Source organism: Panthera leo, chromosome E1 (assembly GCF_018350215.1).
Source record: "Panthera leo isolate Ple1 chromosome E1, P.leo_Ple1_pat1.1, whole genome shotgun sequence".
In the NCBI taxonomy this organism is placed as follows: domain Eukaryota; kingdom Metazoa; phylum Chordata; class Mammalia; order Carnivora; family Felidae; genus Panthera; species Panthera leo.
The window spans coordinates 31,545,499-31,689,677 of NC_056692.1; the positions used below are offsets into that span (position 1 = coordinate 31,545,499).

General features: G+C 37.0%; 1 non-coding gene across 1 annotated transcript; it reads right to left on the minus strand.

Moving 5' to 3' along the window:
• Positions 1–119,337: 119,337 nt before the first annotated feature.
• Positions 119,338–119,443, minus strand: LOC122207415. Its single transcript, XR_006196837.1, has one exon. It is a non-coding gene; the product is annotated as a U6 spliceosomal RNA (small nuclear RNA).
• Positions 119,444–144,179: the final 24,736 nt, after the last annotated feature.

The following is a 144,179-nucleotide window of genomic DNA, read 5'->3' on the forward strand; positions in this document are numbered from 1 at the left end:
CTTTTTAGAAATTGTAATTACCCACTGTCTTAAAGACTTGGTCACAGGAATGAGTGAATTTACACAGGGCACATGTGGAACTAGGCAGTACCAACATTGTCTGTAGCAGAAGTTGTGGTGCTCTGCTGGGGCCCTACCAGTGTGGACCATTTCAGCCTACACTGATCCAACCTCCAGATGCCAGTACCTGCATGTCATCTCCTCAGGGCTTTCTCTAGCCACCAGGTTCTGCTTTATCATTAGGCCAGTGTGAAATGGAATTAATGTCCTTTGGGAGAATTTGTTAGCCAATGACTGGCAGGAGTTGGTACATAAACATACTCCAGTTTCCTCATGCCCTTGGGTGGCAGAACACTGGTTACTGGTTATCACTTGGTTGGGGGTGCATATTTCACACCAGATCCCAGAATTCACTGTCTATATTAGGCTCCAGTTACCCATAGTGAGGAATTACTTCAAAAAAGCATCATTCTTTATTGCCTACCCCTATCCTTTTTTTTTTCTCTTTCTACTCTGCCAGTGTTTCCTGAGATAATCTTCCAAATAAACTATTTTCATACTCAAAAACTTCTATCAGGGTCTGCCTTTGGGAGAAATCCAAACAAATTAACTTAGTCTACCATTTTGTGGAGCATCAGGATTCTGCACACTTCTTGAGGAAAACACTGTGTGTTAGATTCAGTTCTGTCTCTTCTCATTTGAGGGGATTTGGCTCCTCAACCATTATATTTTGTCTCTTCAACTCAGTGAGCTTGCCAAAATGTTCAGTTTTCTGCCAATACTCACCCTCTCTTTCTCCAATTCTTTGCTTCCTCCTTCCCATCCACATCAACAAATGGCTCCAGTAGAAAAACAGCTGCCAAAATTTTTCTCTGCAATTCCCTCGTTTCTGAAATCTTGTCTTCTCTTATCCTGGCAACATCAGCAACTCCCCAGTGCCTTTATACAGATGTTGATGGTTTATCTGGATACATCTATTCATTCTTAATTGGAGCATTGTTCTGTCACCTGTTATTTCATCATAGCTGGAAGGCTATTCATCAAATAATTACATTTTTAAGTCCCAGAAATTCTACTTGGTTCTTTTTCAAATCTGCTTGGTAACCATTTGTAATTTGCTGTTTTCTGCAGCTTTTCACACTTGGTTCTAATTTGCTTTGAACATATTAAACAAGGCTACTTAGTAGTCTTTATCTGTGAATTCTAGCATCTAAATTCTTAGTGTACATGTTTCAGGATTTTTAATTCTGATTCTTAAATTTTAATCTTAATTTTAAATCTTATTCTTTTAATTCTGATTCTTAAAATTCTGATTTTTAATTCTGATATTATTTCCTTGTCTGCTCAGTGATTGTTTTTTAATCTGAATGACTCATTTTCCTTGGAAAATGAATCTGTTTACCTGAGAATTTTTTGAAATCTCAGTTTAAAGTACATTCTTCCAGAAAGGGTTTGCTTTTATATTAGCTAAGTGCTTGGAACATTACCAGTGTAGATAGCTCTTTGCCACGTATATGGTTTGAAGTGTTTTGGATCACATGAGTAAAGTGCATGTGCCTGGAAATCTCCATGGGTGCTGACTTGTGAATACAGATTTCCCAAGGATAATGCCCTCTGGTAGGCACTGAGGCATTTTCTCTGGTTTCACACAGACAATAACCCTTGGGAATGTCATTTTTATAGAGGAAGACTCTCCTTTTAGACTTGAGCTTTGCCTTCTGCTGTCTGCCCCCTATTAACCTTGAAAGTTATGATCATGTTCCTCAGATTTTCACAAATGTCTTTAGGGTAAGAGTGGCTCTCTTTTATGGGCTCTCTGAGTTTTTACTGTGTTATATATTTTGGTGTGATAAATTACTTATTTATTATTAGTTCCTATATACTTTTAAGAATATTTTAAAAAATGGAATTTATTCAGCTTTTGGATTTTTTTTCAGGAAGTTAAAATCAAATATCTAACCAGCCCTAATACCCTAATACACATAAAAATAAACATTTTCAAAGAGCTTTTTGAAATGTATGGCATAACCTCCATTTTATGAACCCCAATAAAAAGAAAAAAATAAAACTTAGGTTAATGATTATAACATTTTAACATCTCATTATAACATTTACTACATTATCTAAACCCACCTAGCTTGTTATCAATTCTGTGGCCCTACTCATGTTTCTCAATGTTTTTTTTTATTGCAACACATTCTAATAAGATAAGAGAATTAGGACACTGTTATTTTAAATCAGGTACTATTCACCTAAATTGACATGGGGTTCAAGTCTTGATCCACCTAGCCTGGAAGAATACCACCAAGTGTTTTGAACACATACTTCTTCCTTGAAATGAAGAGAAAATTATTTTGCAGAACTTTTCTAAAGAATAAATGGGAAAACTTACTAATTTACCAATATTTATTAGGTAGTGACAATATGGAAAGCCGTGTGATGATTAATTTAACAAAAACATTGGCTTTTCTTAGATCTTAAGCCTGCCAGCTTTCAGACAGGGCCTATACCATTGGCTCTCCTGGTCCTCGGGCCTTCAGACTCAGACTGGACTTCAGCTTGCCAACTCATTCTGCAAATCTTGGGACTTAAGCATCTCCAAAATCTCATGAGCCAGTTCCTTACAATAAGTCTCGGTCTATAGAATATGCATCCTTTTGATTCTGTTTCTTTGGAGAACTTTTCACTAATACAGGCCCTAAGCTAAACACCAGGGTATGTGGATACATATGACACAGTGCCTGCCATGGGGTAACTTATCATTTAATGGGTTTATGAGAGTGTGTTTTTCATAACTATTAGTTTTCTTTTCTTTTAGGTATGTGAATTAAATGTGGGTATGGAGGACCATGAAAATACTAAAAAATACAGGAAGAATTAATATTGTTCCTCTTACCAGATATACAGTATTTGTCTTTAAATACCTAAATATTATACATAGAGAAAATGAAGGATGATCATCAAAGAATTGTAAAAGAATGTTGCTTCACAGGCCAAATACCAGTGGACTGACAACAATTAAATGGAAAGACATTCAGTTTGATACAAAATATTGCTCTACTACAGGAAGTGAGAAAGGGAAATCACAGTTTCTTAAATGTAGCAGTAACAACAAAATACTCTACCCCTGAACTCCATACACTAGAATGTTTCAAAAACAAATCTCTGTCCCTGAATTCTATTAATCTGAATAATAGGGATCATTAGAAAAGGACATCTAAGGAGATCGAGGATCCTAAATATCCTGAACTGCAATGTTTTTATTTTTAATTTTTTTAAATATTTATTTTTGAGAGAGTGAGAGCACGTGCAAGCAGGGGAGGGGCAAAAAGAGAATGGGAACAAAGGATCCAAAGCAGGCTCTGTGCTGACAGCAGACCGCCCAATGCGGAGCTTGAATTCATGAACCCCGAGATCATGACCTAAGCCAGAATCGGACACTTAACCAACAGAGCCACCCAGGTCCCCCCTGAACTGCAGTTTTGATAGGAAGTGAAAGGGGTTTACTCCCCAGACCCGCTTGTGAGCATCCCTAAAACCTACTATAGAAACAGAGTACTTTCTGTTATTAATCTTCATACATTTTATCTGCGTTTTCCTACTGGATGGTCTTGGCTTTGTGTCTTCTGTCTTATTTGTCCTGATGAGACATTATTTTAAGGATGTTTTCCTCTCTTCTATAAAAACAATTAGGAAAATATTATTTCTAAATAGTAACAAATACCAACTTTGTGTTGCATTCAATCCACCATTTACTAGCATCTCCCAGCTGACTTCCTATGCAATGAAAAGAAAGCAAATGCCATAGTAAAGAGAAACAGCTGTTTCTTATGAGTCTTATAAATCCCTCCTTGTGAATAAAATGTAATCATCCCCTTTATTTCCAAAGGTAGGGGAGTCAGCTCCAAATAATGACAGTCAGAAACAAAGGTGACTAACAATCTCCTTCAAACAATGGGGATGTATGTATGACCCACAGTTCCCCATTTCTCAATGTAAAGAAAGTTGGTTATAATAACAATCATCATCTTTCAAGTGAGGATCTCAGATTTTGAAAAGTTCTTCCTTAGGATGTCAGCACTAAAGAATAGGTTCAAATTGTCCAGCTATTTGCAGTTGATATTGCAAGAAACTTTGAACGATAGGGAAATCAGTTCGTGTCAAAGCAACTTAGGCCATTAGTGAGTACCATTTTCTCCATCTGTCAAACAAATAGCACCGAACATCTTTTGAACAGCTGTTCAAATTAGCATAAGCTCACAGGCCTGGGGCCTAAATATATAATTTGGCTGACCCTAATAGTAATTGTGCCTTCCCAAGTGAGTGTACATGAAAATACATTTTGTCACTGCTTCTGGCCTTCTTTTGAACACTTATGTCATTTTTCTACTTTTGCAACTTTTGATGGTATTCTTCTATTTATGCATTTTCTTTTTAATTTATTACCAGCTTTCACTTAGACCCTAAATGCATTTTTGCAACCCTTACTCATCATGGCTTAGGCTAAACCATGTATAAGACTTTTCTTTCTTCTTTTTTCTTTTTTCTTTTTTTAATTCATTTTCCTATAATAGAGATAAACTCAAGTTGCCTGAAGCAAAAGTTGGCATATTGGCTTTTTGGGCATGTTTAGTCAAGGTACACATTCTGTGTTTTCAATTTTTATACAAAAAAACCAAAGGAGAGCCATCTGAAGAGCAAAAACAAAAACAAAAACAAAAACAAAACCTTCCGCATCAGGCTATCATTGACCATCTCCTGTCAGGCCTCACTCTAGCTTTGGGGTGAGGACTGCTGTCGCTCGCTCACTCGCTCGCTCTCTGTGGGTGGGGACAACATAAGAAGACCCTGAATCTGAAAAGATAACAGACTGAGAGTGAAAACTGAAGGTGAGGCAAGGTGGGGAGAGAAGAAACGGGGAAGAAATCTAAGAGATCCTGAAGATGCAAAGCTTTTATATTTTCCATTAACAAATCAATCAAATTTACAACTCTAGATCCTTGAGAAAGGTCTTATGTGCTCCAGTATTTACAGTGAAGTTGGAAATATACAGTGTTTGGGTTCCAGACACAAGGAAGAATTATTTACAAATTAAGGTAATTTATGTTGAATATCTTTAGTAATTACTGTGTTATGATTGCTAAATAAATCAATATATTTGTATTCGGAATAAGAACATTTAAGCAAAATAGATCAATATATTTATGCTAGTTGTAGGGAATTTTTGTTGAAAGTATAATCTTTAAATGGATATACTGATGCCTTCCAAATTGATCTCTAGCATAGACCTTTACTTTCTTAAAGAAAAATTGCACTAGATAGAGTTAAACAAGCAGGGAAGACTTTATTCAAGACCGTTGCTGTAAGCCATCTGTGTTTGCTAATTTACGCTTGTCAAATTTAGGCTCCTACCCTCCCACAGACTGGGAAGTGGGGTGACTATCTTGCTTGGTGATTACATTTCAAAAGGATAGTGCCCAGGTCATGGGTTGTAAATGTTGCAAGAGCAGAGAAGATTTACATCTCAAAGGGGCAGAGAAAGAATTTACAATTGCAGGTTTTCTAAAGTAAATGCTCTAAGAAAAGGGAGTCTCAGGAAGAGATCTGTCTAAAGTTTAGTCAAGCTAAGGGGAATGTTAAGACCATGTTGGCTACCCTGGAACTATAATTGCTACTCAGCATTACCACTGGATGTCTAACTGGCACCTAAAACATGTCCAAACTGATATCCACATCTTCTTCCACAAAACCATTTTTCTCATAGACTCCCAGCCTCAGTTATGATAAATCAGTAAAATCTTAGAGTCATCCTAATCTCTTCTTAAAAAGCTTCCAGAATCCAACAGTTTCTCACCATCTTTAATGCAATGCATATTGATTAAAATAGGTCAAGTGGCCTCCCTGCTTCTGATTTTGTCCCCTGTCCCTTTCATTTAAAAGCCAATGGGATTCTTTGAGAGCATTAGCCTGTTTATGTTACTCCTTGCTCAAAACCTTCCAATGGCTTCTATCTCATTCTGTGTATAATCCAAAATCCTCAGAGTGACTTCCAGTGCCCTACTTATCTCTCCCCATGTTCTCTCTCTGAACTTTTTTCCTATAAGCTCTCTTCCCTCACTCTGCCCTACTTCAGCCACACTACTGCCCCCCTTGCTGTTCCAGAAGTACACTAGGACATAGTCACTTGCTAGTCTCTCTGACTAGAATACTTTCCCAGGATATCCTGATGGTTTTCTTCCTCTCCAACTTTAGGTCTCTATTCAGATGTGACTTTCTCAGTGAAAGTTTCCATACCACAGTATCTAAAGTGTGATTCTCTCACACTCCCTATCCTCTTCCCTCCCTTATTTTTCTCCCTAGCATCAGTTGCCATCTAGATTACTGTATGTTATATTTGTCCTGTTTATTGTGTCTCCCTCATCTAGACCTTTTATACCCTGTTGACTACTGTATTCCCATTGCCTAATATAATGCCTGACATAGTTAGATGCTCTGTAAATATTTATTGAATATTGAATGAATTACTGTCTCTAACACGCACACACACACACAAATAGAAAATTCAGAACATTTGCACCCCCTTCTAACTTCTTCCATGTGTCCCTTCCCAATAGAGTCTAGGTTACGTTCTACCAATAAGATGCATTCAAGCAAAATTTGGGAGCAAAAGAGAAGCTATTATCTTCTCCCAGCTATACTGGACCAACAGGTAGGGACAGAGCAGATGTGAGGGTATGCCCCTTTCTAAGCATTGTCCTGTTACTCATCTGTTTTAGAATCTAGTTAGTAGCCTCTTTACCTCTTGAAAGACTGTGGCTGTTTTTCTGACTTGTAATGCTTTAACTCTTTCAGTGGTTTGATTAAGTCCCAATCCCCTTTATTAAATCCCTTCCTGTCCATTTTTGCTTACCAGGTCAAACTCTGAATAATACTCCAAACTTACAGTGTGAGTATATCAACATGTACATATACATCAAAAAATGCACAATTTCAAAAAATCTTCAGCTACAATCATGACTCTTTCCCCTGGTCTGGTCTTTTGCTTCTGGTCTTTTGTTCTATCATCAAATTGCCCACCAGAAAGACTGCACCAATTCTGTTAGAATCAACAGTTTAAGGCAAATGCTTAAAATTTTACTAAGTTGGGTCTTCTCATTCTTTTTATCTTTATTGATTTGATAAATCAAAATGGTATATATATGTTTTAAATCTTGTCATTTAGTTTATGGTGCATTTTTATTCAGGATGTATATATTTTGGGTTTCTTTTGTGCTTTTGCCCTTAGAAAGGTATTTCCCCTCCATTTTTATATAGTTTTTTTTCTATATTTTCTTCTATCATTTTCTTTCTTATTTCAAATACCACTGATACTTTTCTCTAAATATATGAATATTTTTATTCTACTTCCAATTTTTCAGTTTAAGTGCACTGAACTGAGTATATATAGTCTGTTGCTAATTCCAGTCTGTTTTAGCTACTCCATCATAGTTTATATTCATATCTGAAGATACAGGATCTCCTTGATGATTTTTCTTTTTTCAAACTTTTCTGCAATGCTTGCTATTATACACGGATGTGAGGACCTTTATTTGAACTGTTTAAACTTTTCTTTCAAATATGGATTAGAGCTGCGGTATTGGTAAGTACATTTGGGAAGACTACAGATAATAAAATCAAGTCTTCTCAATATTGCTTTTATTCATTTTTTCTTCATTTAATTAATGTTTATGTTATGTTTTTGAAGAACCACATTTTGGTTTTACTGACTTTTTTTTCTCTTTTTTAAAATTATTCATTCCTACATTCAAATTTTGTTATCGTTTTGTTTTTAAGTAGGCTCTACGCCTAATGTGAGGCTCGAACTCAACCCTGAGATCAAGAGCTGCATGCTGTACTGACTGAGCCAGCTACATGCCCCATCATTATCTTTTCTAGTTTCTATTGTTGGATATATGTCTAAATCTATAAATATATTTTTATTACTAAAAGCATGTAACATTATGAATTATTTGGAACTAGGTTTGGATCATCCCTTGCAATGTGACAGTGATCAGTTTCTGTTTTTAATTACAGTGTGATCAATTGATACTTCCTATAAAATCTCTACACCACAGGGTGTCTAGATATTTTCTTTGTGGCCTAGTGTCTGGTCACCTGTTATTACTGCATAGGTTTCCATTTTCAGGCACTTGTGTTTTAACTTTGTTTATAGCTTGTTTCATCATAGAAAAGAAAGGTTTACTCTTTTTTTAGTTAAATCTGTCTATTCTTGCTTCTGGTTTTATGTCTTTGTTAGTGGGTTTAATTCAGTTGTGGGGTTAATTCAAACCCCACAAAAATATATAATCATGCTTAACTTCTACCAAACGGGACTATTTATATTTTCTCAAACTGAGACTATGTATTTACATCACCAGATTTCTCCTACTCTTTTATTCACTCAGGTAATGGATTCACTCTCACCTTCATCTGTATAAATGCTTAAAATGCTTAAAGTGCTTAAAAAACCAGCTGAATCCTTAGGATCCATTTCAAAGCTTATCTCCTCTATAAAAATATCCTGTTTTGCTTCCATTGTGCAATCAGAGGCACATCTCCCTTTTCTGATTCCCACTGTACATTATTTGTACCTTTCCTGTGACATCTCATATTCTGCCTTGAATTAAGATTAATTCAGTGTTTGGCTTTCCCTTACCTTGGATGTATCTTGCCTTGAATATAAGAACTGCTTTTTTTTCATGCTTCTTTTCCCTGATACAAAATCTGGCACCTAGTAGCCTCTCAGTTAATACTTACTGTTCTTGAGTTGTTTTAGTGTGGGAGAGAGACGTTCTCCAATTTAAAACCAAAGCACTTGGTTCTGTTTGTTGAGAGTTGCTTGGGAAGAAATGATGGTTACTCTGCTACTCTCAAGTATCTATCCTGACTAATCCAGTGTAAGATGAACTGTGGAGACCCAAGCATGCTCAGAAATGCTTGTCAGACTTTTAACTTCATACTTCAGAATATAGGGTTATTACCATTGTTCCTGTTTCATGTTACTGGGCTTGATGAGTAGATTTCTCAGTTTCAGTTTCCAAGACATCTGAAAAAAACATATTGTTTATCTATAAAATACCACTAGAGAACTGGCTCTTTCATATCAGGTTGACCTAAAACACACTTCCTTTATCCACAGGCCCTCTGTTTGCTTTAGCAGTTTATCTGTAGAAGATAATCCCTAGGCTTGATTTTCAAAATGTCCCCACGGAAGTTCTCTGATAGATTCTCTTTTTAAAACTGTGTGAGCCTTCTTTCAGTTGAGCCTCCGACTTAGGTTCAGGTCATGATCTCACAGTTCATGAGTTCGAGCCCTGCATCAGGCTCTGTGCTGACAACTCAGAGCCTGGAGCCTGCTTCAGATTCAGATTTCATGTCTCCCTCTCTCTCTGCCCCTCCCCCACTCTCTCTCTCTCAAAATAAATAAATAAACATTCAACAACAAAACAAAACAAAACCTGAGCCTTCTCCAGCTATGATCTTTCAGGTGAGACCAGCCTCTTCTCCAAACTTTGATTTCTTTTTGACCTTTAATGATCGTTTTGAATGAAGTTCTTTTGTGAACATCATTTTAAAAAATTTTTTAATGTTTATTTAATTTTTTTGAGAGAGAACACACGCGCGCCTGCGCAGGTGGGGGAGGTGCAGAGAGAGGGAGACACAGAATCCGAAGCAGGCTTCAGACTCTGAGCTGTCAGCACAGAGCCCAACACAGGGCTTGAACCATGGACCGCTAGATCATGACCTGAGCCAAAATTGGACACTTAACCTACTGAGCCACCCAGGCCCCCCAATTGAACATCTTTAATGAAAGAGCTGTCTTTTGTGTGACCTCTTTGAGGATTTATTTCATCATTCACAAGTGGAAAAAGGACTTTTCTATAAAAATGTTAGAGAATACCTGCGTCAGTCTGCCTATTCTCCCATTCATACACTATGCACACTTTCTGTGAAGGTTCCTATTTTCCACTTTACATGTTGGGCCTTTCTAATAAGGTACTGATCTTGACTGGCAACGGATAATGACTCCTATTTGATGTCATTGTCATGGATTTCAGCCCAGTTATTAGCTCTGTATGCCCTGGGTGGATGAAGAACACTCCTCAGTCCCATAGCCATTGCCAAAAAGCAGGAGGATCTGTAGAGCTAGAACTGCATGGCTGATTTTTCAATTGCATTAGTTTTTCTTGCTTTAAATCAGCTTCAGGACTACAATGATGTCTTACTGAAATATATCATATCTTAAGTGTGTATTAGTATGCTAGGGCTGCTTTAACAAAACTCCATAGATTGGGTGGTTTAAACAACAAAATTTTTTTCTCATAGTTCTGGGGGGTCTAGACATCTGAGATCAAGGTGTGATCAGGTTTGGTTTTTGCAGAGGCCTCTTTCTGTGGCTTGCAGATTGCTGTCTTTCACTGAGTCCCCACATGGCCTTTTCTCTGTGTGCGTGCATCTCTGCTGTCTCTGTCACATCAATTGTATTGGATTAGGGCCCACCCATATGACCCCATTTAACCTTAATTATCCCAAATACAGCAAAGGCTTTATTTCCAAATACAGTCACATTCCATAGTCCTAGGAGTTAAGCCATGAGCACTGAATTTTGGGGAACACAATTCAGTCTATAACCACCAAGAATACTGGAAATACCATAATGCTCTACTTAAAGGAGACAGTATGTCTCAAGTGTTCAGTATGATTCTCAGCACAAAATTAAGACTTAGAGTCATTGGTGATGGTGAGAATTACTTTTACTGCTGATACGGCAGTGATTACTATTATTATTAATTATTACTAGTATTTAGTTAAGCAAGGACATACACACCTTACCTTCAATCTAAGGTAAAAAGTCCTCTTACAACCATGACATTGTTAACCTCTAAGCAGTGGCTCTCTTATTTCAGATGCTATTTAATATGACAAAATCCAAGCCAATTGGAAGAATTTGGACAGAATAAAAGAGACAGTTTAATAAGCTAGGAATAGTAGAGGTTTTGGAATCAGACAACCTGTATTCAAACTCCAACTCTACAAAGTATTGGCTGAGTCACTTGAGGCAAGCCTGTTAATTTCCCTGCCTCTCATTTTATACATCTAAAAAACAAAGCAACTTATATTTCTATTCCAAAGATCAAGCAAAGAGGGACAGAATATGCCACCCCAGAATATGCCACTTTGGCATATTGATTATTTTGCATTGAGAAATAGCCCATGCAAGGATACTCTGATCTTTATTTGTATCCCTGATAGCAGGAAATAAATGTCCCATATATGAAGGTCCTCCTTATACCAGGAGGTTGGAAGGCATCCTTAACACCAGAGATGGGCAATTCAAGGCTGAGAAGGCTGTATAAACAAACGTAGTTACTACTTCAGTAATTTACTACCCCAAGCCCAAACTCTTTGTCTTGTCAATTCTTTACATATTTATTATTATTTTTTTTTTTGTCTAAAAGGTATAAAAGCTATCTGCTTTGGTCACTTCTTTGAGCCTCATCTCTTTGGGGATCCCCTGCATAGAAATTAAATTTGTTTTTCTCCTGATAATACTGTCTTACGTCAGTTTAATTATTAGACCAGCCAAAAAACCTAGAAGGGAAGAAGGGAAAGTTTTCCTTCTCTGCAGTCTGGCACCCACAATGGGGCTCTGCACATTGCTTTTTCTGGGGCTGCTGCAGCTAAGAGATCCCGGGACCTCTGACAAGAGTTGGCACTAGGTAAGAATTCTTACCACGTCAGCTTCTGCATCTCTGCCTATGGGTCTGCTGGAAGGGAGAGTGGTGAGAGTCCTCTTTCCTTTTGTAAATTTAGATTAGCAGGAGAAAATATTTGTGTGAACTAGTTCCTTGGGTATAGCAACTCTGGTAAAGATTTGTTATGAGTACTCTTGTTTTCTATTGATCCCTTTCCTCCCAGAGAGGGTCATTGTTTGTCTTTGTGTCTTCCATTTGTGCCATTTGTCATAAGGAGGAAAAGCAGATGGTAAAACACAGGCATAGGTTCTTCTATAAGTCTGTTGTCTGATCTGGCCTCACAGACTGGTGAGTTCATGATTCTCATCAGACCAGAGTGTGTTTAGACAAACTTGGCTTTGGGTCCCCTATTTAAAAACTGGGTGACTCTTTCCTTTCAACTTGTTCCATGTCCTTAGAGCCTGGCTTTGTGACCAGTGAGAATGCGGTCTCTGATGTCTGCCAGCCGGAAGATGTACATAACAGTGGGCATTTCGTAGTCAGAATAGACTGGGTTCTGAGATATGAAGTCACAGTATCATTCTCTTTGTTCAACCTTGACAGCTCCAGGAGAATTTGTTATAAGGGGTCTTGGTCCATAACGGTCCTTTGTTGTCTCCACCTTCGTTGTCTTGCTGGTACTGGAAAAGTCCCATTCCAGTAATGCCTGCTCAGTGTCCCAGATAAGCAAGTCTGTGACTGGAGGCATGTCACCTTCTCATGGGAGACCAGAGACAACATTTACACTGCACCATTCTTGCTGCCTGTGACGACAAAGATCTTTACTTTCTTAGGCTAATTCTGGGAGTAAACTTTCTGGATCTTGGGAGGGCTTCATCTTTTGTATGTTCCTTTGCCATACCTCTTTGCCATAGTTAAGTTGTAAAAAGGTTTTGGTTTGAGTCACTGCTGAGATTAATATAAGATCCTACTCATCAACAGACAAATATTGGATTATTTGAAAGAAAATTTTTTTAGAGAATACTCATCTTAAGGAATTGTCTTAGGGCACCTGGGTGGTTCAGTAGGTTAAGCGTCTGACTGTTTTGGCTCAGGTCATGATCTCATAGTTTGTGGGTTTGAGCCCATCATCAGGCTCCATGTTGACATTGTAGAGCCTGTTTGGGATTCTCAGTCTCCCTCTCTCTCTGTTCTTCCCCTGCTCGCTCTCTTTCTCTCTTTCCAAATAAATAAATAAACATTTAAAAAAAACCTGTCTTATTGATACCTATGGAAAGACAATTCTTTAAGATGAGTTTTGTCTAAAAAAATTGAAAGACCAAATTGAAAAGAGGACAGAAAGGATATAATGGCTAGCCTTAAGGACTCCTTTAACAAGACAGAAGAACCAAATTAGACATAGAACAAAAACGAAAGTCCACATCTAACGTAGCTTCTCCTTCTTAAAATCCAGCTTCATCTCCTCACCAAATTCCTTTAGCTCCCAAACTCTTCCACCTTTTTCAGAAACTCCCTTAAATAACCTGCTGTCTTTTTAACTTCCCTTTCCCTACAAGATTTACAGAGAGCACTACAGCCTCATCTGTAGGCATAGGGTATACAGGTTACTCATGTACCTGCTGGAAGCCAAGAAGTGAAGTTAGCAGACACACCACAGATGGACAGTAAGTCTCACTTTGATGTTCCTAACAACTCCTCCTGCTTTCCAGAACTCTGTAATCAGGCTTTGCCAGCTCCAGGCCTTCCTAGGCAATGTCCTTGGTAGATGTATCCTCGACCCCCCACTGCAAAGAATTCATGCCGCCGGAAAGCAAGAAATTTTTAAAATTATAAAGCCCTTTACTTCTACTTTCAGGAGATCCTACCAAATTCAGACAAGAATTAAAAATGTTAGTGGCCGTTCATAACCCCCTTTCCTATACACAGAGGACACAAATGACCAGAATTTCTCTCAGGCCCTCCTATAAATAATTTGGGATATGGATCAGCTGAAGGCCAGCGTTCAGGGGTTGATAGAAGCAATACTAGAGACTTTCCCTCTAAAGTACATTGGTTGAATCGTGCACTAAGGTTGTGCATCTAAGGTTGAATTGTGCATTAAGAAAGGAGAGCATCCTAAGTCCTTTTTAAAGTGCTTTATACAGATTTTACAAAGGCATACTGAACTAAAGCCTGAAGCTCCAGAACATAGAAATCTTCAAATTTCCCCCTTAGTCGGATTTTTTTTTCCCTGATAGAAAAAAGAAAAATTCAAAATAGTATGGGTGGGTGAGCCAGTCAACCTCTAAGCATTATAATGAAAGCTGCTAACCAGTCTTTTTTTTTTTTTAATTTTTTTTTTCAACGTTTTTTATTTATTTTTGGGACAGAGAGAGACAGAGCATGAACGGGGGAGGGGCAGAGAGAGAGGGAAACACAGAATCGGAAACAGGCTCCAGGCTCCGAGCCATCAGCCCAGAGCCTGACGCGGGGCTCGAACTCACGGACCGCGAGATCGTGACCTGGCTGAAGTCGGACGCTTAACCGACTGCGCCACCCAGGCGCCCCTGCTAACCAGTCTTTTAATGAGCACTTAGCAGAAAAAAAGTCAAAATCAACAATTCTTGATTCCCAGCTTGAATCTTTGGAGAAACAAAAGCACGACTCTGAGAACAACACAAAGTCTGCCAGACCCTTTACTATTTGCCTCCAGACATTTACCGATGTTGTTAAAATCAGGACATTGGAGGTACAGTTGTCTTGCCCTTAAGAAAAAGAAACATTTAAATGGTAATTACCCTAGACTTTTGATAACAGAAAAATATACCCCAAAACTTTAAGGAAGAAACTTGCGGCTTCCTCTGTTTCTTGAAGATGCAAATCCTGTCTTGTCTTTGAAATGTAAAGAATCCAAGATGTAACTAAAACTCTGCCCACACTTGCCTGAGACTGAAAGAAGAAAAAGGGGGGTGGGGGGTGGGGAGAGGCTTTTTAAAATACAAGCTGCTATGAAGTCTTCCTTGCCCAAATCTAGGCCTTCCTTACTGAAGGGGAGCAGTAGATGCCTCCCCAAGAATAAGCCACTTTGGCATATTGATTATTTTGAATTAAAGTTACCTGAGAAACAACCAGTGCCAGAAGGACACTCTGATCCTCCTTTGTCTCCCTCAAAGCAAGAAATCTATCTCCCGTGTGTGAAGGTATTCTCCCTATCCCAGGAGGTTGGAAGGCATCCTTAACACCAGCGTGATCAATAGGGAATTCAAGGCTGAGAAGGCTTGTTACTTCCTCACTAACTTACTACCCAAAGCCCAAACTTTGTCTTGTCAATTCTTCCCAGTTATTGTTTCTTTGCCTAAAAGGCTGCCTACTTTGGTCACTTCTTTGAGCCTTGTATTTCAGGGACTCCCAAATGTACAAAATCAAATTTGTTTTTCTCCTTTTAATCTATCTTACATCAGGGCGCCTGGGTGGCTCAGTTGGTTAAGCGTTGGACTTTGGCTCAGGTCGTGATCTCACAGTCTGTGAGTTCAAGCCCCATGTCAGGTTCTGTGCTGACAGCTCTGAGACTGGAGCCTGCTTTGGATTCTGTGTCTCCCTCTCTGCCTCTCTCTCTTTCTCAAAAATAAAATAAAAACATTAAAAAATTTTTAATCTATTTTATGTCAATTTATTAGACCAGCTGAAGAACCTAGAAGGAAAGATGAGAAGTTTTCTTTCCCTACAGAAAAGAGATAACATATTTGGAAATCTGGAAAGGCAATGGGACATGTTTTGATGCGTTTATCCCATGACTGTTTTGTTTGTTTTTGTTTTTTTTTTGAGAAGGGTAAAGAAGTTGTGTGCTTTAAGTTTTTTTTTTTAATAAGTCCTAAATAAAAGGCAATATTTTTAAGTGAAAAAAAAAAAAACCTGTAGGGGAGAGTGTATTTTATTACTTATCATGGCAGCCTTTGGTTTCTTGGAGACATAGTTATTTTTTCTTAAGCAATTCATGCACACAGTACAAAAGAATATACAGTGAATGGAAAGAAAAGCCTTTCTCTCATTTCTTTCTTGGTTTCCTCAATTCCAATTTGGAAACAACTCCTGCTATGAGATTTTCATGTTTTGTTCTCTTTATTACAGAAACCATATACATCCTCCCTCTTCACACACACAGAATTAAAAAAAAAAAAGGAGGGGATCCTGCTATATAATTGACATACAACATTGCTTAAGTTTCAGTATACAATGTAATGATTTCTTAAAGGTATATCTTGTGAAATGTGCAGCACAATAAGGTTAGTTAACATATCCTTCACCTCACATAATTACCATTTTGTTATTGTTACGTGAGAACTTTTTTTTTTTTTTTTTTGAGACAAAGACAGAGCACAAGCAGGGCGGGGGGAGGGCAGAGAGAGAAGGAAATACAGAATCCAAAGCAGGCTCCAAGCTCTGAACTGTCAGCACAGAGCCCGATGCAGGGCTCGAACTCTCAGACCTCAAGAGCTGAAGTCAGATGCTTAACCAGGCACCCTATGGTAAGAACATTTAAAATCTACTCTCATAGCAACTTTCAAGGATACAATACAGTACTGTTAACTATAGTCTCCATGCTGCATATGAGATCCCCAGAACTTGTTCCTCTTAAAACTGAAAGTTTGTACCCTTCGACCCATGTCTCCTCCTTTCCCCCACTCACTAGCTATTGGGAACCACACTCTACTCCCTGCTTCTGCATTTAAGTGAGATCACACAGTATTTGTCTATCTCTGCCTTATTCCACTTAGCATAATGCCCTCAAGGTCCATCTATATTGTTACAAAGGCAGGGTTTTGTTTGTTTTCTGTGGCTGAATACTCTATTGTTTATGTATACCACATTTTCTTTACCCATTATGCACTGACACATAGTTTGTTTCTATGTCTTGGCTGTTGTAAATAATGCTGCAATGAATATGGGGGTGCAGATATGTCTTGGAGATAGCAATTTCATTTCCTGTGGATATATACTCAGAAGTGGGATTGATGGATCATATGGTAGTTGATTTTTAATTTTTTGAGGAACCTTCATTCTGCAGGCAAGAAAAACAATCAACAAAATGAAAAGACAGCCTATGGAATGGAGGAAATATTTGTAAACATATATTTGATAATGGGTTGATATCCCAATGTATACACAACTCATACACCTCAGTAGCAAACAGAAAATATCAAATTTGATTTAAAAAATGGACAAATTACCTGAATAGACATTTTCCCAAAGAAAACATACAAATGGCCAGCAAGTACATGTAAAGATGCTCAACCTCAGTAGTCAGGAAAATGCAAATCAAAACCACAAAGAAATATTACTGTACCCGTTAGAATGGCTCTTACCAAAAACAAGAGATAATGTGGAGAAAAGGGAACCCTTGAGCACTGCTGGTGGGAATGTAAAGTGGTACAGCCACTGTGGAAAACAGTATGGAGGAGATTCTACCTTGATCTTTTCATTTCACGTTTGTCTCTCGGGAACCGTACCAAATGCTGTCTGTTGTCCTCATCACAGAGGACTTGAGGCCCCACAACTACATTCCACATGTTCCCTTCCCAGCTGGTTCCTAGTTACAGTCTTCTAAGAGGAGGAAGGAGATGAGGCTGGAGAAAGAGGGAAGGAATCTTTCTTCGTGATTCTGATCATGGCAATGGTAGTGGCAGTGGCAGACTGCAGCCAGTAGCTGTAGGTGTCCACAGGCTCAAGAAATATTGGTGATTCCAAAGTGGCAGTGGGGTGGGAATGGCAGTAGTTCCAGCAGCCTCTGTAACACTCTTTCTAGTGAGGTTGGTAGCAGCTACTTCTACTCAGCTATACTCAAAGCACTTTCAGCCAAACAGTGCCGAGTAAAGATCATGGGCTCCTGCCCAGAGGTAGGAGCAGACTTCTGTCATTGGGCAACACTCCCTTGTTCCTTGTTACTCCAGTCCATCTAACACCTAGCAGCTCACATATATTTGGGAATCACCTTCTTCCTTCTGCCCCCTTCAACCCTGTCCAGATCTTCTGATTTAACTATGTCGAGAGGTTTATGTTTTCCTGATTATACACAGAATAAAACAGCATTTGCTTCATATTTATATCTATCTGTATTTCTATCTGTTATTTTTAATGGTTATGTGGTATTCCATTGTATGGATATACTGTAATTTATAATTAACCCTTAACAATACACATCTAGGCTATTTGTAGTACCATGCTATTATAGACTTTGCTTATCCATGTCAGATGTTTCTGCAGGATAAATTCCTAGAAGAGTAATTGCTTTATCAAAGGCTTTGTGAATTTTAAATATGGATACATATTGCCAAATTACTCTCTGAAGAGAGTCTACTAACTTATATTCCCCCAAATAATGAAAGAGAATGAATGCTCACAGCCTGGCCAACAAAATGTCTTTTCAAAATTTTTACTTTTGACAACTTAATACATTCAAATGATATTGTATTAATAATTAAATATGTTTCTTTAGTAAATTTGAACATCTTTTTAAATGTCTAAAAGCCATGTTTACTTCCTTTTCTGTATACTACCTATGTATAACTTCTTAATTTATCATCTTTGATTTATAATATTTCTTTATGATCTGAGGATGCTGGTTCTTTGTCATACATATTGCATAACTTCTCCCAGTATGCCATTTTCTTTGAATTTCTATTTTTGCAGAATTTTTTAGTATTTATGTAGTCAATCTTTTCTTTACCTAATGAATATTGTAATTTATGATTCTGGGTTTTGTGTTTCCTATAGAAAGGCCTTCTTCTGAACTCTGAGATTCTAAAATACATTTCTGTGGCTTCATTAATGTTTTTATGATGTAATTTTTTATATATTCAAACCTATGGCCAATCTGGGATATTTGATTTTAGGGAAAGAAGTATTGGTCTGGCATTTTTTCCCCCCAAATGGTTAGCAACCTGTTCTAGTATAATTTATTGAGTAATTGATAGTATATTTACTAACCTGAAATTCTACCTTCATCATATGCTACATTTGAGTCATTGTCTGTACATGTGCCAGTACCAAGCTACTTACACTATTATTTATACAATATTTTAACATTGGATTATTCAGTTTATACTAAAGTTTAAAAATTTTCTTTCATTCTTGAATATTTGTTTTTCCATATAAAAGTTGGAATTATTTTGACTTTTAAAAACCTGTCTTTCTAAAAATTGATATGGCCTTCAATTTGTAATTAGTTTGGGGAAAATGGAACAACCTTCTATATATTTCTTTAAAAAAATTTTTTTTTAATGTTTTTATTTATTTTTGAGACAGAGACAGAGCGTGAGCAGGGGAGGGGCAGAGAGAGAGTGGGAGACACAGAATCCAAAGCAGGCTCCAGGCTCTGAGCTGTCAGCACAGAGCCCGACATGGGGCTCAAACTCACGGACTGTGAGATGATGACCTGAACTGAAGTCAGGCGCTTAACTGACTGAGCCACTCAGGTGCCCCTATATATTTCAAAATAGCAGATGATTTCTGATCACAAGGTCACTGGTTATTTCTGCATAATGAAGCTGTTATTGGCAAATCATATGTAGTAAATTGAGTACTCAGCTGGCACTGGTCTCAACATTTTTTTTTTTTAGATTTTTAAAAAATGTTTACTTATTTTTGAGAGAGAAAGATAGCGTGTTAGCAGGGAAGGGGCAGAGAGAGAGGGAGACACAGAACTTGCAGCAGGCTCTAGTCTCTGCACTGTCAGCACAGAGCCAATCATGGGGCTTGAACCCAAGAACCGTGAGATCATGACCTGAGCCAAAGTCGGATGCTTAACCAACTGAGTCACCCAGGCTCCCCTGGTCAGACATTTTACAGATATTGGTTCAACATTTTACAAACATTGTCTAATGCATTTCTCACAGCAACCACATTTCGTATCACTTTTACTTTTACAGATGAAGAGCCAGAAACTTGTAGTTTTAGTCTCCCTTCGGGGATACCATACCTAGAAAGCGACATAATGGCAGTATGATTGTTTAATTTTATGTGTCAACATAACATACCAAAAAAACATACCAGACTGGGCTGACTGCCCATATGTCTGGTAAAACACTATTTCTGGAGTGTGTCTTTGAGGGTGTTTCAGGAAGAGATTAGTATTTGAATCAACAGACGTAGTAAATAAGATCACCCTCACTAATGGCAGTGGGCATCATCCATCCAATCTGTTAAGAGTCTGAATAGGTAGAGGGAGGGTAAATTTGCTCTTTGCTTGAGCTGGGACATCCATCTTCTCCTGCCCTCAGACGTTAGAGTTCTTGCTTTAGACTTGGACTGTGGCTTACACCATTGGCTCCCCTGGTTCTCAGGCCTTAGGGTTCGGACTAGAACCACACTACTGGCTTCTTGGGTTTCCAGTTTACAGACTGCAGACTGGGAACTTCTCGGCCTCCATAATTGTGTGAGTCAGTCCCTAATAATGAATTGCTTTCTGTGTATCTCTCTATATCCTATTGGTTCTGCTTCTCTGGAGAACCCTAATATGAGCAGCTTTATCCTGGACCATAACTCTAACCATTATTCAGTGCTAAAGTATTGTAGATGGACAGCTGAATCCCCATTTTATTAAAAATAGAAAAGAATACAATTATGAAGAAGTTGGAAATGCCACCTTGGCTCTTTATAGACATCTTAATAGGAAGCAAGAGAGTTTTCACTTGTGTGGTATGTGTATGGGCCTTTTTGCTTGAAAGGAAAATGTGTTAATCATAAGGAAGGTAACATGGGAGAGTGAAGCAAACTCCATAAATGCTTGGGGCTGGGAGGGATTATAGAGGTCACCAAATTCTTTTTTTTTTTTCTATTTTTTTTTTAATATTTATTTATATTTCAGAGAGAGAGAGAGAGAGAGAGAGAGCGAGCGCACAAGCAGGGGAGGGGGCAGAGAGAGAGAGAGGGAGACATAGAATCCAAAACAGGCCCGAGGCTCTGAGCTGTCAGCACAGAGCCCAATGAGGTGCTCGAACTCAGGATCTGTGAGATCTGACCTGAGCTTAAGTTGGATGCTTAACCAGCTGAGCCACCCACGCACCCCAAGGTCATCAAATTCTGTCTTGTTTTATTGATGGAAGCAATAAACCCAAGAGAAAGGAAGAGAAATGTCCAAGGTCACATAGTGAATCTGTGGCAGAACTGAGTCTAACGTTCATTTCCTGTCACTCAATTTACTGCTCTTTCTGTAGAGTCACACTGCCTCTCTCTAGTATTCATTATGGCAAGCGTATTTCTGCTGGGAGAATGGGCTTTATTTGTATACTGAGTTTGTGGTCCTTGACTTGGTACACTTTGAGGTTCCACTGTTTTACATTTTATTGCCTTTCCTATAAGTAAGAGGGAAGGGTTGATGACCTTGAGGTGTTTGGTAGCATGGATTCACTTCTGCATGAAAGCCATCTGATGCTGGCTCCAAGGGACAGGGAAACAGGGCCACTAGGAAGTATCTTAAAACAAAGGTTGATCATGCCTTGCATGAATTGCTATATTCATAAGCTTAGGGATGGAAGTCTGAATATACAGGAGGTCATCATTTCTAGGTAGCTAGGACTTAATAATGGGGCTCTTGGGGTGCCTGGGTGGCTCAGTCGGTTAAGTGTCAAACTCTTGATCTCAGCTCAGGTCTTGATCTCAGGGTTGTGAGTTCAAGCCCCAAGTTGGGCTCCACACTGGGCGTGGAGCCTACTTAAAAAATAAAAATTAAAATAAATAATGGACTCTTGATTCAAATAAGGAATTAGAAAGAAAAGTAGCAGGGTCTCAGAAGCTTTATGACATTTTAAATTTGACTTGAGCCCACATCCAGTGTTTTGTTTTGTTTTTTTAATAGCAATCTCTGGGCTCCTTGTTAAAATATAGAGAGCCTGTTAAATATATTTTTGCTTGGGTATTACTGTGAAGGTTCTTTCTGATGTTCCTATATACTTACTATCCAGAGTTATAGACGCTGTGAATATTTCATAAGATAGCCACAGATATTAATAGCATTTGGGATGCTTACATAATATGACATTTTAGCAAAAAGTGTTTTCTGTGTGGCACTATTGTTTGCAGATTTTCTTAGCTTTTATATTTATGGAAAACAGAAGAAAATGAATGGCATGCAATAGAAATTATCTTACCTGGGAAGTCCTGAGACTTCTGTACTTATTTTCCTTTCCTCTTAAGCAGAAGCCTTTGAAGTACAAAAGGCCAGGGAATCTAAGGCACAAAGGAATGACGTCAGTAACTCAGGATAGATAATGTCCTGCTAGAACCAACCAACAGCTCCTGATGCTTACCTAAATTGGTAAACACTAAATGGAAATTTCCGAAACTTTCATGGTCATCACAATTGCCTGGGACTTGTTTAAATGCTGATTATAAGGTTCCTTCTCAAGAGAGCCTGAGTAGCATTCCTTGGATTGAGCTCAGAAATCTGCATTTTAAATAGCTGCTTAAGGTGACTCTGATATTGGTGGTCCAAATCACACAGTGGAGTGTCTGTCTCTATTTCTCTTCAGCAAGACATTCCATAGTGTCACAAGTCACAGAACCTCAAAAGTAGAAGGTACTTTATGGATCATCTCACTAGGCCTAACTATCAACTCTTGTTAAGATCTGTCCAGAATATGCTCATTGGAAACTGCTTTCTTTTGCAAAGTCCCCATTCATACTGAATCAAAATCTTTGTCCCCATGGCTTCTACTCATTGTCCTTCTACTTTCAAGACTGTGTGTAAAAAGTTCAGTTCCTGTTTGATATATTAAAAGATCACCTTCCAGATCCCTTTGATGCTCTTATTCCCTGTGCAAAACATTCCTATTTGTAAAGCATTCAGTTTGTACCATGATATCAAATTTCAAGACATGAAAAATAGGTGAGCAGGCATTTCCTCTGGCTACTCTAGGCCTGTATCTCCATTTGGGATATAAGGTAGTTTCTTGGTAGTTTTTGTTTGTTTGTTTGTTTGTTTTGTTTTGTTTTTTACATGGACTATATTTAATTGCTGTGTCCCTACTAGTTGAATTACCCTTTAACCACCTTAGAGCCTTTCCTGCAGTTCAAGTGGGCACTGCAGTTATGAGATCCATTTTGCCAACTTCCACTTCACCCATTTTCTTACTCCTGATCTATTGCCATATGCCATATGTGTTTGGTGCTATTGAGGTGGTGTCAGTTGCAGTGATAGGACAACTAGGGTGTCTTCCTCCCTCATTCTCCTGTGGAATGGCCTTTTTAACTGCTTCCCTTCCATTTCTTATAAGTTAGAGGGAGTAGTAGCAAGGATATGGAGCACCTTCATTTGCATTATTTCTTCTAAGAACTGCTTCTTTCACTGGCCTTTATTCCAAGGAACCAGCTCCCCCAGCTTTTGGAAAAGTCAGGTTTGAGTTTTTATGAGATTCTTTCTAAAAGGAGTGGAACATGATAAGCAGGGCCAGAGGAATTGACAAAATACATATGGAGGAGATAAGATGGGAGGACATTTCAGATAAAGCATATAACAAGAGAAAAATCTTGAGGCCAGCCTGTGTAAATGTATGATGGGAGGTATATGCATATGTGTCTGTAGTAAGGGAGGGTCATAACGCAAGGATCTCAACTTAGAGTACCAAGTTCACATTAAGGAACTACAGAAGGTAAAAAGCATGCATAGTGGAGAGGGGCAACTGTTCTCAAATGTCTGGCAAAAATGATTAGACTTTATGCTGATGTTTCATGTAACATGCTGAGAATGAGTTCATCGCATAACTGCCAACACATTAGGAAAATAATCCAACTAGAATTTGATCTGGTATAATTCATTTGTTTAGCCTGGTATCATTGTCTGTCAAATGAAAGTTAGGGGTCAGCTTCTTTAATAAAGTTCCATGGCAGAACATTGGCAAGAGCACAGATACGACTAGTTTCCACCTGAGTTAGAACATTGTGTTGGAAAATAGGCACAGGGAAAAATAGGGTCTGAGACACTAACATTTATATTAGAGCCAAAAATGAAAGTATTACAAAAATTGTGGTATGGCCAACAATTATGGTGAAACTAAACTCAGATTAGGTATCTGTTACTTAGTCTTTACTGAAAGCATAAGTTGCCGTGACTTGCATATAAGTAAGTATGCACATAAAACACCTATTAATATATGTGTGTATTGCTTTAAATAGATTTTCTTGCATACAGTAGTAGTAGATTTTTATAGATTGTTGAAATATTTAAATAATATCTAAAGCAATAAGGAAACTTTAATGATATTCTGTGAGCCAGCAAGATTAGAGGTACAAGTAAAAAAAAAAAAAAAAAAGAAGAAAAGAAAGAAAAGAAAAAGCTATCAGAAACTGCATTAATTCAATTAGTTTCCAGATCAAGAGAAAGGATAGTGAATTATGTAGTCTTATCACACACATTGTATTGTATTAAGTTCTAATCACAACCTTTTTTAAGGATAGATGAGCATGAGTTCATAAGTAATAGAGTTATAATGTGTTAAGAAAGGTCTGAAAATAACTTCATATACAGGATATTTAGTCCAAGAAGTTTTAGATAGAAATGATAACTATTTCTAAATATTTAAATAACTATAACACAAAAGGGAGACTTCATTTTCATATTTTTTTAGAGCTAGACTTAAGACTAATTAGTGACAGAAATTGAAGAATATATAAAGAAATGGAAAAACATTCCATGTTCATGGGTTGGAAGAATAAATATTGTCAAAATGTCAATACTACCCAAAGCTATCTACACATTCAATGCAATCCCAATCAAAATTGCACCAGCATTCTTCTCAAAACTAGAACAAGCAATCCTAAAATTCATATGGAACCACAAAAGGCCCCGAATAGCCAAAGTAATTTTGAAGAAGACCAAAGCAGGAGGCATCACAATCCCAGATTTTAGCCTCTACTACAAAGCTGTAATCATCAAGACGGCATGGTATTGGCACAAAAACAGACACATAGACCAATGGAATAGAATAGAAACCCCAGAACTAGACCCACAAAAGTATGGCAAACTAATCTTTGACAAAGCAAGAAAGAATATCCAATGGAAAAAAAACAGTCTCTTTAACAAATGGTGCTGGGAGAACTGGACAGCAACATGCAGAAGGTTGAAACTAGACCACTTTCTCACACCATTCACAAAAATAAACTCAAAATGGATAAAGGACCTGAATGTGAAACAGGAAACCATCAAAACCTTAGAGGAGAAAGCAGGAAAAGACCTCTCTGACCTCAGCCGCAGCAATTTCTTACTTCACACATCCCCAAAGGCAAGGGAACTAAAAGCAAAAATGAACTATTGGGACCTCATGAAGATAAAAAGCTTCTGCACAACAAAGGAAACAATCAACAAAACTAAAAGGCAACCAACAGAATGGGAAAAGATATTAGCAAATGACATATCGGACAAAGGGCTAGTATCCAAAATCTATAAAGAGCTCACCAAACTCCACACCCGCAAAACAAATAACCCAGTGAAGAAATGGGCAGAAAACATGAATAGACACTTCTCTAAGGAAGACATCCAGATGGCCAACAGGCACATGAAAAGATGCTCAACGTCACTCATCAGCAGGGAAATACAAATCAAAACCACACTCAGATATCACCTCACGCCAGTCAGAGTGGCCAAAATGAACAAATCAGGAGACTATAGATGCTGGAGAGGATGTGGAGAAATGGGAATCCTCTTGCACTGTTGGTGGGAATGCAAACTGGTGCAGCCACTCTGGAAAACAGTGTGGAGGTTCCTCAGAAAATTAAAAATAGACCTACCCTATGACCCAGCAGTAGCACTGCTAGGAATTTACCCAAGGGATACAGGAGTGCTGATGCATAGGGGCACTTGTACCCCAGTGTTTATAGCAGCATTCTCAACAATAGCCAAATTATGGAAAGAGCCTAAATGTCCATCAACTGATTAATGGATAAAGAAATTGTGGTTATATACACAGTGGAGTACTACGTGGCAATGAGAAAGAATGAAATATGGCTCTTTGTAGCAATGTGGATGGAACTGAAGAGTGCTATGCTAAGTGAAATAAGCCATACAGAGAAAGACAGATACCATATGTTTTTACTCTGTTGTGGATCCTGAGAAACTTAACAGAAACCCATGGGGGAGGGAAAGGAAAAAAAAAAAAAAAAAGAGGTTAGAGTGGGAGAGAGCCAAAGCATAAGAGACTCTTAAAAACTGAGAACAGGGGCGCCTGGGTGGCTCAGTTGGTTGAGCGTCCGACTTCAGCTCAGGTCAAGATCTTGCGGTCCGTGATTTCGAGCCCCGTGTCAGGCTCTGGGCTGACAGCCCAGAACCTGGAGCCTGCTTCCGATTCTGTGTCTCCCTCTCTCTCTGCCCCTCCCCCGTTCATGCTCTGTCTCTCTCTGTCTCAAAAATAAATAAATGTTAAAAAAAAAAAAAAATTAAAAAAAAAAAAACACCTGAGAACAGGGGCGCCTGGGTGGCTCAGTCAGTTAAGCGTCCAACTTCGGCTCAGGTTATGATCTCATGGTTGGTGAGTTCCAGCCCTGTGTCAGGCTCTGTGCTGACAGCTTAGAGCCTGGAGCCTGCTTTGGATACTGTGTCTCCCTCTCTCTCTGCCCCTCCCCTGCTCATGTTCTGTCTCTCTCTGTCTCTCAAAAAGAAATAAATGTTAAAAAAAAAAAAAAACCAGAACAAACTGAGGGTTGATGGGGGGTGAGAGGGAAAGGAGGGTGGGTGATGAGTATTGAAGAGGGCCTCTTTTGGGATGAGCACTGGGTGTTGTATGGAAACCAATTTGACAATAAATTTCATATATTGAAAAAAGACTAGTGACAGTTATAGGAAGGGAGTGTTTAGCTTAATATAGAAAGAATTCTCTAAAATCAAAGGTTTCTAACAGTAGAGCAATATAAAAATGATGGCTTGATGATTATATGACTATGATATTACAGAAAGGATTCCTATGCAAAATTTGATGGGAGATAGAATTAGAAACTTTTTTGTACTTTTCTATTATATATTGTTATTATTCTAGAATAGCAGCTTGAGTCCTTTAATAAAAAGATAAATTTTGTGGTAGCAAAGTGTGTAAAATGTATTTTCATTTTTTTACCCTTAAAGTTGTATGTAAATATGATATATACTTGTTCTTATTTGTGACACATATTTGTAGATATGTATATTTCTAAAATATGGTAATCAAATATTAATAGAGTTCAGTACCTGAACAATGTTATTACAAAAACAATATATTATATCGCAAGATTACATGTAACCAGGTGGTGTTTGTCTACTTATTTGTATGATTCAAAACCTATGCCTTTTCTGAGATCCAAACAAACAAAACCTCCAAAAGTTGAAGATTTAGAAAAAAAAAACCTCCATTCTTGAGAAGTACAGTAGATATTTTAGTATAATTAATCACAGGAGTTCAAGATAATTCTGGTTGGCTGAGCAAGAACCTGATAAAATCTCTCCCCCCCCCCACATCACTTTTTCCCCATATCTGTTCATATCAGTTAATAACATGCAGACTTTGGGGCTGTGGGAAGATACAGGAGAATAGCATGATGTCTGTCTTCCAACCAGCTGCCTGCACTGTATTTAAAGCAGGAGAAAGGTTAAGTATGTGGACTCTGAAACTAGGCCTGACTCAAAATTTTACTGTTGTTTCTTCAAAGTTAAGTAAACTTGAGCACGTAATTCCAATTTAATGTCTGTGTTCCTATTTATAAAATTAAGAAAAAATCTATCTCATAGTGCTCTTCTGACAGTAACAATTACAGTAACAGCTAATATTTATTGAGTGATCACTATGTCCCTGGAACAATTCTAAGTGCATTGAGTATATCAACTCATTTAATCCCCCTAATATGCTATAAAGTTAGTTGATCCCCCACCCCACCCCACCCTTTTTCCAGAGAAGAAACTGAAGCACAAAGAGATTCAGAAACTTACTCAAGGGAGTAGTATTAACTCAAGCAGTCTGGCTTCAGAGATCAAGTTCTGAAGTATTATTCTCTAGCTATATCAAGTCAGTCCTAGCACACAGTAAATAATTTAATAAACTATATCACTATTATTACTTATTTTAGTGAATACTTGTGTTTTACCTTAGTTCAGACACTGAACTCTATTAATACTTGGTTACCATATTTTAGAAATAAAGATGAGACCTGGGCAAAGAGATAATGTTGGAAAGTGGCAAAACAGATTGAACGATATCCCAAGACTCTAGACACAAACAGAGCCCTTTAGATTCCAGGTAAGAAGCTAGAAAAGGCTGCTTCTCACTCTGTTCGGAACTTGTTTAGGGCCAACATGGCAGGCAGTAGCAATGGCAAGGCTTCATAACTTTGCCGTCCGTGAACATACACAGTGGGGATTAGGGTGGAAATTGCATGGCAAAGGTGGCCGACACAGTAGTTTGTATACATGCTTAAGCACTATTTTTAGGACGTCTTAAAATAGCCAAAAGATATATTGTGGTGAATCAATTGTCATCATATACACCTGGGGCATCTCAAGCTACTACCGTAATTTGATCATTAAAAATAAATGGGGGTTCTACTTTTAATGATAACTCAGAAAGATCCTGTCACCTGAGGATGATTGTCCCTCAGATAACAAATAGGAAATCTGGAATATATTTATATATATGTATGTGTATATACATATTTAATATATACTTACATAGTATTTTACAGTAAAACCTGATATTTTAACATTTATAATGTTAAACATTTTAAATGTTAACATTTTTATATATTACATAGTGTGTGTGTGTGTGTGTGTGTGTGTGTTTTCCCCCCACTTGATTTTTCAGCCTGAGAAGGGCCCCAATCTCCACATGTGGGATAGTAAAACTTTGAAAAGAAATTCTATTACTTTGGCTTGAAGAAACATCAGGCAGAGATGAGGGTAACCACAGTTGTAGGAAAACAGGGTGGGGATCCTGGGGAGACAGCTGTAGAGGGAAAGTCCAATAAGTAGTGTATGAAGTCTTTCCAAATATCTAGGTGACCCTTAAACCACACCTGTGTGTGCTAGACTTCACATAGCACAACAAAGCTAGAAAGAAAGAAATCAGATCAGCACGACTGCCCTAGAGACAAAGCATGCAGTTTGAATTTAACCAAAGCAATCTGCTAAAACAAGCAAATCAACACTGCATGCGGCTGTGTAAGAGAATCAAGAGTCTCCACGATGTTAAACCCATATGTCTAGGATACGATCCAAAATTATTTAACAGAAGAAGAAACAGGAAGGTGTAAATCATCCATTTGGGAGAAAGGGCCAATAAGAAAAAAAGCTGCTCCTGAAATGATGTAGATGTTGAAATTAACAGATAAAAAAATTTTAAAGCAATTGACATAATTATGCTCCATGATATAAAGGAAACGTGCTTGCAAGAAATGAAAAAAAAAGAATAGAACATTTCAGTTGAGAACCAGAAGTAGGAGATACAATTTCAAGTGTGAAAAACTCATGGGATGGGCTTAATAGTAAAATATAGATATAAAGAAAATGTTCAGTAAATTTGATAATAGAATAGGAAAGGATATTCAATTTGGAGATGGACAGGAAAAAGAATTGAGAAACAAAGAGATTTAAAGACATAAAATTTGCTTTGCCATATGTGAAATTTGATTTCAAGTAGGAAGATAGAAAAATATAGGGCAGAAAAATACATAAAAGCATAACGTCCACCTAATTCCCAGATTCAACAAAGACAAATTTATAGATTCAAGATGCTAAAAGACTCCAAACAGGATAAATATAAACAAAACTGGTATATTATAATCAAGCTTCTGAAAACCAAAGACAACATCTTTAAGGCAGCCAGGAAAAAAAAATGATACATTATATACAGAGGAACAAAATATTATGAACAAAGACTGCATGCTGTATGATTTTACATGTGAAATTGAAGAAGAAATAAAACTAGTCTATAGTGACAGGAAGCAGATTTGTGGTTGCCTGGGACTGAGGGTGGGGATGACCTCAAAGCGACATGAACCTTTTTGAGGGGTTGGGAATATTTTATACCTTAATTGTACTAGTGTTTGGGGGATTGCGTCTATTTATCAACATTTATTAAATATGTACACTAAGAAGGGGTGCATTTTATTTTCTGTGTTGTAGGTCAATAAACTCGATTTAAATAAATGAAAGCAGTGTTTGGAAAATATTCTCCTAAATGTAGCTGCGTATCAGTGATCCTAATGATCTCAACCTATGCTATTGCCTTCTCAGGGGGAGTTTAAGATAGAAGAAGAAAATATACCTTAGCCAATATAGATTTAGAAAATAATTAAGTCAGTATGTGCATGAAAACATTTTCAGAGGTGCCAGGTTAGCAGAGCAGCAAATTTTCTGATTGGGTTTCTATCGGCTTGTTCAGATATTTAGAATTTTTTTTTTCTCTTCAGTGATCCAAATTTGTTCATTATTTTGTATCAAGTGAAACTTCTTGAAATCATGCACTATTGCCTAATAAGTCTTTTTCAAACCTAATCCTATGCCAGAATCCTACAAAAAATATGAGATTCTGAGCTTTCTTGTGCCAGAATGCCCAGAATAATATTTGTAGTTTTTCAGTATCTTACAAAATTATTATTTTAGGAACTACAAACACTTTGAATTCGATGTCATTTTAATTGCTCCATTCATATGAAATGTGGCAGGGTAGGATCTATATGGTAGTTTATCTGCTCACTGTATCTTTATATTCTCTATGTTTGAATTAGGATATATTAGGATTTTTCAGGACTGCTCATTTCATTGAATTGTAACAAGTCACGTAATGTCTTTCTATAAAACATTTTCTTATTTTGTGCAAATAGCAAAATCTCAGTTGTGGGAAAAACAAATCACAATTATTAGGAATTATGTAAAATGTACACTGTACAGAAATACTTAATGTATGCAGGCCAAAAAAAAGAAAAAGAAAAAAAAGCCATATAGTATGTAGATGCTATGGTAAGAGAGCATCTCTGATCTCAGACGGAGGCTGGTTTTATAAAGAAAATAAAGAGATAGCATAGTGCCAAATAGGGCTTGATAAATGCCACAGAGATGGTTCTTCATCACTCAAAACACTTCTCAGTGCTTACATAGATGTCTGAGCACATAATATGGTACCAGTGACTAGGACTTGGATTTTTAAATATAGTCATCCCCCCTTCTTACAGGTATTGTCAACCCCGTTATCTCTTAACACTTCATTTGTCATGGTGCCGTTTTGTCTAAAATATATACAAAAGAAGGAAAAAGAAAACACCAGACATTTTTCCCATTAAAGGTTCGAGTAAAGGAAAGAGGAGTGCTTTGAATGAGTAATTATTTAACATGGACATGATCTGGTTCAAATTAGCAACTCACCTAGAAACGCTTTATGGCTATTGCTGCTGTTTGTTTAAGTTTCATTGAGCCAGCTTTTATAAATTATCCCTTAATATGGTCTGGACAGTTTGGTTTGGGGAGAATGCTCACTTTCCCCAAGGAGCTAATGAAAATTCAGTGTTTGCCTATTCCCTGTACCTCATTGCAAAAATCAATGTCTGAAATACAATAGCTGCATAGTGATGATATGTAGTTGTGTTGCCTTCACAGAGGTGAAAATTATAGCTCAAAAGGCAATCTTTCCTTCTTTCCTCAGAAAACTTCAGATTCACGCATCTGCTGCCTTCTTGACCCTGAGCTTTGTATCTTCTTGCCAGACAAGAATGTTTTCTCCTTCTTTTGTGGGTAGTGTTGACTCTTCCTGGAAGCTTGGCCCAGGGGGTAGCTGCTTACTGCACACCTGTAGCTAGATTTGAAATCTCCACAGTATCCCTGACCAAAGAATGATGCAAATTGAAAATTACAGAGTAGCTTTCTGACTTTTTAGCAGTTAATTTTGTTTGCTAGTATGAAGACACAACAGCAGCCTGTTCACTAAGTCAACAAACCAAGGAAGGTGTTTCCTTTATTGCAGTTTGTGGAATGAGGATATTTGCTAAGGAAGAATGGGAAATGGGATTGGGGGAAAGAGGATAGGATTCGGGCCCCTTTAATTCCTTTAAAACAGGAGTTTTAAAAGGAGGTCCAGGTAGGTTTGTTGAGGACCTGAGATCAAAGATGAGGTTTCAGGGATGTTTAACGTGTGCAGGGTTATGAACTTAATGTGAATTTCAGAAGGCATGGATTTCATTGAATGTCAAAGGGATGCCACCTCAACGCATATGGTTACAGTCTGATATTGTTTAAGAGATAGCAGTAACTGTGATCTTCAGCAATCCACTTACTTGAGATGCTGTCTTAACAAACACACAAAAGGAATAATAGAAATACCTCACATAATTCTGAAAAAATGCTTGTAATGCATGTGGTCACCACTGATATCAGTTATTAGTATTTGATTTGTCTAAGGATAATCCTAAGGGCAACTAATAATAACTAACCTGGAGAAGGGAAGATTAGAACAGAACCTGTTATCTATCTTCCATATATTCTACGAACTATATGAATGAACAATGACTAAGAGGGGGACATTGAACTAAAGAAAATTATATCGAGATGGCTCCATAAAGAACATCCCAGTGTGCCAGTACTAAAGATGGGATAGCCTGCTTCTGTTAAAAATGTGTTTTCTGTGCCTGGAGGAGCAAAACAATTGCTGACTAACTCAGAAAGGTTGAGAATGTTACCCAAGTCTGTGTAGTTAATAAAGCCAGAGTTGGGATTAAAACTTTAATCTGAAAGCCCTTGCTACCCTTGCTAAATTTATGAGCGATAGTGATTCTCTTCGGGCTCATTTCCCATCTCTGTTGTAGAGGCATATGTTTGCCTATAGGTGGCACTGTTGAACAGTTTGTTAAATGACTTAATTGCTAAGTTAAATAAATATGTATATTCACTCATTAAATTTGTCTTAGATTTTAAAAACCCCAACTGTAATTTATTTGAACCTGTTCTGGATAATGCATAACATTCCTTAAAGGTAAGCACCAAAATTTGTTCTAATTCCTGTCATGGCTGCTGCTTGCTTGGCTGGTTCAGCCCCCATGCTTGAAACAAACAAGTGACCCACTGCCAATGCCCTCATTTAAGCAGTGAAGAAACACTGCAGATTCTCCTTGATGAAGGACGCTGTTCCTTCATCACATTCTTCTCTTTCTCCCTGTGGTGTTTGAGAACAGATAGCAGAATATCTAATCAGCTGTTGCTTTGACCAAATTGCCCTTAGGTCCTGGTCCCTTGTTTATCAGCCAGCTGAATAAGAGGTTTTGTTGTCATGCAGAGGTGGGTGGATTGTTTTCTTCTCTTTCTCAAGAAATCTTTTGCATTTGGAATGCTAAGCAATTATAGCATCTAATTCTAATGTATGTAACAAACCTCCTGTTTCACCTCAGCAAAGGCTCATTATGTCTTGTAAGTGTGCTACATGTTGAATTTGCACCTTCGGTAATTAGTACAGCTACTATGCCAGCCCTCCTTCCCGCCTTTGCCAACATTTTCAGTGTTAGCAAACAAGCATCAATCACGAACCTGATGAGCAAAATTGAGGCCTCTCTGTGCAACTCAATGCACAGACTGGACTGAAATCCCAGGTTTCAAGAGCTCATCTCTGCCAACATTGCAACAATATGTAACAAAAGTAACAATAACCAATTTAGTAATTTATGGTTTTTATTATTCATTATGTGCCAGGTACCATGCTGCTACGTGTGTTAAATGGATTATTTCATATAATCCTAATAAGAAACCTAAGAGATAGTTGTCATGTTTGCCTGCTTTATAAATAAAAAATTGAGGCACAGAGAAGATAAATAGCATGCCCAAGGCCATAGAGCTATAAAGCGTTGGAACCAGAATGAGATGACAAGCAACATCTGCCCGTTCCACATGGGAAAGTTAATTCTAACCCTTTGGAAGAACTCGGATTCTCTGACCCAGGTCTGGTCAGGTCACCTTGGAATCTGTTGTTAGTTGCTCAGAAAAGGTGTGTGGAGATTCCATTTATTAGATAAGCCTAAACAAGATGGAACACTGGTATTGGAAGGCAAGAAGGCATGGAACATGTCCCAGAGGCTCAGAGAGATTCTGAAAGGGGTTCAGATAAATAAGAAAGCATATAGGAGAGTTAGACTTTTTTTTTTAAACAGCTGATGGTCATTTGAATTGATTTGTCTGCTGGGATGAATTCTTCTGGCATGCAGGTGTTATTGTTGCTACTGTTGTCAGGGCGTGAAGTTGGGGAGAGTAGAATTTAAGAAGACTAAGTGAGTGTTTACTAGTCAGCGTCAACTAAGCTTTGCCACTGACTGAATCTGCAGCTCCACTTTTGGTGATTGGGTTTCTTTTTATTCTTGGGACCAAGTGCCGCTGATGTCCTACTTGTAGCCACAAAGTGCTGGTTTTGTCCTTGTGAATCAAATGTACTATCTTAAACCATGACCTTTTTACTGGTTGTTGGAAAAAGAATAGTGTTTAGAAACATTTTGCCAAGGCTAATTTTATTAAATTTGAAAGATGGACCTTCATTTTGAGATCATGTTCTTTTTGGTTTCTCTGATGCTAAATTCTGACTTTCCTACCCATCCACTTGCTGAATGTGACAAGTTTTTAGATTCCCGATAGGCATGTTCCACATGCTTTTTAAATTAATAGTTTTTCTTCTTACTGAAGTACTTTAATGCCAATGACAGCTCTAGTCACTGCTATTTTCCAAGCAGTTGTTAAAATAGGCTGCTAAATCCTAGGATCTAGTAAGACAATATTTATAGCACTTAAAATTCTATAGTTAGACCATCAGGATAAAAAATTGTGACCTTAAACATATTAGCTCTGGAAACTTAAGCAATGTACTTAACTTCTCTAAACCTCAACTTTAACATCTGTCAAATGGGAATGGCAGTATAGGTCCTCATGAGGATTAAATCATATTATCCATAATTAATTTAACACAACACAGCATCATAATAAGTACTCTTAACTGAAAGCACTGATATTAAGATGAGTCACGCTGAATTCCTTGGGCCCAAAGGAGTTAAAAGTTTTCATGCATATTTAAAAATCAGTATGCTATCTGTTCATACAGAAACAAAATTGTTCTTGAATTCAGCTTATTAAATAAGGACCTCTGTGACAATACAGAATGCAAAATTATCGGCACATTCTGGAATTCATACTCTATGTTGTGGTACTTCCTAATTTAAAAACAAAACACTTAGACAAAAACTTGTTCACTACATTAATAATTTTTAAAAATCATTTAACGAAGTTGAACAAGTTTCTTTGTTGGAACTGCTCATGTCTCTAAAATGCAAATGTGCATTGGGAATACCCAAGAGGAGGGGGGTTTGCATATGCAACAGCGTACATGTGTTTTTGACCAGATTCTGGGGTTTTCGAAGTAGCCATGGAAGCCAATTTGGAAGTGCAGCTTGATTCCAATTAAGTTTTAGTTGGCATGTCCATTTCCAGATCTGGCCCCACTTGGCCTGGGCTAATCTTATAGACTTAAATCTTTTGTCCTGAGTTATTAACCAAAACATGAATATGTTAGACTACATTAAGATCTCAGTATTATTTAATTCAATTCAGAAACTCATGTTGGAAAGGATAATTATTTGATACTTTATGGGCCAGTATATAATAGTATGGGCTAGTGAATGCACCTGGGTGCTGATAGTACTTAAAATAGTCCAGGAGCCACCCTTACTTGGAAGGGATAGTGCTAGAGCATAGACCATCAGAGCTGAAGGGTATCATTCCCTGTCCTCTTTCTTCCTTTAAATACAATTTTACATAAAGCATCCATCTGCCATCCAGTTGCCTTGTTCATCTCCAAAACCAATTCAACCCAGAAAGTTAGGCAGTGCTATCTCTAGATAGCTTGTCTTCCTGGTTGGCCTCTGCCTACCTAGGTATGTTGGGAAGCTGGACTTCCACTGCTCCAGGAGCAGTTCTATCCTTCCTGCGCTCAACTTTATCACTTGGGTGGTGCTTTCCTGCTTTGCTCTCTGTGCCAGGGATCCAGGGTTAGACAATAACAACGGTAACACAAATATTTCAGAGACCTCAAACTGAGAATCTGTTATTAGCCAAAACATATGAAAAGCTGCCTACTATCACTAATCAGAGAAATGAAAATCAAAACAGTAATTTAGCAAAATGTAAAAAGATTGCTTCTATCTAGTGCTGATCAGTTTGTGGTGAAAACAAACATCCTTATATATTGCTGATAGGATATTGTTGCAAAAGTGATCTAAAGTGTGTTGTGGTTTTTTTTTAATTTTTTTTTTTTTAACTTTTACTTTATTTTTGAGACAGAGAGAGACAGCATGAACGGGGGAGGGCCAGAGAGACAGGGAGACACAGAATCTGAAACAGGCTCCAGGCTCTGAGTGGTCAGCACAGAGCCTGACACGGGGCTTGAACTCATGGACCGCGAGATCATGACCTGAGCCAAAGTTGGACGCTTAACTGATTGAGCCACCCAGGCACCCCTAAAGTGTGTTGTTTTATGTGTATTTCTCTTGACCAGTGATTCAAGAAGCCTTAGTACATAAGAGCATTTGTATTAGAATATTTTTGGCAGTATTCTTTGTATTTGTTGTCTTCCCTGCCTGGAAAGTCTTGCCAGAGATAGATGCACATCTCACTCACTCACTGCAGTTCTTGGGTTACACACATTTCCCTGACCTCTTATGAAAAACAGTAAGCCTCTCCCATTCACCTTTTCTCTAGAGTCCCCTGTTTTTGTTCTCCACACTTACTACCCTGTGACATGTTATTATCTCAGTTCTTTACTTGCATTTATTGTCGGTCTCCCCATTAGAATGCACATTCCATGAAACCAAGATTTTGTTTTGTTCACCTGAGTGTCTAAAGCAAATGTGTGTAGACAGTTATAATAAATATATGATGAATGAATGCATTTATAAGTTTAAAGGAATGAGTTATATCAATATGTACTAACCCAGAGGGAAGAATAGGTTATACTGTTGAAAGAAAGCAAGTTTTGTAGAAAAGTGTATGAGATGACCCAATTTTTATAAAAACATGAAATATATATATTTATGTATAAATATGTATATGTGTATATGTCCTATCCATAGATAGAATCTGTGTTTCTTCTATCTATCTGTACTAATTTCTATCTGTGGTTAATAATCACAGAACAAGGTATAGAGGTTATATGCTATATTGCAAATTAATATAGGTTGCTTTGGGGTTATTGGAGTTAGACTGGAGGGGTAAGGAAGAGATTGTTAATTTTTTTGCACCTTCATGTTGTTGTCTTATGACAACAAGCATTGTATTACTTCTCTAACAAAAACCAAAAAAGAATACCCAATAAAATAAATGTAATCATATGCATATAAAATGACTGGGCAATTTCTTTAAATGTAACACAGCAAATTATATTATTGTATTCTTGCACAGTTGGGCTTCTCTGCATCTTCACCATGCCAACGTCTGCAGGCTTATAGCAGATAGGTAATTAGCTTCATGGTGGTTTACCAGAGTCTCAGGTTTACATGAAACATGTAATTGTTTGTTAAGGCTTAGCCAAGAGGACTCCTCTACCTTGAGCCTTCACTCTTAATTGTCTGAGACTTTGAGAAGTCTGACAGTGGTTACCTATTAGAATTTTTGCACTTCTTATAAACAGTGATGTACCTAAAGCAAGACAGGGATAGTGGTCAGCCTGGAGTGCAGGTGTCAAGGGGATACATTCTAGACAATTAAAAATCAATAATAAACTTCACTAAGAGTCCACCTGCTTTTTATTATCACCATGTGCCTGCAATTCTAAATAATGTGTGTGGTTAAAATTCCCTTCCAAAAAATGGCCTAATTTCTAAATGATTGTTGAGGTTATTGATGAGCCAGAATGGACTGTACCAGCCTTGGTATGCCACTACTCAGATATATCTGATTTTAATAATGGAAGGTAATATCTTAGTTTTATTAAGCACCTATGATAGTAAATGCAATGCTAGGAATAGAAATAGAAAGTTGAATAAGACGTTGCTCCCATACTCAAGTAGCTCTTAGTGTAGAGAGGAAGCAGACACAGATGCAACTGGAGAAAATATGGGGCATGTAATTTAATGAAGAAATCTCTCAAGTGCTTGGAGGATACAAAAGAGGAAGTGATTAGTTCTGCCTGGGGAGTTCATTCAATACTTTTTCATAAATGTTTACTGAGTGAGTTGTTCATACTGGACCAGGCACAGTGAACGAGACATCAGAGCTTATTTTCAGGTAGGACGGTGCAGGTTACAACATGAGTAAACTGAGTAAGTTCAAGCAGAGGATAGTGCTTGAGGATGCTGTAATCAGAGAGGGCCCAAGAAAGGTGTAATCAGAGATAGCCTCCTAAGCCGGTTGAGGCTAAATGATGACATGGAGAGAGCAATACAAAATCAGGAAGACTGGGTACTCTAGAATCCAGAGTTGGCACGGGCCAGACCACGTAGAACAGAGGCTTGCAAACCTGGCTGTACTGAGAATCGCCAGGCCAGTGGCACATCCTACATTATTGGTCTTGGCATGGGGCCCAGGCGGGGCTATCTTGCAAAAGCTCTACAAGAGATTCTCATATGCAGCTGGGACTGAGATGCTGCAGAGTGCAATGGGAGAAGTCTGATGAAGGCCACAGGAGGGTTTTTTTTTGTTTTTTTTTTTTTCAACGTTTATTTATTTATTTTTGGGACAGAGAGAGACAGAGCATGAACGGGGGAGGGACAGAGAGAGAGGGAGACACAGAATCGGAAACAGGCTCCAGGCTCTGAGCCATCAGCCCAGAGCCTGACGCGGGGCTCGAACTCACAGACCGCGAGATCGTGACCTGGCTGAAGTCGGACGCTTAACCGACTGCGCCACCCAGGTGCCCCGCCACAGGAGGGTTTTAAGAAGAGGGATTGGCATGGCCTAATTTACATTTAAAAAGTATTATTGCTCCGTGCAGAAGTGATCACACAGAGGGCAAGTGTTAAAGCAGGGGAAAAAATTAGAAGGCTCTTGCCATCATCCACTGGGGGAGGTGCCTACAGCTTGGACCAGGTGGAGGCATTGGAGAGAAATGAAATCAGAAACAGCTTTATGGCATTCTGCTGGCCTTGAAGAAAAAATTAATATTTTTACTTTAGATGGAAGAATGGGAATAAGACCAGGAAAAGGAATGAGAAGTGACGAGGGTTGGTATGGGAAGGTGATGGAATTTTGGGTGACACAGGTGTGGACAGATCCAAGGCATAGCATCATCTGAACTGCTAAGCAGTTCTCTTAAGACTGAGAAGTTAAGGCTTTGCCTTAACACTGTTAAGCAGCAGTGGTAATCTTTGGTTCCTCCTTTGGGTGATCTCTGTTTTCTTTCAGAGTTTCTCTCTCTCCATGTTAGAAGGTTTCCTATCCTGGGGTGCTATTATCTTGGCTAGGTTTGAGATTTGCTGAGATTTTTTTTCCTGTCACTGTTGTATCATTTTAACAATTGCTTCTGTTTTCTGCCTAATGTATCCACTGCTGCAGAATAGCAGTCGTTAAACACAAAATGAGTCACAGAGACTTCCAAGTGGGCTTGCACCCAAGCTTCATTATGTTCATGCACCATAGAAGCAATTTTCTGTATGAGACTCCCTGAGTAGCACCTGACACTGAGGTTCTCAATTCCCAGGTCAAGAGCCTCATTAAATGTTTTTCTTGGGTTCTCCTGTGCTGGGACTTTATGTCATAGACACTGTGCTGTGTTGGCATCAAATGGTGATGCCATGTGTTAAGTAATCTTTTATTGTCTTTCATCAATGGGGCAATGGTGGGACTTCATGCATGAAGCCATGAAAACAACTAGTGTTCTGTAAGGCTGAAACTATCTAATGTTAAAGTTTCTAAACTTAAAATACATACTTCCCAAGATGAGTGACAACTGACATGTCTTTTTTCCCCCCCTGGCTTAGCAACACATTGTCCTCATGCTATGTTATCATCTTTCTTCTCAGAGAATGATCAGTCTATCTGCACCTATCTGTATGGGGGATTAAATTATTGACCAAGAACACAGGCTATAGAGTCAGACTTGTCTTCCATTCAGGGTTTTACCACTAACTAAGTATGGTTCTGTGCAAGTTTAGTTACCTACTTAACCAGTCTGGGATTTTGTCCTCATCTGAACCTTGCTACTTAATAAGTTAACCTTAACCAAGAGCGAGCATCAGCATCACCTGGGAGACTGTTAGAAATGTGGAATCTCAAGCCCTATCCCACACTTACAGAATCAGAATCTACATTTTAACAAGATCTCCCAGTGATCATATAAATATTAAGGTTTAACAAACAATAATCTAGAAAAATTTGTGCTGTGTTCAACTTACCCATGGGTAAAAATGTCTATTCCTGAAGAATGCCAGCAGAGGAAAATTCCTTGTTAGTTGCAATTTTCATTGTAGAATGAATTTTTAAGAAGCTTATTTGTAAAAGAAATAATGGAGAGAAAAGGACAAACCATTTTATATTTGAGAAGGCAGACAGGACTTTAGTTACCCCCTCAAATTACAAAAACTGAGTGGCCACTCAATCTGTCTATACCCTGAGTTAGCATTGGAAAACATGCTGAAGACAAAATTCCATCATGAAGCCTCAAATCACGTTTTTTTTTTTTTTTTAAGTCTTCTTACTTTACTTAGAATTGCCACTACCCACTTTGTCTTGGAAAACTCACTATTCTTGAAAGAACTCATAGGAAAAACAGTTTATAATCAGCACAGAATCTGTACGCAAATAGAACAAGCTTAGACAGTTCACAAACTGCCAATTTTTATTGGCTTCATAGCTGTCTCTATTTTTACCTAGTTAGGAGAAGAGATAAGAAGGAAAGAATACTGAAGTTTCTAGAGTCCTCCTGAGTCATATCCTACATTTGTCTCATCATCATCCGTTTTCTTCTTATAGGTGTCCTATTTATCTCTCAACTGTCGCTGTTTCATTCTTAGCTTGGACCACTAGAGAAAATGCCTTTCTGTTTCTTCAACCACTGTGTCCAGAAGGAGGAAAGCCAGAAATACCTGGTCATGAGCATTAATAATGACTATTGGAGACTGTCACACCAATAGCATCTGCGACTTTACCACACACTAGTTTTTTAACCTCAGTAAAACTTTCTCAGCAGTAAAATAGATAGAAAGCACCTGGCCCATACCTCAAGGCTTACTTTGAGGACCAAATTCCCTAATGTTTATAAAAGCACTCTGAATGTGTGAAGGATTCTTATCAGCAAAGTCTTTAGTTCTTGATACATGACCTTATTCCCATCTGCGTTCTATTGCGTTGGCTAGGCAATGGATAATTTGTTATTATTAAATCTGAATTCTCTTATATAAAAGCCTAGTATGAGTTAATTAAAATATCAAGAAGATTGTTTATATAGTATCAAAAGGCAGTTCTAAAATCTGAAAATGCAATTAGTTTTGCCCTCTATATCAATGTGAGAATGTGGAACATTATTCTGTTTCTTAGAAAGCCACCTCCACTGCTGCTGACATCCCTGTGACTCTACATACTCTGATAGATTCGTTCTATAAATCAGTATTTTGGAGGGAAGCTTCCAGGAGCACAAAGTCCCCAGGATCATGACTGTTGCTGTCTAAGAAGTTTCTGGGCAGTAGAAGGCATTTGAAAAGATGTAGGGAAAAGCGAAAAAGAGAAAGAAGAGGGATTGAATACATGACTGGCCACCAGTGAGGAACTTTGTGGAAGGAATAAGTATATTTACTCGGACATTTTGTATCCTCCTTCCCTCCCTTGCTTCCTTTCTTCTCTTTCTTTCCTTTTCACTTATTTGAATCTTCCATTTCTCTCCATACATTTTATAGAATACCTATAACACTAAAGTTTCATAAAGTGAAGCTTTTGTTGACTTTTTAAAAAAATTTTAGATAATTTGTTTGGTTTACAAAGTGCTGAGTATGTTTTTTTTTTAAGTTTATTTATTTTGAGAGAGAGAGAGAAAAAAAACATGTGTGAGCAGGGGACGGGCAGAGAGAGAGAGAGAGAGGGAGAGAATCCCAAGCAGACTCTGTGCTGTCAGTGCAGAGCCTGATGCAGGGCTCAATTTCAGGAACTGTGAGATCATAACCTGAGCCAAAACCAAGAGTACGAAGCTTACTGACTGAGCCACCCAGGCGCTCCTATTTTTGAGGTGGATACAGGATGAGAACTCAGGCTGATTTGTGAGAAATCCACTAAAATGGGTGACACCAAGAATGATAAAAATGAGAGGAGTAGTCTTTTGAGCAAGACTTAAAACCAACTAGCAAACAGGTATTTGTGTTTCCCAAAAGAGAGTTCAGTGTGTTATGCCTGTGTAGGTCCCTCTACTTATTTTTTATTATATAAGTAACATCTTTGATGACTCAGTCCTAACAGGAAGCAAACTAAACCATTTAGCTTCCTAGAGTCATTGTGCAAAAGGCCAGAGAGCCAATACATACCGAAATGTAAGAAAGAACATCAAGTTCAAGACGGAAAGTGAGCATACAAAAGTTCTTCTAAATCAGAGGTATTGGAGAAGAGAACAAGGAATAAACACAGACAAGGAGTGGCCAAATCACCAAGCACACCAGAACAGATGAAATGGAAGCTGATCTAAGTTTATTCTGGAAACGGGATTCCATGCATCTGCATTGGCCAGCCCAGTCTTCCTAAAGTTGCTGGAACAGAACATACACTAGATATATATTGGTCTTTTGGATTTCACTCATCATTAACTTTTCAACAGGTTTTTAATTCACAAAGCATCTGGGTTTGTGTAATTGCTTACCTAATAGTGCCCATTACATGGTTGGATGGTAACCAGGACAGAGATAAACTAGGGAAACAGAATGCTCTTCAAACCAACTCAAGTACTGAAGTGGAAAACTATGGTTTACTAAAAATGTTCACTAAAATAGTAATCTCATCATTTCAGGTTCCACTCCTGTTACTTCTTCGGTATGTGAGCCAAGTTAAGTCACTTAACTTCTCTGCATAGTAATTTCTCCATATGTAAAAGGATAGTAACAGACTTACTACCTACATCACACGGTTGTTGGATGATATACCAATTAATCATTTAAGTTATTTTTAAAATGCATAAACTGTTATGTAAATGGCATGCTCTCCTACATCCATATCTTTGCATGGGTGTTTCCTTTGCACAGACTTCACCCCAATACTGCTACATGTGCTAACTCCTAATGGCTTTTCATGCCTAAACTCCAGTGATCTTCTCTGGCCATTGCCTTCCTTTTCGATTAGGTAACATGCCCTTCCTCTATCCAGACTAGCACAAATCATACCATATCATTGTTTGCTGATATCCTTTTTATGATGGCAAATTAGTCTCAATGTATTAAATAACTAGTCGTAGTCTCTAAAAATGTCTTTCAGTTAAGAATTACTTTTGCAAAGAATACTTGATGACTATTACTGCTTAAAAAATCAACATGAGGACAAACATGGATGCAGGCTGACAAATGCTATTTTAACACCAGTTTATGTCTTCTTAATATCAACCAAATGTTTACTAACACAGTTGAGGCCAAGCTAGAACCTGCTCCTTTAGGCCAGTCATAAATGTAAAGGGAAATATGGACACCTAAATTGTGGATCTGTACTTGTTTATAAATTTGTCATCTAGACAATCTAGACTCTACTTTTATATAATATTTTAAAACGTATTCATCAAAGTGAATACACAGGTCTTGTAGAGATTTTCCTAAATCATAGAATATGTCTTTGGATACCTAAAGGGTCTAAAGACCTCAGTTTCAGGGAAAAAAAATTATCCTGAAGATTGGGTGGGACAGAGAATACAAGTGATGAGAACAGAGACCTAAATAACTCACTTACAGCATCATATTTTCACAGAATTCTAAACTAACACTATGAAGAGATAATGGTTGGCAGATAATTTGCAGAAAAAACTCAAAATACACTGGACATAAAGTGATTTATTCTGGAACGTAAGTAGATGCCAACCAGACAATCAAGATAGATGTAATTAACACAAACTGAAGAAGACAAAGAGAAAGAGAAGTAATTTTTTTTGGCAAAGGATTATTGCTTGAAATTTCTTTACTGCTAGGCAACATTGGACACTGATTTGATTTTTATTGCAATGCAGTGATAACAAAGTCACATATCATTAAGCTTCCACAGAGGACATTGAAAGGAAAACTTTCTCTTTTAGATGCTGTTATTTAAACATTTAGCCTGGGTCAAGAGATTCCTTAGCCTGGTGACTGGCTTTCTTAAAGAATCCAGGGTGGTCTCTCCAGGAAGTACTCCTGGAGGAGGGTAAGAGGCATGTGGCTTCCCTAACAGTAGAACACTTTTAGTTTCAAGAAATTCACAGAACTGTATCCTGAGGGGACAGTGATTATCCCTGAGAGGGATATGTGCAGTGTACCCAAGCATGGGCATGTTTGGTGAATCCCTCTCCTCCTTGTCTTTTTTATGCTTCTGTTTGTTTAATTATTTTTTAATACAGCACGCATGCAGCAAAAACATAAAAGATCACCAAAGCAGTTCTAAAATCCCTTAATATCTTTCTTCTGTTTTCTTCTGGAATGGTTTGGGTCATTACAATGAAAGAAATGACCTTGTTTAATACCTTGTTGAGCAAGAAGACACCTTTCCTGTAAAGGACTGTATTTCCATAACTTCGAAATCAGCTACTGCTTGACCATTGAGGCAGATTACTTTGAATACTTTTCCCAAGAGGACTTCTTATTAAAATGACTTTGTGTCAAGAGCTAACGTAGAAACTCATTTCATTCCTTAATTACTTCATGGGTAGAAATTGCTTCGTAAGCTTTACTTGGAACCGATTTTTTTTCTCCTTAACTTAATTTCCTTTCATTCACTAGGTTCAATTGCCTGTGATAAATACAAAGAAGAAAAACAGTCAGTCATACACAGTCCTCTAGCAACAAAAACTGTATTTCTCAATTAGATCTGTTATTAACTACCTTTCCACTCATTGTAAAGATATGCAACCCATCTTGAAACTGCAGACCTTTTATTTTCTGGATCCTGAACCTTGTTGCACCCATTTTAATACAAGGGCTGTTAGTGTCTCAGGTTTCAGTAATGCGGTGAACAAAATAATCTATGAGAGGTGAAATAGAAATGTATTTAGGCTGACCTAAACCCATCAAATCTGATCATCATAAATAGCTTGAGACTGTAGCTTGTCTTTTCCAGTTCTTATCCCAGAGAAATTTACGTTGAATTGGAAGCTCAATTTTGCTACCTACCATTAAGAAAAGTTAGATGGAGCTTGGATAAAGTAACGTAACTTGGCAGATTTTCACACCTGCCACTTGCTTCCCTCTTTGAGAGGGAATAGTTACTACCTTTCAGAATAGCCTTGCATGTGGATTCTTGATTCAAGCATATCTCCACAGTTCTTCTTGACTTTTATTTATTTATTTTTAAATAATTTTTTAAGTGTTTATTTTTTAAATAGAGACCAACTGCAAGCGGGGGAAGGGCAGAGAGAGAGGAAGACACAGAATCCAAAGCAGGCTCCAGGCTCTGAGCTGTCAGCACAGAGCCTGACACGGGGCTTGAACTCACGAACCACAAGATTATGACCTGAGCCAAAATCGGACGCTGAACCAAGTGAACCACCCAGGTGCTCCTTCTTGACATTTACTTTTGACATAGCTCCATCAAAATGAAAGAAGTGTTGATTTCAACAATTGATCCTTAGAGAAAAAGGAAAGAATAACTTATTTAGATAGAGGGAAAGAGGCAAGCAACTAAAGAGCTGGGGATTTCTTGAAGAAACTTTCCTGTTGATGAGTAGTGTTCTTTTCTTCATCAAATGCCTAATGTATATTAATGTTAACTGACATGAATAAAAGCTTATTTACATAATATCCAAAATTTATATGCAAGTCAGGACATCCACCACATAATAATACTCAATCTGAGTATATATTTAGGTACAAAACATTATCCTTTGTAACTAGTATGTTGATAATTGAATTATGAGTATTACTTTCTAATACATTTCTTGCCTTTGAAGCTCATTAAATTCATTCCCTTAGCCTGATATGTAATATTGCTATGAATTGCTTAATTATAAAAAGTATGATTTCATATTTACAAGTAAGAGAACAAATTCCTTGGGAAAATATATGTGGCTAATACATATTTGAAAAAAATATTTGACTCAGACATGAAAATTAAATCAACAGTAGATGTTCTCCACTGAATTGGCTTACCTGATTAACCTCCTCTATTTCTATTGTAAAACATAACAATTAATTAATGGGAAGGACATGGGGCGCCTGGGTGGCTCAGTCGGTTAAGCGTCCAACATCGGCTCAGGTCATGATCTCGCGGTCCATGAGTTCGAGCTCCGCATCAGGCTCTGTGCTGACCGCTCAGAGCCTGGAGCCTGTTTCAGATTCTGTGTCTCCCTCTCTCTCTGACCCTCCCCTGCTTGCACATGCATGCTCGCTCTCTCTCTCTCTCTCGCTCTCTCTCTCTCTCTCTCAAAAATAAATAAACATTAAAAACTTAAAAAAATAGTCTCACTAAAAATGAGTTAGGAGAAAAAAATGGTATTGATATAGGTGAGATAACTGTAAGAGAAAAGGAAGTAGTAAGAATCTGGAAGACTGCATTCCATGTCCTTTAGATTTTCTCTGCACTTAATGGAGTAGAAAAATGGTTTATAGGAGTGGTTTCTGCAAGAAAATCCAATCACATACCTGAAAAAGGAAAAAAAAAAAGCTTCCAATCTTGATAGAAGTCAAAATTACGACATCTAGCATTCTTCATAACACACTTCAGCAATTTATGTTTAGCCTGTTTGAAGCAGCACTTTGTTGTTAGAGGTCTGTACTAATTTGTCTGATTAATTAGTCCATCTTTGATGTCAGTTTTTAATTTGCACAGTTGATAATGAGGGTGACTGATTGTGTTGTGTTCAGTGACTACTCACCACACCTCTTCCCTTTTCTAGAAAAGTGTATCTCTCCTCCCCACTGACACTGGACTTGCCCATGTGACTTACCTTACCCATTAGAAAGTTGTTAGAAGTGACACTGTGTCCATTCTTAGCTAAGCCTTTATGAGTCATGGCTAATTTCTGGGAGCCCTCCTGGGCCTCTGACATCTACTACAAGAAGATCACATTCCAGGATGAAGCTATTCCTTCAGCCTGAATCTTAAAATGAGAGACGCATGGAGGAAACCTGAGTCTGACCAGAAGCCTGGAGTCAGGTGGTGTGTCTGGCTAAGCTGGGCCCAGTTGAAGCTGAGTTGCAGCTAACCCACGGAGCTGTAATGAGGGGGAGTTAACGATGTGTTGTTCAAGCCACTGAATTTGTGTTCAACAACAAACTTTGTGTTGTTTCACATTATGATTGAAGCAAAAGCAGACTCATCCAGCTTTCAACCGATTTTATGACTAACCTTACAGTTTTACCTAGACGTTACCTTTTTATACTTTGTCTAGAGTGTGTTTCTAGTTTCCTCTTTCCCCACTGAAGATGACCCTTATGCCTAAGTAAATATTTGAGCTTGTATTATTTGGGACTACTTATTCTGCAGCAAGTCCAGGGGAGTGCTCTGAAGTGTGTTTGTGATTCACTTGAAAAGTGTGCTTTGAGAGACATATGCCTCAAATAGAGAAGGCTTTGACCATACATCAAAATATTGGGAATCAATACACCTTAATCTATTTTAAATAAATGTAAGGGTTTAAGAGACTCCTGAATTATGTTTAGGATTCCTTGTTTTGTATTAACATTTTAAGTTAACCTACAACTACTTGTCACTATAGCATTTTATAAGGATGTTATTGTGCTAAAATGGCACAGAATGTATACTTGGCATTAGAGAGTGAGGAAATAGGCAGTCCTCATCTACTCTAATGGTTGAAGTATGCACTTTTTGGAAGTGGTAAACAAAGTACCTCTGGTCACACCATAGGATATTTGGAAGGAGCCATCCTGTCCTCATTGTATGCTATACCCAGAATGTGGCTTGGCACATAGTTGGCATTCAGCAAATATTTAATGGATGAAACAATGTATATGCCTAAGTGCTGGTGTGAATAACCCTATGAGACTGTTTTTTTGAGTTTTTCTGCCTCCCTCTTGGTTGCTTTCTCATGGGAGTGTAATTATGCCTATACTATACCAAAGGCAGGAAAAGGTGTCAGGAATATTGAAGAGGAGAAAGCTGAATGTCTCACCGATTGACTAGTCTTTTTATGGAGTATCGATCCTATATCTAAGGATATGCATAACTTTGGAAATGTGCATGCAGTTTGCCCCAGTACCATCAGAATATTTCCAAAGATTTCTCTTCTCTAGTGTGTCTGGACACTTTTGCTTCCTTCAGTTGAATTGTAGGCTTATAAGGATATTTGTTGTAGGCTTGATTATAGTAGTGAATAAATTATAAACAACATAAAATGCCTGACTATAGGAATTGGTTAAATCTATCATGGGGTATATGTGCAATGAAGTACAGTATGTCTTGAATTTAGTAGGAACTCAATAAATATTGTTGGCTTACTGACTGTCACCATTAAGACAAGGGCGTAAATGTGTGCTTATTGACAATTAAATAAGTCCACAATATATTAAGTAAGACTAACAGGTTACCAAGCAGCATTTATAATATTGTTCTATTTCTGAGAGGGGAAAAACACCATATCTATCTATCTATCTATCTATCTATCTATCTATCTATCTATATCTTTATCTGTATACATAGAAAAGTTAAAGAATTCTTACCCAAATTCTAAGCTATTATGTCTGGGGGTAGGAATTTGTGTTACTTTCAATTTTTAACTTAATGTTTTACTGTCTTCAGATTTATTTTATAATGATCCTATTTTATCTTTTTAAAAACAAGGACAATATAATTTTGAGAAAAAATAGTTATGTAAAGTATTTGGGGATGGGCCACATGTAAAGCTAAATCAGCTCTTAGTAGCTAAAGGATACTCACTATTTCAGCCCCCAGGGTGCCTTGTTGTCATGGTGTTTATGGGCGAACTCACAAATGTCATAAATGGATGAAAACTTAGGTTTTTCTATCAGATCCACATTCTGTGTTAAATTCTGCCTTCACACATAGTAACAGTAGATCACTTGTTCTATAGAACATGGCAGAGAAGGTACTTTTGAACTTTATTCCTTAGACCTCTAACCAGAAAATAAATACCAGAAACAGAGAGGTGAAGTTCTATTTAAAACTAAATGAATGGGGCGCCTGGGTGGCTCAGTTGGTTAAGGGTCCTACTCTCGATTTTGGCTCAGGTCATGATCTCACGATTAGTGGGACTGAGCCCAACATAGGGCTGTACACTGACAGCATGAAGCCTGTTTGGAATTGGGTCTCTCTGCCCCATTCTCCCTCTCTCCCTCTCTTTCCCTCTGTCTCAAATAAACTTAAAAAAAAATCAAAAAACAAAAAACAACTAAATGGAAAAACAAAAAATAAAACCCCCAAAAATAAATGAGTTCTCCATTTTTCAGATCTTTTCCCTGGAAATCTCGATGCCTGGAGAATACACAACATGTCTAATATATGGTACATACTTATAATAGATTGTTATTTGTTTATCTGAAATTCAAATTTCACTGGGCACCCTGTGTTTTTATTTGTCAAATCTGGCAGCCCTATTGACAAGCCATATTTTTGGTCTAACTTACTCATTTAACAGAAAAATAACCAGATCTGCCTACAGGGTTGTTATGTCACGGGTAGTGTATCTCTCTTACTTTTCTTCTCAACTCTTGGCCTTTACCTCAGCCCTGACTCTGCCTCAGCTCATCCAGTCTTAGCACTTACAATTTGTAGTTACTATGTTTTTCTGTATTACAGAGATAAGACAATGGAGCTGTTCTTATTCTATACCCAATAAATGAGAATAAATACTAGTATTTTTGCTGTGTAGAACAAATAAATTTCCCTATTTTTTCCTTCTTTCTATTCCTCCCCCACCAGCCAAGAAGGCACTAACATTAACTAATAATCTCCATTATTATATCCTAGTATGAAATAGTACTTATTATAGCATGTAAGTTACCTACCGCCCCAGTGATACTGCATAACCAAGCATTCCAAAATGTAATGGCTTAAGACAATAAGATTTATTTAGTTCACAGGTTTGCAGGCCAGTGATTAAGGCTGAAATTGCCTGGGTGATTCTTATGGTCTCAGCTGGGATCAGGCACACGTCTGGCATTCATTGACTATTGGTTGGGACACTAGGAGTCACTGGGCCATGCATTTTTCATGTTCCAGCAGGCATCCTGGGCATGTTCTCATGACAGTGATAAAGGTGTAATAGCACAAGTGGAAATACGTGAGCACTTTTTAAAAATCTCAGTTTATATATCATCTGTTAGCATCTCTTTTCAATGCTAGCTGCATAGCCAACTAAAATCAAGGGACAGGGAGAAAGTGCAAAATCACATGACAAAGGGCATGGGGGCAGGACAGGCTGAAGGCATCACTGATGCAATCAATATACCACACGTAATTCATGTGATAATTAATACTGATGACTAGCCTTCACTAGGTATTTGAACCCATGTCTCTGTGGCACAAATATTAAATCAATGAGACCTCTTTACTAATGCTGAAAGAACCAGCTGGCTCTACATGAGATTTTAGAACTGTTCATATTCTAGGAACAATGTCTTTTTTTAGGCAGCCTGGAGACACCTGTGAAAAGGGTAGGCCAGCGCCTCCCTAAGGAAGGCCTAGCAATAGTTCTGCTTGAAAATGAATGCAGTTTGCATTTTAATACTCATAAATTGATTTTCATTCTGACCAGGCAAACTGTGGTGTTGTTTTTTTACTGAGACCATCAAAATTATAAATCTATTTAACCTTTTTTCCCTAAACTTCTATTAAATACACAATATGCACTGCAAAGATAATGTAACACAGAATGAAATGGAAAATAAGGTCTTCAGCCATTCCTAATCTAATTGTAGCAACTTGCTGATAACTAATGAAAAGACCAGAAGGTAATCATTTCCTCTTTTGAATGAAGAAGAGTTTTGCAGCTTCACTGCAACTGTCTGTGAATTTCAAGCTCCATTTGCTGAAACTAACATGAAAACAGTGTATTTGACTCGTTTGGAATCACTATGCAAAATTGTTTGGAGACTATTGCAGAAATTTATATTCATTTTCACCTTCTCATAATCATTATGTTCCATCATACTTTATAACAAAACAAATATCCTGGATTTTATAAAATTAAGACTGAATAAAATTGAATTATAAAGGATTTTCCCTGATGTTACTGGCAATTAACATTTAAATGAAGATTTAAATTATCCATAGCACAAAATTGAGGAAAACAATTACATTTAATTAAATGTATTACTAACCATGATTAAAATAGAAACTTAAAAAGGATTGGCTACTAATTTAATTCTTATAGATCAAAAGGGAATTTTGATATTTTAATTATTTTTCTGTGTGTGTGTATATATATATATATGTATTATATGACATGTACTCACATAACTAAAATCACAAATCAAAGAGGATTTACCCTGTTTTCTGGACTTAAGAGCATAGTCTTCAAGGAATATATTAGTAAACATATGTTGTCACTGAAAATGTGCATTTCTGACCATTTATCTTGAATTCTGTGAATTGTTTCAGTACACCAAGTAACCATATAGAATAATTAGAATAGTTTTTGTTGTTGTTGTTGTTGTTTTCTCCTCCCAGGTTAGTCACATAGATTATATTCTAAATAGCTCTTGTAAAGAAAGCCAGTTGTTGCAGAGTCAAAAGAATGTTGGGCTCAGTATCATGTATCCTGGCTTTGAATCTCCAGTAGTTATTAGCTATATGACCTTGGGCCAAACTGACCAGAGCTTTATGTTTGTCTGCTAAGTTTCATGAAACAATTGAGATAAACCAATTGCACACTGCAAGAACTCAATGACTTTTTACTGAACAGCTGAACAAGGAAGTACAAAGAAAAAAATAAAAGATGAGGTTCTCACCTACATTTTGCTTTGGGAACACCCTCTGGTTTTCAGTGTCAATTGACTTTTTCTAGATTCAGGCATAAAGAGGGTTGATAATCTCTCTATTATTCAGTAACATGGATAAGCAACAAATATGGATTAATATGCTTCTATGAAATTGTGTCTCCAAATATAACAGGACTATTCTATCAGTGCTATTTCCAAAACGTAGATGAATGATTTTTTCAAAAACAACTCATAGAAATACCCTGAATTATTATAATCAATCATTGTTATTGGTGTTTCTAAAAATTTTTTTAATGTTTATTTATTTTTGAGAGAGACAGAGCTTGAGCCGGGGGGTGGGGGGGTGGGAGGGACAGAGAAAGAGGGAGACACAGAATCCGAAGCAGGCTCCAGGCTCTGAGCTGTCAGCACAGAGCCCGACGTGGGGCTTGAACCCATGGACTGTGAGATCATGACCTGAGCCAAAGTTGGATGCCCAACCGACTGAGTCACCCAGGTGCCCCTGTTATTGGTGTTTCTAAACTTTAAGGTTTTATGGACAATTTAGGGATCTAATCACAATCAGATATTGGCTTTCCCTAAATTTCCAGTAATTTGCTGGTTTGACCTTAGGAGTAATTTGGATTTTAACTTTCTCTCATTTATGCCATGATGGGGTTGAAAACCAACCAAAAACTCATTCAAGAAGAACAATGTTAAAGGTTCATATTTATTTAAAGTGGAAAAACATAACATTTTTTTAAAGAAGATTTTTCTTAATGTAATGGAACCAAGAGAAGAATGGATCTAATGTCAAATACAAGTTAAATTGGGTAGCACGTTTGCCCAAACAGGTGCATGGTCCATACAAGGAACACCACCACCTCACTTCCTTCTCCCCTTTCTATGGTGGATATTACTGGATACTTGACAGCAGAGTCCATCTAGCATGATGGAGGTTAAAATACTGGATACTTATATTCCTAATCTTCCTTGCAGCTGAGGTACAGGCAAGTGATACAGTGCTGGCCAGTGAGGCAGAAACACAGTTTACTGCAGACTTCCAGGAAATATTTATTTCTTCTTGAATGGAGTCTGTTTATGGAAAAGAAACCACTGCCTCCTAATCCCCACTTTAGAATACCTCGTTTGAAGATGTTATTGCTCTGCTGCAGCTCTTTGTGACCATGAGTTCAAGGCTAGAGGAAATGACATGGAGTCCTGATCACATCATGATCACATCAGTGCTAAGCCACTTAACCAACCCTGAGCTGTATGTGTATAGACTCTTTATCATTAGTATGTGAAAAATTAACCCATACTGTTCAGATGCCCACTTTTAGTTGGATGTTCTGCTACTTGAGTCCAAAAGTGCTCTAGTGAACCTCCTGTTTCCCAGAGTTCTTTAATTAGCTAACTGACGTACACAGAAACAGAATACATTTTTATTTCATGGAAGACAATAACAGTGATATTTCTAAGATCACAAATACTATGGTGGAGGTCTTAGTAGTGCAAGAGATAGCCTAGGATGCCACTGTGCTGATTCTAGTGTGGAAAATCTTAATGTTTCTGATTCAGAGGCTTTGCAGTCCCGCCCCTTGGCAAGAGGATCAGTTAGAAAACAGGTCAGAGAGAAAAAGGGAGAGAGGAGGAAGGAAGGGGAACAGAGGGAGAGAGAAAGAACACTACAACAACAGCACGGATAATAAAAGCTAAGAGTAGCAGGTCAGCGCAGGTGAAATATGCTGTGATCTGAATGAATTCTGAAGTCTTGATTTGTACGTGTCTCTCCAGTGCATGTTTTTTGTGACTGTGCTTTCTTTAAAAGCTTTATATAGAAGGGATGACAGTCCTGACAGTAATTTGGCAAAAAACAAAACAAAACAAACAAAATAACAAAAAGAAAACAACACACACACACACACACAAAACCAACAAAAAACAAAAAAAATCCAGGCATGCCATTGCCTTTTGCCTAGGAGGAAGTAAGGACAGCCTGTATTTTCTTTCCCATTTCATACATCATTTAGAACTTACTGCAGTGATTCCATAAAATCAGGAGGCTTTAAAAAGTTAATGAGAAATCTACAAGAAAAAAACCTGTTGTGTGTTATTCTGGAATACTCTGTAATGTCCAGAGCTTGTTACCCAGAGAAGGAAGGCTATTTTAATGGTTTTATTTTTATTGCACTAGAATTGCAGGGAGCATCCTAAACCTTCTAAGTTAATAAATAAAAAATATTGTGACCTTTAGTTGATTGGCAAATAACATTGTTTCAGCACTGAAATTTTCAAAGCTTATTCTTCTTTAGTTTTGACCTCAAAGACTTTATATTCATTGTTCCAAATTCGTAATGCTAATTAAATTAAACCGTGGCATAGGTTTGGTCTTCTGATACCAAGGAACACTTGATCAAAAAGCACTGTATAATCAGTTTTATCCTTAATCATGACTTCTTGTGACTTCTTTTGCGTAGGTTTCTTGTAAAGTGAGTTTAATTGTATATTCCAGTTTAACTTAATGTGAACATGTTTTTATTTCCAACTGACTAAAAATCTCTGGAGGGTAGAGACTCTGTGGTTATATTTTTCAGTTTCTTGCAGAACAGAATTAATGTATGTCACATGGAAAATCACTTCTTTGGGATGTCAATAAGTATAAAATGAAAAAAAAAAAAGTTATGTTCTCAAATACAGTAAGAAAACCTTGGCTTAAAAAAGAAAAAGAAGTCGTAAAGTGCATAACACTTCAGAACATTTAAAATGCCAGTATATCCCATATCCCTACACTGGAGACATATAGTTAGGAATCTGTAAGCATATTTGAACATAAAGTTTCTCTTAAGAGAAAATATGCATTGAAAAATGCATTCTACATTACATAGTCTAGTATTACAAACATGGTATATGTTACATATAGACATAAAGATTTTTTTATTGGTTTTAACAAAATTCTTTCATGATAGATAATCCTTATTTATTTTTCCAAACTGGAAAAAACAATTTTAGCTTTATCGTTAGGTAAGTTATCTTTATAGGTGTATATAAATACCTTGATTTATGCATTTAGGAAATAATAAATAGGGGCGCCTGGGTGGCTCAGTCGGTTAAGCGCCCGACTTCGGCTTGGGTCATGATCTCGCGGTTTGTGAGTTTGAGCCCCGCATCGGGCTCTGTGCTGACAGCTCAGAGCCTGGAGCCTGCTTCAGATTCTGTGTCTCCCTCTCTCTTTGTCCCATCCCCACTCATGCTCTGTCTCTATCTTAAAAAAAAATTTTTTTTTAATTTTAAAAAGAAATAACAAAATAGTGGTTTTATAAGGAAATGTATTGACAATAGCTGAATCTGCATTTAATCATGCATTATTTAACACTTACTAAGTTATTTATATGCAAAGATCTGTAGGAGACAGCCTATAAATATTGGGAAATCTACTTCCAGTATGGTAAGTAGTTTATATCATCCAACTTCCTCCCTGGCAAGGTGGTTGAGAGACTGAATAACTGAGTAGAACTTTTGGCAATATTGTGGTGTTTAGGAGGCAAAAATCTGGAGCTAAGGACCTAACAAGGAGGATGGACACTAAGAGATGCCACAAAGAGTTGGGACCTCCTAAAGAGCAATTACCTCTGAATAATGGCAGTCCAGAGTAGACCAGCCCTCAAAAACTGAAACTCATCTTTGAATCAGTTCAATCCTTAAGTGAATTCCTGTGACCTGCCTCTCACTTAACTGCCTTCCAAAGGCAAAAATCAGCCCATTCTGGAGGAATGTAACATGGCCCAGTACTTTGAATTACCTCTGCAGTTTTTTTCATACACACAAAAATATGAGGTAGTTGATTAAAAAAAAAAAAATAACAGGGTATATGAAGAAAGAAGAGGAATGTCTGAAATAACAGACCATAGAAACAGACCCACAGGAGATTCAGATACTAAAGTTATCAGACATGGTCTTGAGAAAACAGAGTATGTTTGAGAGAGCTGGAATATATAAAAAACAGTCAAATTGAAATTCTAGAAAATTTTCAGGAGAAAACATTTCACCCATTCATTAATTCAACAGTATTTATTAACCACCTAATATGAGTAAAAAAGGACAAAGAGAAGAAAAAAGAACAAAGGAAAAAGAAATCCTGTCCTCATGGCCCTTCTGGTAGATGGAGAGAGAGAATAAACAATACATATAATAAGTGAATAAAATGTTGTAAGTGTAAGAGAGAAAATAAATAAGATGCTTCAGGTGGGGAGGGTGTGGTTTGGGTAAGTGGGTACAATTTAAATAGGGTTGTTAGGCCTCATTTAAAGGGTAACATTATAGGGGCACCTGGGTGGCTCAGTAGGTTAAGCTTCTGACTCTTGATTTTGGCTTAGGTCACGATCTCACAGTCGTGAGATCAGGCTCAGCACTGAGTTGTGGAGCCTCCTTAAGATTCTCCCCCCCGCCCCCCTGTCCCTCCCATGCTTACACACGCACACATGCATGCCCTCTCTGTCTGTCCCTCTTTCAAAACATAAACATAAAAATAAAAGGTAACATTCTAAAAAAGCCTTGGAAGAGATAAGCCAGGCTGATATCTCTGGGGAGAACATTCCAGATAAGAGAATAGCCAGTTACAAGGCCCTAAAACAGGAAATTAATTGGTAAGTTCAAAGAACAGCAGGAATATTAGTGGAGTTAAGCTAGAGGGAAAACAGAGGGGGCAGGGAACAGGGAGGAGAGGATTAAATCATATTGTACCTTCTTGACCAAATGGACTGTGGCTTTTATTATGAGTGATATGGGTTTTATGACATCAGAAAGTTCTGGGCAGAAAGGGCTGTAATCTGATGTACATCTTAAAAGGATTCTTCCAGTTGCACTATTGAGAAGACAGTAACAAATCATAATGGGCAGCAGCAAAAACTGGGAAACCAGTTGAGGACTATTGCAGAAAACCAGGAGAGATTAATATGGTTCAGACAGAGTTGAAATCAGATTATATAGGGAGAGGTGGTTGAATTCTTTATATGTTTTGAGTATAGAGTCAATACCAATGCCATTTAGGTTGAATGTTGGGTATGAGAAAGTAATTATTAATTGCACCCTCTTTTACTTTCACAAAGGTTCTAATTTTGACAATAAATTATATGATGTTTTTTGTTAATTCAGAATGAACCTCCTTCATGGTGTATTATTGTTTTTGCACACTGCTTGATTCTGAGTTATATAGGATCTTATCAATATTAATAAGAGGGATTTGTCTTTCTCAGTGCTTTAGAAAAGTTTAAACACCATAAAAATGAATTATTCAATAAAGATTTTAAAGAATTCATCCTTGAATTTGTTTTGGGCTGGTATTCTTTAAAGAAGCAGCTTTCTCAGTTTTTAGGGCGTGGTCAATTTTCTTAATATCTTTGGCTCATTTTAGTAATTTGGAAAGGACATAGTCTGTTTTGCATTCCATTTGAGGTTTAACTTCTTAATTTTCACTAACATGCTCACACTCATATTTTTCAGTTTATCGACTTGGAAATTAAACTGTTTCTGTTGAAATTATCCCCCTGAAAATATTTCTCTCAACAGCTTCCTGCCACCCATGGACTTTTTTTGGAGTTGTTGTTGTTATTCATTTTGTCCAAGTCCATTACAGGGGTATTTTCTTTTCAATCATTCTATAGTTTTATATAAAAATACATAATAGTTCTGTCACTATAATTACATATTTATTTAATCTTATGTTCAAATGGATTAAGTGCTTTCTTCAGTAATACTAGTTACGTCAGTCAACTAATGCTTATGGAGAGCTTGCCATCTGTTAGGCATTGTGCTGAGCAGTGGGGATATGCACTGGTCTGACTGTGCATGTCCACCCACTCCAAATTCATATGTTGAAGTCTTAATCCCTAGTGTGATAGTGTTAAGACGTAGGACTCTGGGAGGTAGTTAGGTCATGACAGTGGAACTTCTCAGGAATGGGATTAATGTCCTTATAAAAAGAGCCCAAGAGAGCTCTCTCACCCCTTCTGTTATATAAAGGGCACACAAGAATTCTGCAATCCAGAAGAAGGCCCTCACCAGAACCCAACCATGCTGGCATCCTGATCTTAGAATTCCAGCCTCCAGAATGTTGATAACTAAAATTCTATTGTTTATAAGCCATCCAGTTTGTGGTACTTCGTTATAGAAGTCCAAACTGGCCAAGACAGGATATATTGGAGAACCTGAAGAAGGAGTCTCAGCTTTTACCATGAGAGACCATAATAAACAAGTAGATGCATAAATCAATGCAGGAATCATAGTCCATGGAAATAAACAAGAAGTTTTATGAAGGGTAAGGGAAATGAGACTATTTTAGAGAAAATGGTCACAGAAGAATTTTCAGAGGAGGTGCCACTGAGCTTGAAGGATGAGAAGAAGCCTACCATGGTAAAGAGGAAAAGTAATAACATTCTAGGCAGGAACAACTTGTGTGGTGTCCTTGGGAGTGCAAAAGAGCTCAGCATGTTTAAGAAACTGAAAAATGACCAATGTGACAAAGTGGAGTAAGGAGCCTTAAATGAACGTAAGGAGCAACATGCTCCCCTCATTTTTCAGTTTCTTGTTTTTCTTGATTTTGGGAAAATACTCAGCTATTAATCTTATCATTTATTGCATCTCGCCCATTCTCTCTATTATCTCCATTAGGTAATCCAGTCAGTCTTTTTAGTCAGTTAGAAATTCACATGAAGTAATATAAATAGTATAAATGTAAATAGTGTAAATTCAGACTCCACAGTGGGGCATGGTGCACTGATCTTCTTCTGCCAGTACACACAGCAAGCTTTCTCATAGCTTCGAAGGGTTGTTATTCCCAAGTCCCCTCCCAGTAGTCAGGGGACATAGTGGCTGCTTTCTGCGTAAAATAGGACTACAACCTCATCCCCTTTTTCTAGTGATGTTTGTTAAAAACATCACATTTATTTGTTAAAAACAAATAAATATTGGATATTTATCAATTAGTGTCAAGAACTGCTAAAGATCTAAGATTTTTTACCTATTTGTAAGCTAAAAAAATCGCCATAGTTAGATGGGTACTAACAGAAGACATGAGATTGCTTGGTTAGAAAAAAAGGACTTTATTACTCACAACATAGAAGGCAGTATGAGCTTCTTTCCAAGCCCCATGGGGGTGATGCTGTATGCAGTAAGTTTTATTTCACCACTGAAAAACTCTGAACTTAAGTAACTTAAATCTTTTTGAATCTTTTGAATCTTTTGAATGTTTTATAATGGACAGTAAACAAACCTGCCTGATGTTTGTTCCAGAAGAAGAAACTATTATATTGAATAGTAGACAAACCAGTCCCTGGTTCCAGAGACACTATCTCTAACTTACAGGGCTGTTTTCTATGCAAATGTCTATGGAAAGATCATTCAGAACAAAAAGGGCATTTAGTGACCCAGCTCTTTAGACAGACGTAAATTCAGAGACTCTGAGTTGTCTCCCGACAATTGATTCCTACAGAGATTTTGTCTTCCTATTAGGTAGTGTGTGAATTGCTTTGCATATAACCTTCTGGAATGGCTGTACACTGCTGAAAACCCTGTGTATGCTTTTCTCTTGGCAGCGATACTAGCATTCTCCATGGATGGTTACTTCATGTTTAATATCATGTGAATTACTGTAGAATTTAATAAATATTTGCTTAATAAATCAATTCTTATCTGTTCTTAGTGAACCTACTGTGCTCAAACCTGCTTGCAATATTGTACATGCTATTTCAAAAGACCACTGTGCTGAAAATAACAGTATTAATAAACATTTGGCTACTAGCTGCAGTTTGAGAAACTAACATTTATTACTTAGTGAACAGTTCCAAGAAACACTCCAAGAGAGATTTCTTCAAACTAATAAAATTTTTTATTTTATTTCAGTGGAGAGCCAAATAGGGACTAGTTTCAACAGTGGGTGGCTTATCTCTTTAAAAGGATGTCAAATTTGAAGCTAAACACACACACACACACACACACACACACACACACACACACACACACAAAGAACTTATGGGACTTATTTTTCATCTCAAGTGGGTTAGTAAATGGATTTCCTATAGTCTTGAGGGCCCTTACTCCATAGAAATGATTGGCTCTGGAATATAAGGGCATAGAAGTAGGGTTTAGTGATAGAGATCACCCAATGAAATTTAAGAATGCTATCCTTGAAGAGTAAGGACACGTAAGTTCTGTTTTCTCAGGAAAAGTGGTGATGGATGATGTAAAGATTATAAACCACAAAAGGAGCTCACAGTCTTCTTATCAGTCATCTAGATTGGCAAGTCATAGAGAGTATTGATACTCAATTTTATTGGCCTGTAATAAAATATTTGATACACCTTGGTAGATATTGTAAATCATATTAAAAATATAAAATGGTAGAATTCAGTGTAAATGTACATTACCCTTTTATCCGCTTTTGGGTTTTTTTCATGATATGGAAAATGGTAAAGTTGGTCTATTTCCAAAATACACATGAAAAAGGGTGGGATTGGGGAGGTGAAGAATGTAGAGGAAGCTCTTGAAAAGTTTTACATAAATGGCAGATGTATTTATATATGTCTTAAAAAGAATCACCTTGGTTGCTGTGTGGTAAATCACTGTAAGGAATAGGACAGGTATATAAATATGGAGAGAAAATTCTGGAATAAGTTGCCATTAACTCTGGAAGGGAAGGGATTGAATTGAAAAGGTAAGGGGGCCTGGAGAAAGAAGTTAGGAGATGACCCTTGGTCCCTTTGTGTAGTCTTCCTGGGAAGATGTAGCACATGGCCTGCCAAAAGCTTCTCCTGATCCAGAACTCCCAGATGATTTAGGAATAAATTTATCTGTGACAACTCAGAATCAGGCAGCATATCAGCATAATAGTCCTTTCCTCATTAAGGATGAGTAAATACAAACCAATAGGAGGCGATGAAAATACTCCCAGCAGACGAGAATTTAGTTTTTAAAGATTTTACTCCAGCAAGTAGAAAGGAATTTGAGAAAGTAAGCCCGTGTTTTCTGTTTTCAGCAAGGTACCAGAAATACGGAATGAGAGATGCAATGAGATGAGAATTTCTTGTAGTCATGTGGTCATGTGGACAGGCGATTTCTTAGATGATGTGAATGTTTGTTATTTGGTCTGTTTTTAGAAAAGTACTTTGCAAATGAAAGAACTTAGATGAAAATCATTCATGCGTTACATAAACATTGTTGAGTGAATACTGGGTACTGGCCACTGTGCTAGGAAATTAATAGCCACCAGGAAAACACTAGTAAAGATTGTTTCTGGGGGAAGTTGAGGTTGAGAAATGTAAATGAAACAACAATATGAGAGACATTGATAGGTGGGTGCCCTAAGTGAGTTACACATAGGAGATATGCAGTAATGAATTGTGGTTAATTACAGACCTTTGTACACCTAATGGAGGTCAAATATTGTTTCTTGAAGTATGTACTCTTCATAATTGATATAAAATTATCAAAATGTATTCTTTTTCCCTTTACCTGAAGTTTATTGTTATATTACAATTGGTCAGTAGTGCTTGAGATAGGTATTCAAGATAGGTAATAGGTATTTTAGTCTATGCCATGCTCCCTAATGCCATCAATTAGTGAGGACCAGTTAAGATAGTTGTACAATAGAAATGTGATGAAAAGAACCCAAAATAAATAGATACCACATGAAAATTGATAGTAACTTGAATAAAATGAGTTATTGAATAAATAAATCTAAAGCATTATTTTTTTGCTTTCTCCAACATCATAAGCTTTTATGAGATTTGTCACTTTTTTCCTTCTCACTGCAAGTCAGATCTCACATTCAATTAAAATGTTTACTAACTTCAGCATTTCACGGGAGAGAAGGGAACTCTAAGTGCTCTAAGTGCTCCTTACAACACAAAATAATGGTAATGGCTCCAAACTTTAATTTCAAACTTGCTTTTTTAAAAAAGCTTTTTAAATACAAAGGTGGGTCATATGAATGGAAGCTACTCATGTTCTGCTAAGTTGATATTTGTTGTAAAAGTCAAGAGGAATCACGGAGAATTTTATTTGTGTTGTATTTTAGAACTGGTGGACGCATAGAGGAATTCCTGTTCTCAGCAGAAATCAATTAGCAAGGCACCAGCTTTAAGCAATCAGAATGTCAACAGTTTCTTTCCGATCCTTTTCTTTCCTTGGATATGAAGCACCCTGGGCCCACAGAACTATGCTTTCTCTGCTTTGATGCATAGATTAGCTTGTCTAAGACAGCAAGGCTTCATTTATTCATTTAGCTTTCTTTAAGTTTACAGACTACGCTTTTTGTCTCAAGTCCTATATGGTGGAAATGATGACATCTTCTTAGGGCTACAGATTGTCATCTTGTAGAGGGAGCTACAAACTAATTCCTAGAGATTATTCAAGTACATATACTTTTGTGTGATGTTAAATAAAACAGGGGCACCTGGGTGGCTCAGTAAATTAAGCATCTGACTTTGGCTTATGTCATGATCTCACGGGTTCTTGGGTTCGAGTTCTGTGTCTGGCTCTGTGCTGACAGCTTGGAGGCTGGAGCCTGCTTCAGACTCTGTGTTTCTGTTTCTCTCTGCCCCACCCCCACTTGTGCTCCTCCCCTCCCCAAATATACAAACTTAAAAAAAAATGTTAAACAATAGCATGTAAGGAACTTTGGGATGTGTTTCCTATCCTGCTCTTGTCCTGTTTATCACTTCCAGGTCCTCAAGCCATTGTAATTAAAGTTAGCCATGAACACATTCAGAACATCAATATCATAAAGGGAGGACTCCTTTTATTTGCTTCTTACAAGTCAGCTTTGCCCACAAATGTCCAGAGCTCTTTACTAGATCACAATAGAACAAAATCTGTTTCCCATAGAAACTTTGTATGACTATGTTTTAATCTGACTACAAAACTTAACTCAGTTTTCTTTTTTTCCTGGACATTAAATTTTTATTCAAGTTTTAGATATTGGAATTTCATATTGCCTGAAAGCATACAATTTTACTAATAGGGGAGGTGCCATTGTCTCTTTCTTTCATTTTTGTAATTTCCACCATGATCCTCATTTTTCACACACAGTAGACTGAATCTTCAGTTTGTTGTTGTTCTTTTGATCTTATGCGCCAACAGATCTAGTTTGATCTGATGCTAGATTTGAAAGTTAACATGAAAGTGGCATGGAATAGTAGGTATATCCAAATGGGAATCTTCTTAGAGGGCAAACATAAGAATTACAGAATCATGGGTTAACTGTGGACATACTCGAGTTAATTATAGACACATTGATTCTGAATAAGGAACTGCTGGCCGAGCCTTCTGGTAATGGGGAAGGTCCAGTCTGGTTCTTGACCTCATTTGTCTACCCGTTTTTGGTTATGTTGAACAACCAGATGCACTTTGGGCTTTAAAGTGAGGATGGCCACCAGCTAGCTTACTACTAGATGTTTTAGACTTTTGTTCCCTTTCACATGCTGTCCATGGCTGAGTTTATTCAGTAGTACGTGGGCTTAGCAACTACAAAATATTTTATTAAGAAAACTGTTGCAAAAATAAATTTGCACTGTTAAGTTTTCTTGCCCTGCCCTTCTGCATTAGAGTGAGAGTAAAGTCCTAAAAGAATCCTGATTTTTTTGTTTTCATTATGCAACATGAAGTGTACTTGACAGAGGAGTCTTAACTCCTATGGGAAAGGGAGACCTGATTGGAGATGTGTCTGTTGGCCTTGCAGAGAAGTGCTTTGTATCAGGAGAGAGTACACCATCCACCTTTTTCCCTGTTCACAAGCTGAGCCATATCTACATAATCTAGATTTTTGTCTTCATAGTTTTGCACTTTTATAGCCTATTTTTGGAGATTAACACATTTGCAAGATGATTGACTTGATCTTTGTCTAATTCAATGAGTGTTACAGAAAGCTTGCTGTGACTATAAATGTAAATCTTTAAAAGGGATATGAGATAATAGAGGGCTGAAATTTAAACCTGTATTTAAAAAAAATCACCAAATCTATTTGAAAACAAGTCAATTCATGTTATGCTGAAATTTTGGGGGCTTTCAGATTTCTCTTTTCTAACCACATTTCTCAATTTCTGAATACATAAAAATGTCCTTTTTTTCCACAGCCCTTGTCCTCCAATTTTTTTTTTTTTTTTTTTTTTGGTCCATCAGTAGTAACTATTGGGATACTACTGGTTTTGTGTGTTTTTTTTTTTCCTTTGAGGCAACAGTACATATAATAGAGGTACGATCCATTGGATTTTTGTTTACGTATTTATTTCATTCCAGTTTGATTTATTTTCATTGTTGATACTTAATTTGTCAAACAGTAGACATTACTTGTTTTATTTATGATATATTTTAAAGTTATGTTATTATATGTGGATGTAAATATAGATTTGGTGTTTTGCAAAAAAAAAACAAAGAATTACAGAATCACTAGTTGATTTTAACCATAAGTTTTTGCAAACAAGATAATATAAGAGGATAAGAGGAAAAAAATGGTTAAAATATAATGCTTGTAGTGATGAGAAATTCACATTGTAGTACCCTAGTTAAAAATTAGGAACTGGCAGGCGCTTGGGTGGCTAATTCAGTTGAGCATCTGATGTTTGATTTCAGCTCAGGTCTTGGTCTCAGGGTTGTGAGTTCAAGCCTCACGTTGGGCCCTGTGTTGGTTGTGAGGCCTACTTAAAAAAAAAGTATCAGAGGTACCAGGTATCCTAAAGAGTTGGATGTGGATGGGGTTGAGACTAAAAACAGGAAGATTGCCTATAAAGTCCTCTCCTGGGACACAAGCTGTCAAGTGACTTTTCTTTCCCCACCACAGGTTGATCCAGAGGGATCAGACCCAGAAGAAGGAAAACTGATTTGTTGTACTTAAACAAAAGAATGAGGTGAAAATCTGTATTCTGAAAGCTGAGATACCCCACATAAATTTTAATTTGGGGGATAGGTTGGTCTTCACCAAATAGTGTAATATGTTAATTTAGTGAGAGGAAGATATTAATGTGGGTTTTCCTTTAGGAATTTGCTTTCATGCACTAGAAGAAATACTGAGAATTCCTTATGTACAGCTGATACCGTGGTTGTTATGGTAACTACTTTGCACTGAACAACAAGGCAGTAAGCATACAAGTCTAGGTTTGGGCAGAGAATCTGTGATTTTGTTTTGTTTTGTTTTTCCAAACAAATGGTCAACCTTCGTAAGTGAATAAATATATTTTTTCACTAGAATAAATGTAAAATACACAAATAAAATCCACTTTTAGTCCAAAGTTTTCAGTAGGCTAAGTCCAAAACCCTCCCAGAGGAGGCTATTTGGGCAAATACGGTTTAAGTAAAAATAAAATGTTCATAACTTATCCAACTCAGTTTTTACCAATATTCACCAATGTCTGGGGACTTTTTATGGTACTGTTTGCCTCATCCATTCCACAAATATTTACTGGACACTTAGTCTGTATTAGTTAGGCACAGTGTATACACATTTAGAAAAAAAAAAACAAACAACATTGAGGCCAAGGGAAAAAGAATTCCTTTTTGAAATAGTTAGACCACAGCTACAGATGTCAGATAAATCTGCTTAAAATTATCTTCTTTTAATCAATTCATCATTAAAATTTTTATACTGATGTTTTCTAAGTTAAGTGACTGGAGCTTTTATTAATTTATTTGAAATGCTTTATCTATATATCATTTAATGAGATTTCAAGCAATCATACCAACCAGATGACTTTTTTTTTCTTTTTGGTTTGTTATTACTTTATCAAAGAAACACAATCTTTGCTGTTATGTGTAAACTTCTAGGTTTTTCACGACCTTCATCAGAAGAAAAATGGATTATGGACCAGATATAATTTGATATAAGAGTTCATCTTAAAAGAATCCACTGTATGCTGCACTGGAGATATCTGAATGGTGTGATGAGTCCTTTAACACTTTCTTCAGCTTCTTCTCTGACCTTTTCAGATATTGTGATGAATTCTGATGGTTTATATTTTTTTTATAAGGAGACATTTCCATCCTGAGAAAAATAAGCAAAGAAGGAAAGTAATTGATTCGAAAAGCAAATCTTTCATCAAAAACTGGAAATGTGTTGTATGTAGCAAGAACAACTCAGAAAAACTGACATGCCACGGGAAAGCTTTTATATCACAGCTTCCAAATGCAACACAAATGCCAAAAATGCTAAGCCAAAATGTTAAATTGTCAAAAGAATGGTTTTGCTCTCTGTATTTTAACCATGGGGACAGCAAATGTGTCAACAACACTGGTTGATAACATCATCTTAAACTATTAATTATAAGCCTCAAGACAGATAAGAGTTTCAGCAGTTGATAGCTAGAAAATTTATTACAATTTTGTATTGGGCACTGAAAGCTATTGGCTATAGGTAATTTCAGGTTCCAGTTTACTCTGAAAATGCCTACCACATGACAATTAGTAATCATGCCAGATTCCTCCCCTTTCCTCCCACCTACTCACACATAGAAACAGGTATTGTCAACAGTAAATGGGAAACTGAGCTTGCCTGGAGCTGAAGAAAGCTTGAACACTTTTTCTAAATCAATGGTTCTCCTAAAGTGTGTTCTTCAGACCAGCAACAAGACCATCTGTGAACTTCTTACAAGTTCCCAGAATCTCCTGGGAACTCAGCCTGCAAACTAGAGTCTCTGACTCAAAATATCTGGGGATGGGACCCAGCGACCACCTCCAGGTGATTCTGATTGCATGCTAGAGTTTAATAATTACCATCTATAGGGACATGAGAATGATAAAATATAAGGGGAGGACACAGTTTAGTATTTCCAACCAAGACTTATCTACATCAGTGATCTTCACTGCTCTCAGAATATTCATTTCCAAGACCCAGGTAAGTTGTAACTTCTCCATAATTAACTACATTGATGATAGCTAGGCTAACTGGATAATTGACAGCTATCTTTTTAGTATTTTTTTCAAAGAATTGATAGACTCTTAGATATGAATGATATGAAAGAGCTCATTTAAGTTAACCCCTTCCATTTATACAGGGATTTTTTATCCCCTTGTTTAGTAGCTCTAAATAGGTTTAGTACTTGCTTTACATGGCCTTTCATCCAAGCAAGGGAGATAGGCATGTTTCCTACCAATCCCCGGTGTTGAATCTATATAAGAATTTGGTTCTAAAGTTACCATATGAAGTTCTAAAAGCATCCTGTAAAATGGAAAGAGCAGATATAAAACCGTAAATATCTTTTATGAAGGTACAACAATGAAATTCAATAGTCCACCTCAAAATATGCAAAGCATGGTCAGTCTTTCCTTTAGCATTGAGGAAAATACTCTGTTTCTTTGGACACTGGATGATGTGTTTGGATGGAGGGCATATTGTATGAAAAATACATACGTTTAAATACAATTTAAAGCAGCAAGACGCTTAGACTTTGAGAGTATGGGGGAATTGATGCTAACAAAGAAGCTAGGATGTAAGTATTTCCCATCAAGTTTTTCATGTAATATATTGACCAATTGACCTAGTGGGAAGAATTTCCAATATTCAAATTATTATCTTTCTCTCTTTCTCATTTTAAACTGAGTGCATGTTGTTTAATCCAAATAAGTAAACTGCCCGTATGATGTAGAATTTGGCTGTATTATTTGGCTATATGTTATATTAGAATAAAATCTCCTGTTAAGAACAAACAAATTAAAAAAAAACCTTTTGATCTAGATAAACTGATATTTAAAGTTTGAAAAACATAACTGATTTGGGATACTACAAGGTCTCAGTTTTCTCATTTATGTTTGTCTACAAGAACTGGTTTGGAGATTAATGTAGTGCATGTGTGTGTGTGTGTGTGTGTGTGTGTGTATAAAAAACCTTTCTCAGTGTAGAAAGGTCTTAAGTCTTTCATGGAGACAGCCCTGTTTTAGGAAGGATGTAATATCTGGCAGTGATTGGAGTTTGAGTCAAATCATCTTCATTTAACTTGTTGGTTTACTGAAGATAAGGAGTACAATGTGGAAGATTCACCTCAATGATATCTAACCTTCTATTTTTTATGAAAACAAAAAAAGCTAATCATTTGGAAAGTGTGAATTCATGACATTATGCGTTCTGATATTTGCATTGTCTCTAAATAATTTGTTAAATATTTTCAACTGAATATTTGGTGTTCTGGAGATCTTGAATTAATCAGATTGCAATTTAATGCATATTGATTGAGCATCTATGAAATGGTGGATATATTAAGTTCTGAAAGTGCTTATGGAAGACAAAAATAGACTCCTAACCTCTTGGGGTTTAATTCTAGCAGTTGAAGCAGATATTAAATAATAACCAAATGGGTTAGTGATTTTTTTTTAGGTAAGCTCTCCGCCCAACACGGGGCCTGAACTCATGACCCTGAGACCAAGAGTCACATCCTCTACTGACTGAGCCAGCCAGGTGCCCGCAAACAGGTTAATTTTTAATCTAGATATATATCTGTAAAAAATCAAATTAATAAAATATTCTACTTCACAGACAAATAAGATTAAAAGGGATATCCATCATACACCTTAGTGTATGCCATTACAACACTCACCACAGAGTAGTACAATCTCCTGTTTATTTGTATGTGTCTCTCCTACCAGATTAAATGTCCTTGAAGGCAGAATCTATGTCCTGTTCATTCTTTCCTTTACAGGTTTTTGTTTCTAGCTTTTATTTCTGTTACTGGTTAGATACTGAGGATATAACACTAGTAAGTATTTATAAATACAGAAAGAAATAATAGGAAAAAAAGCAAGAAACATTCTCCTATCCTGTATCTACCCATATGATCAATTCTTACAACCAACACAAGTGCTTTTTGAAGGCGGTCAAAAAGTAAAAAGAAAAACAACAGTAACAAACAAGTGAAAAAATGCTTTCATTTGCTTTCTTGGTGACCAGCTCTTAATAGTTTCTGGTTCTTGGGGTTCTAGTCTCAGCATCACTAATTGGCTTAATGTTCAGGGAAATCATAGAATTACCACAAATGGAAGTCAATTACTATATGTTTCCAGCCAAAGGCAAAATGAAGACAGAGTTAGAGGGTGAGTAGACACAGAGGAAGAACTTTCATTTCAATTTTTCTCTATCTGTAACTCTTTAGTTTTGAATTCATAGGATAGGAAGATGAAGTGGGAATGAGAAAGGAGAAGGGTGGGAGAGAAAATATGAGGATTTCTTTTGAGAAGAAAGAAACATAAAAATTATGACCCAGTTGAGGAAAATGAAAGAACAAGGAAGTGAATGACAGTATTTATGCAGATGGTCCACAGAACCCAAGCTGGTTACTTGAAAATATGAGTTAAATAGAAAAACTCTAGGAATATGAATGCTGGGGGAAAAAAAAGCAGAAAGTGTTTCAAAAATTAGAAATTGAATAGAATACGCAATAAAGAAAAGTGGTTTTTATTGTTAAAATTAAATATTGAGAACACCACAAACAATTTCAGCACAATACATATGAGAATTTAGAGGAAATGGGTCAAAGTTGACAAAATCAACTTTGGAAGTAGAGAGACCGAATAAGTTCATTACCATTGAATTGGTAATCTAAGACTTTCCCAAAAGGGCCAGGAAGTTTTACCAAACACTTAGGTAACAAAAAAATCCTTCTTATATACAAACTGTTTCAGAGAATAAAGGAAGGACTATTTCCCAACTTATTTTATGAAACTAATAGAAACTTGATAGAGTAATTGATCAAAAGCAGTGTAACAAAAGTATAAACCAGTTATATGCATGAAAATGTATAGATGCAAAATTCCTAAAGGCAATGTTAGTGAATTAAATTCATGCATGTGCTAACACAAAAAAAATCTGACAAGATTTATCCAAGGAATATGATCATTGAATCTTAGAAAATCTATTTGCACGTTAACATCACATTAACAGTTGAAAGTAAACAAGAAAATTTGGTTCCCTAAATAGAAGCAGAAAAATTATTCAATAAAAATTCTCAAACTGGGGATAGAAAATAAGAGGCCCTTTTGGTTTTTAACCTTATAAAGGGTTTCTGTGGAGGAAACATGATAGAAAATGTAAAGTAAATGGTGAAACTGTGAAGTATCTCTTTTAATTTAGGAATAAGTCAATTATATCTGCCGTCATTTCTAATATTCAATATGGTACTAAAAATTTTAGCCAATGAATAAGACCAGAAATGTATAAAAGAAAGAAAAAGGAAATAATGAAAAGTTATACAACTCTCCTTTTCAAATGAAAAAGTTGTATACATAAACATTCAAGAGAATTTGTAGGCAAATTACAACAAACAACAATCAAGATTTTTATATACTAGATCTACATACAAAAACTAAGTGTTCCCAATTCCAGTAAAGTGTATGGTTAAAAAAGTTCTCATTCACAGTAATGAGAAAAATTTTAAAAAGAAAGCTAGGAATAGATCTCATAATAGTTTATGTGTGGAGAAAACTGCAAAATATTGCTGAAAAAAGACAAAGAACTAAATAAATTAGGAGGTACTATGCTCTAAATTGGTACTATACTAAATTGGGAGGTACATGCATGGGAATCCTCAGTATCACAATGACACCAATTATTCACATATTAATCTATAATTTACTGCTCTTCTGATCAAAATCCCAACAGGATTTTTGTGGAACTTGACAGAATCATGAAAATTATGAAAAAGGAAAATGTATGGGATATTGTTGTGGCCAATACCAAGATTATTATATATCTATAGTAATTAAGAAAGTGTTATAAATGACACACAAAGGGACAAGTAGACAAACAGAACAAAGTAGAAAGCCCAGAAAAAGACCCAGACATATATGGAACTTGATAAATGACAGCAACATTTTACATAGTGGGAAAGTATGTGCTACTCAAAAACTGGTCATAGGACAGTTTGTTATTCATCTGAAAAAAATATTGCAAAGTTAGATTGATACTGCATATCACATACAATATGTAAATATAAGAAAAACTTTATAAATTCTGTTAAAATATAGAAAAATGACTTATTAGGACTGATTAAGAAATCATTTCCTAATGCTAAGAGAATATAAATCAGATATTAAAAGATTAAGTTTTGGAAAAATTAAAATTCTGTACAAGAATACCATAATGTGAAAATCTAAGTCAAGACAGGAGGGACACCTAGGTGGCTCAGTTGGTTAAGCATCTGACTTGGGCTCAGGTCATGATCTTGTGGTTCATGAGCTCTAGCCCCGCATTGGGCTCTGTGTTGACAGCTAAGAGCCTGGAGCCTGCTTCGGATTCTGTGTCCCCCCCCTCTCTCTCTGCCCCTTGCCCATTCGCATTCTGTCTCTCAAAATAAATAAACGTTTAAAAAATTTTTAAAAAGACTAAGAAAAATGTAATGCATATAATGATCAAAACATATGTATGGAGAATATACAAATAATTCCTAAAACGTATTAAGAAAAAAATCAATGGAAAAATGGGCAAAGAAGAGAAAATGTGCTTTCCTAACTTCTCCCATAAAAAGAAAATATCAAGGAAGAAACTTTACCAGTGGTTCCCATCCTATTGATAAAGTGAAATGTTTAACTCTACCAGTTATTGGTAAGGATATAGCACAACAAGAATTTTTTGCACATTACTAGTCAGGATAAGCATTATTACAGTTACTTTAGAGAACAGTTTAGCAATACTTATTACATTTTAAAAACGTGTGTCCATTCAAAATCTTACAATGAAATACCATACATGGGTGAATGAGAACTGTACTAACAAGGATGACTCTCACAAACATTAAATAAAGACCAAGCCACATTTTGTTTAGGAATACATAGTCATGTAGTAAAAATATAAGATGTATGAGAATAAAACAAGCTAATGGGGAGATGGTATAAAGTCACCTTGTGAAAACCCCTCTATGTCATCATTATATTCAGTCTCACTTTTCTCCAAATAATTCCAAACACCTTAGCCAGACCTAATATTCCTGAAACTGCCCCCCCCCCCCATTTTTTTTCTCTTTAAAAACCTTCCACAGTTTCTCCTTGAATCAAAATAATGTCCAAATGATTGGACTGTAAACTCATTGTGGGCAAAGATGGTCAATATCTCTCTGTGTTCGCACCCCCTAGAAGAGTTCCTTACATACAATCATACAGCAAATGCACCATGATTAAATAGCCCTGAAATGATTGGTTTTTGTGCCAATTATTCAATTTATGCATTCTTATAACAGTGAATCTAATTTTGAATTTTTTGCAAATAATGTTACATGCTTTGGAGGAAAATTAAGGTTATATCTTAAATTTAGCAAAATTAGATATAGGACATGCAGCATGAAGGCTAAAATATGATTAAAAAATTCCATATGCTTGTATGAGTATGTGGTTTAACACAGTGTGTCCTACCAATAGTGTGCTAAAATCATGGAAAATTGCCATGAGAAAATAGGATAAAATAGCTATAGTGGACAAAATTAATATTATATCAATAAAAATACTCTCTTCTGGAAAGAGTATTTAATAAACCTGTGATAAAAGTATATTTCTCTTCTAACAGTAAAAGATAACTTACACTCTATTAATATATTACAAACCTTTGAGTGAATTCATTTACAGAATGAGAAGGCTTATGAAGAAGTAATGTTAATGTTCTGGATATGTGGGGATCCCATGCCCAAAGCCAGGAGCATGTCAGTTCTGCTCTTTTCGAGTGGTCTTGCAATTCAGAATCATATTCTCTGGCAACAATAGGTTTATTTTATTTTAAGTTGCATTCAAAATTCAGAAGACATAGTTTTTGGTTAATAGAATGGTGTAGTAGTGTGACAGGTAAAAGTCTCAGGTATACCAGACATGTAACTTTAAATTTTTTTCATTAATTCAACTTTACTTTTTACAAAGTCTCCATTCAGCTAAGCTTTTATAAATTTCTTCATGGGGAATATCACTTATTTCTGGGGTTTATTCCTCTACCCCATAGTTGTGCCAGAACTCTTAACCATTCATCCTGGGAGGATGAGAGGAGAAGTATGCAAATTACCTATTTATAACCCAGAAGGGTTATGGCTGAGATGTCTTGTCAATTTTATCCATCATCTTTCAGCATCCAGGAGCTTCTGCTGCTTTGTGCTAAGTTGAAGCATAGGAGTCATTTGCCATGTTGCCTATGGTCTGGTCAAGCTGGATACATAAAGCAGACATGCCTCTCTTCAATCAGAAAAATACCTCATCTGGAGAATTTCCAGTAAAGAGGAAGTACATCCTTTTAACCCCCCAGATCCATAGACTTCTATTTCTTCCCTAAATTTTGCAGATTAACATTGTATTTAACCATTCTCACTGTTGCCCGAATATCCTTCTTGTTACCTCTTCCTGAATACTTCTCAAATTCTCCTAAAACCTTAGGCTTAGGGAAATTAAAATCCTAATGAATTGTGGATACCTCTACTTACCTCTCCATCACATCCCTTTCTGAGACAATGAACTCAGAACGTCCTGTCTCTTTAGGGGGACCTGGGTGGCTCAGTCAGTTAAATGTCCAACTTTGGCTCAGGTTGTGATCTCACAGTCTGTGAGTTCAAGCCCCGTGTCTGGCTCTGTGTTCACAACTCAGAGCCTGGAGCCTGCTTTAAATTCTATGTCTTCTCCTCTCTCTGCCCCTCCCCTGGCTCACTCTCTCTCAAAAATAATGAATAAACATTTTTTAAAAAGATTTAAAGAAATCCCGTTTCTTGGGGAGGAAGAAAATGTGGCAAAGTAGAGAGCAAAATATCACAGAGTAACATGTTAAAATATTATCCTTTAAAAATAGAGCATGAGACAGACATGAATTTGCCTGCCAGTTCTAGTGATGTGGACAGCTTGCTATTGAACATACTCAAAAATCACTGCATATTAGAATCACTCAAAGAGTTTTGAAAAGAAAAAAAAAAAGCCATTGCCTGACCTAGACTAAGAATATCTGGGGAATAGAACCTAGAAAATATGGATATTAAAAATACTCTGGGTGATTCTAATGTGCATTTAGACTTGAGAAATACTGTCTTTGAACTGTGCTATTCAAAATGTGGTCCCCACAAAAATTCTCAGTAAAATACTAGCAAATCAAATTCATCGGTACATTAAAAGAATTATTCACCATGATCAAAGGGGATTTATTTTTGGGCTGCAGGGTTTTGGTTCAGTATTTGCAAATCAATTAACATGATATACCACTTAATAAAAGCAAGGACAAGAAACATTATGATACTGTCCATAGATGCAGAAAAAAGCATTTGACAAAATACAGCATCTGTTCTTGATAAAAACCCTTAAAAAAGTAGGGATAGATGGAACATACCTCAACATCATAAAGGCCATATACAAAAGATCCACAGCTAATATCACCTTCAATGGGGAAAATCTGAGAGCCTTTTTCTTACAGTCAGGAACAAGGCAAAGATGTCCATTACTATTTAACATAGTACTAGAAGTCTTAGCCTCAGCAAGAAGGCTGACCAAATCATCAAGAAAGAAGTCAAACATTCACTATTTGTAGATGACATGATCCTCTATGTAGAAAACCCAAAAGACTCCACCAAAAAATTGCTAGGACTAATACTGAATTCAGCAAAGTTGCAGCAAAGTCTGCATGTAAAATCAACATGCAGAAATCTGTTGCATTTATATGTGCCAGTAATGAAGCAGCAGAAAAATCAAGGAATTGATCCCATTTGCAATTGCACCGAGAACAATAACATACCTAGGGATAATCCCAACTAAAGAGATAAGAGATCTGTATGCTAAAAACTATAGAACACTTATGAAAGAATTTGAAGGGGACACAAAGAAATGGAAAAGCATTCCATGCTCATGGATTGGAAGAACAAACGTTGTTAAAATGTTGATACCACCAAAAGCAATCTACACATTTAGTGAAATCCTTATTAAAATACTTGCAGCATTTTTTGCAGAGCTAGAACAAACATTCCTAAAATTTGTATGGAACCACAAAAGATCCTGAATAACCAAAGCAGTCCTGAAAAAGAAAAAACTGGAAGCATCATGATTCTGGATTTCAAGCTATATTACAAAGCTGTCCTCATCAAGACAGTATGGTACTGGCACAAAAACAGACACATAGATCAATGGAACAGGGTAGAAAACCCAGAAATGCACCCACAACTATATGATCAACTAATTTTCAACTAAGCAGGAAAGAATAGCCAATGTAAAAAAGGGTCTCCTCAACAAATGGTATTGGGAAAACTGGACAGCAACATGCAAAAGAATGAAGCTAGGCCACTTTCTTACACCATACACAAAAATAAATTCAAAATGGAATTAATACTTAAATGTGAGAAAGGAAACCATCAAAATCATAGAGGAGAAAATAGGCAGCAGCCTCGTTGACCTCAGCTGGAGCAACTTCTTATTAGACACGTTGCCGAAGGCAAGGAAACAAAAGCAAAAACAAACTATTGGGACCTCATCAAGATAAAAAGCTACTGCACAGCAAAGGAAACAGTCAACACCTCTGAAAGGCAGCCTACAGAATGGGAAAAGATATTTGCAAATGATGTATCTGATAAAGGGTTAGTATCTAAAAATCTATAAAGAACATATTAAACTCAACCCCCCCCCCCAAATAACCCAGTTGAAAAATGGACAGAAGACATGAATAGACACTTTCCAAAGAAGAGATCCAGATGGCTAACAGACACATGAATAGATGTTCAACATCAGTCATCATCGGGGAGATACAAATCAAAGTCTCAATGAGATACCACCTCACACCTGTCAGAATGGCTAAAATTAACTGCACAAGAAACAATAGGTGTTGGCAAGGATGCAGAGAAAGGGGAACCCTCTTGCACTATTGGTAGGAATGCAAACTGGTGCATCCACTCTGGAAAATAGCATGGAGATTCCTCAAAAAAGTAAAAATAGAACTACCCTATGATTCAGCAATTGCACCAATAGGTATTTACCCAGAGGGTACAAAAACAAAGATTCAGAGGGGTACATACACCCCAGTGTTTATAGTAGCATTAACAACAATAGCCAACTATGGAGAGAGCCCAAAATCCATCGACTGATGAATGGATAAAGATGTCATTCACACACACACATGCACACACGCATGCAAGCACACACACAAACACAATGGAATATTACTCACCCATCGAAAAGAATGAAATCTTGCCATTTGCAATGAACTAGAGTATATTAAGCCAAATAAGCCAACCAGAGAAAGACAAATACTATATGATTTCACTCATATGTTGAATTTAAGAAACAAAACACATGAGCATAAGGGAAGGGGGAAGAAAAAAAAAGAGAGAGAAACAAACCACAAGAGACTCTTCATAGAGAACAAACTGAGGGCTCATGGAAGAAGGTGGTTGGGGGATGGGCTATTTGGGTGATGGGTATTAAGGAGGGAGCTTGTTGTGATGAGCACTGGGTGTTGTAGGGAAGAGATGAATCACCGAATTCTCCTGAAGCCAGTATTGCACTCAATATTAACTAAAAAATTTTAAATAAAACATTTTTTAATGGTTTTATTTTTTTTTTTTTCACATTTATTTTTGAGACAGAGAGAGACAGAGCATGAACAGGGGAGGAGCAGAGAGAGAGGGAGACACAGAATCCGAAACAGGCTCCAGGCTCTGAGCTGTCAACACAGAGCCTGACGCGGGGCTCGAACTCACAGACCGTGAGATCATGGCCTGAGCTGAAGTTGGACGCCCAACCAACCAAGCCACCCAGGTGCCCCGAAATAAAACATTTTTTAAATGTGGTTCCCAGAGTAGCAGCTTCATATCACCTAGGAATGTGTTAAAATGCAGAATCTGAGGCCCACCCCCTCAGACCTGGTAAATCAGAATCTCTGTGCTTTAACAAGTTATTTAGGTGATTCTTAAGCACACATTCAGAATTGAGAACCTTGGCTACTGAAGTTAGTAGAGGTCAGCCCCAAGTCCATAACTTCCCTTATGATTGATTTAGAGCCATGTATCAGGGTGGGAAAAGAATAGGATCTCTATAATCCTGTGTGGTTAGAGATATTTTATGGCACAAAAATGTTCCAGAGTTAGGTAGACTTTCAGGGATTTCTTGGAAGCCACATTCTTTCTCAACAATATTTTTGTGTTGTGAATCTAATGTTCTTCCATTATTTAGCTATGAATCCCTAGGAGTAAACAACATTGACATCTGCAGCATCTAGCGTTGAGATGAGATGCATCCAATTTCCCAGCTGTGATTTAGCAATTACGCATTCTGTCTCACAATAATGTTTCCCTACATTTCATGGTACTCTACAGTACAAATTGCTTTGTATGCATTATCTCATTTAAGCCTCAATATATCACTTAGTAGATGATGGAAATGAGGTTACAAGAATCTAGTGACTCAGGTTCTCTAAGACCTACTAGTTGGTAAAAGTCAAAGACGATTTATACTGTGATTCTGAATCCAATTACAGGACTTTTTTTCTCCTCCAGTATACCACGATGTTTTTGAGTTTGGCTGATTTCAATTGATTCCTCATGTTCTCTTTTCATGAAATGAAAAGATCTTCCGTAAAGCAGGCTGTGGTGCTCACACAAAATACAGATATTTAGTGAAAGCTTGCTTGCTTGCTTGATGAAGCCAGTAAAAATAAATCAGCTTCCATTGCATAAAGAATTCTGTACAAGGTGGGTTTGTTTTGCTTTGCTTTTTTTTGTTTTTTAAATGGTGGGAAGTTTGAGGGAGAAAGGGTTTGTCAGAAAAAGAAAAGGAAGCAGAATAAAATTGGCAAAATGGTTTATACTCTAGAAGTATCTTAAAATTGGGATGGAGATACACACATGTGGAAAGAAGACCTGAGACTATTTCAAACCAAATATTAAGTGGTGACAGTTAACACTATAGACCAATACCACTAGAGGGGTCATAGGAACTAGAATAGGAAGACCTGAGTTTTCCAAAAGTGCTCTGCACTCCCATAGAAGCTCCTTTTTCCAAGTAAAAAATCCAGCTCTGTACATACTTGAGAACAGCAGAAAGAAAGAAAAATGCATTTCCAGGTTGGGGAGTCATTAGAATATCATTTGCTAAACTACTTCATATAAATTATTAACCTGAGGGCACAGCTTTGAACTTTTTTCCACACAGAATATTGTATGTTGGGTGTTTTTTTTTTTTTTTTTTTTTTTTTACAGTTAATTCACTTCAATTATATATTCTTTTTAAATGCACTGCTTTTTGACAACTTTATATATCACTTGATGATTATAGTAGCATAGAGCATGCAATAGAAAGATACTGTGTTCTATATCATTTGTTAATTTCTACTGTGCAGCTTGAGTAAATTTAAATTCTTCTAGCCTGAGGAATCTTCTTTGTTCACAGTGCTACATAGGCACTGTAATAAAAATATAAAGCATTTTAGGTTTTTAGGAAGCAGGTATGTCAAAAGATAATATGTTGTCCAAAGGTGTCTTAAATCACCCATCAGCTTAGCTTTTTAAAATGTGGTATATGTTTACACACCAGGATATTTTATGACCTAAGACAGCAACTTTAATATTTAAAATGTTACTTTTACTCTGGGAAGTCTAATCTAGTGTGATGTGTTACTTCTTATTGCAGTGTTTCCAATTGTGTGTGCTTAGGGGACTATATTTTCCATTTTGATTTATCATCTTGTGAGTCAAGTACTTTTAATTGCTTTCCTATAAGATAAAGGTTTACTTGTTTCAATTTCACAAATAATTCATGAGGGCTCATGAATATGCATATTCTATCTTATGTAGCATAACATTATTAATCAGCTTTTTCCTCAGAGTAGAGCAATAGATTAAATAAAATGGGATTTAGAATGAATAATGGATTATAAACAAAAGGATTTACAGAAAATAACTTTTATCTTTCTTGGTTATTTTAGAAAATACATTCCAATTGTCAAAAGATAAGGTCACTTCTCTAACATTTGGCACACTATGTTATTCTTCATCATTTTCCCCAATAGTACATGTTGCTTTTGTGTCCATGATAGGACTAAAAATGTAAAATGGACAAATATTTGAGCCTAGAAGAAAATGAACACCTTTATTAAGTATAACATTGTTTGTTTTACCTAAAATATCATACTACCCTCCAAGGCAGTAGTATCTACTACCATAATGTTAACATGTTTGTATTTCTAAAATGCGTATTTGCAACTCAAAATTTATGTTGCATAGTTAACAACTTAAGTCTATACTAACACCTTCAAATATAGCATACAACCCTTACTTAGGGTTAAAATATGAATAATTTTTCATGAAAAAAATGTAATTTGGAATTCTCTTATACCCTCATTAACTTTTCAGATGTAAGCATTAGTAGAAATGGATTTTAGTTGTTTTGCTTACCATTAGTGTTTGATACACAAACTTAAATGCACATAATAGCACATAAACAGGTGTGTTTAACAGTACAGTCGGGGTGCCTGGGTGGCTCAGTTGGTTAAGCATCTGACTCTTGGTTTTGGCTCAGGCCTTGATCTTACAACTTGTAGGTTCAAGCCCAGCCTCCGGCTCTGCACTGGCAGCACAGAGCCAGCTTGGGATTCTCTCTCTCTCTCTCTCTCTCTCTCTCTGCCCTTCCCCCACTTGTTCGTGTTCTCTCTCTCTCTCATTCAAAAAAAATAAACATTAAAAAAACAGTACCATCATAGTATATTATACCTTAATAATTGGGAGAGTTAAAAAATATTTCAATCTAATTTTCTGAGCTGATAATTGTATGAAGCTTATTTCATTTATGTTGGTGATCTTAACTTATTACTTCTTTGAAGAACACTGCATTCATACCTTCTGTTTTATGGTAGAATAACAGTTGTGTTATTTCAAAGAAGACCCAACACCAGTTGCTTCCTAAGGAGTTTGCCTGTCTTACTAATTGGCCAGAATAGAGTTATGCAGCTAAAAGGAGCTAGCTCCTATATGTCTGTTCTAGCAATGAGAGCAGTTTACCACCTGGCATCTGCTATTTGGCTCTTACATTCATTTTTACCAGGCAAAGGGGGATTCTCCCAGTATATAACCCCTTCCCCTGTGATGGTTGAAGAAAAGTTCCAAGCAGAATTGCTGTTTGAGGATTTTACAAGGCTGAAACTCTCAGGATTCTCCAAAGAGTAAGATAAACAGGAGCATATGAATTTTGTTTACATAACTGGTGCAGTAACAGTTTGGAAATAAATACACATGCACAGCTTTCTTTCACCTTTTTCTGTCTTCCCTCCCTTTCTTTCAATCTTTCTTTTAGAAACTTTTCAAAAAGCTATCCAAGGATTACACATAGAAAGTTATTGCTTGATAAAGGTCTTTAGGATTATTTGTAAGCATGATTTTTTTTTTTTTAACTTCCATGGAATCCTCCATGTTCTAGAATGACAGTTGTGATTTGGCAAGTAACTACTGTTTTAGAAAATCTTGGATAATAGTAGCCTGTCAGAATTTTATAAATCTGTGTGACCCTCCCCCCCCCTTTCAATACATACTATATAGTCCTGGGTATGCATGTAAAAATGTAAACAAGCTTTGACAAATGTATCTAAAATATACCAAGAAGGCACACAGAAGTTTAGGATAACAAATGTTAAGGAGTCAGCTGTCCTTCCTTACTTTCCCACTAGCTCACCGCAGTGGTTAAAATTCTGTTTTTCTTGACTGTTGAATACAGTCTCTCTCCCTTTGCAGTTGTCATGACCCCCAGAGCAATACTATTAAATAAAAATCTTTTTTGCCTGTTTGACTTGTCCCATGGAATTTATCTTTGACAATCTTCATATCACACAAAAGCATGTGCAGCCGGGGCACCTGGGTGGCTCAGTCAGTTAAGCATCTGACTCTTGATTTCAACTCAGGTCATGATCTCACGGTTCGTGAATTCAAACCCCACATAGGGCTCCTTGCTGACAGTATGGAGCCTGCTTGGGATTCTCTCACTCTCCCTCTCTCTCTGCTCCTCCCCTGCTCATATGTTCTCTCTGTCTCTCTCCCTCTCTCTCTCTTAAAGAAATAAACTTAAAAAAATTTTAAAAAACATGCACAGCTAAGACTAGATAGTAATATTCCTGAAAAACATCCGGATGCTCATTTTATTAAATGGGTTAATATGTATGGTAATTTGCTAAGAAACATTAAAGGTGACAGTGTTTTGTCATACCTTTGGTTTGAGAACATTTGCCCTATTCATTAATTTTCTATACCTACCTGAGAAAGGCATACACACACACACACACACACACACACACACACAGATAGCCACATCATTATATTCATTAGAATTATTTTTGAAACTCAGCTTCTCCCATGACTTTATAGAGAAAGGTTTCATTTTCTTTCCTAATATATGGTCTATTCAGAAACAAATTATTTTAAAGTGATTCTCCAATTAAAGTCAGAAATGAATCCTTACGGCACACATCCATATATTAGATTTCAGTAAATGGCTTTCCCTAGTTTAACAAGGAACATCAAGTTTTCTGCAGCTGTTTTCTTCTTACGACCTAATTTGTGTTGAACTATCTACTAAGGTTTATTCTCCCTAAGCCAGAGTTTAATTATGAGCCCTGTATGGAGCATTGTAAAAACTGTCATACAAAGAGCTTGGACTTCTTGATTGTATTATTCTGTAACATCTGCAGACATGAAAAGTAAAGATTAGTCATTAGGTGTTTTTCATAGATCATAAATCAACCTGGAAATTCTTAAAATTAATAAATTTCATGTGTTTTATCGTTATGTTCTCACAAAACTGTGTTAATATTCTGCCCTTGATTTTAAAAATTAAATTTGAGGGGCGCCTGGGTGGCTTAGTCAGTTGAGCGTCTGACTTCGCCTCAGGTCATGATCTCACGGTTCGTGAGTTCGAGCCCCACATTGGGCTCTGGGCTGACAGCTCAGAGCCTGGAGCCTGCTGCAGATTCTGTGTCTCCCTCTCTCTCTGCCCTCCCCCACTTGCGCTCTCCCTCCCTCTATCAAAAATAAATAAATGTTAAAAAAATAAAAAATAAATTTGAGGAATCTTCTTTTTTTTTTAATGTTGATTTGTTTTTGAGAGAGCAAGATTGAGTGGGAGAGGGGCAGAGCGAGAGGGAGAGAATCCCAAGCAGGCTAGGTGCTGTCAGCACAAAGCCTAACATGAGGCTGGATCTCACGAACCTGAGCTGAAATCAAGAGTCAGATGCTTAACCAACTGAGCCACCTAGGCACCCCTTTAGGAATCTTTTCATTGGCCATTCGTAGAGGAAAAATTACAAATTGGATTTCCCTCTTAATAAGACACTAAGCACCAAATTGCTGAATTATGTATTATATGAAATTTGATTATCATGTTATTATAAATTATGGTTTGCATTTAATGGAACATTGAAGCATTGATAATCTGTAAGATGGGACACAACTTTGTTTCTCTTTTTTAGTTGAAGAAATTAAATTGTCATAGAGTTGAATTTCCTAGGATTATTTAGTTCCTAGGATTGCAACCCTTTAACTCTTGAATTTTTCCATGTTAAACCACTTCCATATGAACCTCTATGGCAACTGAATAATGTAGTTCCATAAAGTATTGAAAATTGCTAAGAATCTTCTTCAGTGTAAGACTTGGAAAAATAGCTGAATGGTTTTCCTCACCTTCCTCATATTATCTGTAGTGAACATATTTATTTATCTATTCATTTAATAAACCTTTCCTGCTACTTAAAAAGTTTTTTAATGTAAGTGCAGTAATAATGTAATGCATGGGAAAAAATAAAAGGGATAAAAGTATGAGTGGAAGAAAAGGGATACTTATATCTTCCAGAATAAACAGATTCAAAACCAAAGACATCAAAGGAAATGGGAGGGACTTCTGTTCCCAGCTATGACAAAGTAATGGATAATGGAAATGTCTTCACATTGTAGTGAAAGAGAAAAGTGGACAACAGTGCAGCACAGGACTGTGACACCTGACAGAAAGGACACAAATGAAGAAATCCCTACGATCAGTCCAGCATTCCTAATAGAGGCACTTTCTAGACTAAAGCAGTAGCAAGGGGAACACAAGCAGATTATCAGTCTTACTGAGATGAAGACACAAATACCAGAGTTCAGGGTGTCTAAGGAAAGACTAGCAGAGCAGGCAGCTAAGCAGAGAAATAACACTAGTCTTCTGGCTGAATACTAAGGCGAGTATGAATAGGATAAGACTGAGGCCATATGAGGTCAGACAAGCAAAAACTACTGGGAAAGAACTTTTGGTGGATTATAGGCTGAAAAGTTCCCAGAGTTCATGCAGGGTTGGGAGATACTTAAGTGCTCACTAGTCAGGGTGGAAAGACCTTATTGAACAGTCAGGGAATTTAGTAGATTACATATTAAAGAGGGAAATAACTGAACCTGAGTATATAATATTAGAAATCCAAACTGAAAAACAGAGAACAAAAACATTAAAGAAAACAAACAGAGATGTAGTGGTCTATCAACTGGTTTAACATATGTGTAATTAGAGCTACATAAAGAGGCAAAGCTTAGCACAGAAAATATTTGAAAAAATATAAACACATACATCTAGAAACAAAGTTTCAAAACATGAAGAACTTTCAGACAGAATAAGCAAACAAATCAAGAAATAAGTGTGAAATTTCCACCCAACTCTCTCCCTAATGGAACAAGTGACAAACTAGTAAGTATATAACAGTTTTTTTTGAAAGAGTACGTGTACGCACCAGCAGGGGAGGGGCAGAGGGAGAAAAAGAGAACTCTAAGCAGGCTCTATGCCCAGTGTGGAGACCAATGAGGAGCTTGATCCCATGACCCTGGGACCATGACTTGACCAGAAATCAAGAGTTGAACACTTAACCGAGTGAGCCATCCAGGCACCTCAGTATATATAAAAGTTTTAAATACACACTCATTTGTAGAATACTACATTAATAACAGCAGAATACAGAACTCCCCTCAAATGCACATGAAACATTCACTAAGAAAACTCACATTTAGAGACTTAGAATTAAATCACAATATATTTAATAGGATTGAAAGCACAAGGATTATGCTCACAGATCAAATGGAATTAAATTATGACTCAAAAACAAAATAATATTTCCAAAACTCCAAATATTTGACATTTAAGGTCAAAGAACAAACCACAAAAGATATTAGAAAATATCTTACATTAAATGGTAATGGTGACAACACAACAAAATGATTATGGGATGCTGCTGAGAGGACAATTTATAGTTTTATAGTTTTTGTGCTTATTCTAGAAAAGGAAAAAGGCAAAAAAATAATGAAAATCTATGTCATGTAAACAAAGGAAAGCAGGATTGACTATATTAATATCAAGCACAGGATAATTTAAGGCATAGAAAATTACTAGAGACAGAGGGACATAATAGGAAATTTGTCAGTCATCAACATGACATTGTAATTCTTTATGTGCATGTACCAAACAACAGAGCTGCAAAATTAATGAAGCAGAAAGTGATAGAACTAAAAAGAGAAATTGACAAATCCACAATTATAGTTGGGCACTTCAGCAATCCTCTGTCAACATTTAACAGAACAATCATTAAGAGTATAGAACTCAACAACACCATCAATAAGATATAGTCAACATTTATGGAATTTTCTACCCACCAATAGTAAAATACACGTTCTTTTCAAGTGCCCAGAGAACATGCACTAAGATCTACCATATCCTGGGACATAAACCTTGAAAGGATTTAAAAGAATCAAAATGGTATAGAATGTGTTCTCTATCCACAATGGAATCAAATTAGAAATCAATATCAGAAAGATAACAAAAAAATATACCAATCCTCGCACACTAAAAAATATACTTTTTTCCTTTTTTTTAAACAACACACTTATTTCATGAGTTTATGAGAACATCCTAAGGGAAATTAAAAAAAATACTTTGAACTAATTGAAAATTAAAATAGTATAGAGTATATACTATAAATACTATAGAGTATGCTGAAATTTGCGGGCCACAGCTAAAACTTTGCTGAACCCTAAATGCATGTATTATCAAAGAAGAAACTCTCAGATCAATAGTATGAGCTCTTCAAGGACCTAGAAAAAGAAGAGTAAAATAAAAATAAAGCAAACAGAAGGAAGGATATGATAAAAACAAGAGCAGAAATCAATGAAATTGAAAACCGAGAAACAACAGAGAAAAATCAGTGAAACAGAGCTGTGAAAAGATCAGTAAAATTGACAAACCTCCAGAAGGACTGACAAAAAGAAAAAAAGTGAAGACACAAATTTCAGGATCTGGAATGAAACAAGAGCTATCACTAAAGACCCTGCATGCATCAAAAGTATAACAAAGGAATACTACAAACAACTCTACACTTCTACACACTTAAATTTGACAGTTTAGATGAAGTAGACCAATTCCTCAAAAATCACAACTGTCACATCTCATCCAGTATGGAATAGAACATTTGAATAGCCCTATGACTATATGGAAATTGAATTCCTCATTTTAAAAACTCACCAAAAAGTAAAACTTCTATGAGCCAAGATGGATTCAGTGGAGAATTTTACCAAATGTTAAAGAAGAATTAACAATTCTGTACAGTCTTTTTCAGAAAAAGAAACACTTCCTAATTCATTTTATGATGCTAGGAAAACTAGACAAAGATAATGCAAAGGAAGAAATTTACAGTGAATATCCTTTGTGAATATAGATGCATACCCATAACAAATTATTAGCAAATAGAACTAAGCAAAATATATAAAAGAATTATATACTATGATCAAATGAGATTTATTCCAGGCATGCAAATCTGGTTCAATATTTAAAAAAAAAAAAATCAGTGTAATTCACCATTATAAAGGCTAGAAGAGAAGTCCCATGATTGTATCAATTAGTGCAAAAGAGCACTTTACAAAACTCAGAACTCATTCATAATTAAGATTCTAAAAAAATATGTAACAGGGAAAGAAACTTCTCCAATTTTATAAAGCACACCTAAAAAAAAAACCAAAACAAAACAAAAACAAAAACCGAAAAACTCTACAGTTATCAATGGTTTTCCCCCAAGGTCATGAAGAATGCTTGGATGTTCACTCTTACCACTCTTATTAAGCATAGAGCTGTAAGTTCTAGTCAGTTAACTAAAGCAAGAAATAGGAAATAAGACATACTGATAGGAAAAGAAGAAATAAAAAGTGTCCCTATTTGCAGATAATATGGTTTTCTATGTAGCAAATCCAAAGGTATCAGCAACAACAAAAACTCTTAGAATTAATAAACGAATTCAGCAAGACTGCAGGATACAAGGTAAATATTAAAAATCAACTATATTTCTGTGTACTAGCAATAAACAGTATACAATGAATATAAAAATACAATATCATTTACAATTGAGGGGCACCTAGCTGGCTCAACTGGTGGAACGTGTGATCTTGATCTTAGGGTTGTAAGTTCAAGCCCCACGTTGGGTGTAGAGATTACTTTAAAAAATCGTTTTTTAAAAAATGATATCATTTACAATTGAAAAAAAGTAATATTTAGGTGTATACCTAACAAAAACATGTTCAAGAGTTTATGCTGAAAACTGTATACTACAGATGAAAGAAATCAAAATCTAAATAAATGAGGAGACATACCAATTTCATGGATTGGAAAACTCAAAATAGCAAAAATGTCCATTCTTAATTTTATATACAGCTCTAATGCAATACCTATCAAAATCCTAGAAAAAAAATTTGGGGTAGAAACTGACAAAATGTGTGCAAGATCTATACACTAAAAATCACCAAACACTGATGGGAAGAAATAAACCCTAAATAAATGGAGAGACATGCCATGGTCATAGATTGGAAGGCTTAATCTTTTGAAGATACCAGTTCTTCTAAAGTTGCTCTATAGGTTCAAAACAATCCTTTCTTGTAGTTCCATCCCTGACATGATCAGAGCATTATTGGTAATGGTGGGTGTCTGTGTCTCATTCCTGACCTTATAGAAAATGTTCATAATGGGGCACCTGGGTGGCTCAGTCGCTTGAGCATCCAACTTCGGCTCAGGTCATGAATGATCTCATGGTTCGTGAGTTCAAGCCCTGCGTTGGGCTCTGTGCTGACAGCTCGGAGCCTGGAGCCTGCTTCAGATTCTGTGTCTCCCTCTCTCTGCCCCTCCCCTGCTCATGCTCTGTCTCTGTCTCTCAAAAATGAATAAACATTAAAAAAATTTTTTTTAAAAGAAAATGTTCATAATATTCCACCATGAAGTACGATGTTTGCTGTAGATTTTAGTAGGTATATTTATCACATTAAAGACTTTTTTATTCCACATTAAGAGTTCCTATCATAAATGAATGTTTGATCTTGTCAAAGGATTTATCTCATTATCTATAAGGATGAATTATGTTAATGGATTTCTGATTTTAAATTGTCTTTCAATTCCTGAATATTACAGGTTGGGTTCTCAAGGGAGTAGACTCTGAGACAAACTCTGGTGTTTAGGATATTTATTAGAGAGTAGCCTTGGGATCAACACCTATGGAAGGGATAGAGAGGGATAGAGAGACATCAGGATTGGGCAAAGAAGGAGATAAAGATTTGATGCAAACCTCATAGCTTCAACTGCCCATGAAATGTATGCCATTCCTATAAGGACGTAGTCTTGGACAAAGGGTCTCTCCATAGCTGGGTCAATTCCTGAAGGGGCTATAAGCTAAAGGATGTCTACTGACAATACTTGAAACACCTGGGCAACAAATCTTTTCTTGAAAGGCAATTTGGGCTTCACACTTGTAGTCTACCATACGGAGCTATATGGCATATATATATATATATATATATATATATATATACACATACATGCATACATATATATATTAATACATGGCCAGATTAATTTGTGAATATTTTATTTGGGATTTTTGCTTTCTTTTTTTGAGACAGAGAACAAGAGCAAGTGAGGGAGAGAGAGAGAATCTTAAGTGGGCTCCATACTCACCACAGAGCCCAACACAGGGCTTGATCCCATGACCCTGGGATCATGACCTGAGCCGAAATCAAGAGTTGGTCACTCAACTGACTGAGCCACCCAGGCATCCCTGTAATTTTTACTTCTACGTGAGCAAACCTGTTCAATAATGATCTTTTCTTACACTATACTTGTCTGGTTTTAGTAATTAAGAATATACCATCCTCAACAAATAAATTGTATTTTAGTTTTTTAAATATACTATTCAAGATAACTTGTATAAAACTGATCTGTTTCTTACCTGTTTTCTAGAAATTACCAATCAATATGTAGCAGCCCCTGCCAGTTGCACTCTTATTTTGTCCTTTTTTTAAGTTTAATTTCTACACCTGATGTGGGGCTCAAACTTATGACCCTGAGATCAATAGTCACATGCTGTACCATCTAAGCCAGCCAGGTACCCCTTTTGTCCTTTTTTTAAAGAGCTTAACTCCTGACAACAGCTGACTCTAGCTTAATGGCTACATTTCCTAGTTCCTTTGCTTCTACAAGTGGTGGTGTCACTAAATTATGGTCAAAAATTGAGTGGAAGTGTTATGTGGAATTTTGTGGAAGTCTTGTTACCAAAACACAACTTTTGTGTCTTCTCCTTCTTCTCCTTTTCCTTCTCCTTCTTCTCCTTTTCCTTCTCCTCCTCCTCCTCCTCCTCCTCCTCCTTCTCCTTCTCCTTTTCCCTGTTGCCAGCAATACAGAAATGCTGACAGTTAGAAAGCTGATATGGCAAAGTAGAAAAATAGAGACTAGATCTCCTATGTGAGAGAATAGGCCAGTGTGAGCTTACAACCATTGTAGTGGGTTTTCTGATGTCATCGTTGGCTTATAATTATCTTCATATTCAACACCTGTTGCTCCTCCTATTTGTCTTCCAGATGTTGTTGTGGAGTTCATGTCTTCAGTCTTAAAATGACCTTAACAAGAGTTTGTTGTTGGTTTAGTCTCAGTATTTATTTAAAAATGTGAAAATAGGGGCACCTGGGTGGCTCAGTCAGTCAGTGTCCCACATCAGCTCAGGTCATGATCTCGCGGTTTGTGAGTTCGAGCCCCGCATCCGGCTCTGTGCTGACAGCTCAGAGCCTGGAGCCTGCTTAGAATTCTGTGTCTCCCTCTCTCTCTGCCCCTCCCCTGCTTGTGCTCTGTCTCTCTCTGTCTCTCTCTCTCAAAAATAAATAAACATTTAAAAAATTGAAACATGAAAGCAGCCTTCTCTCTTTTCCCTTTTTTTTTTCACTTTTACACTTTCATTAACTAGGCATATAATTCTAGGTTGGTAGCTGTTTTTCTCACAGCACTTTAAAGATGTTATTCCATTCTCTTTGTTCTTTGGATTCCTTTTTTGCCTTTATGAAGTATTCTATCAGTCCTTTTCTAAGAAAAGGTGCTTTCTGGAGTTTCCTTAAGAATTCCACTTTTTTCTTGGTATTCTGCAGTTTTATATAATATTCTTAGGTGTGGATTTATTTGTCTGTATCTTGCATGGTATTTATATCATTTCCTGAATCTAGAATTCACATTTTTGTTAATTTCAGAAAAAAATACTTAGCCATTGTCTGTTCAAATACTGTCTGTCTTATTCTCTCTCATCTCTCCCTTGGAACTCGAAATAGACATGTGCGAGACTTCTCTGCCCCATCTTCCTTCTTTTAATATCTTATATATGAAAGATGAGACTTCTGTCTTTGGACAGTTTTTGGGCAGTATCTTTATATCTGTCTGCTAGTTTACTGATTCTCTCTTCAGCTCTGTTATTCATCTTCTGTGTGTGTGCACAGTGTGAGTGCATGCATACATGATTGTATGTATGTGTTTTAATTTCAACAACAATATTTTTCACTTTAAGGACATTCTATTTTAATTCTTATATTTGTCTGCCCATGTTCTATACTCTTACGTTCATTGCTCAAGTTTTTAACTCATTTCTATTAATTTTGAAATATGCTTACTTAATAGTCTATATCTTATAATCATACTCTGTGGGGATCCCGTTCTTCTATATTTGTTTCAAATTCTCTTTCTGTGACTTGGCAGTTTAATTGTTATGATACTATATTTGGTCAGTCTTCATATTAGGAATCCTAATGACTTAGATTAAATATGTACTAATCCAGAGAGGATTTGCATTTACTTCACCAGTAGCTCTGAGCTACTATGAATATGAAAGCACCTTCAATGAATTTCTCACCTTGGAGTTTCCTGAACCAAGTATAAATGCAGACCCTCAAATCTACATGACAGCAGGATTGTAGTTACGAATTCTCAAAAGACTATCTCCACTTGTCTCTGAACTCAAAATTCTCCTTTTGTTAGTAGACAGATTATCTTTCTAGTCTACCTTTTCACTTAGAATATATGCTACTTAAGTTTTCCTTTTGAAAGAACAACTGCAGGTATATGGGTCCTGGCTTGAATTCCTAACCTTCATAGGAGACTTGTTTTATATTTTAACATGAAGTCATTAAAAACTGAAGCTTCAAGAATCAGTAGATATCCCCAAGTCACCCTGTGTGGCAATGCTGGTGCTACTTATATCCCACATGAACTTCCCTTAATTTTGTGTAAATGCAGCTTTCCATATAAATGGAGTTCCCCAGGGTCGCCTGGGTGGCTGAGTCAGTTAAGCCTTTGACTTCGGCTCAGGTCATGATCTTGTGGTTTGTGAGTTCAAACCCCACGTTGGGCTCTGTGCTGACATCTCAGAGCCTGGAGCCTGCTTTGGATTCTGTGTCTCCCTCTCTCTCTGCCCCACTCCTGGTCGCGCTCTGTCTTTCTCTCTCTAAAAAATAAACATTAAAAAAAGTTTTTAAAAATGGAAATTCCCAGAATTTCTAAGTATTTGAGGCAGTATACTTTTCTAGGACATAATTTTTTTTTGAATGTAGAATAGTCTGCTAAATTTCCAGAAGTCATCCAATCCAACTTAAATTCCCATTCTCTGTGTTCCCACATCATCCTAGATCTCTTGTCATGGTACTTATATTTCTTTTATTTTTGTGTCGTAATTTCTGGGTTGACTTCTCCCCCACTATACTGTGAATTAATTTAAAAAGATGAAATTCAAAATCTGTTTCTCTGTCAGTTTATTGATATTTGCAGTGAAGATGATAGGAAAGCTATATACTCCTAGTTTTCTGACTGGCCCTAACTCAGGGATAGCCAAGGGATAATTCTACAGCCTCTCAAATCATGGGAAGGAGTATGGATCCACATGAAGCCTCTCGGCTCTCTTCTTCCTTCCAGCTCTATTAGTATGCAGGTCAACTCCAGAAACACAGCTGTGTTCAGTGAGATACAGCACAATGCAGACTGTGGAAGGGGGAGCAGAAGGTGTGCATTTCCTGAGCAAAGTTCATTTCTGCCTGACTCATTCGCCTCTTTTCTGGTCCTGTTCCCCAAGTCAACTTTGTTCATTTACTCTCTGTAAGCCTGGTGGCAAAACTGTGAAAAGATATGAAAACCAACCATCTGCATCCAACCAAATAATGAAACAATATCTGCTCTGGCAGGATAACTAGAGTTTGTGAGGGTCTTTATAACAAGCCATGCCTGGAAATTGTCAGTGAGTATATTAACAGACCTAAGTTAATTATCGCTGAGGAGTGTCATGTACTCTTTGGTATCTAACAAAACCTTCGAATCCTTATTTAAAAATTATTTGAAATCTTAGGTTTTGAAAACTAACCTAGATTATCAGCCTTTCTTAGTCTTAGGAATTGATTTTGTGTGACTGCCACTGATTATCAAGAGTCATAATTTGGTTGAAATGGAAAGGAGAGAATTAACCTCCTTGAGTACCTGGTTTGTGCCTAGATTTCCCTAAGCATTTTATATTTTACCTTAATATCTTCACGGATGTATTAGTTGTGATGTATTATTATCCTATTATACGTCGGGGAAAGTAAAAATCTGAAATTCTAAGTAACTTTTTAGGGCCCCACATCTTATGTTTGAGATTTTTGATTCCCAAGTAAATATTTGTATTATACCACTATGCAGATTCTTATGTGGTAGTTTATGAAATCTCTTATATGAACTGAGACAATCCTTTCTGGATCTTCCTAATCGTGTATAACCACATGGAAAATCACAGCCAGCAAAACTTACCATTTTTTCTCCTTTGTTTCCCTCCTCTGTCCATTCTTCCCATCCTCTCACATCTTACCCCTCCACGCATCCCTACCTTCCCCACCACCACCCTTAGAAAATTCATAACACCCTAATAATTGTCCTGCCACATTTTTGTTTATATTCCTATAGTAACATACAAAAGTAAATTATACATGCACACATATATGGAGATTATTCTTTTCTTACAATATGAGATTGTATGCAAACATTCTGCACTCTATTTTTTATCACTCAAGAACACCTCATGGAAATTCCTTCAAGTCAACAGGGAGCAGTATTTTTCCATTGCTGCATAGTATTTCATGGTATGGGAATACAGTACCACATTTTTTTTAGCCATTCCGATTATAACCAATACTCTCATAAAGTGTGTGTGTATTTATATTTGAATACTTGCATTTTTATTTCTGTAGCTATAATACAAGAAGAGGGGTTGGTAGCTGAAATTATATTCATTTTTAATTTTAATAGATGTTTCTGGTTGCTTCCTAAAAAGGCTGTAACAATTCCAGTTTTGTTTCCTCCTGAGGGCATCTTTTACTAAGTCCCCCTCTAAAGATAAGTGTTACTGCTTTTTTAAAAGGTGTGCTTTTTTAAAGGGTGGTGTAGTGTTATCTCAGTTTTATTTAATTTGCATTTGCCTGATTACCAGTGAGTTTGCACATATAATTCTTGACCTTGGGATTTGCTTTTGAGGCATTTGTTTTCTCATAACCCCTTGCCCATATTTTAACGGACTGTTTGCTTTTTTCTTATCCATATTTAAGCTTTGCGTTTTGTTAAAGAAAAAATATGAACTTCAAGAATTTGTATATATTGAAACATGTACATGTGGAGGTAACTCAATCTACTCAGTGTGAATTTTGGAAAATAATGTTCATGCAAAACAAGAGGAAACAAATAACATTAAGTTTTTAACCATGTTATATAGGGTTATCTGCTTCATAACTAATTAAATGTTGTCTTAACCTAACTGGTCATGGGTTTTGTGCTCAGACTCTATAGCTTATAGTCACACAATTCTGTGGTTTATTGTTTAGGAATTGCTACTTAAGTATGTATTCAGTATGGATTGTGGGCAGTTGTTTTATTTTTTGCAAAATTCTTTCTCAGACTTATAGATAGCATACCTTTTTCTTTTCCTGTTGAATATTTTGCAATTTCTTTCCAAATCAGTGTTTGTCTATTGCCTTGTTTTGTTTAACTCCTTTTGCCATACAGAGATTTAATATATTTTATAGACAGAAATGGCAGATTTATTGGTAGATCTTTTATTGGTAGATTCTGGTTTCTTGTCTTGGTTAAGAAGGTTTCCTTTACCCCACCACCAAGTGTTGAACATGTCTCCTCATTTTTCTTTAACATGTAAATCTTTATTTCATGTGTAATTTTATTTTGCATAGGCATAATATTAGGGTATATGTATGTTTTTCACACAAAGTCTGACATAATCTTATGAATAATTTTTTTCATTAAATAGATATATTAGTATTGGTATATTGGAAACTGTTATATATACCAGTGCCCATTTCTATCTTTTGCATCCTGTTTCATCCCTCTATGCATCTATTTTTATGCCAGTGACATATTGATCCAATTACATGGATTTTTTTTTCTTCTTTAACAAGTGATAGCTCCTTTTAAAAAAACATTTTTATTGGGGTGCCTCAGTTGGATATTTTTTCTTCTTTAACAAGTGATAGGTTCTTAAAAAACATTTTTATTGGGGTGCCTCAATTGGGTGCTCACTTGGTTGAGCATCTGACTCTTCATTTTGGCTCAGGTCATGATCCCAGGTTCATGGGATTTAGCTCTGCATTGGGCTCCATGCTGACAGCGTGGAGCCTGCTTGGAATTCTCTCTTCCTATCGCCCTCTGCCATGCCCCACTTGTACTCTCTCTCTCTCTCTCTCTCTAAAAGAAAAAAAAGAGAGAGAGAGAGATGGTTGACATATAACATTATATTAGTTCTAGGTGTACAACATAATGATTCAATTTTTGTATGTATTGTAAAATAATCACCACAAAAAGTCTAGTTAACATCCATCACCAAGCATAGTTACAATTTTTTTTCTTGTGGTGAGAACTTTTAAGATGTACTCTCTTAGTAACTTTCAAAATTTTGATATATCCTGACATCTTTTAAGACAAGTTCCTCAACATTATTTTCACTATTTTTTTCTTTCTCTTAGTTTTTTTGTCTTCCATATGAACTTTAGGATCTATTTCTAAATTTGACTTGAACACCTGTTAGCATTCCAACTGAAATTGCATTAAGCTTTTATTAATTTAATGAATAGTGCTTTATGAGACCAAATACCCTCATAAAGAGATATGTGTTTCCATTTGTTCAAATATAATGTTACATTCTACAAGTTTTTATTTTCTCATATAGTTCTGTTTCTTTTCTTGTTACATTTATTTCTAACTATTTTATAGTTTTCAGTGTATAGTGAATGGAATGTTTTCTATTTACATTTTAGATTTATATTTACTTTAGTTCTGATACACATGTATTTCTATGATGAGCTTATGGAATACTTTTTTTTTCCTTTGAGAAATATGAAATGATGAGAACAGAAACGAAAGTGTACTTTTGTTTTTAAAACTAGATAAGGCGTTTTTGAGAATCTATTGTCATTCTTCCAACAAAGAGCCAACCTCTCAATTTTAACTTGCCAGTGTAAGTTGCAACAATCGTTATGATGCCTATCCTGTACACTTTTCTTCTGTATATTTACATACACGTGTAGAAATACACATAAACATACCTGTACTCTAACTATAGATCTTCATCAACACTTTTAAATGGTAGCCTAGTTTGACATGTTCAATAATATAAAGTACACAGTGAATAAAATCTTTGAACACACATCACTGCACACTTTTCCAAGTATTTCTCTGGGATTATTTAAAGAAGTGGAATTCCTGATTGAAAAGGAATGCAATAATATTAATAACTACATTTATCACATTTTTCTTGTCTGTGAGAAGGGATTCCCAGTACTCCTGCATATCTGCTTCTCCTTTTCATCCTGGGTCCAAAGATGATGATACTTCCCAGACTGTTTGCAGGTGCATGGGGTCATGTGATAAATTATTGCCAATGGACTATGAGCAAATGATTCATGTCATCTCTGGTCAGTGACAATCTTCTTTCTAACCTCCAGTTTTTGTTGTTGTTTTTCCCCATGTGACAAAGACACTGGAGGAAAAGTATAGAGATGGTGAAGTTTGGCATGAGAGCTGAACCTTAGAGAACTTATGTTTCACAGCAGATTTTGCAGTGAGAGGTGACATCATTTTCCTGTTTACACAGCTTACAAGCTGACATGCCAGGATTCAAACCCAATGTCTTGCTCCAGAAACTATCCTGTGAATTCCTACATCATCCAGTCTTGTATTATGTTTTTTGATTCATATTTAAAATATCCGTTAGAAATATCCCAAACTATTTCTATTACTATTTCCTGAGAGCATCCATTTCTTCACTCAAATAGGTATTACTAAATATTGAAATCTATTTTGAATTGATGAAGTAAAGCTAAATTTAATTGTCATTTAATTTACAATTAAAAATGTATATTTCCTATGATTTATATATCCTATTTTGATAATAGCCAGTATATATATTTTGCCTGTAAACCTAATATATTTGGTATTTTTTCATAATACCTCATTACATAGAAAGCAGTAGTAACTTATTATAGTGTCCTGACTAAGTTGTGAAAATTTTATCTAGTTTAGATTTATTCTCCACCCCTCAACCCAAGAAAACTCATCCAGAAAAATTTAACTTTTCATCTGACTTTGGAAAACTTTGCCTTACAATAAGATTATAAAATATTCAATTAATAGTTTTTTTCTATTTTGATATAAAATAATATATCAAGATCAAATTTTATGACTAGTGATTTTGAAAGGTGAATACATTTTTAATCAATGTTATGCAGTTAGCATAATACTGATATCAAAACCAGAAAAAGAATTTATAAGGGGAAAAAATAAGCTTGTCTAATTTAAGAATCTACATGCATAATGTTTGCATAGTAGAATATTTAAATAATGGAAAAATATGACTGATTCCAGGCATTCAATGTCATATCATATTTTTAAAATCTTATATATACTGAATCACATTAACAGATCAAAAGAGAAAACAAACATCAACATTTCAATAAATGACAGAAAAATAGGTGATAAAAGCTAATACCTATTTGTTTATTTTCTTTTTTCTTTATTTTCTTATTTATTTATTCTGAGTATAGCTGACATACAATGTTGCATTAGTTTCAGGTATGCAAGTTAGTGATTTGACAAGTTGTACGTGATGCTGTGTTAATCACAAGGGTAGCTACCATCCATCCCATTACATCACTATTAATATCATTGACTATATTCCTTATGCTGTGCTTTTTATTTCCATGACTTACTCATTCCATAACTATTGTATCTTATTCCCCCCTTCACCCATTTTGCCTAGCCCACCATCCCCTTCTCCTCTGGGAGCTGTCAGTTTGTTCTCTGTATTTATAAGTCTGATTTTATTTTTTGTTTATTTGTTTGTTTGTTTTTTTAGTTTTAAGTTATGGGTGTATTCACATGATATTTGTACTTCTTAGTCTTACTTATTTCACCTAGCATAATACCCTCTAGGTCCATCCATGTTTCTCAAAATGGCACAATCTCATCCTTTTTTATGGCTGTGTAATGTTCCATTGATTCTATTAATATTCTATAGTAGCATATATTTTTATGTATAAGTGTTTGTGTATAAATGTGCATGTGTGTGTGTGTGTATGTATATATATATATACACATACATACACACAGATTTTCCTTATCTGGTCATCTGTTGATGAACACTTAGATTGCATCTATATCTTATTGTAAATAATACCACAACAAATATAGGGGTGCATATATCTTTTCAAATTAGTGTTTTAATTTTCTTTGGATAAAACCCAGTAGTGGAATTATTGGATCATATGGCATTTCTATTTTTGATTTTTTTGGGAAACTGCCATATTATTTTCCACAGTGGCTATAGCAGTGTGCATTCCCACCAGTCGTGCTTGAGTGTTCCTTTTTTTCCACATCCTCACTAACACTTGTTATTTCTTGTCATTTTGACTTTAGCCATCCTAACTGGTAGAAGGTGATATCTCACTGTGGTTTTGATTTGTGTTTCCCTGATGATTAGTGATGTTGAACATCTTTCATGTGTCTGTTTGCCATCTGTATGTCCTCTTTTGGAAAATGTCTATTCAGTTTCTCTGCCCATTTTTTAATCAGATTTTTTTTTTTGGTGTTTAATGGTATCAGTTCTTTATATATTTGTATACTAACCCTTTATCAGATATGTCATTTGCAAATATCTTCTCCCGTTCAATAGTAGGTTCTCTTTTTGTTTTGCTGGTAATTTGCTTTGTTGTGCAAAAGCTTTTTATTTGGGTGATTTTTAAAATTCTAACAGATTTTTCGGTCATTTTCTTTCCTTGCCAAATTTTTGGTCTATTTCTCTTTCACTGATTCATTTCTGCTCTGACGTCATACAAAAAAAAAATAATTTGAGTTCAGACTCTTGTATCCTGTCTTATTCTTCAAGTTTGAAATTCAGGGAAGTACAGGGAGGATGTTAAAAACTGTCAAAGAAATTTGGGTTTAAAAGATCGCATGTCTAGGGGATTTCCTGAATGGTGATCTTGGTATCACTTCACTGAAGCTGAACCAAGATTAAGACTTAGTATAAAAGGGATTCAAAGAGAATGACCAAGCTGATATCAATCTACCAGCACTATTTGCAATTTTTGGGTCTAGCCTGCCCATTTGATTATCATAGATCCGTATTCTGTGATGAAGTTCCTTACCTTGTCATTTATGTTTCTGAATGCACCAATCACGGTTATTTTAAAGTCTGCATTGCAAAACTCTAATTTTTGTATTATTGTAAATCTGTTTCTATTGCCTCATTTTCTCTTGGTCCTTTCTTATAATGTGCTTGAATTTTTTTGATTGAATGAACATTTTGTATAGCCAAATTGTAAAAGCCCTGTATTAGTTGTTTGTTTCTGCCAGGAAATTAAAGGCAAATAACCTGAATCCATGTAGGAACTGAGATGTTCTGAGGTGAGCTTTTAGTCTTTATATTATAAGTCAGGGAGAAAGCAAAATGCAGAACACATTTTAAGTTTTTTGTGGACTTTCTCCAGTCCTTGCAAGATCAAGCTAGTCATTTTAATTTGCTCGTATCATACAGTTGAGTCTTAGACTTCTCTATTTCACCTTTAGCTTCTTAATTTAGGTGGGCTGGAAGTCTATATGTGGAATTAGCTTGTAGTGGTGCATAATGCATATTACATGTGAAAACCAATGAGGTTCCTGATTTGGGGCCAGCTTCCATGTGCTCAGCCTCATTAAGTTGTGTCATAAAGTGTTCCCTGAGGTTCTTACTAATAAGTATCTTCCTATGAAATTTCTCTGGTGTATATTTAGAAATCACTATCTACTACTTAAGATGATGTCCCTGGTCCCTGTTGGATATTTTGAAACCTTGCCCCACCCCTCTTTTTACATAAAATCATTTATCTCTTGGAGGCAAACACTGAAATAACAGAAGCAGAAAGCTTCTCAAATTCCTAGCAAAATGCTTGTAATAATGCTGCTAATTTTTGGCAGGAGATCAGAACTTCTGATATTATATTACATCAGTATTATAAATCTGCCTTGTGCCTCTGTGAGCAAACTGGCCACCAAAAATGCTGCAGTAACTGATTCTACTGGACTCAGAAAGCCATAGCAGCAAGAACTAGTGTGGGACTAGGCAGAAACAAAGTAGGTCAGAACTTCCTTTGAAGACCCGTGCATTCTGCAGTATGCTTAACCATATCTCTCAAATGTTTCTGCAGCTCCGTAGGAGGAAATCTCCTGCTGGGATTAGTGTATTGCTTAAAAATGCAATTTGGATTTGTTTTCCTTAGAACAGTTTTGAAAGTTTTTTTTTCCTTTTTTCCCCCAAATACAATATATATTTTAAAGTATCAGGTAATTAGATCTCTGTATTAATTGTTTAGGGCTTGGAAAGTTTGATATTTTTCTTTTGACTTAAAAAAATCAACTACAAAAGCAGAAGGTTCAGAAAGGAGAATACAATTGCAAAGCCCCCCCCCCCCCAATATCATCATCAGTCCATTAGGACTGTATAGTCATACTGCCTAAGAAAAAAAATGTCATTAAAGCAAAAGGACTAAAATACATAATGATATTGATAGAAAAAATCACTGCTATAAATTATGTCATATTGACCAATTACAGTGGGAGAGCAAAGTAATTCCAGAAAAATGTGAACAAATATTTAATTATACCAATACAATTATTCCAGCAATGGAATGACCTTTTCCCACATGACACTGATGCAGGGGAGCAAATGTCCATGTGTCAGAAACTCCAACAAAGTAACCCAAGAACCCAGATCACTTGTCTCTTGTATCTCAGGTATCAACACCTTCTCATTTTTGTGAGGTTCCATTCTAAGAATTCTGTGTTTGCCCTGCACTGACCCAGAAGCTGAATTAAGTGCTTGGTTGAATCTAATTTTGCTAAGGAATTGACTTACATTGAAATTAATAGTGAGCAATGAAAAATCCATCTCTTCCTTCTTTCCTTTCTTCCTTCTATCTTCTTTTATTCTTTGAAACAGGAAAAGCTTATAAATGCTTAGAAATTCAAGACATGGTGATGTCATGGAAAATGGTGGAATAGTAAGCTCCGGGAATTGGTCTCTTCACTAAAAATAACTATTTAGTTGGCAGGAACTATCAGAATCAGTGATTTCAGAACTCTGAAGTCTAGTTGAATATTTACAGTATCCAGGGTGGTGCCTGATGAAGAAAGAGGTTGGTAAATGTTGGTGAATTTTCATAGTTTATGTAGTGACTGCAATTCCAAATCATATGAGGGATAGCATGTAGCTGTGAGGATGGTGGCCCATATTTCTGGTGTTGCTGGTGCCAGGGTGGGTGACAGAGATCTTGGGAAGTCTGATATTTTTCTTTTGACTTAAAAATCAACTATAAAAGTATAAGGTATGGAAAGGAGAATGCAATTGCAAAGACTTCCATCAATATCAGTCCTTCAGGACTCTAGAGTCATACAGCCTAAGAAAAAATGTCTGTCGTCAAAGCAAAAGGACCAGAATATATAATGATACTGATAGAAAAATCACTGTTGTAAGTTATATCACGTTGACCAATTAGAGTGGGAGAGCAAAGTAATTCCAGAAAAATATGAACAAATATTTAATTATAACAATATGGTTGTTCCAGCAATTGAATGACCTTTTATCACATGACACTGACACAGGGGAACAAATGTCCATGTGGCAGAAACTCCAACAAAGTGATCCTCTAAAAATCAGGATTTTGGCCACTTTAGCATATTGCTGAGGGGCTATCACAGGAGCTGACTATTGTTTCAATTCTCATATACAGAAGCATTTTTCTGGTAATGTCAGTTGGGAGGATTCTTTCACCCGTCCCCCTTATGTATTCCTAGGCATTTAAGGAAATCTCTTGTCAGGTCACTTGCTACTTGCTGACATGGCTGATAATAGAAAAGGGATTTCAGTGGCCACACATGACGAGGAATATAGTCTTTGCACAAATAATTTGGAAAAAATAAACAAATGAGGACGACTAAGAGGTCTTCCTCAATTAAAATAGTTGTCAAAAGCAACAAACGGAATTTCTATAAAGGGGGAAGAATTTGATTTCAAGATCTTTAACATTATAATGTTCAAAATGTCCAGTTCTCAACAAAAAAATTACAAATAGACAAAGAAACAGGAAAGTGTGGCCTATTCATAAAAAATATAAAACAATAAATTGACAAAACCATCACTGATGGAGCCGAGACATTGGAGTTACTAGACAAAGATTTTAATTGTCTTAAATATGCTCAAAGAGCTGAAGGAAACCATAAACAAAGAACCAAAGGAAATCAGGAGACTGGTGTACGAGTAAGGAATATGAAGAAAGAGATAGAAATCACAAAAAGGAACCAAATAGTCATTCTGGAGCTGAAAGTACAATACCTGAATGAATTAAAAATCCATGAAGGGATGAAGTAGCAGAATTAAAATGTCTCAAGAAAGGGGTGCCTGGGGGGCTTAGTCAGTTAAGCGTCTGACTTCCCCTCAGGTCATGAACTCACAGTTTGTGAGTTCGAGCTCCACGTCAGGCTCTGTGCTGACAGCTCAGAGCCTGGAGCCCGCTTAGAGTTCTGTGTCTCCCTCTCACTCTGTTCCCACCCTGCTCTTTGTCTCTCTGTCTCTCTGTCTCTCTCACTCAAAACTGAATAAAGATTTTTTAAAAAGTCTCAAGAAAGAATCAAGATTAAATATAAAGCACTTAAAATTACTCAATCTGAGGAGCAGAAAGAAAAAAAGAAATTGGAAAAAAAAAAAGGAGCAGAGGAGCAGAACTAAAGGTAACTATCAGACACTATCAAACAGACCAACATACCAATAATGGGAGTCTCAGAGAAAGAATATATTCTCTGACAGAAGAATATTTGAAGAAATGATGGCTAAAAACTTCCCAAAATTTGATAAGAACATGAAACTACATCTAAGAAGAAGAATAAACTTGAAGCAGGATAAACTCAAAGAGAGATCTATACTCAGACGTGTTATAATCATACTGTCAAAATCCAAAGCTAAAGTCTTTTTTCTGATAGCCATAGAAGAAAATAAAACTGTGTGTGTGGGGGGGGGGGGGGGGGGGGGGCTTTGGTGGCTTTGAAACTTCAGATGCCCTAAAGCCATAAAGGGGATACACTGAAAGACCTTAAGGTGAGAAACAGAGTTGATCACAAAAGAGCATTCGTTACAGAAGACACCAGTTCTGAAAGCATATTGACTTGAACTTAGCAGATAATAAATATTAATTTCTGTCCTTTCTACTCAGATATCATTAATAGCACTTTATTTCCAAAAAAAAAAAAAAATCAGTTCAAACTATCAAGTGAATACATTTTAGAGCTTTTACCTTGATCACTTCAGATTAACAATACCTCTGTTTGAGAGTGTTGGTTGTTTAACATACTCATTCTGTCTCTGGAATATGCTCCCTCTCCCCGACATGGATACGTGTTGTGAAAATGGAAGCTGGTTAGATTGAGGAGAATTTAAAGCATTGTGCAATGGAAAAGAACTTTTTTTTAACTATACAAACTTAAGTAAAATGTACTTTTCAAGCTGTTTTTGAGATATATTGATTGCTCCCCTGAAGTTGGCAAGCATCATGAGACTAATAAATTTTCTTAATGTTTCTGTTAATGTGACTGGTGTTTGCCTATTTCATGTTGCTCAGAGAGCCCAAGGAGATTGCAACTATTAAATGAGGTGTCTTGGTGATGATTAAAACTATTTGGTGAATAATGACAGAAAGATAATGAAAGAAAAAGATAAGGATGAATGATAATGATAGCTTCCATACCTTGAGCACTCTCTTATATGGAATGTACATTTGTTTTCTTGGTTCAAGTTTTCAATTTTCATAAAAAGGTAGTTTTCATTAAATAAATATTTACCTCATATACGTTCTGAAATAGTTGTGCTTTGGAATCACGTGTGGAGCTTTATTGAAAAAAATATATACCTTGATTTTACCAGCAACTGAGTGAGATATTGGGAATAAAATAATGAAATCATCCTAAGCCCCCACCAACAAGAAGCTAATAACTTAATCTGGGAGGGAAACAATATAAGCTGTAAGGCAGCGTGAAAAATGTTAGCAGCATGAACAGAATGCTATAGGAACACAGAAGAGAGAGCAAGTGATTTTGATTGGGGGTATCACTGAAAGCTTCACTGCAAAGGTAGCATTCAATTTGAACTTAAAGGACACTAAGTATTTCACCAGGCAGAGATAGAAATAGGAGAATGGATTCTTTGTCCCAAATTGAGAAGTATATCACAAGACCAGAATTATAATCCTTGAAAATATCGAGAATATCCATTCATCTATGGATGGACACTTGGGTTGCTTCCATATTTGGCTATTGTAAATAACACTGTAATAAACATAGGGGTGCATCTTTAAAAAAGGAGAATGGACTCTTATAATAAATAAAATTTTATGAACAGTCTTATTTTCTACTAGTGAGTTAGTAAGTGCTACCATGTGCATTGCATAAGAGTAACTATTTGGGGTAAATTTTTACTTTATAAAGACAACTTTGTATACTCAAGGCCTTCAATATTACTTCATATTTTACTTACAGAAGATTCTCAATTATTCTTGTGTAGATTACTCATGCAGTCAATTCTGTGAAGCATGTCTGAATTTTCAGATTGCCTTTACTTGTCCAGTACCTGATCCAAAATACCAAACATTCAACCAACAAATGCTGTGAGGCTATCTGTAACCAGCACATAGTCAGTATATGTTGAGAAAGTACTTGGGAGGTGAAGTCACAGGGACATAGGACAATGTTAGGAATAAGAAGGGGCATGTGTGGCTTGAAAGAGAATACTCAATATTATAACATAATTTTCTGTTTGAAAAATGGAAAAGAACTCTCTTGCTTTTGTAATGCAAATTACAAAGAGCACATCTCTCCCTGAGTAATCATAGCTGGTAGGCATACTTAGAAGATAGAGTGAAAAAGAATTCAGAGCAAGCAGTGTAAGATACACGTTACTTACCTGAAATGCTTTCCATTGTGTTCAGTGTAATTTATACTGTCATTTCTATCGCATATATAAATATGTTCCTTCTGAAACTATACATTTATTTTATTTAAAAATTAAACTCAAGTATTGGCTACGAGTAAGATTGAGTAAGCATAGTCCACTCTGTCTCTACCAATGAATACAGATCTAAAACTAAGACAGAAGGCATGGGGCAGCTGTTGTTGACTTTGAAAACTAAACAGTAGCAGATGGATTGGGTAAGAATACCAGAATTCAAAGTACCACCAAACTGGAGGTGCATTTAACACTTTTTATCCCTCAGGTCTCCCACTTTTTTTCACTGGCATGGCCACATTTGCAAATGTGCATGGCAGGGTAGGGTAACTGAACTGGCTGGAGGACTGAGAAGGGTTCCACAGGTGAACGGGAAGTACTAGGGAGATCATAGACAGGAAGAAACCGGGGAAAGTGATCCCATAAAATTGTGAACTCTTGGGCTCATCTGAAGCTGTCATACCTGAGTCTATTTCTAACAAGCATACCAAAAACATTGAGAACTGAAATAACAGACCACTTTCCAGGTCCCATACTGAACCAACCACTGGGAACATTCATGAAACAGATCCAGATAGCCATACAAAGACTTTGAAAAGGTTGAAAACCAAACTTAAAGAGAATCACAACTCAAAGAAAGTGAGTCAGAATTTGCAACCTGAACTTAAATTAATCATGACAATTACTTACAAATGAAAATTTCATTATTTCTCATAAGATTTGTACAAGACCCAGAATCTTATAATAAAATGTCCAGGATATGATTTATATTGCTTGACATATGAGGAACCATGAAAATATCGTCTGCATAGGAAAAGACAGTAGGCACAAAGCCAAGAGAATCCAGATGTTAGAATTATCTGACAAAGACTTTACACACTTATTGTAACAATGCTCCAACAAGTAAAGCCAAAAACTCTTTAAGATAACAGCAAGGAAGTTTCAGTAAAGAGAAAGAGGAAAAGAACCAAATGGAAATTTCAGAAATGAAAAAAGTAATTACCAAAAAAAACCTCCCAAAAACAAAAAACCCACTGAGTATACACTAGAGCAGAATGGAGATAGAATCACTAAACTTGAAGATTATCTATAGATATTGTACTATGTGGATACTAGATAAATAATTTTTAAAATATGGACACATTCTTAGATACTTAGATAATATAAAAAATTCTAAGGTTTGGGTTATTAGAGTTCCAGGAGCAGAGGAGAAGTGTGTTGCTGAAAAAATATTTGAAGACACATGGCTGAAAACTTCCCAAATTTGACACAAGACCTACAAATTCAAGAAGCCTAGTGAAACCCCAACTGGGGGCAGGGAGAGTAAAGCTAGAAATTCAAGCTCAGAAAATCAAACTGCTAAAAACTGAAGAAAAAGAAGACAATCTAGAAAGCAACAATATTACATATAGGAAAGCAATGATGCAGACGACTTCAGTTTCCAAATCAGAAACCATGGAGACCAGAAGGAAGGGACACAACATAAAGTGCCTTGTGAGGGGGCAGGGGAGACTCATCAATCCAGAATTCTATGTTCAGTGAAAATATCCTTCATGAATGATAGTGAAATAAAGACATCCTAGATGAAGGAAAATTCAGAGAAATGGCAACATTTGCCCTCGGACACCAGCTAGTGTTCCTGCTCCTAAGTACCAGAATTGGATAAAAATAGAGAAAGCAGCCCTAAAATACTTACCCACCTTCTCATGTCCCCCTAGCTCAAGGACCCTAACTGCTTGAGGACTCCTTTGAAGTTCCATTTGCCCAAGCCCAAGCAGATTTATGGAGAGGAGTTTCCTCTTCTTCCCAGGAAATAGTTCACTGTCATTGATAGTGCTTATGGACCCAAGATCGTACTTGTGATGGCAATATCGGCTGCCACTTTTGGCTGCTGGCGATTGGAATATCATTCATTGTGCAGGGGTAAAGAGCTCACTGGGGCACCAAGAAATTCTAGGGTAGTTGGGACGCCTGGGTGGCTCAGTCGGTTAAGTATCCGACTTCGGCTCAGGTCATGATATCACTGGTTGTGAGTTCGAGCCCTGCATTGGGCTCTGTGCTGACAGCTAAGAGCCTGGAACCTGCTTCAGATTCTGTGTCTCCCTCTCTCTCTGCCCCTCCCCTGCTCATGCTCGCTAGCGCTCTCTCTCTCTCTCTCTCTCTCTCTCTCTCTGTCTCTCAATAATAAATAAATGCTAAAAAAGAAAAGAAAAGAAAGAAAGAGATTCTAGGGTAGAAAATGGTGCAGAAGAGACTACACCCAGTGACTGAGAGGGCAGAATGCAGTAGCTGCTTTGTGTCTTCTGATACTTGGGTTAAATAGCAACCTCGTTGGTTTGAAGATACATGTTCAAAGAAATTGCTGGCTGATGTAAGCTTGCACTCCAGTCACACAGTCTCAGCTTCTCCTCTTATGCTTGCTCAGGCTCAACATGTAAGCCCCAGGCTGGCTTTGCTGCTGAAGAGAAGTCTGACCAATGGGGCAGCTCTCAGATCTACCAAGACCATAGACCTCTAAGGGTTACACCATTCATCCCTCCTGCCTCCACCTGCCTCGAGGCAAACACTAACATTTTGATGACAGTATTTATTTTCCAAAGTAATGAAAGAAAAGTGGTGTATAACTATTTAAAGAGTTAGAGGGAGGATCAATTCTTAGTTGGTTTGTAAAGGAAACTGCAGAAAGATGACAAACCCAGGTCTTACAATATAACATATGTAGCCATCTAACTGAAGGCTCTGCTTCTTGTCACTGCAATGGCTCAGAGTCTTCTTTGAGGCCAGGACTTCTACTGATTCTAGTTGCTCTTTATCACTGAGAGGCTTATTTTGCTGTTAATTCCTCTTTGCAAATGCCAACCAGGCTTCAAGGCTGAAGGACCCAATGGAATGGGTCACATTGCTCCTTATCTTCCATTTTGAACAGCAGTGCCACTGACTTTGGAGATCAGGCCTATGTGTAGGTAAAACTCAAAATTGGAATAGCTGAAAAGGGCCAGCCAGTGTGAGATGGAGGACCATGCTGGGGTCTCCAAGGAGACTCTCCCTCCCCTAGCATGTTGCAAGGCCCTGCAGCGGTAGGCCGAAGTGGGCTTGGCTCCCTCAGAGTGCCTAACATGAACACCTTACCCTGTCACTGGCCCTTACCCTCAAGCTGATCTTAATATACATATGGAAAAGAAAGTGAACTAGAATAGCCAAAGTAATGTTGAAAATAATGAAAAAGAGTTTGAGGGCTCACACTACTTGGACCCAAGCTGCCTTATGACAGTGTGGTACTGACAAAAGAATGGATATATAAACAATAGGAACAGAGTGAAGAGTTCAGATATAGACCCATACAACCATGGTCAGTTGTTTCAACAAAAGGATAGTCATTGGGGTGCCTGGGTGGCTCAGTTAAGCATCTGACTTTGGCTCAGGTCCGATTTTGGCTCACAGTTTGTGAGTTTGAGTGCCACGTCTGTGCTATTAGCACAGAGCCTGGAGCCTGCTTCGGGTTCTGTCTCCTTTTCTCTCTTCCCCTCCCCAACTCATACTCTGTCTCTGTCTGTCTGTCTCTCTCTCTCTCTCTCTCTCTCTCAAAAATAAATAAACATTACAAAAAGAATTTAAAGAATAAAAAAAAGGATAGTCATTCAACAAATGATCCTGGGACAATTGGACATCTAGATAGAGGGGGAGAATGAATCTACAGACAGGCTTCATAACATATATGGAAATTTAAAAAAATAAGTCAAAATGGATCTACCTGAATGTAAAATCTATATCTATGAAACTTCTAAAAGAAAACATAGGAGAAAATCTTTGAGACCTTGGGTTGGGTTGGAGAAGTCTTAGGTATGAGATCAAAAGCAAATCTATAAAAATGGAAAAATTTGTCCTCCTCAAAATTAAAAATATAAGCTTTTTGAAAGAGTGCTTTCAGAGTAAAGAGATAAGCTACAACTGGGAGAAGATACCTGCAAAGCGCATGTCTGACAAAGGGTTTGTTTCTGGAATATAAAAATGACTCTTAAAACTCAATAATAAGAAAACAAACAACCTGATTTAAAAATGAGCAAAAAATTTGATCACTTTAACAATGAAGATATATGGATATTGAATAAGCACATGGAAAAGATGATCAATATAATTAGTTGGTAGGAAAACAAAGTTTAAACCATGATGATAAGAACTGGCAATAATAAGTGCTTACAAGGACATAGAGCAACTAGAATACTCGTACATTGAAGGTGGGAATGTAAAAAATACTACAACTACTTTGGAAAATAGTTTTCCACTTTCTTATAAAGTTAAAAATACACTCATCATATGACTCATTCATAAGTATTTACAGAAGAGAAATGAAAGCATATGTTCACACAAAAATGTTTACACAAATATTTATAGCATCTTTATTCTTAATTACCCCAAACTGGAAACAACTCAAATGTCCTTCAACAACTGAACAGATTAACAAGGGTTGATACATCCTTACGAAGAATATTTCTCAGTAATAAAAGTGAGCAAAGTACTTATGTAAGTAACAACATGGTAGGATATTAAATGCATTATGCTGAATGAAGGAAACCTGACTAAAAAGACCACTTCCTACATAGGATTCAATTATATGACATTTTCAAAAGGGAAAAGCAATAGGAACACAAAAGAGTTCAGTGATTTAGGGGTATAAAAGGTGGACTGGGGGCGCCTGGGTGGCTCAGTCGGCTAAGCAGCCAACTTCGGCTCCAGTCACGATCTCGCGGTCCGTGAGTTCGAGCCCCGCATCGGGCTCTGGGCTGATGGCTCGGAGCCTGGAGCCTGTTTCAGATTCTGTGTCTCCCTCTCTCTCTGACCCTCCCCCGTTCATGCTCTGTCTGTCTCTGTCTCAAAAATAAATAAACATTAAAAAAAAAAAAAAGGTGGACTAACTGCAAAGGAGACAGAAGATTTAGGGGAATGATGAAATTGTTTTATATTTGGTTTTGGTAGTAGTTACACAACTATATGTGTTTGTCAAAGATCAATGAAGTATACACTAAAGAGGATGAATTATACATGTGCAAACCACACCTCAATAAACTTATCCACAAAATTTTTTTAAAACTACCACTTCAACTGAAGTTGCATCAATTTTTCTTAAACACTGAGTTGAACTGAGGAAACTATTAGTGTAATATGTATTCACAATGATACAGCAATGCTAGGCTCATGAGCGTAATTTTTTGGAAAAAAGAAAAAAGTTCATCAGTCAGGGAGAAGCCGGAGATCGTGGTATATCATTTACCTATAAGCATTGGCTTCTAAAACAGCCCAGTACTCTATAAGAAGGCATTAACCATGTAATAAGGGAGTCAATTAGGTGGCAAAATGTTGATTACACACCAGATATTTACCTTGCTTTATAAAAATTTTAATGCTCTTCGTGAAGTTATTTTGTCCCATATTGAAGTTCCTCAGTTGTCAACAGGAGAGAGCCTGGCTGGATTTAAAGTAGGAACACATTTTTTTTCTGTGCTTTCCTAAAGACTTAGTGCTTCAGCTATCAAAAAAGTATAACTTTCAGCAAAGCTTGGTATAGTCGTCTGATATATTGAAGTTTTGAATACATTGAATCTGAAACACCAGCATTATTTCTCTTTATGATTTACTTTGAACATACAGAGCCAGAATCCAGCTATGGATTCAGCAAATTGTCTCTTAAAATGCCTCATCATTTTCTTGTCTTAATGAAGCTTATAAAGACAAGGCTCTTAAAAATTATTTCAAAGAAAATACCCAAATCCAATCTCTGCAAGATGAATTCAGGCAATATTTTCCTGATGTCGCTCCTGAAAATGCCATTTAGAAGGTTATGAGAAAGGCTTTTCTTACTAATGTTGAGTCATTGCCAGATTTTAAGAGGGATTTTAGAATTCAAATTTGATGTAGCTGTCAAAAAGAATATATGGAACGTCACTTTGGATATTTTGGGGGCAAAATATCTCTCTGTTTGTCACAAGAGAAGAGGATTTGAGTGTCATCTATTTTCATCAGCATACATTTGCAAAGTTATATATTTTCCTGTACTTTTGCCTCTGAAAGCAAAGTAGTATAGTAGGCTCAGTGGTAGTTATTAGTGTCATGGCTAGATACTCTGGTTCTTTGTTTTTTAGCATATGATAGAATTAACACTTCCTGACTCTGTTTTGCTTGTTTGTGTGGTGTGTGTATAGTTTTAGATAGTTATGAGTGGAAAGGAGGCATGACTCTTGCAGGCTGAACATTTAATGCCAAAGTAAGATACCCTAGAACTCTTTCCAACTGCCTTGGCCACCAGCTATATTCACTTCCTAAGGCTGCCATAACAAATTACCACGAATTGGGTGGCTTAAAACAACAGGAATTTATTCCATCAGAGTTTAGGAGGCCAGAAGTACAAAATCAAGGTGTCCGAAGGCTTGGTTCTTTCTGGAGACTCTAAAGGAGAAACCATCCCATGCCTCCCTCTTAGCTTCTTGTAGTTGGTGGCAGTCCTTGGCACTCCTGGCTTTGTAGACACAGCACTCTAATTCCTGTCTCCATCTTCACATCACCTGCTCTGTGTTTGTGTGTCCATTTCTCTTCTTCTTCTTTTTTAAATTTATTTTTATTTTTTTTAATGTTTGTTTATTTTTGAGACAGAGCACAAGCAGGGGAGGGGCAGAGAGAGCAGGAGACACAGAATCCAAAGCAAGCTCCAGGTTCTGACCTGACAGCAGAGAGCCTGATGTGGGGCTTGAACCCACCTAATGTGAGAAAATGACCTGAGCTGAAGTCCGGCACTTGACCGACTGAGCCACCCAGATGCCCCATCCACTTCTCTTCTTATGAGAGCAGTAGTCATTGGGTTTAGAGCTCACCCTAAATCCAGGATGATTTTGTCTTGATGTTCTTAACTAATTACATCTGCAAAGGCCCTATTTCTAAATATGGTCACATTCTGAGGTTCCAGGTGGACATGGGTTTTGGAGGACACTTACTATACCAGCGATAGTCCGGATACTTTATGCTCCATCAGCCTGAGATCCAGAGTGATGATAGCATGGAGCAGAGCCCAAGCCAACCTATAATGGACCTATAGCATATGTGACAAAGAAATCCGTGCCATAGCAAGTCATTGAGATTTCAGGGCTATTTAGTACCATAGCATCCACAGATATGTATAGGTCTCACGTTTAAAGTGACCCTTTTAGTGTTCAACTTTCCATCTTTTCTGGTGTGAAAATGTCTGTTGGGAGCACACAAACTCAGTGGTCCTATTAACATCAAATGGTTAAGGTAAAAATTCCTTTTTCAAAATAAAATATATATTAATTTTTCTTCTAAAATGAATCTTACTTTGATATTTTTGTCACAATCTTGAATTTATTTTGACATTTAACCTTAAACCCTACTTTAAAATAAGTTATCTGAAGGATACTTGGGTTAAAAAAAATTGACAAATACTAGTTTGTAAAGGATAATGTATTCACATTAGGAAAGTTAAAAAGTACTTTGGGTAAATGAATTTATTCAAAGCTTAATCTATCATTTCAACAAAATGTCCATCAAAATCTACATATTTCTTTTAATGTAAGAAAATGACACACAGGTTTATTTAAAAAAAACAGTCACAACAGTTTATTCTTTTAACTAATTTCCTTTGGGTTTAATATAAAAATGTTATATTTATTATTTTTGAGTCTGTTCTTCATATTGGTCTATAGTTTTCTGGGTTCTCATTTTAGGATTTTAATTTTGCTTTCTTCATTGAAAAAGTGAGGACATTTGGATTTTTTTTTTTTTTTTTTTGTCCCAGTGCCCTGAAACAGTTTTAATATCACAGGAAATGCATTTTCCTTTTGGTGTTTTTTTGCTGTTGTTTTTAAGTTTGATGGAAATATTTCATACCTCATCTGGGTCTGATCTTAATTTGATTTTTTTTTTTTTAGAGAGAGAGAGAGGGAGAGGGAGGGGGAGAGGGGAGCAGGGAAGGGGAGAGAGAGAGAGAGAGAGAGAGAGAGAGAGAGAGAGAGAGAGAATGAATGAATCTCAAGCAGGGTCTGTATCCAGTGTAGAGCCCAACACAGGGCTCACCCCACAACCCTGGGATCATGACCCACAATCAAGAGTGTATGCTCAACTGACTGAGCCACCCAGGTGCCGTTGGGTTTGATCTTTATCACAGGTGATGTTAACAAACTTCTTCATTGGTATATTATTGATCTACTTGTATAGTATTTCTTTACTTTCTTAAGCTAAATTTGGTAATATAGAGTTTTCCTTGAAAATAGATTTTCAGTAAGATATTAACATGACCATAAATTTATATATAATATGTACATATTTTAATATGTATATAATGTTATGGCATTATGAGGACCGTAACTAAAATATTTTCCTCAATACTTACATTCCTTCTCTTACTCCTAATAATGGAAATTCTTGTTTTTAACTATTTCTTAGTTTTTAATTTTATTATGGCTTTTTTTTCTAAGCCTCATCCACTGTTCTCTACTTTTTCCTTTAGATATATATGTATATGTATGTGTTTATAGATAGATTTAGATATACGATGTCACTCTGACTTGTGTTTCTGGCTTTCTTCTAGGGTCCCTTTTATACACCTCCATCAAGTTAGTTCTCTATTTGCATCCAGGGTCTTGGAGGTTGGGAAAACTTCCTTTCAATTTCTGTTTTATTTCCACTCAATGAGTGCAGTTTTCTAACATTTTCTTCTTCCTTGTGCTGATAAAATTCACTTATTGGAAGGGGCTGTAGGTGAAGGAGACAAGAGTGTTAAACACACAGGCTGAATTCACTGCTCTAAATCAGAGCTCTCTCTCCTTGATTTTGAATGGTTACTTCATGTTTCTCATGGTCCCAGCCAACTGTCTGGTGCATAGTAAGTCCTTAAAAGCAGTAAGTATTGATGGATTTTTAGTAGGTTGAAAACAATCACTTTGTACAGGAGAGTGAATCTGTTAAATATTGTGATAAGACTTGAATTTAAAGATTCATTTATAATATATTTATTTTTTTACTCATTTAGCAAACATTCACAAGATGTACCTCATTTCAGCCCATATATGGAGCACAAAATAACACAATGACATGGGTCCTGTCATTGTGGTTCTTATGTAAGCCTTTAAGTCTCTACTTTGCATTCAGCTCTTGATTCTATCCTTCTTAACATAGTAAATACTGTTGTTCATTCCTATACTTTACAAGTATAAATCCCTTGATAATTTCCAAGGCACTTTCTCAGATGTTGGGATCTCCTTTGGTCACATAACTAGATGTGATGATAAGGGATCTAAATTCAAGGTAGCCACAAGGACCAAATATGTTATCATTTCTCTCTTTAATCGAGATTGAAAGCACCAGAGATGTAATTAATTTGGAAAATTTACTGAGCGTTTAGAGCTTTGAACACAGTTTATCTATCAGGCAGCCACATTTACACCCTAAACTCCTATGAAGAGCCCTGAATGAACGCCGTCAATTATATGTCGCAAGGTGTGTATACAGTTTATCAATTGCTTGGATCCTTAACTGACATAAATCCTATGGAGAATGGAGGATGAAACTGGCAGGACAGTAGAGGATGCTATCGTTCTGGAAAAAAGAAAATTCAGTATACCCAATGGCTGTTATCATAGATGAATCAGACCAGAAATTAGAACAATGAAAGGGACAAAATGTGGAGAAAATATAAAAACTGGAAGACAAGTGAAAATTCAGTCACCCTATTCAGCTCTTTGTGCAGTCCTGAGTGATTGGCATTTAGTGACAATCCAGGTGGCTAGCTGAGGTGTTCACTTGTCACTAGGTTTTTTTGGTGTCCTGTAAACAGTGGGCTACAAGCCATTTTGCAGAAAAGTTAAATTAAATCTGAACCATTCCTAACTGCCAGCATAATCAAGTCATATTTGCCACTAGGCATAAAATGAAGTGGAGTTCTTGAGGATTTTTTATTCAGTCTCTGTGGTTTCTTAAAAAATGCAAAATGAATTTCTGAGAAGATGCTAAATTTACTTGCAACTCTAAAAACTTATCACTCCCTATGGAGGGATGATGAAATGATTAACTACTGGTTACCTGAGAAGTTGGAACACCTAGGCTTTAAGCAATAAAGAAAGTTCCTTTGAATCCAGAGGGATAACTTATAATTCATCTGAAGGCTCTCAATGCCTAATTGGAAAGAAAAGAAAAGAATTAATAATGTGGAATAAGGAATAATATGAAGGACCAGGGAATGTTGTAATTATCACCCATTCTGCTGTGTGGAAAATAGGGAATAATATAGTCTGATTGTGCAAAGCATAGATTTAAAAGAGAACCCACATAAATGGAAGAGGGGAAAGAGCCATTTGTTCCTTACCACCTCTTGACAAGTGATTTCTGAATCCCCTCTCTAGCGCTTTGTTATCAATAATAATAAAAGTGATTTAAAATAAAACAATGTCTATTCTGAATCTACACAGGAATTAAGGCATGTCTAGATTCCAAATATGCGGTCTTTTCATAGTGCCAAAAATAAACCTGAGACCTAAGGTTATTATCAAGTATTATGTGCCAGGTACAGTTCTAAGCAATTTACAGGGATCTCTTCCAATCATTCCCATAAAATCCGCTATATAACTTCTCAGGTCCATCTGGATTCTGCATCTTTCAGTGCTTCTTCTTGTACACAATCAGTGTGAACAAATGGATGATCAACATTCTCTACTGCCTCTTTTTTCCTGGGTGCTTCTCATACACCATCTTCTGTAGTCTTTACAACAAGCCTGTGTGGAATGTACTAATATCCCCATTTTTGCAGACGAGGAAACTGGGGCTCAGAGAGATGGAGTAAATGGTCTTTACCTTCACAGCACAGAACTGGTGAACACAGGATTCAAATTTGAGCAATCTGTCTCCAGAATTGGTACTCTTGAGAATATGCTAAGTTGCTTTCATTATGCCAAGGAGGATTTTTGCCAAATACTCATTCTCAAAATTATCCTCTATGAGATCAAAGTGAGACAAGCGTAATACGTGGCATAATAACTCCACTGAGTTCAGAATCAGTCACAGAATCATTAAAATAGCAAGCAGCCTCTGTTCTCACACCTCAGCTGCTTAACTGTCCCTGAGGTTCCAAACGTCTATTTTCTAGCAGGAGTGATATTTCACAGGATGGTGTGTGTTTAGCTGATCTTTTAAAGAAACTTCAGCTGGCTTATCCAAAGAGACAAAACAGCACTGCATTTTTAAACAGAAAATATTAATACATTTCACTAGCGTGAATATAACTGCTGTTCTGTTGTGTGACTATAATGCTTTTTCAACAAGTGTTATTATTAATTAGCCATCTCAAAAGTGACAGAAAGACTTAGTGACAAAGGTAAGGATATAAATAAAAACTGTTATTCTTAATAAGTTGTCTGGGAAAATCCACTGGAGGGGAAAGGGCAACAAACCTAGAGCTTGGCACTTTGATGTTTCATCCTCATTTCTCCTTATTGTGTCTTATTGTGTCTTTTAGTACAATCCTCCATGAGGACCAAGATCAGTTTCATGGTTCAAAATCTTGGAAACACCACAACTCTAAACATGTATGCACTATTGAGCAGTAATATAGGGAAGCACCTCACTTTACCCCACATTATGTTCTGGAAAGACAACATAAAACCAAAACTGATTTAGGGGATTATTTTGTATATATAGACATATAGATCTATAGTGAACATTATTCTATATTATTAAATACAGATCTTCTAAGTAAATTACCATTCCACATTCCTTTTATATGTTTCTAGAGTTGCTCTATTTTGTTATTGATCTATAGGAAATCTTCGTACATCGTGTATATCTATTTTTTGTGTATATCAACAATTTTGTTATCGTGTGTTGTATACCATCTATATTTTTTGGAGTATCTTTTCTATAGGGACTTTTTAATTTTTATGTAATGAAATTTGTTCTCTTCCTTTAGAGTTTTTCATTTTTTTGGGTTTTTGTGTGTGTGTAAGGATTCTACTCCAAGATTATCTAAATAGCTTTTTTGTTCACTTCTCATTATTTATGTCTTAGGCAGGACAGATCAGTGATGCTGTAGTAAAGAACCGTCTGTAGATTTCAAGAGCTTGACACAATAAAATGTGCTCATGTAACATATTCAATGCAAGTTAGAAGGGGATCTCTGTTTATCACAGGATGGAGAAGGTTTCAACTCTGCAAATACTATCTCCCTTATCTCCATAAGGCTTGTTATTACAATAACCAAAGCTGTAATCTGTTTCATTTTCATGCAACACCCATACTCCAATTCTCCTTACCCTGTTTAATGATTTTTTTTTTACGTTTTCACTAATAGAACTTGTTATTTTATACATATAAATTTTTATTTAGCCTACTTTTCCTCTTTTAGTACAACCAACACTAGAATGCTCAAGCCTCTAAGAGCACAGAATGCTGTGTGTTTGTGTGTGTGTGTGTTTTCCATTGGTAGGTACATTGTGAGTCTCTAGAACAAAGTCTGGTACATAGGAAGGGACCAATAAATATTTTTGGAATTATTTAATGAAATCTCATAAATCCATAAGAGAAAAAGGTAGACAACCCTAATACAAAAAATGGTAAAAGTTTGAGCAAGAAATTTACAAAGAAGGAAATCCAAATGACTAAGAAATTGAAAAAGTTGCTTTTCTTCATTTTTAATCAAATTCTAACTTAAACCACAACAAAATAATTTTACACATACACAAGATTAAAGTTTAAGACTTTAATAATCCAGATGATGGCAAGGGTGTAGAACAGCAAGGTATACTCCAGCAAGGAGTATAAACTGGTCCAAGTACTTTGAAAATAGTTTGGTATAACCTAGGAAAGTTGAATATTTGAATATAGGAATATATCAATTTTAGGAATATAACAAAAAATTTACATGTGTGCATCAGGTGGTATTTCAAAAATGTTAATAGCAGCACCGTTCATAAAACAAATTTAAAAATGGAAACAATCCAAATGTTCTTCAGTAGTAATTGACTAAAAGGTAGTGACAAATTTATAAAGTGGACTATTATTTCTCAGTGAAAAGGAACAAGTCACAGATACACACAGACGTCAACAAAATTGAAACCTGCAAATACATTGTTGAGAGAAAGAAGTCACAGAAGAATTATATACAATATGATTCCATATATATCAAGTTCAAAAAGAGGCAGAACCAACAGTATATTGTTTACAGTTGTGATCATAAGTGGTAAACTATTTTCTATAAAATAAGGAATGATAACCATCAGATTAATTTAGTGGTCACTCTTGGCGGGGAGAAAATGAGATGTTAGCAGGAGAGGAATTATAAGGTGCTAGCAATGTTTGTTCTTAATTAGGGTGCTGGTTACATGAGTATTCACCTATAATTATTCTTAAAGTGTTCGTGTATATTTCATACATTCTTATATTTAAAAATGTTACTCTCATTAATTTTCCAGCACTTTGTTCCTATTACTCTGTTTTTCTCCCAGCATCCCATATTGCCAGATGTCAGGGTCAGAGGAGCTGTTTTCCAGCCCTTTAATTAATTACTTGCTGAATTCCTCACCTTTGGCCCTAGTTCCTATTTCCTGCTGCCTCTTATCTTTTGTTATTCTAGGATTTGATGAGTGAAAACTTTCTTTTTCATCTGTCACATCTCAAGCAGACACTGGGCCTTATTTCTTCATCATATCTTTTTATTTTCTGTAAATTCCTTATTATCTGGGCATGTGGACAGAAATTTCCTCAATTTCCTAGAACTGCTATAACTTCCATTATTTCTTTTGGATTTTGAAGAAGAAGGGAGGTAATGATTATTCTCAGATATCTCCATTCAGAAGCCTCCTATTAGAGGAGTATTTTAAGACATTTGAAAAGATCTTTACTTTCATTCCAAAATAATCTTTAACAAGCAATGATCCTCAATTTTAGATTTAGATTTCTCTATCAGCCAAAAATAATCCATTGGAAACTCTGTTTAGCAGTTAATGATATTTTAATGAGCTGTGGAAATTTTAACTCTGAATATATGTTATAATTACCTAGGAAAGTTTCAAAAGTACCAGTGGCCAGAGTTCAACCCATACCAATTAAATTGGAATTTCTGTAGGTAGAGCCCTGGAATATCTATGTAAAAAACAAAACAAAAGAAAAATTACTTAATGTGCACTAGGATTAAAAATCACTATTCTAGTGGGTGAAATAAAAGCATAAATAAAAATGTATGCAACAAGACAATTATAAGATAAAATGCCATTAGATTCATGTTTACGTTTTGCAGGAGTGAATGTTAATACTTATGCCAGCAATGGGCATGCCAACACTTTGGTCATGAGTCACTGACCCATTTTCCCATTCTGTGTTTCCAGGAGAGAAGCAATCGCTCCTGTTTTCATTCTCTCAGACATCTAAGGTTTCTCTGTTCTCATAGGGCTTTGTTATTTGAAGGGAATCTCTGCTATGTATATTAACTATTGGCTGAGTATATTTTCCCCATATTTTTACTCTAAGATTTATTTTTTGGAGATTAGCATTACTCTTACTTGGGCAAAATTCTTATATCTTAACTCTGGCTTAGACATGAAAATTTCTCCATTCTGAAATTTACAAATAGCAAATGCTCCTGAAATCCCAATTGAGTGGGTTTTTCTTGAAACGCCTAATATAGAAATGAAAACAGACTGAATTATTCTTACAGACTACTAATGGTCATTTCAGCTTCTCAGCAACTCCCTATATGCTTCTGTCCCCTTTCACTCCCAGCTTCTACCATAAGCTTTAATGCCCTTCCCAAGGAAGAGCTAGGATTTGCCTTATTAAATTGTAGTCACCCTTTAAACCCAGCTCATATCTCACCTCTTCTGGTCCTTATCTGATGCTTTGAACTGCGATCCCTGGACCCTTGCCCTAGTACCACCTTTGCCCTCTTGAGTTATCATTCACCTTGTTTCTTCTGGTTTAGCTTTCTACAATGAAGACTATTTTCCAGATTCATCCCTCAAACCTTTCCTCTACTCCTTTCCTTTCCTTTCCTTTCCTTTCCTTTCCTTTCCTTTCTCTCTCTCTTTCTCTTTCTTTCTTTCTTTCTTTCTTTCTTTCTTTCTTTTTTAGAGAGAGAACACATGTAAGTGGGGGGAGAGGGGCAGAATGAGAGAGAATTTCAAGCAGTTTCCATGCTCAGCACAGAGCTCAATGTGGGGCTTGATCCCATGACCCTGTGATCATGACCTGAGCCTAAATCAAGAGTCAGCTGCTCAACCAACTAAACCCCTGAGGCACCCCTTTTCTCTACCTTTTAGGATTTCCATAAGCAGCTCTGGGCCTCTAGGTTCTAGTGTATGACCTTGGCTGGCCCTAGCAATGCTCTAACAAGACCTTCTCTGGCCTGCCTCAAGGCATGCACCCCTCTGTTCTTTGAGAAAGGGGATTTGCTGCATGGAAGCCCCAGGAATATCTTGCTCAAGCCTAGAAATAATTGCTTTCACCAGCCATTTCCCCATTATCCTCCATTCTTTTTTTTTTCAAGTTTTTTCTTTGAGTACAGTTGAAACACAATGTTACATTAGTTTCAGGTGTACAAAGTGATTTAACATCTCTATACGTTTATACATTACCCTATGCTCACCACAAGTATAGCCTATACATTACCCTATGCTCACCACAAGTATAGCGACCTTGTGCCACCATGCAATGTTATTACAATACCATTGACGTATTCCATACACTGTGCCTTTTATTGCTGTGATGTACTCATTCCATAACTGGAAGCCTGTATCTCCCCCAAATATGGAACACTCTATGAATTTGCATGTCATTCTTGGGCAGGGGCCATGCTAATCTTCTCTGTATTGATTCTGTTTTAGTATATGTGCTGCCAAAGGAACACCTTTCATATACCTCTTGTCTTTATCATATTCCCCTGTTTTATGATCACCTCATATGTAAATGTTCAGTAAACATATATCAAATTTGTGAATGAATGAGTAAATGAATGAAAGGATTGACCTTGTTGCCCCAATACCAAGATAAAAATGGCATAATCTTTTCCCTGGAGGAGTCACAGTGGAGTATTAAAAATAGAAAAGGGGCACCTGTGTGGCTCAGTTGATTAAGCCTCTGTCTCTGGCTCAGGTCGTGATTTCACAGTTCATGAGTTCATGCCCCGGGTCAGGCTCTGTGTTGACAGCTCAGAGCCTGGAGCCTGCTTTGGATTCTATGTCTCCCCTTCTCTCTGCCCCTGCCCTGCTTGTACTCTGTCTCTGTCTCTGTCTCTCTCTCTCTCAAAAATAAACACAAAATTTTTTTTTTTAAAAAAATAGAAAATATATGAGCCCTGATATCCCAGGCTAGGCCTCACCTACCTGTGGCTACAATATAAGATCATAACTCTTCTTCCTATGCAGATTATGATGGCCCAAGAGAACTTTTCCTTTGGATGCTCACTCTCTCCTCCTCCGCCTCCTCCTTTTCTTCCTCCTCCGTATGTAGCTGTCCTCTGCTAGTGACAGCTACTACCCTCCTTCACCTTTCTCTACTATAAGAAGAGGGAACACCAAGGATGAGAAAACTGTTCTTTTCTGCATCACTTTTCCCACAGATGAGCACAGCACTTTTCTAATTTTCTGTATTACTGAGACCCAATTGTAACCATTAATAATGTTTTACTGAATAGTCAGAGATGAGGAAAGGGCAGTAAACAACACATAGAATAACTATTGTACAAGTACAGAGCTGTCCCAGAATCCTTTCTAGGCTGGTTTGCTGTCTTTCTGGTATGTTTCTGCAAGGCTTAACCCCATATGATGTGCTCTAGGATTCTCTTTGGCCAAGAAGCTAGGTCATATTAAACTCACACCTGAGGCTAAGGCTACATCTTCACCTCTTGACCCAAGATTTTTTTTTTAATGATTATTTATTTTGAGAGAGAGAGTGTGTGTGTGTACATGTGTGGACCACAGGAGAGGGGAGGGGAGGGGAGTGGAGGCAGAGAGAGAGAGAGAGAGAGAGAGAGAGAGAATTAATTCCAAGCAGGCTCCATGCTGTCAGTGCAGAGCCCAGTGCAGAGCTCAATCTCATGAACTGTGGGATCATGACATGAGCTAAAATTGTTGTAGGTTGCGATCACTTATGAACTCCGGACAGCAAAAACAGGATCAAAACAAGTTTATTATGGCCTGGCCAGACAGGGAAATACAACAGGTCCTGACAGTCTGGCCCCAAACAAGCTTTGGGAATGTCTTATAAAGGCTGTATCGACCAATCAGGTTGCAAAGGGTGGCAGTTGGAAATGGCGGGCACCAATTACACAACGTTGTAGGTTTTTAAATTTTTTTTTTTAACGTTTATTCATTTTTGAGACAGAGAGAGACAGAGCATGAACAGGGGAGGAGCAGAGAGAGAGGGAGACACAGAATCTGAAACAGGCTCCAGGCTCTGAGCTGTCAGCACAGAGCCCGATGCGGGGCTCGAACTCACGGACCGTGAGATCATGACCTGAGCCGAAGTCGGACGCTTAACCGACCAAGCCACCCAGGCGCCCCTGTTGTAGGTTTTTAAAATATAAGGCGGGCACCAATCACACAGTCCTGAAGAATTTTAAAATATAACTTGTTGACTCTAGCCAGTTGAATGCCGAATCATGTGGTTTACGATATTAGTCTTCTATCTATTCGAACAAGACGCGGTGCCCGAGAATGCGGAAGGGTGATTACGCCAAGCAGGTTTACAGAAGCTCAAACAAGCAGTTAAGAGGAAGTTCTATTTCTCAGTAACTCAGCAAATGTGGTTTTAAACAGAACTAATATCTAGGGAACAGAAACAGCACTTCTAGGAAAGCCCAAAACAAACACTGGTTCAGCATCTCATACTCTGGGGTCCTTCTAAGCTTACATAGGTCATAGTTTACTCCCAGGATACAGGAGGCTAGCTATGTTTGCCCTTTACAAAAATCAAGAACCAGACACTTAACCAACTGAGCCACCCAGCACCTCAGCCCAAGACTGACTTTTTACAAAAATAATATGTTCCTCCATTCAACAAATACACATTTATACCTACTCCTAACATGTACCAGACACTGAATTAAACAGATGTAAAGGTTCATCAAATAAATTCTAGCCAAGTGGAACAGTAACAATAAAGCCTTTATATACACTGTCAGCCAGAGGGTATTTGATGAAAGTGAGACTGTTCCTCTCTTTTGGTGCTTACAGAGGATATAAGCACTAAGGTTAGGTATGAGGGGAGGAAAATGGGACAAGAAACAGGAAAGTGAGGTGGGGCAGGCTGAGATTAGTTAATGGTTCTCATAAGTAGGTGACCTGAGTGAGAAAGTCTGGGAAAGTACACTCTGTTGGTGCTAGTTTAACAGGGAGAAAAGAGCACTTAAGCAAGTTCAGGGAAGTATATTCTGAGGTTTTGGGGGTTAGTGTGCATATGTGCAAAGACACTGCACTTTCAGCTGCAGACTTGCAATTTCTGGTACAATGTTGTAAAAAAAGATCTTAACCCTTTACACAAACTGATTCTGTGTTCTCTTGAGCTTGCATTCTCTTGGTGATTAACAGTAGGAATTTCAGTATCCAGCCAAAGCCTGGGATCCTGAAAAAAAATTCTAAGTACTGTAGCATTGGTACATTCCTCAAAGTCTGTATTACTTTGGTCACTTCAACGTACAGAGGAGTGACAGTGCCATAACAGATGTTTTTAGAGGGCTATTGGAATTTAGACAAGAGAGACTAAATCTGCCTGGAGAAGTCAAGAAAGGATGTAGAAGAACTATAAAGTTGACTTTGGTCTTGAAAGATTGAGAAGACATTCACTGGGCAAGAAAGAAGAGAAAGGTTATTTAAGAAGAGAAAAATGACATGATCAGATCTGTGTTTTAGAAAGACAGTCTCAGGGATGATTTGGAAAAGGAAGTGACAGGATATGGGATGATAAATGAAACCACTATTGGATCCGTGCAAGAAAGAAGAAATAGGGGTTGAAGGAAAGCATTAGCAACAGAGATAGAAGCAAACATATTGGAGTGACATTTCAGAGATAGATTTGACAGTTTCTAGTTTCAGAGGGGGTCTAGGAAAGAGGAAAGAACCAAAGATTGCTCTGAAATGTATTGGGGGATAAAAATTGAGAAGAAAAGCAGATTTGGATATGTCAGGAGAAAGTTCTGTTTTTTAAAAAAACGCCAAGGTACTTGTGGGACCCGCAGATAGAGTCAGTGGGCATATATAGCTGGGATCATGGAAGAAAAGTCAAAGTTAAAGTTAAAGATTTGGGAGTCACTGACATAGAGGTAGTTGATGCCACATTAGAAGATGATATTGCATAAGAATTACTTATTGACTCAAAGGATAAGAAAAGTAAAGTTCACCTACAGAAGACAATTGAAGTACATAAATAACAAAAAGCAGTGACAGTGAGGAAGAGATCCTTTGAACCAAGATTTGTCACATGGTTCTTTCATCTCCAGTGGGTTAACTCAGAGGAAGAGTTTTGAAGATTGCATCAGAATGTATCAGTTACTTCTGACTCTTGCAGAAGGTTGGATTATTAGGCTGTGTTCTTATTATAGAACGTATATGTGTTGTCAATTAGCAACAGCCCATCACCATATAATGGCATTTAATAGCCCTGCATTGATGTTTTGCATCTGCCTCATGATGCTGTCTTGTTTTTAAGAGGTAATTTTAATACACAAATGATTGCCAGTTAACAACTGACCTGAATGTCACACCTGCATTTAACACATATTATAGAAAGAAAATAAAACCATCAAAAATATGTGGAAAGATGCAGTGGGATCCGTTAGTATACAGTGAATGAAAGTGTGTTATTGAAGTCTGTGACAATTAACACATCCTTATTTCATGGCAAATTACCAATTCCTATCAGAGAAGATCATGCGTGCTATTCAATTAATACAAAAGGAAAACAGAGCTACAGGATATCAATTTATACATTGATTATCATGCACTGGTAGAGAATTCCAACATCCATAGGAAATCTGTACCCCAAGATGTCTTTATGAATGACTGTAATACTCTTAAAAACAGTTTTCCTTATTCAGTATTTAAATATTTCCAGAGAAGTAACATGGTAATAAAACAACAAAAGCAAAATGAATAAGTAAGTTCTAGTGTTTGACTCAGAAGATCTGGGATCAAATGAAACTTAGGCCCTTTGATGTCTGCTTCCCACCCAGAGGACTGCAACCCTCTCACAGGTGTGCTATCACATTTTGATCCATATTAAAATTAATTTTTCCCAATGGTGTACACATACTGACATTTGATCTTTTGGATGAAGTAGTTAGCTAAATGGTTTGTGTAATGCTAATGCAGACAGGGTCTAACTTAGAGAAGACAAAATGTGGAAGAGAATATCTAGCCAACACCAACAATGTTATGAATGAATTTACCGCAGATTATAATAAGGTTTGTATTCCGCCTGTATAATACCTCTTTCTGCTTTAGCTGGAGTATGGTGGATAAATGCTGAACATGGAGTCAGATTTGGGTCGTTAGTCTATTTTTGTCATTTACTAATTGTGTGAACCTTGGAACACAATTTAATTGTTCTTAGCACACTTTTCTCCATATGGAGAGTGGTATAGATTAAATAAATCTTCCTGGAGAAAATTTGCGGTAAGAAAGCACTCTGAAATGGAAACATGCTGAATCAGTGTGCTTTTGTCATTATAGATCCACATCTCAGAGACGTCCAGTATTTCTTTAGAGTAATCCACATGATAATAGTAATAACAATTAACACAAACATGGTGGCTACCTTGTGTTTGGTATTATTGCAAATTATTTCCATATATTAACAATTTAATTATCGTAACAACCCTATGATCTGCATACTGTTATTTTCTCCACTTTATAGACTGTTGGAACGGATTATGTTGGAACAGGATAGGAACACCAGAAATCTGCTGAATGTTGTACTCTTGACCCTACTGCCCGTCGTAAATCTACATGTGAGCGAGTATAAGGACCCCCGTTGAGAATGTGTAGACTTCATACTTGGTGTACCTACCTACCACTTGGACATTAGTTAAGAGCAATAAGGTTTTGGATTTGCTGATTTAAGAAACATTGCGTTTCAAAGGCATAAGTTTCTTTCAAGTGCAATTTCAGGTGAAGCAAAGTTAATTTTGACTTGGTCTAGAATGCATGCAACTTCAATGCAAACTACAAAAAAAAATCACTAAAAAGAAAATGGCAAAAGCAAATATAACTGTAGGCAAATGCTTCAGTAAGAAATGATTGAAGTTAGCCCCATACTGACTTGAAAATGGGGGAAAAGTGCTGTGTATTAAGTGAACACAAACTGCCAGACACTGTGAGAGGTTCTTCACACATACCATGCAGTTTAGACTTCAACTAGAAGACGAAGTATTTTACAGATCAAGAAAATGGGAATTTGAGAGATTAAGTTTGATAATTTGTCTAATATGAGGAATGAAGATAGAAATATCTCAAAAGACAAAAGACATTCACCTATTTGTTCTCTATTTAACAAATATTTACCAAACTTGGAGGGGGGGCGCTTACACTGAACTATGCATGGTGACCATACCTCTGATGACAGCACACAGACTGTTTTTCAGGAATTTAGGGATGAATGGGAGACACAGAGCAATAAAAAGTCCATACGGTCCTGCCACGTTCCACATGTGCTGGAAAACGTCTAGGAGGGAGGATTTATCCAGGCTTGGTAATGGGGAAATTTCTGGAAGCTATAATGGCTAATTTAGGGAGAAAGGCACTGACAACATGAGATCAAAAGTGTCTGCCACTTTTTTTCCTAATGAGAACTTATTTTGAGTTTGCTGAAACCTTATGATTATTGGCAGGGAGGAGATAGAAGTTGAGGGTTTCGAGTAAATCACAACATGCTTTTGGGAAACTGACTTATAGGTTATGTTACTGAGATGTGAAGCTGAGAGCTCCTTTGGTGCCATGCCTTTTTATTTTCTGCATCTCTGTCTTGCTAGCACACAGTGGTTTATTCCTCCCCACCCCTCATGCATACCCTTTTCTTGTTCTCTACTAGCTGATTGGGTTCCTGCTGTTTTTTCTATTGTAGATAAAGGACTCCCAATTAGATGGTCCCCTGCTGGCAATAATAATGCAGCCCATTCTTTTAAATCCACTAAATTCTGCTCAAGATATTAAGTTGCTCATTTTAAAAATTAAAACTCTGGCACTTTTATGTGGTATCTTTCTCCATGGAATTTATTTAGACAATGGATACTCCAAACTTTCCCTAGAGACCTTTTGACCCACTTTGAAAGTAGCTCAACACATTTGAGCCAAATTCATCTATTCAATTTCCATATTTTCTTTGAATATGTAGAAAGGAAGGCAACTACCATTTGTTGAGTGGCTAATCTGTACCAGGTCACTTTGTGAGAAGTAAGGGAGAGGATTCATTTTCACAAATACTAAGCCAAAAAGCTGTCCAGTTAACAGTAGGTCTACAACCTACTGGAAATATATATAGAGCACCTCCCACCCCCTCGGGCCAAATGGAGTCCCAAACCTTTAGACACTTCACCTCCTGGTTCTTCTTCCCCACCTCTCTGTTTTGAGGGCTTATTTTAGTAGGTTTTGCAATGAGCGTGCACCATTGAATAAAGGGAGCAGGGATTGAAAGTCTCTGCATCACCTCAGGGAATGTACCTTTGTTCCAGTCAGACCACTTTTTGCCTTACATGGGCATAGGTGAAGTCAGGATAGGCGTTAACCTCTGTAGTACTCAGCCAATGAGGAACCAGGGGAGGGACCTGGCTTTTAGTGGGTAAATTGCCTGCTGTGACTTCCCCAATGTGCCTGTCCATCAGACACCCACTCTTGCGGGAACATTGAGTTAAAGCCTCACTTCACTGTGCTCTGAGTCTCTTCACCCTCCTTTGATTGGGGCAGTGGGCATATTTCTCACAACTTATGTTTTTTATGGACTCTCTGAAGTATGGAGTTTGGTCAGAGGATAAGCCATTTGTCCAAGGCCAGTCTCCTAAGAGTATAGGAGTTAGGACGGGACCCACATCTGTCTAAAACCATTTTTCTCTCCTTTGATCAATGAAATGCATGGGCCAGCCAGTCACCAGTTTTTGTAAATAAAGTTTTCCTGACACAGTCTTGTCCATTTATTTATGGCTATTTTCAGCCTACAATGGCAAAGTTAAATAACTGTGATAGAGACTTAATTTGGCTTGCCAAGCTGAAAATATTTACCATTCGGACCTTTATATAAAAATCTGTCAGTCTCTGAATATAGAAAACAAACTTAATCAATGAGAATGGATTCAAATAATGAGAATTTTCTACTTGCAGAAATGTTCTGCATTTTTCTATTGTTCCCAGGGTGTTAGAGCTAGGAATTTCATGACTCATTTATGACATTAAGATATTTTTTTTGTTTTTTGGTTTTTTTTTAAATACACAACAAAGAATTCTTGGATTGCATTAGAGTTCCGAGAAATTTTGTTACATTAGATTATTTTCTCACATTCTGATTGGTGAGTGTTCTCTCATACATAAAAACTTTGGGATTTTTTTGTCATCATTCTTTTTTTCTTAATTTTTTTAATGTTTATTTATTTATTTTTGAGAGAGAGACAACATGAGTGGGGGAGGGGCAGGGAGAGGGAGACACAGAATCCAAAATAGGCTGTAGGCTCTGAGTTGTCAGCACAGAGCCCCACATGGGGCTTGAACTCAGGAACCTGTGAGATCATGACCTGAGCTGAAGTCTGATGCTTAACTGAGCCACCCAGGTGCCCTTTTTTGTCATCATTCTTATATGAACATCAGTTCATATAAATAGTCCAATTCAGTGTATATTCATTATGGCTGGTTGGAAAAAAAAAAAGCATGCTGAAAAACTTCTATTTGCCTCACAGATTGACTCTCCATCCTGCTTTGTCCTGCCCTTGCCCCTCTGAGCTGATCTGTATGCACTTTCACCCCTCCAACCACTTCCCTTGTTCTCTGGCTTCCTGGTAGGTATGTGGCCCAGGAAAATCCTGGCAACCTGTTAGAGGGGGGCTGGAGATTTTATCACAGGAGCTCCCACCCAGCAGGGTTGCCATGGGTTCCTATGTCTCTTAACCAAAGATTCTCGGGCACTGAAAGGCAGCCCTCTGTCTGAGTACTCTCTGTGCTGTTCTGGAAATTACATGTTCTTTCCACTTCTTCAGGTCTAAGAGTATAAAGCAGCTAAACTGTTGCTAAACTGTTACAAAACCAGACACTTCACTATCTTTTGTTATTCCCCTACACCTTCTAAATAGTCTTTTTATTAAATTCTCCTTGAATTATTCTGATTTCAGTGTGCCATCTGCTTCCTGCTGGGGCTCTACTCACAAACTGCTGATAGCAGTAACCCAGGGCAGAACTGAAGGCAGACATTTATTTACGCCGTTTGATTGTATGTTTGTTCTGTTTTCCCTTAAATATGGTATGACTTGAGAAAAATTAGGTACAGAATAAATGAATATAGAAGCATGGAAGACTCAAAATAAATAAATAAACTTAAAAAACTTTTTAAAAAGGGGCACCTCGGTGGGTCAGTCAGTTAAGCATCTGACTTTTGGTTTCAGCTCAGGTCACGATCTCACAGTTGCGTGGGTTTGAGATCCGCATCTGGCTCTGTCTGGCAGTGCAGAGCCTGCTTGGGATTCTCTCTGTCTCTCTCTCTCTCTCTCTCTCTCTCTGTCCCTCCCCTGCTCACACTGCCCCTGTCTCTCTCAAAATAAATAAATAAACTTAAAAAAAATTAAAAAGAAGTATGGAAGAAAGTTTATGGCAACTTGAGACCTAAGGAAGTAAGAATTTCTTGGCTTTTTATTACTTGCCATCATGATCTACTGGTAAGAATATTCACATTCTCTGGGACAATTATTTCTATGACTGGAAAGATAACTCAAAGTATAAGATGTACTGGAATGATCATTATCATTCATTTATTCATTCAAGAAATATTTATTGTTCATTTACTTTAAGCAAGAATTAGAATTTAGAAAAACAGTAAATTTGGTGATTGAATTACTGTGTTTATGAAAGCATTTTTATTATTTCCTACATATAGTATAAATGCCCTTAAAAGGAATCCTTAAAAAAGGGAGATATTTGAGACTGTGCTGTTATGAAGAAATCAACATTTTCTTTCTTTTCACCTCTCTCCTCAAATAGTCATATTCATGAGGATGTCTTAAGAAAATATGTACTTCCATATTAAAATTAAACCCAGAATCTTTAAGATATGACTTGAAAAGAAAAATGTCCTGGTGACAGTAGTAATCAAAGTGGGAGAACCACAAGGAAATGTGAAATGCAGGGCAACAGGGTGGGGAAACTTCCCCCAAAAGAGGTAGTCCTTCCACAGAGAAACTGAACACTCTGGATTTGTCTCAGAAAGGTAAGAGTTACCCCACAGATGGCAAAGGGCTTTTTATAGATGGGGAAAATGAGTCTAATAAAGTCTAGCAAATAAAAGGAATCTCAAGATATTGATACCTACTAATATGTCATAGAGAATCCACCTAAAAATCAAATTTATTCCTGTCACCTTGTTAACAGTTTGTTCAGTGCTATAGCAATAGCTGTTAGGTACTGCAGCAAGATATTGATGAGCATGGACCTTGAAAGCCAGGCTAACTGGCTTCAAAGCCTGGCTCTATGACCTATGTATAATGTGAATTTAGGCAAGTTACTAACTGGGGTAGATTGAAAGATATTCCACCCAGGTCCCCATTGGAGGAAGGACTTGATGCCCAGCCACAGACAGTGTGGTCTGAAGATAGCGTCTTATCTTCTTCTTGGTCAGCCTCAGGCTGTAGAGACCATTTTGCCTGAGGTCATGCCTTTCCTGAGTCAGCCTGTGCCTGGTGACCAAGCATGATGGAGTTATAAAGGGCTGGCCACTTTTTCCCAACTTGGGATGGGTGGCATCAGCTTTAGAACTTCCTGTCAAGTAGGTCAAGGCTTTTCCAAACCTGAATCTTAAGCCTGCTTCTTTCTCCAGCCAATCCTGTTTCCTCCCTATTACCTTCACTGGTGTTGACATCTAAGTGTCTCACACCCCAAACTCTGTCGTAAGTTCTGCTTCTAGAGAACCTGAGCTGTGATAATACTGGAAGTGGTCTGAGAAAGCAAGTGAGATGATAATGAGCTTTTGGAGCTGTATTGCCCAGCACTTGACTGACAGGGACCCCACCACTGGTGGTAGATGGAGCACAGAAGGGCTCTGGCTTAAGGCAGTGGTCTGTTGAAAGTTTCAACAGCGGTGAATTAGGGAAGGAATATAGTGGATGGAAATGCACTAGCAGCTATACCATATTAGGCAGTTAAGATGTATAGAGAAAATAGTAGATAGAAGAATACTAGGGTTAGAGTTATTGCTAAGCACTCTTGATACACTACTTCAATAGCTGTCAAACTTACTGTGCCTCAGAATCACTGAGAGAACCTGTTAAAACACAGACTGCATCAACCCAACATTAGAATTTCTGATTCAGTAGGTCTGGAGCAGAGCTCAGAAATTACATTTCCAAAAAGTTCCCAGGTGATACTAATTCTGATGGTTCACAAACACTCTTTAAGAACCTCTGTTCAAAAAAAAAAAAAAAAGAACCTCTGTTCATAGAAAGATAATAAATAGCTGAAGACCAGTTACAGGCAATAGAAAGCCAGAAGAGAAAGCCAGAGGGTCTCTTTGGTTATAAAGAACTTGTCATTTCTGCAAGGTCAGAGGGCAGAGAATGCTAAGGACTAAATCTGGAACTTAATTGTCCAAGCAGATGGTTAAACACTCAACCAAGTTCAGATCCCTTCTCTGGAAAACCTGAAATCCTTGCATTGGGAATGAATGGGGATATCTGAAGGGTGCCTTGGAAGACTGACTCTCTAGACTCCTTCTGAGCCTGCAGTAAAGATTTAATTCACTTCCTCTCCCCATTAAACAACTACAACATCAACAACAAAAACCAAAACCCACATCTTGGTACGTCTCTGATAAATCCTACTGCATTCGTTAGTCAACATGTCAGTCCTTTCCAGATTTCCAATTCTCAGTTTCTCCAGTTCTCAATTTCCAGATTTCTCAGTTTTTCTTCAGTATCTGGATATAGTCCTCCAAACTTACTTTTCTAATTACTTGCCCTCCTGCCTACCTTACATCACCAAAAATTATAACCCAACTTTACAGAACCCCAACTAAGTTGCCTGGCAGCTACTGGAAGCCCCCAGAATCCAAAGAAGCCCTGTGAGCTGAAGCCCCAGACTTGATATAAGCTCTAGAGGACTCATCCTCACAGCTGACTATGTGTGGCAGGATTTCTCCATAGACAGTCAACTGTCTGGACCACTAAGGAAGTCAGGCAAAATGCTCAGCTCATGCCTACCCTTATAGGAGTGGTAACCAAGACTAGCCACTTCCTAGAGCAGCAACATCCTAGTTCCAGAGCTTCAAGAAACTCAATGAATGGTGCCATATAACTAGTTTTCCTTGACGGACTTTATGGAATTCACAGACCCATGACTCTCAGGGTTCACTTCCTGGCACTTGATTTTAACACAACTTTTATATTTATATTTTTCTTCATTATTTTAGGCATCTCTTTTTTATTTTATTTTTTATTTTTTTAAGGCATCTCTTTTTAAAAATGTTTAATCTCCAGGACTCTAAAACAATTTAACCTTTGTCACCACTTCTCAATAGCTGGTTTAACTGGTTTTGTGTGAACACCACCAAGCTTCTCAGAGAGACTGTTTCTTGGACCTTATCTCACCTTGTTCAGTAAGTTTACTATTGCCTCTGAGTTGTTCAGAAATAAATGATATTTGTTCATCTTCAAGAAAAGGGAGGGCCGGCAGTGTTGAACTTTACCTGAGTCCCATGCACATAGAAAACAGCAGTGGTTAAGATCGCCACCACCCCCCCATCTTTTTGTTTTTCAAAATCCTCCCACCCTTTTGCATTCTGAGAATTAGCTAACCACAAAGGAACACACTGCTCTCCCATATGCTGAGATGAGGCTCACCTCCTCCCTTTCTCTGTGATGTTTTATAAAACCACATTTTCTCCCTGTTATTTGAGACACTCCTCATTAATGAATGTTCTGCCTGGTAGAAGAGCCTGAACAAAATCATCTCCTTAATTGTCCATTGCATTCTCTCATTGCACCTGCTTCTCCTTTCCTCTCCCTTTCATATTTTATACCCCAAGCTCTGTCTCAGTGTCTACTCTTTGAGAAACTAAACTATAACACCAATTTCTGTGCTCAATTCCCCTACCTATATGCAGAGAGAGTAGTAGTATCTATCCTGACCTCACTGATTTTTTTTGTGAGAATTTCTGCTGTGGACTGAACTATGTGCCTCCAATATTTACATGTTTAAGCCCCAATCCCCAGTGGGACTATGTTTGCAGATAGAACAATTAGAAAGTAATCACAGGGAAATGAGGCTGTAAGGGTGAGGCCCTAATCAGATAGGATTGGTAGTCTTCTAAGAAGAAATTGCTTTCTTTCTCTACGCGCGCGCGCACACACACACATGCACAAATGAAGAAGTTATGTGAGCACATAGCAAGATAGCAGCCACCTGTAGGCCAAGATAAGAGCCTCAGAATCAAAGCTGCCTTGCCAGCATCCTCTTCTTAGACTTTTCCAGACTCCTCCCTTATTTCTGTGAAAAATAAATTTATGTTGTTAAAGCCACCCAATCTGTGGTATTTTGTTTTGGCAGCTCAAACACACAAATACAATTTCTTTTTTTTTTAATTTTTTAAAATGTTTATTTACTTTTGAGAGAGAGACAAAGTGCGAACAGGGGAGGGGCAGAGAGAGAGGGAGACACAGAATCTGAAGCAGGCTCCAGGCTCTGAGCTGTCAGCACAGAGCCCAACGTGGGGCTTGAACCCACCAACTATGCAATCATGACCTGAGCCCAAGTCAGATGCTCAACCGACTAAGCCACCCAGGCGCCCCACAAATACAATTTCTTAATTAAGTGCATGTAAAGTGTTTAAGATTGTGTCTATCACATAGTAAGTACTAAATAAATGTTAGCTATTAACATTATTGAAGAATATGCAATGAGATAGGGAGAAGGCATATAAAGGTCACTTTACTGAAACTCCACAAATTCTCTCTACATCACACCCTCCTTCATTGCACATTGTTAACTAACCAAATGGACCATGTTTCTTCTTACCTCAGAGCACAAACACAGGTAGAATGCCCTCGACCAACTGGAAGTAGTGCAAGATCATTAACGTGGCATGCAGTCTTCTCCTTGATACAGCTGCTGCCAGCTTACCCAGTTTATATCTTCCCTTTGTCACTGCTGCAGTCTACCATCTCTTAATTGCCAAGGGCTTTCAGCTTATTGCACACAGGACAAGATTTTGGTACATGTCTTCATGATGCAAGAAATGACTCTCCCCTACCTTGTTGGGTTCACTAAATCCTCCTGTCTTTCAGATTCAGTTCATAAATCTTTTGCATCCCTCTTCTGTCCAGACATAAGCACACACACTCATACACACTGGGCAAAAATCTCAAGTACTTCTTTTTTGTGTGTCTGCAGTACCCAAAGCATAATTCCAACATTGCACTTGCCATTTTGAAAGTGATATTGAAATTTCTTATTTGTGTATATAAGAAATATATATACTTGTATATATATATGTATGTATATATATATACTTGTATATACTTGTATATATTTGTGTGTACTGTAAGTTTCAAAAGAGCAGGAACCATATTGCAAATTTGGTGCTTTGTGGGCTGGTGGTGCCCAATAAAATATATTAAATTTTTGCACTGAAATGTAGGGTGTTTCGTGCACTTTAAATAGGTGAAAATTTCACAGACCTTGTAGTTCTTTTATTGTTCCAAAACTACTGGTGATGAGATCAAGAACACACCCATGCGTGGGTCCATACATGTGCAGACACATGTGTGCACATACACACAACACATGCCACTATTTGGGAATCAAAATCATTAGCAAGAATAGTAAGAAATGTTATTCACCTTAATATTATTTACTTTCATATTTATTCCACATATTCCATATTTATTTTGTTAAAATCCAGGTATGGAGATATTGTACTGTAATTCTATGTGTCTTTTTAGTAATACATGGTCTCTCAAAATTAAACATTTTAGCACTTGAGAGATTTTTAAATGTTGAAACCATAATGTGTAGAAGGTTTAACTGTAATAATGACATTGATTTGCATGAACTTGTACTAATGGGCTGGGAAGAATAGGGAGATTTCTTCCTTTGCCTTATGAAATGGAATTTCAGGTGAAATGCTACTGAAAAACTTTAACATAAAATGTTGATCTCAGAGAATCCACCTTTAAACCATATGCCACGATTTTACTTGTCCCTCCTTTACAATAAATACAATTCTTGCAATAAATAACATCAATTTCCTTATTCGGTGTTTCATGATTGAATTTTTACTTGGTGCCAAGAAATGCATGAAGGGGTGGGTTATAGTTACAAATCAGGTTGGAGCTCAGAGCCCAGTGGAGAAGACAGGTGAGTAAACATTAATTAGACTGCAGGGTGACAAGTGCTAAGAGATAAAGTATGGGGTGCTACCAGTGTGTACTAGAAGATTACTTCCCCTAGTGATAGGGGCCAGGGATGGAAGAGGATGGGTGGAAAGAATGACATTTCCTGTAGTGCGCTCATTTGCCTCATCTGTCACTTGTATTTGCTGGTAAGCCGCTTTCTCTTAGTTCTCTTAGTTCCTAATTCACTTTCTCTTCATCTGTAAATTTCTCTTGTAAATTTTCAATTAGTTTGCAGACACCCCAAAGTCATGGGACACATTCTCTCTTCAATTTCTGATAGCCTTAAGGGCTCTGCATATACTGGGTGCTCAATAAATTCCATCAGCCAACACTAGCCAGTAATCACTGCTTGCCCATGTTTTCCCAGAGCCTTGCCATATAGCTAACCATGTGGCATCCCTCTGGTTTACACTCCAAGCTGACTAGGAGGGCACTAAGGGAGCCATTCCAGAGCTTCACAACAATTGAGCAGCAAGGCTCCCATCATTGTTAATAAGATTTACAGAGGTAATCTGCCTGGCACGTAGAGAAACCCTGCCATTAAATAAAAAGGGCAACACCTTCAGAACAGAACAAAGTCAACTGTTTTACCTTCTAAGACATTAACATGATAATGTCACTGTTCCTCCAAGGTGCCTGGCTTGCTAATAAATATGCAGATGCCATTCAGAAAGACACAAATGGGCAGACTAAGGGTAGAATGTTTATATCCTATTGCTGGAGAACAAAATAGACTTTCTCCCTTGACTCTTTTTCCAGGGCTCTATTCTCATTGCTAAGGGCCAGGTCTGTGGAAATTCAATTAAGGCCTGGAGGCAAAAAATCAAAAGTTAAAGAAAGAGTACTTTCAGAGAGACCTGAAGTTAGGATACCTGAAAAGGAGTAATGAAGGACTGTTAGAAATGAAGGTTATGCCTAGATCGGAGGATCTTGCATACTGTGTCAGAAGATTTTTTATTTTCCTGTAGATAGTGTGTGTTCTGAAGGATTTTAAGCAGGGAAAAGTCAGGGACAGACATGAGCTTCAGGAAAATTAAAGGAGAATATATGTGTTGGAATAATTCTGGATCCTCATCAATATTATAATAATTTCTTACTTTGAACTTTTATCTGAAACGTCATTTATCCTATACATGATAGCTACAAGCTACATATGAATCTCCTCCTCAAGGTTCTTCATTGCTGTATCAGAGGTGTGTGGTGGCCAGCAATAGAAAGTGATTCTGGCTAATGTTAGCAGTAACACTGTGTGAAAAGAGAAACTGATAGATCAGACCTCAGAGACAGCAAGAGTAAAGGTAGCTGTGGAGACCCCAGGATCAGGACCTCTCTAGGATGCTGCCTTTGAATTACTCAGCTCCAGTTATAGTGAGCGACTGTAAGGCTTTTCTCAGAATGCAGAACTACAGGCCCTAGGGCTCCTTGTTTTAGCCTGAGTTGCAGGACTGCTCCTGGCATTAGCAGGTCAGGTTGCATGATAAAAAAAATCTAACCAGCAGAGCATGGCATAACAGACAAAATATGAATAGAAAATAATGAAAACCATAGGACAAACCAGATGTCTACTCCAAGAGCATTCTTAAAAAAGAAAGCTCTCATTCTTTAACATGGCAGTCAAGACTGTGTATGAGAGGGCCCTGTCCTACCCTCAGGTACCCAAGTCTTATTTCTTAATATAGCTATCCCTGCATAAAATAATTAGATCCATAAAGCTACTTAGTCCTTCTTAAATACACCTGTTCTCTGTTTTTGTTCATCTTTCCCTTCTCCAGAACTAGTATCTTACTTATCCTTACCAGCTTAATTTAAATACCATTTTCACAAACCACCATCTATACTCAAAGAACACTCTACCTCTGTCTTTACTATGTCACTTATTTTCCTTTGCCTTGTAATAATTTATTAAATATACTATTATAAACAACTAAGAACTGTATGAAAGTTTACATTTTAAGAGAATTATTGTATATTATTTCATTTGACCCTGGTAGTAATCAGTACAATAAAGTACACTATCTTTTTATAGGTCAAGAAATGTTAGATAGAAAGACAGTCTTCTATGTTTATCCACCTAGTAACTGGGAAGGTTGAATCTAAATCCAATCTAAACACAAATTCAAGTTCCAAAGATGGAGACCTTTGTCTGTTTGTCTCCCACAGTGACAACTAAAGATTTGCAGTGATATTTAGTCAGTAAATGTGTGTTAAATAAAACAAATAAAAGGAAGGAAAAAATAAAATGTCGAAATTTCTTAACAAAGTATGAGTAGTTCCAGATTCAGAAAAAGAGAGCTCAATGAAGACTAGATTATGAAATTGGCCTTCCTCTTAAAGGTAAGACTGTAGTTAAACCTTGAGAATTAATATTTGGAAAGACAAAGAAGTGGTAATGGGAATTTATGGTAGCAGAAGTCTGTGCCGTTTCCATTATCTGAAATGGTACATTTTCTTTGATGTTTTTATAAAGACAAATCCTTTCAAACGGGATCCTGTACTATTTAGGGGATGAGGGAAGTGTGATGCAAGGATGCCCTAAACAGTGATTTATCGTCTACCCCCCTATCCTCCTTATCGGTTGATTCATCAGACAGCTGTCGGGTCTAACTCTGTGATCTGTGATAGACTTTGAGCTTCAGGCTTCCTGAGGCAAATTAAATTTGACATTCAATTTAAAATCTGGGCTGTGGTATAGCCAACTCTAACTGTAAGAGTGATATAGCAATGGGCATTCTGTTTAACATAGGTTTTTTTTATAGCTTTCTGGGTCTTATCCACAATAATAGGGCATTTAATTCATATTTCACAGAATCATACCCTTTTAGAACTAGAAGTCTTACAAATGCTTGAGGGCAAAGAGTATCTTGCAAATCTTGTATCATTTATAGCAACTACGATCCTAACCTTACTGTGAGGGATTGTGTGTATAATAGCTAGAGTCCAGGATTTTGAGTCAGACAGATTTGTGTTTTATCTGTAACTCTGGCACTGAGTTCCTGGGTGAAACTGGGCAGAATATTTAGCCAATTTAAGTTTCAGGTTGCCTATTTCTAAAATGAAACTAATACCTATCTCCTAAGTTATTGTAAGATTCACCAAGCTGGCATATATATAATACACTCTGCATACAGTAAACCCTTAAAGCATATTGGGACCATTCCATTTATACATAGGTGCTCAACAAACACTTCGTGAGTTGGATTAAAATGATGTGCACAATGGCATAGAAATGTAGTCCTGTCCTAGTCTGTCATTTGTCCTCCTAAGAAGTTTATTGAGTAGAGAAAGACTTACAATCCTAAAGTAAAGTAGATCTGAAACCTGTGAAAAGAAGACAGGAAAGAAATGAGATTGAAGGAGAGCTTCAACTTCAAATATAGGTATGACAGTGTTGGCCAACCCACAAGGATGGCCTTATTAGGGTATTCTGGCTTAGGAGGACTGGTGCTTGGTTATTCCGTGAGGGCAGCCTGGGAAGAGGGTGGGCTTGGCTTAAAAGCTGAAGCAGTTCCTGAAGGTGCTACTAGCTGAAGGCTGCCAGCTAACTCCATTCCCTGCAGGCGAATGACAAGTTCTTTCTTGGGAAGAGATCTGAGTGGCACATCTCAAGGCTGCCACAACTAGTAATAGTATTCTATTAGATCAAAGACCAGTTATGACCTTTAAAAGTTCATGGAATTCAAAGCTAAGAATGACTTGGTAACTAAGAGATAAAACTTTAAAAATGAAATGAAAACTTTGATGTGTACGTTCAAACTATATTCAGAACTGTATGGGACTGAAGGAGCAAAAATTCCTATATTTCAAGACCCAAGTGGATAAGAAGAGCCAGTAAGAAAAAAATAAAAGAAAGAAAGTTAGATGAATACTGATATAGAGACAGAAATAAAATAAGAAAAAAATGAGAACACGAGAGATAAAGAGAAAAAAAAAATAACTTTTTTTTTTTTTTTTTTTGGAATGGTGATGTCCAATAAGGGAAACAGCATGGTTTGGGGTCAGATAAATTGTGAGTTCATTCCCAGGTCTGGTAATTGATGGGTGTTCTACCTTGAGCATGTCATTCAGCATCTCTGAGCAATTTTAGTTATTCAGTGTTTTCAACCATTCGTCCAACATTTACTGAATGTCTATTATACATTATAAATGATAGAGTCTGTTGTGATAAACAAAGCAGGTATGGTTCCTCATGTGAAACACACACTCGCTCAGAGAAAATTCTGATTCTACATTTTGATAATTATAGAGCAGGAAAAAGAATACACAGAATTATTAATGAAAGAATAGAATTGAGATGGACTGGGAGGTGAGGAAAGATTTTGTGAAAATGGCGATTAAGTAGGGACTCAAAGGATGAAAACGTTTAAATTAGATTTTAAAAAATGGGGAGGGGTGCCTGGGTGGCTCAGTCAGTTAAGCATCCAACTGAGGCTCAGGTCATGACCTCATGGTTCCTGGGTTCAGGCCCTGCATCGGGCTCTGTGCTGACAGCTCAGAGCCTGGAGCCTGGTTTACATTCTGTCTCTGTCTCTCCCTGCCCCTCCCCTGCTCTTGCTCTGTCTCTCTCTGTCTCTGTCTCTCTGTCTCTCTCAAATATAAATAACCATTAAAAAAAAATTAAAAATGGGGAAAAAACTTTTCCAGACAGAGGCAACAGCATGTTTGAAGATCTTGAGGCAGGAAAGAGGTAGCCACATTTCTGGAATTGAAAGTAGACAAGCATGACTAGCTTGACATGACCTGAAATGTGATCCACAGGGAAGACAAAATGGCACTGTTCTCCTCTGATAGGTTGTATTTTCTCTGTGATGCTAAAGGCAAATTCATCAGCTAAGAGAGGTTTTGGTAATGAAATGAAGGACAACCTGGAGAAGAAATGAAATTGGTAACAATGGGAGAATAAGCTTACTGGCCAAACATAGTAAGATTGTTGGGAGGTGTTTTGTGGCCATTGGAATTGACAATTATAAATTTATAGTGGCACCAAGCTGCCCAGTTGTCTGACTTTCTTCCTCAGTACTGAGCTATTTAGTTGAAGCATGGAAAACTCCAGCAGTTAAATGCAATTTAGTTGGTAAGCCAACATACCTTCCTGTTTCTATATTAATCAATTCTTGTATTTAAAAAATTTTTCCTGTTTCTGTGCCAAACAATACTGGGACCTGGGCAAAAAATCAAAATCAGAAAACAAAAAACAAACCACCAACTTAGCTCCTGTTTCAAGAAATATTTGCTTTTGGAAAACAGCTAGTCTTGAAACAACTAAAATAGCTTACTTGTCAACACTAGCCAGTTGCTTATCAATACAGATTTCAAGATCCTCATGTTACTGTGTCCACCAATCCAAACCTAGTATGTCATAAATTCTGCCATTCCTAATATTTCCCTATTTTAACACTGGCCTTAAGATCACCCAGTGTAAGTAAAACCCCATAAATACATTTTCCTGACTTCTCATTTCTGAGGCACTACTAATACCTTCTCAAGGTGTGTTCTCCCTTGCTTTAGTAATATAGACTAAGTTTTGCTCAACCAACAGGCATTTCTAGTGGTGTTTTTAGAGAGAGAGTCACCAGTCAACACAAGATTGAGACTTTCCCAAAGATTGGTGATAGAGCGTGATGCGTGCAAAAGAATTAACGATATTTGTGAAACGGTGATGTTGTGATGGGTTATTGAGTCTAAAATGGAAGAGGAAGAAAGTGAAGACAGTGGGGACTAAAATGTAGGGTTTGTCAACTTTGGCACTGTTAACCTTTAAGACTGGATAACTCTTTGTTGTAAGAGCTGTCCTCTGTAGGCTATTTAGCAGCATCCCTGGCCTCTACCCACTAGATAACAATGTGACATCCCCAGAGATGACAACTGAAAACATCTCCCAACACTGGAAGCGAATCTCTTGGGGGAAAACTGTCCCCAGTCGAGAACCTCAGCAACAGAGAAGATCAGTTTATCAGTTGCTTACGTGAGGTCAAAAAACTATTTTAATGGGTTCCCTTGAATAAATAAGTGGTCAGGATAGGTGTGTATGACTGAGAAGAGGGTGTTTGAGTTAGCTATTTCTAAGAGAGTGTAATTTTTGATGTTAGTATCTTTCAGGGTGTGACCATGGGGATTGGGTGAGTAATATGCAGCAGCCATAGAAAGCTAGAATTAATGGGAATGTTAAATATGTTAAGGTATATAAAGTAATTAGTTCAGAGGCTGCCACAAAGTCAATAGTCAAAAAAGTCTGGTTTTCTTACTAGTTTGATGGCTACAATGTAGGAAAAAAGCTGAAATCTTACATGTAAACCTGTCCCCAGTTGAGTAAAAAACAATAGATATGATATTGATAAAATGAGTCTCCAATTGATTATTAACAGGAATTTATTTTAACAGCACTGATGTGTTCCTGTTTCTAAGATAAAATGTTCAATGGGAGCAAGTTGACTTCAGTGCTAGGGTAGGCTGAAAGAAAATAGCTCCTGTCTACACAACTTTTGTAAGCAGAAAGAGTTAGGAGTCCCCAGAAAAAGAAAGACAAGTCATTTTATGCCCCCAGCTATTTTCCGTGATCTGTGCCTTACTGACTCTACTTGCCCTGGCACATTTCTTGCAGAACTTCCTGGGGGTGTCAGAATTACAAAGAATTGCAAAAGGATTTTTAAAGGAACAGGGGAGTGCAAAAACTAACAGTCTCCACCAGGTCTGGAAATTACCTAACCATATCAGAGACAATAAGTCAGTGTTTTGTAAAACTCCCAATGCAATTTCAAAAGTAAGCAAGGCCCTGCATTCCTTACCTGAGATACAGAGCCCAAGACCCCATCCAATGCTCTCAGCATGCCCAGACCCCTCCCACTTGCCTGACAGTTACCTCTGCTCCACCCAAGGAGGATCTCAAACCTCATTAACATAACATACAATGTATATATAGGCATGTTTTCTTAAGATGCTTGTGCCATTGTATGCCCACCTCTCCATGTGATGACAAAAACTCCCCTTTCTGAATACTCATCCTAGCCCTAAATAAAAGAAACCCATGAACCCCCACTTGGAGAGTCACAGCTTTGGAAGTTATTCCCCATGATCTCCTTATTTGCTGCAAATAAAGTTTCCTTTGTGTGACACCTCCAGCTGGTACAGTCTCTACCCGAAAACTCACCAATGAGCAAACTCACATTAGTTAGGTTGCCCTTTGAGCCAGTTATAATGAGACCGTACATATAGGTTAAGCACTTATTTGACTGTCCAGGATGAAACTCAGGAATGGACCTAAGGAGTCCTACTTATTCAGCTAATCATGTTAGTTGTCATAAGCTATCTCCATTGAACAAATAATCAGATAAAGCGAACACAAAAGTAGTGCAGCTGAAGAGAAGAATACGCAGCATGGATTTCTGTGTGAAACATGATTAGAATGCAGCAATCATCTGGGATAGACTTTCAATGAGGCTATGATTTTATTCTTATAACATGCATTAACATTAAACTGCACCACACAAGCTATTGAAGAATCTAGTTGCTCTTGGCATCTGAAAAAAAAAAAAAATCTTGCATCATCTTCTTATCTAAGACTCACCTCTGATTACAGTCCTTTTCTATACTCCCAGACTTATAGTTCTAGACCATATTGCACTGACTAGGCCACCTGGGCATTCTGGCTTTTTGGAAACACTCTTGAATAAATCCCCACTACTATTTTAAAGCCACAATTTCAATTACAAAGGCAGATTTGAATAGAGGCAATCTGGGATTAGGCCATGGCGATTAAAAGCAAAGCTTCTAACCTTCTTCACCCTTCCCTAGGGACTAAGTTCTTTATTGGAAGGGATCAAGCAAGCCAGTTAATACTGGCTCCTTCACTAGACCTGCTGGGGGCTGCCTTTTTGCAACAAAATCAGAGTCTCAATGAGGAATGTGCATTGTGTGTCATAACAGCTATTTTCCCTTAATTATAGAAGATACTTTTGCCTGAGTTTGAGTCTCCATAATGCCAGTAGAATTAATACCGTTTGGGTTGTGACATCACAGAGCTAGGCAAGCATTTTCTCCCAAGATATTTGTATCATGTTTCAGAGGGAAAAAATGTTAAAGGGATTTTAATGGCACTTTTCTGTATACAGAATCAAGAAGCAAAAATAATCTCAGGAAAAGACTTTCTTCTCAGGTCTTACTCTGCCTCATACATCTACAAGAAGCTCTCCCTTCCTCTAAAATGCATATTCTCCTTTTCTTTAAAAACTACTTGGGTATAAAGTTTTGTTTGTTTTTGGTATATTTTTGTTTTGTTTTGTTTTGTTTTTAACTAAAAAAAGGAGAGTAAGGCTTGAAAATAGACCCAATTTACCAGGCATCTGTGAAATATATTTAGAGCCTCAACTTCAAGCCTGGAAGTTTGGAAAAAGCAGATTCTTTATAAGTTTGTAACTGAAGTAGATTTGTTGATTATAGCTGTAGTTTTTGCCAGGATTTAAAGTAAAGATAATAGAATAAAATAGACTCATTTTGCATACTTGAATCTCAACCTGAAATATCCTAACTCCCAAATATCTTCTTCTACCCATTTATTACTTTGAGTTTTATAGAGAAAGTCAAAGGAAACAAATAGGGAAATACTAAGAGCATCATGGTTCTTTCATACAATGGTATGAATTTCAGGTTGATTCAGGCAGGCTGGGTTCAAGAACCCAGGGGAAGGGTCCCACAGGACCAACCATCCCTGACTTCACATAGGATAGAAATCAAATGTGAGCCAGAGAAAGTGGAGACAAAATTTCTGAATAGTGTAGGTAACAGGTAGAGAATAGATGGAGTGTCTGGGAGACTCAGAAAGGAAAGGAGAATAAGTCTCCTTGTTACTTAGGGCTAGGGATTTATGTTAGAAAAGGGTCTAGGGTGCATGTTTTTCAGGAATCCAGGGTAGGGTCCAATCAAAGGTGAATGTTAGGTGAACAATAGATGTTATTCCATAAGTCACCAAAAGTAGGGGTAGTGATGCCAGCTTTCCATATTTTTAGGCTTTTCATGAGAGGTGAGGCAAGGTTTTCTCTGTTCCTGATCCCCCAAACTTACTCATGTTTTCTATTGCATGTGACCCTGGTCTGTATACCTATAGGTGACTTAGAAACAGGTCTATGACCATGGAATGATCACATTTATGTATTTAAAAGAATTTTAATTTTGAAATAATTATAGTCTCACAAGAATTAGAAATAGTACAAAAAGTTCCCATGTACCCTTCCTACAGCTTTCCCCAGTGATAACATCTTATATGACCATTGCATCTTATATGCATTGTGACTAAGATATACACATGGCAAAACTATTAACTAAGAACCTTATTTAGATTTCACAGTTCTTATATGTATTTTTCCTTTTTTTTTTTTTTTTTGGTGTATAATTCTATAAAATATTATCACGTACACAGATTAGTAGTCAAGGTTCTCCAGAGAAACAACCAAGAGTGTGTACACGCTCATGTGTGTAGAAAGATTTATTTTAAGGAGTTGGCTCATGTGATTATGGAGACCCAGGGAAAGCTCATGTTGCCGTTCAAGTCCGAAGGCCAGAATTCTCTCTTGCCTGGGGAGGCCAGTTTTTTGTTCTATTTAGACCTTCAACTGATTGGATAAGTTCCACTCATATTGTGGAGGGGAATCTGCTTTACTCAAAGTCCAACTGAAATACTAATCTTGAGAGAAATAAGCCCACTGACCCAAATCTAAGGAGGGATGCAGAGACTCAGAGCACAGTGAAGCAAGGCTTTAATCAACGTTCGTAGAAGAGCAGGTGTCTGGGGAACAGGCAGACTCAGGGAAGTTACAGCAGACAATTTATTTTCTCACATGCAAGTCCCTCCCTTGGTTCCTCATTGGCTGAGTACTACAAAGGTTCCAGCCTTACCCAGAAGTCGCCCATGTAAGGCAAAAAGCAGTCTGATTGAAACAAATGTACATTCCCTGAGGTGATGCAGAGTCTTTCAGTCCTTCTTCCCTTTGTCCTTTGGCACATGCTTATTGCAAAGCCCTAGAAA